The sequence below is a fragment of the Bombyx mandarina genome, chromosome 20 (assembly GCF_030267445.1).
Source record: "Bombyx mandarina strain Sakado chromosome 20, ASM3026744v2".
Classification (NCBI taxonomy): Eukaryota; Metazoa; Arthropoda; class Insecta; order Lepidoptera; family Bombycidae; genus Bombyx; species Bombyx mandarina.
The window spans coordinates 9,696,703-9,840,881 of NC_143226.1; the positions used below are offsets into that span (position 1 = coordinate 9,696,703).

The 144,179-nt window shown below is 39.9% G+C and overlaps 3 protein-coding genes and 1 non-coding gene across 12 annotated transcripts; 2 read left to right on the forward strand and 2 right to left on the reverse strand.

Moving 5' to 3' along the window:
* Positions 1-271: 271 nt before the first annotated feature.
* Positions 272-22,945, reverse strand: LOC114242500 (influenza virus NS1A-binding protein homolog). Of its 2 annotated transcripts, XM_028173674.2 has the most exons (8): positions 22,708-22,945; positions 22,509-22,565; positions 8,873-9,396; positions 7,829-7,999; positions 6,315-7,149; positions 2,478-2,762; positions 2,064-2,230; positions 272-1,136 (listed from the first exon to the last, which is right to left on the reverse strand). In XM_028173674.2, the coding sequence occupies exons 2-8, from the start codon at positions 22,540-22,542 to the stop codon at positions 1,104-1,106; spliced, it is 2,049 nt and encodes a 682-aa protein (XP_028029475.2). In that variant the 5' UTR covers positions 22,543-22,565; positions 22,708-22,945; the 3' UTR covers positions 272-1,103. The 2 variants fall into 2 exon arrangements, with proteins under 2 accessions (XP_028029475.2, XP_028029476.2); XM_028173675.2 differs by lacking the exons at positions 22,509-22,565; positions 22,708-22,945 and adding an exon at positions 12,706-12,846.
* A 2,026-nt stretch (positions 22,946-24,971) lies between these two features.
* Positions 24,972-43,962, forward strand: LOC114242501 (gamma-aminobutyric acid receptor subunit beta). 8 transcript variants are annotated; one of them, XM_028173680.2, is made up of 10 exons: positions 24,972-25,457; positions 26,491-26,591; positions 27,886-27,968; positions 34,120-34,346; positions 35,336-35,418; positions 36,166-36,303; positions 37,044-37,328; positions 37,559-37,749; positions 38,183-38,323; positions 39,611-43,962. In XM_028173680.2, the coding sequence occupies exons 1-10, from the start codon at positions 25,384-25,386 to the stop codon at positions 39,770-39,772; spliced, it is 1,485 nt and encodes a 494-aa protein (XP_028029481.1). In that variant the 5' UTR covers positions 24,972-25,383; the 3' UTR covers positions 39,773-43,962. The 8 variants fall into 8 exon arrangements, with proteins under 8 accessions (XP_028029481.1, XP_028029482.1, XP_028029485.1 ...); XM_028173681.2 differs by lacking the exon at positions 36,166-36,303 and adding an exon at positions 36,428-36,565; XM_028173684.2 differs by having other exon boundaries at positions 27,901-27,968.
* Positions 43,963-53,723: 9,761 nt separating this feature from the next.
* LOC114242479 (organic cation transporter 1) lies at positions 53,724-81,392 on the reverse strand. The gene is made up of 13 exons (XM_028173649.2): positions 80,941-81,392; positions 73,815-74,011; positions 66,175-66,265; positions 64,206-64,316; positions 63,229-63,332; positions 60,953-61,146; positions 60,557-60,677; positions 60,011-60,146; positions 57,746-58,013; positions 57,027-57,338; positions 56,023-56,154; positions 54,604-54,785; positions 53,724-54,105 (listed from the first exon to the last, which is right to left on the reverse strand). Exons 1-13 carry the CDS (start codon positions 81,070-81,072, stop codon positions 53,893-53,895), a joined length of 2,193 nt encoding a protein of 730 aa, XP_028029450.2. The 5' UTR covers positions 81,073-81,392; the 3' UTR covers positions 53,724-53,892.
* Positions 81,393-95,266: 13,874 nt separating this feature from the next.
* On the forward strand, positions 95,267-95,339 carry TRNAV-AAC (transfer RNA valine (anticodon AAC)). The gene has a single exon. It is a non-coding gene; the product is annotated as a tRNA-Val (tRNA).
* The last annotated feature ends 48,840 nt before the right edge of the window (positions 95,340-144,179 follow it).

Consider the following 144,179-nt stretch of genomic DNA (forward strand, 5'->3'; position numbering starts at 1 on the left):
GAAGCGAAGTCAGTGCCAACAAGTATATCAGAGCGCTGACTCAATAGCAAATTTAACTAAACCCACGTCACTATTGAATCTCTACGCGGACACGTGCCCCAGTACACTGGTCTCGCGGGATCCCGTGGTCCGTACAAGTACAACGTAAATATTAATTTATATTCCACAACTTCTGTCCCACTCTTCAAACTGGAACGCATACTTTGGGGCAGTATTTAAGATGGCTTATGTGCACGTTAATAAGGTATATAATTGCAAAAAATGTATATAAGCATCTGTACGAGCCGGATCTAACAGCATACTGTCTTTGAAACATCCACGGCTAATATTCAAACCAGTCTTTTGAAAGGGCCGTGTTGATCAGAACCCCACTTCAGGCGTAACGTAATGAATGTTATACGATTTTCAACTTTAAGTCAAGGCGGACGAGGTGCGGAACTTATTTAAACGCAGACCGAGGTAATATTACGTTTATACTTTCAAAACCATAGACATAGATTACACGTCGAGACAAGTTCTTGTCTATGGACCGACCAAGCCAAACAACTTGTGTGTTATTCTTTTCACAAATATCCTCTCTATATAAATTTAAAACGCTATTAATTACGCAATTATTTTTAAAGGTTTTCATCGATCCATATCCGTTCACAGATCTTGGGTCACAGACTTTGAGACGCGAGTTCCAAGTCCCCATTGACCCAAAATGTGTGAGGTCTGGCGAATTTCGCATCATTCCTTTAAAAGTAATGCAATCTGGATTGTTTATATGAATTTTTTATTTTGACATCGATCTCGCTCACTCTCGCGTTTGTCGTCCCGCGTGCGAAAGAGACGGAAGCACAGCAGCGCCAGTGAACGCACTATATAGTTAATAATTTATAATTACTATGGCGAACATAAATCATTCGTAAATAAGATACAGGACCTGCTGATAGATCGGCTCGTATGCAAACTCTGCAGCGTTGTGCCTCAAACGACCTCAAACTTTGCTCAACAAACATAAAAAATTTACCCAGATTTGCTAACAGTAAGTGCATAACTAAAATCATACGTCATAACATAATAATTAGGTTCGTTTTAATTAATAGTTTATTTACGTTGTATCAATCCGAGTGCACGCCGTTCTCTTTCTTCTCCTGCAATCAATAGAAATGACGTCAGTGAGTACATCATCATCATCATCGACTGGTGGCACCGCTACAGGGACATTGTTCATCAGCTCGGAACGCACTAATGCTTCGCGGCAGAAAGGGTAGAACCGTGGTCCCCACCCGAGCGTGCTCACTCACCTCGGGAACAGTTCGATTTGGAGTAGGGTCAGTGATTGACGGGAGCGCGCTGATGATGTGTTAAGAGTGCTGTGGCTGCGGCTCTGTCCCTGGCATTGCTGATCCGTTGGCGACGGCAACCACTCACCATTATTTAAAATGAAATTTTTACTACATCGTCTCAAACTTTATCGTCTGTGTGTTGCATGTCGCGTGACGGTCAGCCGCGGAGTAGGGATAAGTGAAAGGTGCTCGTCAGAGCAGCCAAGGCCAATATGGCGGCGCCTACGTTCGCAGCAGCCGACCGTGTAGTGTATAGACTATTACTCAGTTGTGCCAGTGCACCCCGCTATTTTGTTTGTTTTTGTCATTGTTTAATGTAAAAATGTTGTTTGTCAGAGTTAAATGTCTATAACGTGAAAAAAGTTTCACCTTACCGTGGTTTCACAAAACCACACAGTCCTTTTTTATTCTTTAGATGGTCGGACGAGCTCACGGCCCATCTGGTGTTAAATGGTTACCGGAACCCATAGACATCTACAACGTAAATGCCGCCACCCACCCCGAGACATGAGTTGTAAGATCTCAGTTTTGACAGTACAACGGCTACCCTACCCTTCAAACCGAAACGCATTATTGCTTCACGGCAGAAATAGGCGGAGTGGTGGTACCTACCCGCGCGGACTCACAAGAGGTCCTACCACCAGTAAGGTGGGCCGTATGCTCGTCTGCCTGCAAAGACAATAAAAAAATAAAGCGATTAAGGTAATGACGTCACAAGTGCTGTCCACTCACCGAATGGTTGGCGATGCTCCTGATATTGGCGGGCGGCACACACAGCGAGGTCCACTCCCCGTCGGGCGAGTACAGGCACTCCACGCACGAGAGGAACTCCTTGCCGTCGAACCCTCCCACCGCGTACACCACGCCCCCCACCACGGCCAGCCCCACGCCAGCGCGGGCTGCCAATGACATGACAATACATGCGTGAATCAGTCATGTTAGCTGAATTGATATTGAGAGCGATTATTTATGGTCAAAGATCTAAAGCACCACTCATCATGGTGGGATTTTAAGTTTTACAAGATGTTCGAACCAGCAACCATTATTATTAACATAGTCAAAAGTTTCACCTTAATAACAATACGCAGTATTAGAACTGTGAGCTGAACGTACACTCATAACAGACTGGTACACATGTGCACAAACCTTTCCTCATATTAGGCCCAGCTTTCCAAGTACCGTCGCGTGTTTCCAGCCAGTCAGTTCTCCGCAGCGAGGCGGCCCCGTCTGAGCCCCCCGCCGAGATGAGCCTCGACCCCCACACGCAGCCCCCAACGGAGCGCCGGGCTGTCGGCAAGGGGGGACCGGGGCTCCACGACTGGCCCCCGTTTATGGTCAGAGTCTCAGTCGACGACAAGCAGTGCCATGCGTCACAGCCTCCCAGTGCCCACAAAGATCCCTCCCACCACACTCCAGAACATTGTGACCGACCTGTTGTAAGAAAATGTATACTATACGTCGGCGCAACGTCACCACTTAGTTAACTAAAATTTGTTAAAGTCAACTGTTTCCTTAATGATACGCATGTCAAGAACTGCTTAAAATGGTATTCAAGAGAATTCAAGACTAAGCTACCCACACTTTCTACTGTCAATATGAGTGACTATTGTCGCAGAAAACATTCCGGCTCGAGTAGTCGACCGGAGCGGAGCTCTCTGTTGTTATCGCTGTACAGTTGAAATGTAGTAAATGGAATTCATTGGAAAAGTGAGTCTTAATTAATGTCACTAAGGAAGGCAATGATAATGATGAAGAGAATGGCGTCTACAACGCTGACGTCATCATTTTAAAAACACCACGGAACCGGTCTCTCCGTTATATGTATATGATATAATTAATTTAGTTTTACTAAAACTGATAGCCGCTGGCAGAATGGGAACTTCCATTCTTGGGATATTCATATCGCATCGATACGTAAAAATGGGACGTCTTATAATCATGACGTCACGGACACGTCAATTCTGAGTAGATTTACAATCAACAATACGATCAATAATAAGGAATACCTCAAGATAACGTCTAGAAACAGAACGAGAGAGAGATAGAATATACTTTGTTGCACACCAAAAAATAATTAACATTGAAAAACAGTCATTAGGTGTGTATAATTGTACAATAGGCGGTTTCATCGCTAAACACGATCTCTTCCAGGGAACCGTTTTATCTAGAGATATTCTGTAAAAATTTACAGTAGGTATGTTGCGATGTATTTTATCAATACAACTGTTTATTAATTACATTTATTTTATTATATTAATACGCGAAGCAAAAACTTTGTACCTCTTTTAACGAAAATTGCGCGGAGGAGTATGAAATTTCCCACACTTATAAGAGACTAGTGACCCGCCCTCGCTTCGATTCGGAAACATTAAATTTTATTATTGATAGCGGAGTCCCGCGATGCAACCCGCGGTTATTGTCGTACCGCGGGTGACGCCGCGAGGCGAAGCTAGTCTAAAAAAAGTAGCCTAAGTTGCTCCTTATATCATCAGCTACCTATCAGTGAATGTCGCGTCAAAATAGGTTCAGCCGTTTCAGAGATTAGCCGGAACAAACAGACAGACAGACAGACAGACGGACAGTCAAAAATTGTAAAAAATATTATTTTGGTGTATGTACCGTATATATATTCATAATATGCATGTAGTAAAAATCGGTTATTTCAATATTACAAACAGACACTCCAATTTTATTTATATGTATAGATTATAGAGGAGTCCAGAATGCCATTTTTTTTTATTATTCATTAAAAATACTTTAAATCAATAAAAAAACCATTACACAGTACACCACTATGTATTTGACACAACACACATATAATATTATACTTTTTGCTTACTGTCAAACTTTTGTTATTGTATTTAAAGTCTGTGGTCAAATTGAGAATAGATTAATATTGTTTGTCTTTAATATTATTTGTCTATTGTGTAGTCTTAGAGAAATCTGTGATTATAGAAGTATAATAGTCTTTTTTTTTTTATTGCTTAGATGTGTGGACGAGCTCACAGCCCACCTGGTGTTAAGTGGTTACTGGAGCCCATGGACATCTACAACGTAAATGCGCCACACACCTTGAGATATAAGTTCTAAGGTCTCAAGTATAGTTACAACGGCTGCCCTACCCTTCAAACCGAAACGCATTACTGCTTCACGGCAGAAATAGGCGGGGCGGTGGTACCTACCCGCGCGGACTCACAAGAGGTCCTACCACTAGTAATTACGCAAATTATAAATTTTGCGGGTTTGATTTTTATTACACAATGTTATTCCTTCACCGTGGAAGTCAATCGTGAACATTTGTTGAGTACGTATTTCATTAGAAAAATTGGTACCCGCCTGCGGGATTCGAACACCGGTGCATCGCTTCAACACGAATGCACCGGACGTCTTATCCTTTAGGCCACGACGACTTATTGTTTGTTTTTAATATTATTTGTCTATTGTGTAGAGAAATCTGTGATTATAGAAGTATAATAGTCTTTGACAATAGAGCCATAATAATGTTCAAACTTATAATTTCAATTAATTATAGTCGAACTCTCATTACTGGAGGACCACCAGTCTTACATAAAAACGAGGAATCATTCAATACAGATTGTCGTATTGTCTGTAATCCGTCCTGCATTAAATCATTATAGACTGTTTCGCGAACACATTGCCCGCATTGAAAACAACATCATAAACCTTCCTGTCCAGAAAATAAAGAACAAATTTCAATGGATACCCATTAAGGCGTGAAGGCAACGAAAGAAAAACGTGCATTGCGTCAACAGTAAATCACGTAATCGAAGTCTTGTTATTCTTGTTATTATTATTTGTTTATTTAAGCAAAAATAAGCTTTATCTCGTAAAGACGACGAATGTTTTTTCGTTTTGCAAACATTCGCAATGTTACATTGTGTACAGATAAAATCGTTTCCAGAAAAATCGATACAAAAAAACAAATGCACTTGAAACTTTTAATAGACATTGAAATTTTTCAATGTCTGTTCTCAGGGTTTTTCAATTGTTTCATTTTCTACATTACTCGCCGCGATAGTGAATCAATCGATTCTCAAAATCGATTTTTATAGCGATGAACCGATTTTGCAACCGGCATCAAGGTGTAATTTAAACCTACAGAAAATAATTATTATTATTATGTTTATTAATACTTTATTTCAGTTTTTTTTTTAAACCATAACAATAATGTAGCACTCTCATTACTACGGCTCCGAAATTGAATGCGTGACACCATTTTTTTTTCATTCATTCATTCAAAACCATTAATGTCAATTAATTAATATACACTAGGATAACTCAGTAAACTGTTATTGGTCAAGTCGCGATAAAATCGAACACATGAGAAGAATCATCTTTAAAATAAAAAACAGGAGGAAATTCATTAGCTTATAAAAAAAAGTTCTGATGTAACGCACATGAAAAAGGCGAATTGAGAACTTCCTCCTTTTTTTGAAGTCGGTTAAGATGGCTGATGAACTCTTAGAAGATACAGAGTTGGAACGGTAAAGTATTTTAATTAACATGCGTCCGTGATTGACTGCGTAATACGAATACAAATATATATACAATTGAAGACGCGAGTGGATAAAGGGGATATTATATTTGTTAATTTCGAGAAAAAGGGCAAACAAACTTTTGTTACTTGTACTTTCTTCGTACATAGCTTCATCACATGTAATTTTTAAAAATAGCCTTGATGCCCGGAGTTTAAGGTCTAATATGGTTTATAGGCACATGACATCTTCATTCAATGTAAAAACTCAAAAATTTTAAAAATGTACTTAACCCCTTCATCCACTCATGTCCTCAACTATTATTGGCTTATCTGTGGACAGTCGTCGTACAACAGACTTGTAACACCAACCTCCTATCTCAAGGTGTGACAGTCACTTGGTCGCGTCCATAAACCCCGGCCACTAGTTCAGCCAACCCTAAAACTCAAAGTTGGCAACTATAATTTAAAATAAAAATGTAACTCACCCGCGTTGAGGGGAGGGGCCTCTGTCCATTTGTCTTCAGCAGCCGAATACTTCAATACTCTTTTCAGGTTGACCCCTCCGGCCCAGCCGCCGATGATGTACAGATTCTCTCCCTCAGGGTCGACCGCCGCTCCAGCGTACGACAGCGCGAGGGGCAGCTTCGCCTTCGCCTGCCACGAGCCGTTCTGCAGGGCTCCCACCGAGTCCAGTTCCGTGTGTCCATCGCTGCCCCCCACCGCGTACACCGTGTGGTTGAGGACCGCGGCCGGGAACCGAGCCCTGGCACACCGCATGTCCGGCAGAGCTGACCACGTGTTGGTGGAAGGGTCGTACTGTTCCGCGGTCCGCAGCACGCGCGCGCGGTCGTAGCCGCCGCACACCACGAGACGCCCGTCTAGCACCGCGATGCCGTGAGCGCAGCGGCCGGTCGCTAAGTGGGCGCGCCTCTCTGCTGAATCCGGCTCTGTGTCGGAAGCCAGCGCGCCTCGAGTGCCGGTGGCGCCGCCCGCGGCCACGTCCCGCCACGACACGCGAGCAGCCGCCAGCCTACCCCGCACGGCGAGTAACGCGCGTGTGGAGCCCCCGGAAGCGGCCCTGGCGGCGAGCACGGCGCAGGCGGGGCGGGCACAGCGCGCGCCCAGCTCGAGGCCGGGCAGGGGCCGCGCGGCGGAGGCGGGCCCGGCGTCGCGGCTGCGCTTGGCGCGCTGGGCGGCCTCGCGGCGGTACTCCTGCAGCTCGGGCGCGTCGCCGCGGGTGGCGGGCAGCTCGCCGCAGTCCCGCAGCGACCCGCGCTCCGCCACGTACAGCAGGTGGGTCCTCGAGCACAGCTCCTCCAGCTGACATGCGGACAGATCGAAACGACTTCTCATTTCAAGCACGTCTCGTCTTCCGTCGAAAAGTATTTAAGATTAAGAAAGGATTCAACTGATTCATTATTTAGGATCTACTTGATTTCATCGGCAATTCAATTAAAATTTTGCTACAACTTTTTTTTTTCTTTTCCTACCTAAGCTGATAGCCTTGAGAGGCTATATCAGCGGAACCTTAACTAGTAGATGAGCTCACGGGGCTCAAACCTGATGACGTTGCTAACACGAACCCTAGCAAAAGCCGTGTTTCGCAGAATCTACCACCGGATCGGAAACGCGACCCACTTAGAAGATCCGGCGAGAAACTCAGTGGGCTGTGTCTGAGGGTTAATTTACTCGTCGAGCCCTTCGTCGCAAGCGACGGGTTCGACGAGAACGATGACCGGTGCTTGAGGTACCTAAAAGCACCGTTAGTGGATCGGGAGGATCCGAAATGACGTGTTTGGGGCGACGTCGACTGCTTTCCATTCTTTTGCTACAACTAGTGAATAGTATTAATGACTTATGAGTAATATTTAAAAAGTCTGAAAAAAAGTTATTTAACAGAAACATTTCTCTTTTCAAACTATACGTAATAAAAAAAAAACAACATTCATCATTTTATTTAGTTTTTCCAAAAATAAAAAACACACGCGAAACCACTTACATCATATTCCGGAGCGTGACTTCTCAACCACGTCAGTGCTGCGTCGGCTATAGCATGAGGAGCGTCTTCGCCTCCAGCGGTGGTCACTCCCTGTATCGGCCCCTCCCTCAACAGTTCGATGCGGACGACAGGCAGGGCTGCCATCGCTCCAGTCTCGCATACCGCTTCGAACTGAATTTCAACATTAGTAAACAAAAACCATTAATCTTATTTTAAGTCTAAATTATCATTATCGACATTTTTAAGCCTTCGTCAAACAGAACGCGTACTTAGCGCCGTGTACTTAACGTCGCGCTCTTCAAATTGACTAGATGAGTCTAACGCTCCTTGACGCAACGCATTCGCCAAATCATAGTGCCTTTCGATAGCAGTGTGAAAATTTAAAAGTATTAAGATATCGAGTGATTCAGATGTGGCATTGTATAAGCATGGGTATTTTCTAACTATTTATATCATTTTTTCGGGCATTATCTAGTATTTTAATACACATTCACTCGGACGCTAAAATAAAATTTGTAAAAAATTACAACGCCTGACGTCAAAGCGTCCCTAACGCCGCGACAGAGCGCTGCTTACTTATAGCGCTGGGGCTCTGTTTAACGATATGTTACCATAGTAGTACAACACATCACGGCGTCATAGCGCGGCGTCAGATTAGCGCTCTAACGCGCGCTAATTACGCGTTCTGTTTGACGAAGGCTTTAACGTCTCAAAAACAAACTAGTATCCAAGCTCCTTTGTTTATAATTGATGAGAGAATGTTAAGTAGTTAACTCTTGTTTTCATGTTCTCTTCAATATTTTTTTTTCATGTCGTACTGTTAACATTTAAATTTAACATATTTTTCCGCTGTTTGTAAAATTGCTGTAACATGTCATAGTGTGTTATAAGAGATTGCTGTACATGCCTGTAACTGGCTTACATACCAGTACTTAATTTTATACATGTTAATTTTAAGCTTGAATGTTTTATGTGTATTTCTGTTGGTGTGTCTAAATAAATAAATAAAATTATTTTAAAAGTACTTGTTTATGAGACACTTACATGCTGAGCAATATAAGCATCCAGCTGCGCCAAATGATGGGGTGAAAGATCGGGAAGAGACCGAACCTCCAGACAATCTGCCGGAGCCAATCGCTTCAGCAAACGGTCCGCCAGGTGAGCCCTGACCGACTCGACACGCAGCCTCCAGGCGGCACGATACAATCTCCGCGCCGAGAGCGTATCCTTGACCCGAACTCGACCGGTGTAAGCGTATTCCACAAGTTCCCTTAAGGCGTCCGCATCAACGTCTTCCACCCGGTACACAGGAGCGGAAGCTGGCGCTGGTGACGTGGTCACGGGGGCTGGTGATAGCGCTTCCAGTAAGTAAGGCGAGGCAGCGGCGAGGACTGCTCTGTGGGCGGCAACCTCAGTTCCTCCGGCGACGAGAACCGCGTCATAATGCTGTCGGGACTTGCGTAAAGCGTTTAAAGCGCTTAAAGCTCGTGCTGGGGCATCGGGGTCATACAAGGATAACTCGTCTTCAAGTGCACTGCTTTCTTCGCCTTCGCTGTCTTCCTCTCGTCCTGTGGAGAAAGAAATGCTTTTCGTGACTAAAGTTTAGCAGCTGGTTTACTTACTGGTGGTAGAACCTCTTGTGAGTCCGCGCGGGTGGGTACCACCACCCTGCCTATTTCTGCCGTAAAGCAGTAATGCGTTTCGGTTTGAAGGGTGGGGCAGCCGTTGTAACTATACTTGAGACCTTAGAACTTATAACTCAAGGCGTGGGTGGCGCATTTACGTTGTAGATGTCTATGGGCTCCAGTAACCACTTAACACCAGGTGGGCTGTGAGCTCGTTCACCCATCTAAGCTATAAAAAAAAAGCCCCAAAAATATTAAAGGGTAGTGGGTCACGCGATAATAAGCTCCATATGGGACGCATAGTACCTATATGGTGGCAAGTCATATATAATCACAAGAAACACGGTGAATACAGGAATTTTGCCAAAGTGACCGAAGATATACATGTAGCATTTGTAAAAATGTATTTCTGGTTTCTGCTGCGGTGCTATTAGGTCATACGTGTTCATATTATCGACGGGGCGAGATACTGTAATTCAGATGACCAAAAATTATAATATTTTAAGCAAAAGCGTATCATTGATCATTTGTTCGCGATGGAGGAATAATCAAATACTAATGAAAGTTAATAAAAATACATCTAGATATTTATAAATTGCGCATTTAATGCTAAGGCGAATTACAGGTTAGGCACGCACCACCTATTCCACCGTCCAGTCCAAAGTATGGGACAGACGTTCCAGACGTCATTGTGAACTTGATTTTATGTCTGAATGTATTCACGTTGTAGTGTTGTCGTGGGCTTTGGTAATTAGTAATCATATTGATTTTTTTTATTGCTTAGATACCCATACCCAGGGTGCACGAGTTCACAGCCCACCTGATGTTAAGTGGTTACTGGATCCGATAGACATCTACAACGTACACGCGCCACCCACCTTGAGATATAAGTTCTAAGTTCTCTGTATAGTTACAACGGCTGCCACGCCCTTAAAACCGAAACGCATTACTGCTCCACGGCAGAAGTAGGCGGGGTGATGGTACCTACCCGCGCGGGCTCACAAGACGTCCTACCACCAGTAATTATGCAAATTATAACTTTCCGGGTCTGATTTTTATTACACGATGTTATTCCTTCACCGTGGAAGTCAATCGTGAACATTTGTCGAGTACGTATTTCATTAGAAAATCTGGTACCCGCCTGCGGGATTCGAACACCGGTGCATCGCTACGAATGCACCGGACATCTTATCCTTTAGGCCACGACGACTTCACACTTTTCTAGCAGAGGAAGGTCAACTCATACCCGTATCTAATACGAAAACAAATCCAGATCGCCATGTTTACCTACTCGCGACCTACTTCAAGAAAGTTTACGCAATAATCGGTCCGTTTTTCAAAGCAATTAGTCAGTTGTACCGGTTTATTATCAACAGAACCGGTCGTTTCTGGCACTTATCCTGTATTCTTCTTTTACATCTATACAACTTTGTTATGTATTTAATGTTTATGGTGTTCATTAGAGAAATTGCATTAAAAACTGTGAATTATTTAAGCGTTTCGGAGAGCACTTAACGATATCTTTAAATTGGTAAGTGAAGCAAAAACTTTGTACCCCTTTTTACGAATATTGCGCCGACGGAGGAGTATGAAATTTCCCATACTTATAGAGAATATAGAGAAGGAGTTCAGCATGTTAATATTTTTTTTAATTATGCATAAAAATTTAGTTTTAATTAATAAAAAAAAAAACATTACACACACTACCATGTGTTTGATACTAGACATATAGATATATACATATATACTCTTTGTTTATTGTCAAAGTTTTGTTATTGTTTAAAGTATGTGCTCAAATTGAAAATAAATTAATATTATTTGTCTTTACTATTATTCGTCTATAATGTATTATTCTATGATTATAAAAATCTGTGATTATAGAAGTATAATATGTAGTCTTTGACAATAGAACCATAATAATGTTCAAACTTATAATTTCAATTAATTATAGTCGAATTTCTATTATAGACACTAAATGCCGACGTGGAGACATAAATTCGATGTTACTTGCATCGGAATAAGGAGACTTGAGACTTGAATGCATTATGTTTCTTCGGGAAATAATAAATAAACCATTGCAGGCACACTCATCTTATTATTAAAACTGGATTTGATGAAAGCTCTTTTGTCACTGAGCTTTCGCCAGTGCGTTTGTGGCGGTAGGCGGGATATATTCGAGCTGATCCGACTAAAATATCCTGTCGCGCAACGACCCGCGTCAGAGCATTGGATGAGACAGAATTCACTCGAGGCAGACGAGGACAACGCGACGCTTTCCGCGCGGAATGCGTCTTTAACCAGGTTTGGACTGGCGTGGGTAGGAAAGCGCATTCATCCGTCACCTATAATGAATTGGGTCAGAACCCTATCGCGATAACGGCTCGATTTATTTCCTACCTATTCTGTTAACCTCGAGAGGTTATAGTAGATTCGTCGAACGAGTAGGTGAGCTTACGGGCTCTAACCTATGAACGTTGCTAACACTAGCCCCAGCAAGAGCAGTGCTTCACAGAATCTACCACCCCGGATCGGAAACGCGACCCACTGAGAAAACCCGGGGATAAACTCAGTAGGCTCTACCACGACAAATTTGTGCACAGAACCAACAACACGTTGTTCCGCATCCCTTCGACTGCTTCCACAAAATAGTGAACTCGCAGAAGTCGAGCATCACCCACTGGGCATCACTTGGGCGTCCTAATCCGGTTAACAATTTATATCACAATTATAAATCCTTACGAAGCCGTTAAAGAAAATGACATAAATTCTATCTATCTAAATTTTAAAAATGATTATTTTTCATTTCGTCGTTGTCAAACCAAAATTGCTATGTGCACTTTTTGAGATTTTTATTTTTTGACCTTTTCGTATAACTCACAGCCCTATCTACGGTATAAAAAAAAACTGTTATGTGTCTATAACTTTAATATTTATCTATAGCTTTCATTTGATTTTATTACCGGAAAAATTTAATACTTTCAAATCAATTTGGAACAATATACACGTAGAAAAAAAAAATTTAGAAGAATTAACCCGAAGAATTAAAAATGAATTGGAATTCATCAAAGAAGACTATCATAGAATCCAGAGAAATTTTAAAAGGAAACGAAAAGAGATGTTTCATCTGCAACAAATCAGGGCACATAGATATAGTTCTTAAAAATTAACCTTCATATAATTTTAACCGAAAATGTTTTTACTCGTTAATTCTAAAATAAAAGTACACTATTAAATAAATAATACACAATTTACCTCTGTACATCGCGATCGTGATGCGTTCAAACAAACAAACCAAAATTAACTTCTGCTTTAAAAATTATATTTGCAGTTTGTTTGATTATTTTTTTGTGTTCTCCATTAGTTTTCGCTTTTGATCGCCCCACTCATTCTTCGTTACATTGACGACGTAAAACTCAATTGTCCTGTCCCCAGTCGAACACACACAAAGACTATTTAAACTCGACCGTCCGTTGAAGCAATGACGACCGATTATTAATTATCACGTTATCGTAGCCTCCATCCTTGTCGCGATACCGCGAGTCCACGTGCCAGAGAAAACAATGAAACATAATATCATTACGAATGATATAGAATGATAATGGCGCTGATAGTGAAACTCAATGCCGTTGCAGTTTCAAAACTGCTCCAAATCGTCGCGCTTACACTCCAACAGTGCTGTGCGCGGTAGGCATACGTTTATCGTGATCATCATCATCATCATCTCAGACTGTCCACTGTCCACTGCTGAACATAGGCCTCTCCAAGTGATCTCCAGTGCGACCGGTCCATTGCCACCTACATCCAACGTGACCCAGCGGTTCTTACGTTCAGTTATATCTTATTAATTTTACATACCCGATCCTGTAGACCGAATGGTAAACAGTCGATGTCGCCCTAAGCACGTCATTACGGATCCTTCCGATCCATTAACGGTGTTTTAGGTACCTACTTTAAGCACCGGTCACCGTTCTCGTCGAACCCGTCGCTTGCGACGAAGAGTTCGGCGAGTAAACTAACCCAACACAGATCACTGAGTACCTCGCCGGATCTTCTCGCGTTTCTGATCCGGTGGTAGATTCTGCGAAACGCTGCTCTAGCTAGGGCCAGTGCTAGCAATGCTTCCTAGTTTGAGCCCCGAGATCTCGCCTATATGTTAGGGTTACGCTCACATAGCCTCTCAATAGTATTAGCTTAGGTAGGAAAAAAAATGTCAGAAATGTATCGACTTTGTGAATCACATAGTTTTATTTAATAAGACACTTTTGTTAAGATTCTTAGCGTTCGTAGCGACAAAGGAAATACCAATCTCGATGAACGTGTTTGTTTCCAAAGAATTTCAAAACACGGATGTTCAAATTATCGTAGCACGAACACGGACTTCTGTTATCGCTGTAACGACCTGAAGTGAAGGCTGGACTAACTAACAAAGGCTTTTAACACATATTTTTTGCCCTATTAGCAGACGGGGCAGAGCCAAGCCGCTGCCTACCGCTTAATACTCTCCACAAGCCTCGTTTGAAGTAGGACATGTCATAGCGCTCGGGAAACACCGTGGAGGGGAGCTCATTCCAAAGCCGAAAGCTGGCAAAAAAGAACTCTGGAAGCGCACTGTGGATGAACGCAGTGGCTCCAGGTAGTATGGATGAACTCTACTCCGGTGGCGGGCGGTGCGGTTGTATTAACAAGATGATGGAATCATCTCAAACAATTCCTCAGAGCACTCCCCATGGAACAATACAGAGAGAAACGAAGTCCCTAGGCAGACTCAGAGGTTCTGAACTAATTGGAATTCTAAGCTTTATCGCCACATTCTGATGAATAGAATTCAAATTAGTTTGGGGGTAGTATAGTCTCATCAGATACACAGGGAGCCAAGCCAATTTGATAGTAGAACAGATATTCATTCGACTGAGCCTATCTCAAATCAAGACAGACATCAAATTTGTAAACATAAAACAAAAAATTGCGTAATCACTGGTGGTAGGACGTCTTGTGAGTCCGCACGAATAGCTACCACCGTCCTGCCTATTTCTGCCGTGAAGCACGTTTCGGTTTGAAGGGTGGGACAGCCGTTGTAACTATACTGAGACCTTAGAACTCATATCTCAAGGTAGGTGCCGGCATTTATGTTGTAGATATCTATGGTAACCGCTTAACACCAGGTGGGCCGTGAGCTCGTTTACCCGCCTAATAATAATAAAATAATTATAAAATTTATAATCGGTCTACGCCCAACTAATCGACTCAAAGCTCAGCTCTATGACTAAAGTTCGTCTCATGTCTGAGGTCATCTAATTTTCTCCAACCAAAACCCGCCGTTATATATTAGCAATAAAACAATATTAAAACATGTGCTGGCCTCGTTGTCCGTTGATAGCCACTCCGCAGTAATGTTTACACGATCGAGTATTCGACGCAGAATACAACGCGTAGATTATACCTGTTTGCTTAGTACGAGTTTTTTAACGTTCGCGATAGCGTAAAAGTTAACTCAAATTTGTATGCAATCGGAACAGCGCCCCCCTAGCGGCAAACGTTCCAACTGCATACAAATGTAAATTAAATTCACTTTTACGCTACCGAGAACTTTAAAAAACTCACACACTAAGCACACTGTTCTGTTTATCTTACATTCGTAACCAATTATTTACTGTTCGTTCGTTTTTAGATAGACTAATGTGGACAGGCGAATGTTTGTGATACAGCTGCTTTCAACCTACGCTATACCATAGTGCCATATACCTAGTATAGCAGCCGCGGTAACCGTACTCGTCGAACTCGACGAAGAGTTCGACGTGCAACCTAACCCATGCATCAACTCGCTGAGTTTCTCGCCGGATCTTCTCAGCGGGTCGCGATTCCGATCCGGTAGTAGATTCATTCGCGACAACTCTTGAGCTGTTAGGTCTCCTTCGGAGGCGCTCGGGCAGCTGTTATCAAATCCCACCCTTTCTGGCTAAGCCTTTGCTCGCCCACCTGCCCTGGTGAAACTGGAAAGGCCTCCGGGCCACCAGTAATCATAAAAGTAAAAAAACAGCGCCCCTAGCGGCAAACGTAGGCAAACGTTCCAACTCCATACAAATGTAAATTAACTTTTACTCTATCGAGAACGTTAAAAAATGAACACTAAGCACACTGTTCTGTTTACCTTAGATTCGTAACCAATTATTTACTGTTCGTTCGTTTTTAGATAGACTAATGTGGACAGCCGAATGTTAGTGATACAGCTGCTTTCAGCCTACGCTATACTTTAGTGCCATATAGTATAGCAGCCTATACTTAGCCAATATGTAACTATACTGATAGCTCATAGCACAACAATATCGTACACCACACATTGTTTTGGACACGTTCACACTGTACTGTACTATTCATTATTGTTTTAATTTTTATTTTTTTATTGCTTAGATGTTTGGACGAGCTCACAACCCACCCGGTGTTAAATGGTCACTGGAGCCCATAGACATCTACAACGTAAATGCGCCACACACCTTCAGGTATAAGTTCTAAGATAGAAGTATAGTTACAATGGCTGCCCTACCCTTCAGACCGAAACGCATTACTGCTTCACGGCAGAAATAGGTAAGGCGGTGGTACCTACCCGCGCGGACTCACAAGAGGTCCTAACACCAGTAATTACGCAAATTATAATTTTTGCGGATTTGATTGTTATTACACGATGTTATTCCTTCACCGTGGAAGTCAATCGTGAACATTTGTTGAGTACGTATTTCATTAGAAAAATTGGTACCCGCCTGCGGGATTCGAGCATCGGTGCATCGCTCAACACGAATGCAGCGGACGTCTTATCCTTTATACCACGATGACTTATTTGGTTCAAACGACATTTTTACAACTTTACAGGAGAACCATTTAAAGTTTACAATTTGGAAAAAACAAAACACGAGAAAAAACCTACTATTTGAATGGGGTAAACTTAATTGAAGTTCAATTAAAAACATCGAATTGTTGATAAATATAGTACCAAATAAAACGAACCTTTAATTACAAAGATAAAAGTCGCGGATTAAGCGAAATGTCGCTTAAGTCTAATAGCCTTTCAACCCTCGATATAATAAAACAGTTCCCTGTACAAATGAGATGTTTTTTTCCCAATAAAAAGTAGTCATGTCTAGTAGTCTATATATCAACGTGAAAAAAGGACAAACAAACAAACACACTTTCACATTTATAAAGTACATTCTTGTGATCAGAATCAACACTGGTTATTCTAATTAAAATCAGCTAGAACCACGATCATATAAACACAGCTAACTAATATGACAAATATAAAGACGCATTAAAACTTGTTTTTATTTGAAACTACTATACAAAGTGACTACGTGGAATTTGATTACCTAGTGAAAAAAATGTTTGGCTTAAATGAACAAAAAACATTGTTAACCGCAGTATCTGATTAGCGAAGGGCCAATCCTCATAGACGATTAAATGAGTTTACCTAAAACCGGTAAGAAAAAACATTCCTACCTGTGTGACGTAAAGATGAAAGCAGGAACACGCCTCCAAGGTACAAAAGCGCCTAAATACGTGTATGCTCTTTATAAATTTGAGTTCTATTACAAAAATAAGAAGGCTCGAAATAATGAAAGAACCAATTGCACGTAAGCAAATGACCCTAGACGACGAACAAAGAGAGATGGTGAAGAATAATGCGCATACCACCCTATTTAGCTTCCATTAATCGATCGAGTTCTGTTTCCATGGGCATCGAACAATTTGGTCACTACATCGAGGGGCCGAATGTGAAATGCTCATTACAAGCAGGACAGTCTTCCTATTGCCTCAACCTCATTAAATAATCACGCTAACTTATCAAACATTTTTAATATTACACGACAGATTTATTTAACTCTTCTTCTTTTTCTTCACCTTATCCCACTAGGTGGGGTCGGCACAGTAAATTTTTCTCTTCCATTCTGTTCTATCAGCCGTAAGCTCAACACTCACTCCCATCTCTCTCTCATATCGTCATTCACACACTCCATCTATGTCTTCCTCGGTCGACCTCTTCCCCCTCTATCTTGCACTACCATTTCCATACATCTTCTAGTCACATGCATCTCCTCTCTACGCATCACATGTCCATACCACGTTAACCGTCCGCTCTTTAATTTGTTAATTACCGGGGCTACTTTCACACTTCTTCTGATAGTCCACTTCCACTCATTCCTAATCTTGTCCATTCTTGTCACTCCACACATCCATCTCAACATTCGCATCTCTGCCGCATGCACTCCTCTTTCATGCCTTACTTTCATCGCCCAACATTCAGATCCATACAGGACAACAGGTCTAATTATCGTTTTGTAAATTTACCCCAACAGATATACTCAACTGTTCCATTTTCAGACTGTCTCCAAGCACACACGTGATCTAAATTGACGCAGTAAAACTTGTCACAAGCTACGTCACAAATTCCCTGTCTGTACAAATTGAGCATTATTGAATGAATCGCTTGTAACCGGTTTCCGAGTGCCGCCTACCTCTCGGTCACGTTCCATTGGTTGTGTACGACAATCACAACAATTGGTGGCGGCTGGCGGGCAATAAAGAGAATCGTCATTGTCCGATTATAGTTTGCAATTGAAAACAGTCACGTCGATCATCTGTGACCACGAAAACTACGGACTTGAAAGTAACCCGAAATTTAGATAGAATAACGAGTTTATTCTGTATACGAGAGAATGTTTCGCGACATATTATATCTGACGAGACGAGGCAATGATCACGTCACATCGAGCATCACAATATCCTCCAGTAATCCATAAAGGATTTCAAGACGAAGCGTAGAATATAGGTGAGGAAATAAAATGGTTACCGGCATCGTGTGAATGGGTAACGAAGCGAATAATAACATTGTAATAAAAAGGGTGTGGTCGCACAGTCAGGTCTTCTGATTAAATCTTAACACTGCATTATCGGAGATTTGTTATTGCGACGTAAAATCGAATTGTTATCACAGTGACATGTACAAACCAGTAAAACCGGCATTGAATGTTTGCATTACGCGATTAGTGTATTTTAGCTTAACGAGGAAGGACTAAATCCCTTCGAAATACTGATGTGGATGGACGTGGGAACCCACCACAATTACATCACAAGAGAGTCGTGGACAGAGAAACATTTAAACTGTTTCAAGGCCATGACCACGACCCTCAGTAATGAGGAAACCGACGCAAGCAGGAGGAGCTTAACGAGATTGGGTAAATAAAATTTAAGTAGTATCTGTGGCCTAACGAATGAGACGCTACTAGTATCCGAGCGATATGATTATGCAATTGCCAAATTACACCAAAATTATTACTTCCACAGTGAACGAATAGGTCGCGTAATGAAAAATCTAACCAGCCACACCTATAAAATCGGCCTAGCTGCTGCTTGTAAGGGGTATTGTATGCCCGCACGGGTAGATACGACCACCCTGCCTATTTCTGCCGCGAAATCAATTATGCGTTCCAGTTTGAAAACAGAATTAGTCATGATATAATAAATTTGATACTTCGATCTTATCTCAAGGAGAGTGGCGACATATTGTTTCTAAGGGCTACGAAAATAACTTTAACAGCATGTGGTAGGGCGTCTCTTGAGCCTGCACGAGTAGGTACCACCACACTGCTTAGTTCTGCCGTAAAGTAGTAATGCGTTTCGGTTTGAATGCTGCGGACAACCGTTGTACTTTAACGGCACGGTAGGCAGCGACTTGGCTCTGTCCGTGGCATTGATGACGTCCATGATCGACGATAACCACTCACCATCAGGTTTTTTTTTATTTATTGCTTAGGTGGGTGGACGAGCTCACAGCCCACCTGGTGTTAAGTGGTTACTGGAGCCCATAGACATCTACAACGTAAATGCGCCACCCACCTTGAGATATAAGTTCTAAGGTCTCAAGTATAGTTACCACGGCTGCCCCACCCTTCAAACCGAAACGCATCACCGCTTCACGGCAGAAATAGGCGGGGTGGTGGTACCTACCCGTGCGGACTCACAAGAGGTCCTACCACCAGTAATTACGCAAATTATAATTTTGCGGGTTTGATTTTTATAACACGATGTTATTCCTTCACCGTGGAAGTCAATCGTGAACATTTGTTGAGTACGTATTTCCTTAGAAAAATTGGTACCCTGGTGGGCCGTATGCTCGTCTACATAAAAAGGCAATAAAAAATAGACTTTGAACTCGTGTCTCAAGGTGGGTAGCAATATGTTGTTCATGTCTATGGGTTCCGATAATCACCTATTATATGGAGCGTGAGCTAATCCAATAATCTAGGCAATATAAAAAAATAATTCTGTATGTTAAATGTGACTATCAAACCTACAGAGCAGATGGTTTAAGACTATATAAGTGTTACTTTCCTGAAAAATACCTTTATCATGCATTTAATTTGTTGTTTAATAATACTATGCTATTGTGTATGTGATTCTCAATATGATTACACCAAAAAAAAGTCAATTTATATTGTACGTAAACAATGGAATTTGCCTGCTGTGCAAGATCAAATATCTTGCGAATTACCTTCTGTCAGCAGTATTCACTAGATACTAGAAAACATTGGCTAAACACGTATATGGTTTTAGTTTATTAGAACTACTCGCATGAACTTTGACAGTCATCTATGAAAACTGTAAAGTATTGAATAGACAAACTCAAGATTGAATTGTAAAAGCAGTGTCTGTCTGTGGCATTGAATGACTGAGGAATGTTAAAACCGTACAAAATATGAGGTTCTTTACAAAAAAATATATTTCTTTGCTTAATTCTCTTTAAAAATGTTTTCATAAAACATATCGACGCTTGAAAGGCAAACGTGACTAAGCGACAATGCGTGAACTTTACAGTAGACTAATTTAAAGTTGAAATACCTGAAAACAAAATTTATTTTAACGAATCTAGCTGTAGTAGTCGTCGTGGCCTAAAGGATAAGACGTCCGGTGCATTCGTATCGAGCGATGCACTGGTGTTCGAATCTCGCTGGCGGGTACCAATTTTTCTAATGAAATACGTACTCAACAAATGTTCACGATTTACTTCCACGGTGAAGGAATAACACCGTGCAATAAAAATCAAACCCGCAAAATTATAATTTGCGTAATTACTGGTGGTAGGACCTCTTGTGAGTCCGCACGGGTAGGTACCACCGCCCCGCCTATTTCTGCCGTGAAGCAGTAATGCGTTTCGGTTTGAAGGGTGGGGCAGCCGTTGTGACTATACTGAGACCTTAGAACTATATCTGAAGGTGTGTGGCGCATTTACGTTGTAGATGTCTATGGGCTCCGGTAACCACTTAACACCAGGTGGGCTGTGAGCTCGTCCACACATCTAAGCAATAAAAAAAAAAAAAAAAAAAAAAGAGTAGAATCTAGCTAGTAGCTGTAGGATTGAAATTACTTTAATAGACCTAGAAATATATTTTTTGCGCATCGAATATGGTTATTGCCTATCATTTATGTCCAAAGCAGTTATTGTCGCTTAGTCATGTTTGCCTTTCAAGCGTCGATATGGTTTCAAAACCTAGTGATTCAATAGACAAAAAGATCTGGAGGCTAATGTAAGAAGCCCAGGATAGAACAAACTGATTATTAACATAGTTAATAATGTCAAAAACAGTTGCTCGGTAAGCAAAATTGGATATACAAATCTTTTTCTGAAATGTTAAGTTGACAGATAAAAATGTCCCTTATGCATTTTTCATTTATTTCATATGCTTAAATTAAAACCAGTTCTGAGTCAAGGCTGAGTAAACACAGTAAGACGACAATTTAACATCTTTAGTAGTAATATAGTTTTGATATTTTATTACTAGATTATTTTAAATATTACTTGAGCTAGACTGGTAACATAAGATGCTCAGAATAAACTCCCCGTTATCATGATTTCTTATTCTCTGAGAACCTGAATTATTTTGGAAAATGCTTTATTAAATATTGGCAATGTACTGGAAATGTCTTCCCTCTCTTCGATTTCCAATTATACCATGTTGGCATAATGTTCATCATAGCCATATATTAGAGGATAGCTTATTTTATTATAAAAAAATTATCTACCAGGCCTAATTGTTGGCTAAACCACAACAATCAATATACACTGGCTGCCTTGTTCATAGAATCTAGTAGAACAACAACTAATTGTCATTTGTTATTGAAATAGTATTTCTTAAAGTTTCTAAAATTTTTCTATTTACCTTACATTGCGTTGTGTGTTACAGTACAGCTGATTTCAAACAATTCAACATTATTATCTCTCAAAAATGACTAAACAGATATAAATGTAATTTCATGCAAAATGTTAACAGATTAGACTAATTTTATCACAGTAAATGATATGACCAAAGCGTAACTATATATATTTATATTTTCCATAATAAGCATGACAGTGCATTTACTGTAAGTTATTGGAACATACGAGTAACATAATCAACTCATAGTAATAAGAAAATTCAATGTCATATTCAATGCTGTCCGAGTTGTATATTTACCTCAGGCGAAACCACAAGTCAAATTTACCCAGATATAATATGAGTTTACTTTGGACAAAATAATTTTCTGCCTATTAATGTTAACAGTTGTATAAAGTAGACTTGCATACAATGAAAAAGTTTAAAAAAGCAGTATCACTACTCCAAATACATTTTAAATGAGAAACAGTCATTAGCTTCGATAATATAATTATTTTTAAATTATGAAATCATATTAACAAAACCTGTTTAATTGGTCACTATTATCAAACACTTGTATTTTTTGTGGATTTTTCCTATGCCAATACTGACAGAAGAATTTACATATAAAAAAAATCTAACTTCTAATTCATAGCAGTTTGCTTACGAATTCGCGACAGTTAATTACGTAGAGCTGCCCAAATAAGTAAATGGAAACAGAACTGTGTGCATACATAAAGATTCCTTCAATAAAATTACACAAACACCAAACCACGGTTATAACTCACCGTAACTATTCATCGGATAATAAAGATACTTTATCTAAAGCATCGAAAAAAAATGTAAACAAAAAAATGTGGTATTTTAGTGACTTACCATCGCCATTCCTGTAGTCGCCTTGAGGTCTCATCTCGGAAAAGTGCCGCGGTATCCCTGCAAAGAAACACTGTCAGTCACTGATTGCGTGCGATCACGAACTAACTGGATTACAGTAGTCCGAAGCACCTGAAGCACGTGGCTTTAATTCGAAGGCCGCAACGCATATAAATCACATGGCCATAATAAACAAACCCACCTGCCCGGTGATGACTTTGTAGTCGCTTGATCGGCGGTATTACCTCACTGCGGTAATTAGATTACGGACATTACGCTTTCTTCGTCTTAGCAATTATTGTTTGGGTTTGCGGTGCAACGCCACCGCCCCGATTCGTTTGTTTTTATTTTCTTTGACAACCCGTGAAACTTAATAGCATTTCTGACAGAATGACAGCCAGTGACAAACCAAGGCACAGACTACCAAGAGATGTCTACAAAAAAAAATACGCACAAGTGACATCTGTGCAAGTGACAAGCAGAACTTTATGGCAGTTTTTTGGCGGGAGCGCGAGGAGTGAAGTTGTGTGATTTGTTTTATTTTGTCTATTAAAATTTAATGTTTCTTCAGGCTTAAATGTGTAATAACGGTGGTTTATTATCTGCTTAGTATCAGTGAAAGTGCACAAATGTGGGAAAATGAAACAAATCCGCTGGACGTAACTTCTCAGGATCCTCCAAAAAGCACTGAAAAAATCTCAGTAAATGACCACCATTTTACTGATCTTATTTTTCATCCAATATATCATTTCATCTCATTTCGTTTCATGTCATGTTTCATACTAATCAGCTTCATTTCATTTCATAATATAATTTTTCATAATATAATTAAAAAAGTTTTAATTAAAAAATCTCTTTTCCTTTAGTTTCATCCCAGTTGATTAATGTCTCAAATTAATCATCTTCATTTCATTTCACTCCCATTTTTCATAAAAATAAGAATAAAACTTTAAATAAGACATGACTTAAATGTCTTAGTTACCAGGTCATACATCCCTTAAAAAAAAAACTTTATGGCACACAGAATTTAGTGTTGCAAAATCATGAGTGAAAATTACAAATACATGTATTATATACATATATGTATTATATACATAAATTACAAATACATGTATTATATACATATATGTATTATATACATAAATTACAAATACATGTATTTGTAATTTTCACGACATGATCTCCCCATTTAAAAAATACAGTTGGAGTTAAAGATATAGCCATTGTAAACGTTGACCTTAAAAGGAATTTCTGGATTTTTCGAATTTCTGCCACACACAGCAACGTTACGAATAAATATTTGGGCAGTAATTAGTAAAAGTGCCTCTTTCTTTTAATTGAAGCTATCTGTTGTGTGTAAACACTCAAAGAAATGAACTATTTCCATTTTTCCGTTTTACCATGAAAAATATTCAGAAAAAGAACAAGGCCCAAAATTGCCCAAAATTTCAAGCGGACTCTCTATAATTATAATCCTAAAAATAAAGAATTGATCTATGTCACTACCTATAAAATGGCACAGCATACGCTCACAGTGGCACACAATGGCAATTACCGAACACAGGAAAATTTGTTAATTTTTTATTAATTTAAAATCTTCAATATTAAAATATTATAATATTTTTGTTAAATGGTCATTCCTGGTTAATTAGGTCCCAAAAAATACGAAATATTTTATGAATCGACTATTATCTACGCTGAAAAGTGTCTAGACCTAAAACTGCTCTTTACCATTTTAAACTAATTAACTTACTATTAATTACTATACTAAATTAATAATACTTATAATTAATACTTAGATTAATATTCAAATATAACATTGATTGTGATGCTCTGTACATAATAGTAAGTAGGAATATTGGTTATTGTTTGGGATGGAAGCATTGCGGGTTATACAGAGGCCTTTCCCGCCTTTTCACCTTCACAAAGACAGGCTCAGCCAGGACCAACAGAGGTATTGTGTAGTTAACTAAAATTATTTATTATTCATTACATAGTACAAAATAAATGTACAATAGCTTTGAACCTCTAATTATAATAACATTAAAATAAAATTAAATTAAATGGCAACGTCACTTAAACATCTTTAGCTAACATTTATGACAATCGACTGGTACTAGCAACTTTCGTAAATCGATATCTATTTTAGAGATAGGTACGTAACCAAATCGGAAGTTTTAAATCGATAGGTAACGATTCGTAATGAAATTTTAAAATTTATAATTTTAAATGTTGATGTGAAAGTTAAAGTTGAAATAGTCAGAATTTTATTCCTTTTTACTTAATATCCAAGTCAAGAAATCAATCAATCAAAATCAATTTTGTTTTCATTTTCAAATTCGGGATAATAAGATGTCTTAGTCCCAAAAACAAATTTTGATACTAAGAAAATATGTGCCTAACATGCTTGACACTTTCATTAAAAGTTTGGGTTCAACAGCGCCATCTATCAAAAGCTTACTAGGCTTCGATTGAAATATTTCATAAGGCGCAGTGTAACGATACGTTAATAGCCACCATTCAGGTTTTGCAAGGGTAGTAGGCTAGAGGGTTGACAGCCGTAACTGTACTTAGTAACTAGAGAGAGCTTGAAATAGAAAGACGACTCTGCTCATAAATTATTAGTCTAGAATTCGTTTAAACTTTACGGCATGTCCTCATGAATATGTGCGTCTATGAATTTGATTTAAAAAATACAAGACGATTGGTGATTTTAGTGTATCATCGAAGGTGGTCAGCGCAGTGATGTCGAAGTGAAGGGAAGTTTCGTGGAGGGTGTAGTTATGTGTTAGTATAGGCGGGCACGTGTCGCGGGAGGGGCGCGATCGATCGCGACGCGGGTCAGGGCTAGCACACGGAGCCGCGGCGCCGCCGGGACATGAGCGCCGTGCGTCACGCCGCGCTTCTCCTCGCGCTTGCCGCCACCTTCTTGCCGCAGGCCAATCGTGTCGCGTTAGTTATCATTTCTTTAATAATCAAGCCTTATTATATATAGCCCACTGAGTTTCTCGCCGGATCTTCTCAGTGGGTCGCGTTTCCGATCCGGTGGTAGATTCTGCGAAGCACTGCTCTTGTCAGGGTCAGTGTTAGCATCACTCTGGTTTGAGTCCTGTGAGCTCACGTACTAGTTAAGGTTACGCTGAAATAGCCTCTCAAACCTATCAGCTTACTTAGAAAAAAAAACACCTTATTATATATGCAAAGCTCAACAGTAATAATAGCCTTATTGTTTCTTGGAGCCAAAGCATTTTTTTATCTCCATAAAAATAAACTATAATTAAACACTAAACGTAATTATAGTTATTACTTTATTTTACACAGTGTATTTTAATTGATAATGCATGTTGCAACGGGTTGTCCAATTAAAAACAAAATTAGCTTTGTTCGTGGTTAAACATGCTTAAATCTGAAACAGCTATTTATAAAAATCTAAAATGACTCGTAAAATGATTACACATACCTCAAAGTACAAAGGACTCGTCATTTTAATTAAATTTTTATTATAAAAGTATTTTATAGGAAATGGCATTTTAAAATATATTTAAGTGCACAATTTTATTTAAAATTATTAAACCAAAAAATGAAGTAATATTTCGATCGTTTGAAGCTTTCATTTTCTGCAGGATACTTGAAACTACCGAGTGCCTTGCATCTCATTAAATCAGCTTTCAAAATTACGGATTGAAAAGCTCACGTAAACTTACAAGGCGACCTGTACAAGGAAAGCGTCCAAACCTAAATGTTAACTCAAGGTTTTTATATAACGTGGTCTAAAGTACATTCATGGCCCAACACTGTTGATTCTTGTAAAAACGTATTGATCTAATATCATTTGTTTGAAAAAAATATGATACGAAGCCTTTGGACTTATTTATTCTATCATAAGCTTTTTCTGTACTCATTCAGCCCTTGGTATTATAGCTTTACAGTATTGTTTTGTAAAAATAACTATTTGCAATAGAACGGAACTATATTAATTTCGCAGCGGCGGCGGTGGGGGTGGAATGTTCGGTGATGTCAATATATCAGCTATCTTGGATTCGTTCAGCATCAGCTATGATAAGCGCGTAAGACCAAACTATGGAGGTAAGCCTAACGTAATTACCGAGGTATTTAAAACAAGTTTCATCAAATTTAATTGTTCTAAAATACATTCACAACGTGACTTTGGAAAAACATGCCACTAATATTAGTGCACAATGCTTTCATACAATCTGTTAAAACTAGTTTAGTTCGAAAACAAATAGTAAATTTGAAAGCTTTAACAAGCTTCTTGAATTCATGATAATATGTAATTTGTGGAATTGACTTTATACTTTAAATTCATGTTACTAAAACAGTATATTTCGTTACCAACGAAACATAGTATTTACGTAGATTTTTGGTTGACTCTTTTACAGTAACATTTTATTTAATGACTAGCTGACCCGGCAGACTTCGTAGTGCCTCAATCGATAAATAAAATACCTAAACTTTTGTATAAAATAAACTTAAAACAAACAAAAGGAATCTATCCGACGAGGGACACATCAAAGGAAAAGCAAAATTGTTATTTTTATTTAATTCCGAGCTTTTTCATATTTATCTAACTTTTAAACCTTCTCTGGACTTCCACAAATAATTCAAGACCAAAATTGGCCAAATCGGTCCAGCCGTTTTCGAGTTTTAGCGAGACTAACGCAGAGCAATTCATCTTTATATATAGAGATCACTGAAAGGTAATGAACAATGGCATGGGCAATTCACCACCTGCTACCATTCAATATTTTAATCTGTTAGTCTGACAGACAATATTCTTCATTACCTCATCGAATCCTTGAAAAAAATAATTAATTCTGTGATTTTAAAGGAGATTTGGAAAAAATCTACCATTCAACATAGACGAGCGCTGTAATAAATAAAATGGATGAGCTCCTTGGAAATGGCACATGGTATACTTTGATAATTTCGAATATTTCTTTAGAGTAGCTTAAGCAAAACATAAAAAATCATTAATAATACTGGTACATTGAAGTAGACCCAAATGAAACGACAGTCTTAATATGGGCCCCAGTATTAAATTAATTTGTAATCGGCTCAACCAGGCGGCTGTAGGTACCTACACTGGACTAGTTTTTTTTTTTAAACTGTGCATAATATTCAATTCATTTGATTAACCTGAAAATTGGGACTACTTACTACACAATTATACAAAATTCTTCTAAGTTTTTGATTAGTTTCATATCCAAAATCGAGATCTTTTTTCGCTTGGCCCTTGTAGTTGTGGCTGCTCGAAAATTCAAACATTATAAAGTTCTATTTCCTATTAGTATACTGTACAATTTAATATACGTCAAGTTAGTACTGTATTCAAATTTATTTTTATTTTATTTTCGTACAGTTCTGTGGTTTCCAGGACCACCAGTCGAAGTCGGGATCACGATGTACGTGCTGTCGATCAGCTCACTGTCCGAAGTACACATGGTATTATGAAATGACCTCATATCATATCCGATAACACGTTTATGATATTATATACTAGCACTTCCATACACGCACTTACTCAAATCCACTTGCTGTTGTGTGTGTTCACAACATGACACGTTTTTATCGGTACTTTTCTCTATATTCCCTTAATAAATACTAAAATCTACGTTTGAGGAAAAACTATTGTTTCATAGTATAGCATTAGGTTATAAAATGAGAGAAAAGTACTACCTGTCCTGCACAGTTTCACGTGTTGCTTGACCTGCAGGCTTGTTCCAGGTCCCCCCGTGGAAGTCGGCGTCACCATGTACGTCCTGTCCATCAGCTCCGTGTCTGAAGTCCTGATGGTACAATACCGTGTTTATGCCTTAAATAGCCGTTGAAATACGCGACAATTTTTCAATTAGTTGTGTCGAAGCAAATAGTTGATCAATATCAAACATACCAGATAACCTTTTGTTGTTTAAAGTTTAATCATTTCGAGATTATGTCAAAATTATTTGCGATGAAAACCGAATACGAATTTCTCCTCATTTAAAAGCAAATGCAAAATTCTGGCAACATTTTTTTTTAAATTGGCGCGTATTTTAATGACAGTGTTGACATAAATTGTTGTTTATTACAGTAGGTAGAAGGAGCTGGCTGCTATCCTCCGCAGATTGACATGCAGTGATATTCCTGCTAGAGCAACCAAATGACTATTGGTTGTGGGCATGTTTGCTTATTGCACTTCTGTGTTGTGGTAGTAAATGAAATTCCGAATTGAAAATTATTTTTTTATTACATTTTTATTGATTGATGATTACTGTTTTAGTGCCGTTTTACAATTATTCAAATTAAAGTTCACCATTTTTTCTTTGTATCTGCTAATAGTATGAATCACGAAAAAAAGTCGAATTAGTATTGCACTGATTTTAACAGTTGAATCCGTGTAGATAAATAAGGTATGTTTAAAATAAGGTATCTCACGTTCTGTAATTTGAAAAATGAATTCTTCACCAAATTAAAAGAAGTATTTTTAGTAATTCTAGTAAAATAATTAGTGGTAAGCGTGCACATACTTACCTAGTTAAGTATTATAGTTTTATGTACATTGAAATAGTGGTATTGAAATAATACTTATATACCATTTACTGGTGGTAAGACCTCTTGTGAGTCCGGCACGGGTAGGTACCACCACCCTGCCTATTTTAGCCGTGAAGCAGTAATGCGTTTCGGTTTGAATGGTGGGGCAGCCGTTGTAACTATACTTGAGACCTTAGAAACTTAGAACGTATATCTCAAGGTGGGTGCCGCATTTAATTTATAGATTTCTATGGGCTCCAGTAACCACTTAACACCAGGTGGGTTGTGAGCTCGTCCACCCATCTAAACAATAAAAAAAACACAGCAACTAGTACATGCGTACTATACTGGCAGATGATAGATACTGACTATTCATGGCGCGAAGCAATCGTGCCTTTGATGAATAGGCCGTTATACATTTGAGTCTTCGAGCTCATGTCTCAAGATAGGTGACGGCGTCCACATTCTTATAGTCCATGGGCTTCGTTCATCCAATGAAAAAACTTAAGTGTAGTTTACCATTAAACAAAAGAATACGCAAAAGCAATACCGTCTTTACCATAAGGGCACACGGGGCCCGTGCCCAGGGCCCCCATTCTCAGAGGGCCCCGAAAGACCGACAATTTCTCTCACACGTTTATTCTCAAAACATTTTTTGTCGGGCACAGTACACTTTTTTCACAAATCAGTAATCAGAAGGTATTTACGAGGCATATACTATGACTATAATAGAAGATTTTGCTCAACAGAAATCCCGAAAGAAACCCTTATCGAAATCGTAACCAAAAAACCAGCAGCATTCTAATATTATTAATGACATATGACATATGACATATCATACTGTATTTGATTACCTATAATAAATGGTCTCAAACTCAGTAAAAAAATGTTATTATAATTCGCTTTTTTTACTTTCCAAAAGGGCCTCAAATTCTTGTGTGCCCAAGGGCCCCATCCTAGTTTAAGACGTGCCCGCGCAAAAGCTTCATAGTTTCAAACATTTTATAAGCACCTAAATTGGCTTGTGGTTCATATAGCAGCTTTCGTGCAATCCGTATCGATATTAGTTGACCTCGCCGCTGAAATTGCCGTTTCGTGACTGCGTATAGCTCGGCTGGAACATGGATTTATGACTTTTGGGATTCCTTGGTCTAATGGCGAAAAAGGTCTTTTTTTATTGCATACGTCGGTGGAGGAGCTCACAGCCCACCTGGTGATAAGCGGTTACCCGAACCCATAGACATCTACAACGTAAATACCTTAAGATATGAGTTCTAAGGTTTCAATAAAGTTACAACGGGTGCCCCACCCTTCAAACCGAAACGCATTACTGCTTCACGGCAGAAATAGGTGGTACCTACCCGCGCGGACTCACAAGAGGTCCTACCACCAGTAAAAACAGTCTACTGAACACCGAAATTATACGGAATATTTCTAAGGTAAATTAAAAGCTGAAGGGTTAATTATAATTAATGGTCACTTCAATTAATTTCGTCAAAACTAAAATGTCACAAGCGCAACGGCTAGCCGAAGGAAAATATACTTTTCGTCGTTTTCAAATAATGATGCTTTTCGTATTTCGCGTCACCCTCGACTTCCAAAGAAAGATTACTTCTGAGTTTAGAAACTAAACATTTTATTTGTATTCGTGAAGTTAAAGGGTTATATGTTAATTTTGAATTATTTACGCAATTTCATAGAGACTTATAACTGAACTAGCGACCCGCCCTCGCTTCGCTTCGGAAACATTAAAACACACATGAAACCAAAATAATAATAAAAAAATAATAATAAAAAAATGGCCTATGTTCATCAGGGACAATGTCGGCTTCTAATGAAAAAAGAATTTTTCAAATCGGTCCAGTAGTTTCGGAGCCTATTCGAAACAAACAAACAAACAAATCTTTCCTCTGTATAATATTAGTATAGATATATATATAGATTAGTATAGACTACAGCTGAATTAATTTAATTTTTAGTTTGTAATTAAATTAATTCCATTATATACACATGAATAATACACTTAATTAAGAATTGAAGTTTGTAGCATGAATTTCAGTATGTAGAATTAATTTAGAGATCTCAAAATGCCCTACCATCATCAGTTCGTATTTATATTTGCATATATATATATATATACATATACACTAACATATATCTGTATCAATAAAATCACTAATTCTTACGCTAGATAATTACTAGTGGTAGGACCTCTTATGAGTCCGCACGGGTAGGTACTACCACCCTGCCTATTTTTGACGTGAAGCAGTAATGCGTTTCGGTTTGAAGGGTGGGGCAGCCGTTGTAACTATACTGAGACCTTAGAACTTATATCTCAAGGTGGGTGCCGCATTTACGTCACGATGTATTTGGTCTCCAGTAACCACTTAACACCAGGTGGGCTGTGGGCTCGTCCACCCATATAAGCCACAAAAAAAATTGCTAACATTTCAAAGTAAACAGGGTTATACTTTTAGTTAATCAAATCCCTCCTTCTCAAATTGAAATTTCTGTAGTGTCACCGTAGGCAGACGATAATACCGCTTACCGGACGGTAATTGATCGATGTCGCCCATGGACATCAGCAATACCAGGTTTATATCCAAGCCGCTGCATAACGATAAATCACTTGTATTGCACCACGAGCAATGTGCCAAGACAATATACTAGCGCCGCGAAAAATTTAAAAACTCCAAAGTTTTAAAATTGGTAATAATTTTTTGTCAATAAGAAAAACAATAGAGATAGACAATTTTTATAGTGGCTATAAGCGTCTGAGATATCACCTCATTTTAGAAGAGGGGTCTCTAGCCCATACAGTTTCGTAATACCTGGTGTAAAGCAACGTTTTTTTCCCTGCCAATGCTGATAGCCTTGAGAGGCTATTTCAGCTTCACCTTAACATGTAGATGAACTCACGGAGCTCAAACCGGAAGTGTTACTAGCACTGGCCCTAGCAAGAGCAGTGCCTCGCAGAATCTACCACCGGATCGGAAACGCGACCCACTGAGAAGATCCACCGAGAAACTCAGTGGGCCAAAGCCACTAATAAACCAATATTAAACGGCCGCTTGGTGTAGTGATAAGTGACATGGTCACTACACAAGGGGGTCGCGGGTTCGAATCCCGCCAAGGGAAGATATTTGTATGATAAATATGAATGTCTTTTCCAGGGTTATGGATGTATATTAAATATATGTATGTGTATAATAAAAATCTTACATTTATTTCCGTTATCTGGTACCTACCTGTAACACAAGTTCTTTACGAACTTATCACGGGACCAGTTAACGTGGCGTGATTGTTAGAAAATATTTATATTTATATATAAAAAAAAGAAAAAAAAAAAGAATACGTGCACAGGATTCATCCACGAAAACTAACTATGCTCTGGAAATTGTCGAATTTGCTTAACTTAACCGTTTGGTTTTGTACATCTATAGAGTTCAAGCAGCACAGTAGTGTAATGGTGTAACAACGAATCAACGTAATCCACCAATACGCGAAGCTTTTTAAAATGAAACGAAATAAACACTGCTTTGTTTTCAAAAAAAAAAATCACGCCTTAGTTCTGCATTTTGTTTTATTAGAAGCGGTTTTATTGCATCACGAATATAATTTTTGATCTAGTAATTAACTAAAACAAGACTAAGAATTTGATTTCACTTTTTATTTATTGCATAGATGGGTGGACGAGCTCACAGCTCACCTGGTGTTAAGTAGTTACCGGAGCCCATAGACATCCATAACGTAAATGCGCCACCCACCTTGAGATATGAGTTCTAAGGTCTCAGTATAGTTCCAACGGCTGCCCCTCCCATCAAACTGAAACGCATTACTGCTTCACGGCAGAAACAGGTAGGGTGATGGTACCTTCCCGTGCGGACTCACGAGAGGTCCTACCACCAGTAAGAAACTGTCCCCTGTTGCGAATTGGCAGGTCCCAGTCTCGGGGGTCATAAAACTCTGAATACCACCGCCAATAGTTTCAATGGTCGTCTGAAGCGTGTCCTTTGAAGCAAGCAGCATCGTAGCGATCACGAAACACTGAAGACTGTATTTTCGATCCACCTGATCCACTAACAGTGCTTTTAGGTACCTCAAGCACCGGCCATCGTTCTCGTCGAACCCATCGCTTGCGACAAAGAGCTCGGCCAGTAAATTAACCTACAGACACAGTCCACTGAGTTTCTCACCGGATTTTCTCAGTGGGTCGCATTTCCGATCCGGTGGTAGATTCGGCGAAGCACTGCTCTTGTTAAAGCTACTGATAGCCACGTCGTCAGACTAGAACCCCGCTAGCTTACCTACTCGTTCTGTAAATCTAGAATAACCCCTCTAGGTTACTAGAATAGGTAGGGAAAAAAGAATACCGTAAATATGCAGCCACATTTTTTGGCAATTCAGCATTCATCTAGGCCTATCCACGTATAACCTTTAGACACGAGATTAAAGTCCAAAGTGCATTAGAGTGACACTTATGTTGGCTACCCGATAACCCTAACCTTTCGTTAAGGGTTTTTAGTAAATTGCGAGATGATTGCAGGAATTTCTGTGGAAGCGTCCTGTGTTATACCAATCATGAATTAACGTCACAAATTATTTCCTAATCTACCTGACAGAGGTGTTTTTTCATAACTACACATTTCTCTTGGACCAGAAATTTTGTCTTAACAAAATCCAGTGTGAAACAAAAAGAAAAACCAATTTTCCAATTAAGTCCAAAACTTATTCATAGATTATTCACTTAAATCACATATAAGCTACTTCTAAATTACTTCACTATATTGAATGCTATGGCCTCTTTTATCAGGACTTCATTCTAGACTTCTAGTTTCTCTTGGACTAGAAATTTTGTCTTCACTAATTCTGGCGTGAAACAAAAAGAAAAACCAATTTTCCAATTAAGTCCAAAACTTAATCACAGATTATTCACTTAAATCACATCTAAGTTACTTTAAATTACTATAGCCATTTTCTGACATGCCCCGCCCTCCATCCCCAGTGGAGGGCGGAAGACCGGCGATTTCCTCCTATTAAAAAAAAATGCCATTATATTGAATGCTATGGCCTCTTTTATCAGGACTTCACTCTGGACTTCTACTTCAGACAGTTCTGGACAGATCCGCGACTGGCCTACAAGAAGCGACCAGGCGTGGAAACCCTGTCCGTGGGCTCGGAGTTCATCAAGAACATCTGGGTACCGGACACGTTCTTTGTCAACGAAAAGCAATCGTATTTCCACATAGCGACAACAAGCAACGAATTTATTAGGATTCACCACTCCGGCTCGATAACAAGGAGTATTAGGTGTGAATTTAATTTATTTATCGTTCGCTTTGAATGTTTTACAGGTAATCAAGACAGTCAGACGAACACGCGATATCTGATGTTAAGCTGTTACTGGAGCCCAAGGTCACACAAAGGAAATGCCGCTGCTGTTCTGAGGACATAAGATTAAGGCATCAATTACTTTGGTACACACGATCACTTCAAGACGGTGGTAGTTCCAGGTGCTAGGCAACACGTTCCATCAGGTGTTAAGCCTAAAGAGGCTAGGAGCCTAGGAGCCTTCTTCTATATCGTTTCCTCACTACTGAGGATCGCGACCACATGTGAAGTTCTTCCACTGTGCTCGATCATCGGTGGCATGGACTGCATGGTACAGACTATCACCAAGTGCGTCTCTTGCTAGATCTGACAATCTGGCTGGTGTTCTGCCCACAGCGGGCTTACCCTCTATGCGACCCGCAATTATGAGCTTCTCTAATTCATGTCTGGAAGACCGCATGATGTGTCCGAAGAAGCTCATAACACGTTCCCGGCAGATGGAAGAGAGTCTTTTTCGGATGTCTAGCTGCCTTAGAATGGACTCATTTGTTCTCATGGCAGTCCACGGTATTCGTAGCATCCTCCGCCACACCCACATTTCAAAGGCATCGATCTTTTTGATATCCCGGCTTTTCATGCAGGAGCATTTCATGCATATGAGCCTAGGAAGAGCCTAAAGAGCTTAAAGACATCACAAAAATAGTGCCACCACCTAGGGATACAAGGTTGAATTCTCAATAGTATTCGACCTCGAAATGCTCAAACCGGAACAAAAGACCGCTTTGCAGCAGAAGTAATGCTGTCTGCCAATTTTGGACATCAAACTTTGAAACAAAACGCTAAAGCGCTAAGTACTGACCAGGAAGGCAAAACGTTTTTCAGGTGGTAATAATTGAAATCAAACTAAATGTAAGATTAAGGGATTGTACAGGATTATGAAACGGAAGCTCTGACTCGTGGTGTTACAGATTAACGATCACTGCATCATGTCCCATGAACCTGCAGTATTTCCCCATGGACCGGCAGCTTTGCCACATCGAGATTGAAAGCTGTGAGTATCCACACACACACACACGCGCCCCTCCCCTTTGTACAATGTCTTACATCTTATGTGTGTTTAACTGTTAATCTATTTGCCTCTTTGTTACATCGACAGATCAGTACGGAATGATTTTAAAATGAATAACGTTTAAACCGAGAATGAGAAAATCTTTCCAGAGATGATAGAAAAATAATATCAAAAAAATATATATTATGTGTGTTATAATATGTGTGTGCTCACCCGAAACAACTGTTCAGTTGATACTTACCACAGCGCAACCTCACTGGGCTTAGAATGTGTCGTGACACCCTCCGTAACACAGACGGCACTCGGGACACCGCACGTGACACACGCGTACACTCGGCCGCGCCCTCGATAAGGCGCGTTCACATGTGTTGAGTATCGACGACGTAGCGATAGGGCGCGCGGCCGCGAGCGACAACTGATACCGGGACATCGACGCCGCGGGTCGGAGGAGGCGGCCCTCTCGCATGTACACCCGCACCGCTTGGCTCATCGCACCACTCATCCCCACCACAGCTCTCACCCTCGCATCGTAGTCCACCGACCTCCTCAGTGCTCCCGTCACTCGCAGCACCGGTTCGACCTCATCTTGCGCCTCATTACCTCATTTGTATTTTTCTATCATCCGGGGCGGCGAGCCGAGCCGAGCGGTCGGTTCGGCTCGCGCGCGACTCTCCCGGCGCGGCGTACCGTAAGTGATAGAGTTTTGTATGTGTTGGCATGTCACCGAAGTCGGGTACACGATGAGGGACATAGTGTACGTTTGGAAGGACGGCGCGTCGAGCGTCGGCATGAGCAGCGAGGTCCAGCTCCCGCAGTTCCGCGTGCTCGGGCACCGCCAGCGTGCCACGGTCGTGACGCTGAGCACAGGTAACGCGCCGCCTCCTCCGCCCGCGCCCGCGCCCGCGCCCCACAACCTCCCTCGACGACACGCAAAACCCAACGCGACGGGTCCGGGGCCGATTCACTCACACTCTATGTGGTGCGCACACAGTCGGCTACACGATGCGCGACATCCGCTACAAGTGGAACGAGGGACCCAACTCGGTGGGCGTCTCCAAGGAAGTGTCGCTGCCGCAGTTCAAGGTGCTCGGACACCGCCAGCGCGCCATGGAGATCTCGCTCACAACAGGTTCGCCGGCTGTCTTCACGTTCTTCTTAGAGAGCTACGATTTGTTTATTTCCAGAGAAGTAGCAGCCCTCCCTGTGTAAAGGTTCGGAGTGCGCCCAGACTGCGCGCGGTGAGTCCCGTCCCATGCCAGGTACCACGCGGCTCCGGCGGACTGTAACTTGTCGTGTACTGTTGTAGCTAGTAGTCATAGATGTATTAACTCATTTTGCTTTGACATAAACAACTCTCACGAAGGAGCAGGGCGGCGCGCGGCCGCGCACAGTCTGACCGCGCCTTTGTTGTTGTTTATTGACGTAAGCGCTTACTCAGATTTATAAATTGGGACTAATTTGATTGCTGACCCATAAACAATAAATTTCGAAGGAATTCCAATCAGTTTGAAGGTTTTATTAGTGTTTTAGTTGTCGCCTTTATACCAGTGCTTGGAGTTATTCGTGATGAAAGTCACACGAAGTACCCACACCGCGTACCGTTACAGGGAATTACTCAAGGCTGGCGTGCGAAATACAGTTCGTACGCTCGATGGGGTACTACCTCATCCAGATCTACATACCTTCGGGTCTGATCGTGATCATATCGTGGGTCTCGTTCTGGCTGAACCGGAACGCGACCCCGGCCCGCGTGCAGCTCGGGGTCACCACCGTGCTGACGATGACAACGCTCATGTCATCGACCAACGCCGCTCTGCCGAAGATATCATACGTCAAGTCTATCGACGTGTACCTCGGGACCTGCTTCGTCATGGTTTTCACGAGCTTGCTTGGTAAGTTTAGAAGTAATCGGACAAACCACTTCCACCTCTGTATGGCCCGTCTTATGAAGTAATGAAGAGTGGTCGTTGTCGCCTACGAGCATCAGCAATGAATCAGGTACAGCCAAGCAGCTGCCACGAAACCTAATCATGCTCAGTTATTGGTTAGCATTCAAATACTGCAGAAACTGGTTCACGGAAGGTAACCGCTGGTACTGAAAGCAATATGAACTGTATTCCAGAATACGCGACAGTTGGCTACATGTCGAAGAGGATACAGATGCGCAAGCAACGGTTCATTACCATACAAAAGATTATGGCCGAGAAGAAGATGCCCACGGAGTGTCCCCCGCCGTGGGACCCGCACACTCTCGCTAAAATGAGTTCCTTAAACCGATACCCTCCTGGTAGCAGAGCTTCCGTGAGTAGAAGTGTAAGTAGTCTTATGTTATGTAGCTTCACGCAGTTTCCTACTATTTTCTTTTCTAGAGCACGCAATGCAATACATCCAAAAGAAATCGCTCCGCATTTAACCTGCGTAAGGTTTAAAAGCGGCAAGAGCACGCAATGGAATACATCCAAAAGAAATCGCTCCGCATTTGACCTGCGTAAGGTTTAAAAGCGGCAAGAGCACGCAATGGAATACATCCAAAAGCCAGCAAACCGTGTTGTGAGGCTTGAAAGGTGGGGTAGCCGTTGCCCTGTAAAACTGAGACTTAGAACTCATGTCTCAAGTTTTGTTGTTGATGTCCATGGGCTCCGGTAGTCACTTAACACCAGGTGGGCCGTGAGCTCGTCCACCAAACTCAGCAATAAAAAAAAACAAAAAAAACATAACACTTAGAATATCATTATATACCTTTCAGTCGCAGGAAGTTCGCTACAAGGTCCGAGATCCGAAAGCGCACTCTAAGGGCGGCACGCTTGAGAACACGATCAGCAGGAGCAGGATGAACATCGAGGGGGACGCGGCGGGGCCCGTCATGCACCCTCTGCACCCGGGGAAGGTACCCACACCCACTGCTCTGATATTCACAATTAACTTTACCTATAAACCGTTAATCAGATCACAGAACCTAGTTACGAAATTGCTTGCTGTCCTAGGGTACCTCGCTGGTACATAGGACCCTCAGAAGTCTCCACTTGACCCTGTCTTGCGCTGGCTCCTTGATATCACTCCAGGTCACGTCGGCAGTCCTCATCTCGCTCTCAGCGGTGCGTCGTATGTACAGGGCGACCAAGTCTTCTCCTGACACACGGTTGCCATTCAAACGCGATTGATGCTGCTTATATACATAGTAATATATATATACTACTTCAATATTATTATTTGGGTAAACTCATTTGTAAACAGAATAGAACGATTTTTTTTTATTGGACTAGCCAGCGAATCTCAACTTGGGGCACGCGGGGACACATTGAGAAGAGTTAACTGTTATAAACATTGATGGATCTGTATGGATCTGAATGTTGGGCGACGAAAGTAAAGCATAGAAGAGGAGTGCACGCGGCAGAGATGCGAATGTTGAGATGGATGTGTGGAGTGACAAGAATGGACAAGATAAGGAATAAGTATATCAGGGGAAGTGTGAAAGTAGCCCCGGTGATTGACAAATTCAAGAGCGGACGGTCAGCGTGGTATGGACATGTGATGCGTAGATAGAAGATGCATGTGACTAGGAGATGTATGAAAATGGTAGTGCAAGATAGAGGGGGAAGAGGTCGACCGAAATAGACATGGATAAGTGTGTGAATGACAATATGAGAGAGAGAGGAGTGAGTGTTGAGATGACGGCCGATAATGAAATAGAAAAATGCACTGTCCCGAACCCACCTAGTGGGATAAGGTGGAGACAAAGAAGAAAAATAACTGTTATAAAGATTATTATGATGCATTGGGTATGTAAGTTAGACTATGAGCGTTGGCTTGGTGAAATAGGAAAATGAGTCGATATGGAGGTATCAAGGGACGAGTACTGATATATGAAATATTTTATTAAGGAATGCGTATACGAAATAAAGTTCGGGAAGCACTGGCTGAGATGACTGAACTCATGACCTAGTGGTTAATGGTTATGGAGTCTTCAAGGACCACAACGCGAATGTTTTCACCATGTTAGTGTCTGATCACAATCTTTCAACTGAGGAAAGAAACTGCGACAGAGACGCAGATTTTATGCGATAACGAAACAATTCCGATACAGTCTTGTCTGAATTATGAATATTTTAAAGTATTTCATTGCGTCTTCCCACATCCAGTCCACAAGAGGTTCAGAAACCTTGTCATGTTCCAGGACATTGGCAAATTCCTCGGCATGACGCCCTCGGACATCGACAAGTACTCGAGGATCGTGTTCCCGGTGTGCTTCGTCTGCTTCAACCTGGTCTACTGGATCGTGTACCTCCACGTGTCAGACGTGGTCGCCGAGGACCTGGAGCTACTCGAGGACAAGTGAACGGAGCCACAACCACGACTATTACCCGGGGCACTCCCAGCGGACCCTGGGTGGCGTCGCAGACAGCTGCTGCGGGCTTACTCCTGACGCGATTAAATAAGATAGCGATCACGAAATGGTATTAATAAAAGACTTTTGAAGAGCACGCAATGGATCACAAAATGTTAGTTAACCTGCGAGTTCAACGTACCGTCGGCTCGTCTGACGCACGCAGCTACCTTCACTTTAGCAATAATTATTTAATTTCGGTATCAACGAGCTCTCTATTGTATTTTGTAGGCAGCCGCTTGGCTCTGCCCCTGGCATTGCTGAAGTCCATGGGCGACGGTAACCATTCACCATAAAGTGGGCCGTATGCCCTTCTGCCTACAAGGGCAATGAAAAAAAAATACGAAAAATCCCTGCGTTGAAGAACACCTGATGATCTTCCAACGACTGTATTGTTTTTAGTTTAACGTAACACAAGTAATATTATATAGATCTAACCGTTTGACAACAACAGAGACACGAAACGTTCAAATGCAGAAAACCTTTGTTTTTAAAGTCGGGTATCTCAAGTCTCTGGGCCTTCTCTAACATCAGAGTACCGAGGCACCGACTGGACAGTCGGTCTGGTCTCTGGAAGTCGTGTCATTCAACTATAATTTATAATAATTGGTGTTTAACGGACCATGATTTGTTTCCAAAAAAAATTTTATTGCCATTTTCTGTACTCAAAAGTAACCGCACGCCACAATGAGTAGTGAAACAAAACAACTTCAAATCGTCATATTTTTCTTTTGGTCAACTTTATCTATATCTATAATATGTATCTATTAGTTGAACATGTCCTAAGTAAACAGAAATTTTCACGGTAAGGAATGCTGCCGTACACTTACTGTCTCTAAACTGTGAATTTAGCAGTCTTATATTTGCGAGTACATTTAGTAGTCCGATTATTTTAAAAAAAAAAAACGCGACAAAACAGTAATTTCGCAATATTTTTTATTTACACGCAATGTAACGCAAATACAAATTAGCCGAGATCAATGACCTGTTGTGTCGCGGGGGGCGTCCGCCGCTTGCGTTTACCATTACGGGTTGACGAAATACAAACTTAGGGTATTATTATATTGATTTTTTTATTCCGTTGGTGACGATCTCTCGTCCCATCCTGCTTCGGGAGTGGTCCTCTGACACCGCACACGGCTCAAATCACTTTGTCACATCCAACTCTATTCGGACCAAACTCTTAACTAAAAAAAAAAAACACTTCTATAAAACTTTATAGTACACGAGTAAAAAAAAAACTAAAACCTAAAAAAAAACTATTCAAAAAAAAGCGGAAATTCTAAAATAGATTAATAATTAAATAAATAAAAAAATACTACTCTTACGACGTGTTGTAAATATATATAAATACATATAATATTATTATATATAATATTATTTTTTATTTAAAGTCACTGCCATATCATTATCGAAACTATAGTTACGATACAATCAGACTCTTAGTATCTTGTAAATAAATTTGAATACATCCAGTTAATTAAACCTTAGAGCACTCATAGCCGCGTGGTTGGTGAAGCCCACGGGCAATACCACAATGACCAGAAACTGGACTGTAAAGACGATTGACAGAAAACCTCTAAATAAAATTAATACGATACAAGAAAATTCTTAAATAAATTTATAACTATCCGAGAGAGACAAACGCGTTGTTGTTCTACCACCCCCCCCCCCATTTCTGCCGCGGAGAACTCAAAACCCACCAAGACTAAGATTGACGTCTCAACTGTGACGGTAATTGTTGCGATGCCTATGGACTCCAACAGCGGGCCGAAACATCGTCCGCTCGTAGATACAAAGTTAAACAAAAAAAGTCACTGTGTCTAAATCAGAAACACATTTTGGAAGTCGGTTATGGTGATCTCCATCCTTCGTAGTTCGTGGGGCATTTGCTCTCTGGTCGGACTGTGACGTCACACAGTGAGCCAACGGCCGATGAGAGCAGTGGTACCGTAGATTGAGGGGAATTGGGACCCTTTCCAAATCCACTACAAATTTTCAATGGTTTTTCTTAAGGTAATACCTATAAAATTGAGATTTAAATGGTTCCGGAGGGTTATATTTTTATATACAATGCGTTGTTATACATAGTTCATTACAAAATAAACACAAAAACTGAAAAAAATAGCTTGACCCGATTCACCTTGGCTTTGGGGTGAATCAGGTTACGTATGGGGACAATAGAGTTTTTCGATAGAGCTGGAACTATTTAGTTGTGAGGTAGGCTAACTTTAGGTATGTAATTAACTTTTTAATATCTTTAATGAGTTACAAAACTTTGATGATTAAATTAAAATAGTTAATATTCTTAAACATTAAATAGAAATCATTTTCAGTTCAATGACTGATCCCAGATTTGTCCCTATTTTAACTCTAGTCCCTGTTCCTCCCAATCTAGTGTAGTAAAGGAACGCACTTTATCGATGGGGGGTAGGGGGTGGTGGGGGGTGGGGTTGTTTGCAAACGCAAACGTACAACAACCGACAATTTACAAAAAACGCATTCTTAATTAAAATTGTTTACTATTTATTTTAAAACTATTATTAAAGTATTCAAAACGTCGGAAATATTATGTAATAATTATAAACGAAATTAACACGTTGAACGCCATATGAATAATCGAGTATTTTGATTCCGGCAACGAGGCTCACCGGTGAGCCTTGTCTTACTGAACCATTCGGGCCATGAGGGTCACCCGTGAGTCTTTTAACCCTTTGACTGCCGTGTAGGTCACCGGTGCCCTACGCGGCGCAGTGAAGTAATTATGTCGATTTCTCTTATTAAGCGCCTGGATTGCTCAACTTTGACTTCTTTTGTTTTCAATGTATGTTTTATTTATTTATTTATTTTATTTATTTACTAGCTTTTGCCTTCGACTTCGTCCGCGTGGAATAGTTCACAAATAATGCTTTATTTTAGAACAAATTTGGTTAGCATAAAAACGTTATAGTGAGCCGACCTTAAAATATAGACATATGCTGTCGCGGACTTTTTTTAGATCTTTTAAAGGGGAAAATTTCTGTCATACATTACTTTAGCGAAACTTTAACCGTTTCTGCAGCGCACGCAGCGGAAGCTTTCGAAAGGCAAAAAAAAACGATTTTGCAACATTCTTTATTGATGCTCCGCTTGTATTGGTCTTAGCGTGTTGTTTTATAATTGGACCAGTTGTTCCTGAGATTAGCGCATTCAAACAAACAAACTCTTTAGCTTTATAATATTGAGTATAGATTAAGTTGCACCAACAAAGTGATCATCAATACAAAACATATGTCACAAACAGATGTCACCTCGATTATAGGTGCAATCGACAGTGCATTAACAACAAAATAAAAAAAAAATTATATAACTACGATTTAATTTATTTATTAAGTATTTAGTCTTTTAGAAATAGATTCACTCTCAGTATCTTCGGATTCGTCTTTCTTAGAGTTTGCTAGTTATTTCGGGATCTTAGTAGCAGAAATCGACATAATTACCTTAATGCGTCATGCGCCACGTAGGGACCCTCGTGTCAGTAAAAGGGTTAACTAGACGGTAAAGTTCGCTAATTTTTATCTTCCGTGCAAAAATTAACGCATTTTAAACATTTTAGAACGAGAATCTCAAGTTGATAAAAATTACTGATTCCTTGATTTTGGCTTGGCCCGAATGATACCTATAGTAACACTAGACTCACTGGTGGAGCGTAAAGCGTACAATGTGTTAATAAGTCGAAGTTTAAACTGTAAATCTGATCGTGTCGATTGCGATCAATCAGAAACTGGGCAACAATCGTCCTAAAACACAAACACACACACACACACACATCGGGTAAAATTTAACCAAGTTTAAAGACACCGGCACCATTTAAATGTTTAGCATTCGCGTTACACACACACACACACACACACACACACACAGACAAGTGCTAATTTATGTTCCTGAAAAAAACACAGAAAAAAAAACAAAAAAAAAGATACATTTTGGATCCACATTTTTTAATGACGAGATACGTTTTAGGGTAACGATCGTATTGTAATCGGTGGTCTGTTTTGTAAATATTAAATGTAATGGCAATAAAAGTTCTAAATATTACACTAGTTGTACGATAAACTGACTGTACGATTTCTAATTTAGGTAATAAAGTCTGATGCTCAATATTGTTTTGTTTTATTGTTCTTACCGGTGGTAGGACCTCTTGTGAGTCCGTACGGGTAAGTACCACCACCCTGCCTATTTCTACCGTGAAGCAGTAATGCGTTTCGGTTTGAAGGCTGGGGCAGCCGTTGTAACTGTAACTATACTGAGACCTTAGAACTTATATCTCAAGGTGGTGGCGCAATTAGGATGTAGAGGTCTATGGGCTCCAGTTACCACTTAAAACCAGGTGGGCTGTGAGCTCGTCCAACCACCAAAGCAATGAAAAAAAATATGGTTCGACGACTTCGGTTCGGTAGGCAGCGGCTCGGCTCTGCCCCTGGCATTGGCTGACGTCTATAAGCGACGGTAACTCACCATGCCGGGCCGCATGCTCGTCTGCCTATGCGGGCAATATATGGCTACGCACTGGGGTTCGGGATAAATAAAAATTCCATCAAAGTACAAACTGTATTAGCACTTAGAACACGCACAGAACACTAAAAATTTTAATTCACTTTTCCGATTTGCTTCAGGTGATCCGTTCGCTGTTTCGCTTCGAGTAGTTCCGATAACTAACTAACTGCGTGCCATCTCTGCAACGGTTTTATAGTCGATACGACATCCCTAGATTTATCGAGAACATTCCTTACAAGTCGAGTGTTTTCGATGTGGGTTTCCACTATCTGACAATAGATGGCGTTGTACTCCTCGAGCGCTCTAGATGTCACTGGATCTTTGATATTCGTTTCGGCTATTCGACGCTAGATGGCGTTACTCTTTCCAGCGTAACAATATAATTTAAAAAAATGCTTCAACCGGAGGATTCCATTAAATACGCCCACGCGGTTGTTCAAGCGCTCACTTATAACGTGTCTGTGTCTGAGGCTGCCCCTGGGTATACCGATGTTACATGAGGCCCAGTCGCGTCACTCCCCAAAAGGTGGTCTATGGGTCGAGAGACACGGGGCCGAGTCGCACCACTTCTAGACACGTCACCACCGGTAGACAACCGGTGAACAGGAGACTCTGTGAGGAGGATCTCAGGGCGCCACCACTTACCGCTCTGGGAAACTTACACCCAAAAAAAAAAACAAATTAAAATTAACAATATTGTGTTTATTAAACACTGATATAAAAACATAAAATGAGTTAAATTTACAATAATAGTTATAAGTACTAGTGAGAGGTTAAGACAGTTACAATATGGAAATTAATAAAGACGGTGTGTCGGTAGATACACCGAACACTCGAGAAAGTTTTAATAGAAATACAAGAAACATTAATAAATAAAATAAACAGAATACGCTTCACCGGGATCACTTCCCAGCAACCGGGGTTGCTGACTGCGAGCGAGGCTGGGAATGCGGGTGTGTTCTATGTCTACCGAAGTAAAGCAGCCTTCCTTGGACCGACTTGCTAGAGCTCCCCGCTTCTGGCAGCGTCCATATAGAAAGGTGCTATGGGATCCCGAAGGTGAACAGAAGGTCACGCTCCGCACCCTAACTGTAGTACATATTTTGTACCAGTTGAGGAACTGTTGAATTTACGTGCAGCGACGTAAATTCAACAATTCCTGAATCGCGGTGACGAGATGTTACACAATTGATAGACGTTCTCGTATTTCTCTTGATAAATCATACTACATACCTCGCGTAGGGATACCGTGACTATGCAGGCTGTTCCCCAGGGTGACGCTGCACCATTGCACTGCGGAGTGGTTAACCCTTGCGAATATTTTTATTTTTTATAAGTTTCACTTCTATCGTGTGTGACTTGCACCCACACACACACACACATACATTTTTTTATTTTTTAACTTACTGTACGTACTTCAAGTGTAATGCGGTTCTAAACATCTCGATCTGTGCATAAGTATTTTAATACATCTGCCATATTTCGTCAAATTAAGCTTTACTTCAAGTTTGGCAGCAGTTGTGATCTTAACATTGCCGGTGTACATGATCAACAATGACCACTCCATGGTATGTCCTACTAGGAATAATCGTGATTTCGGTATATATATCGTTAAATTACGTCCTAAATGTAGCCATTCTATGTTTTTCGACACACTTTAATAGAGTTGTAAAGGTATACTATATATCAGCAAATTTATTTATAACTAGCTGACCCGGCAGACTTCGTAATGCTTCAAACAAAAGGAATCCGTCCGACGGAGGACATATGAAAGGGAAAACAAAATTGTTATATTTATTTCATTCCGATCATTTTCATATTTATCTACCTTTTAAACCTTCTCTGGACTTCCACAAATAATTCAAGACCAAAATTAGCCAAATCGGTCCCGCCGTTCTCGAGTTTTAGCGAGACTAACGAACAGCAATTCATTTATATATATATACCTAGTCAGGTCATAAGTATTGTCACACAGTAAAAAAATTTCTTTTAGAATGCTGGCCACAAAAAAGTTTATTGAATTCGAATTTCGAATTGTTCATGAAAATAAAAATGTATACTTTTAGAATTTTACTCATTTTTAAATATGGAGTGGACGCTTAAAGAAGACCGTGTTGCAGTTATTGCGTTGCATCGTTGCGGTTACGCGCCAATTCAAGTTTGTAAGATACTGAAAAATTTTAATATAACCAAAAGATTCGTTTATCGTACCATCAAACGATACAATGAAGACTAGTGTAGATGACAGGTCAAGAAGTGGTCGCCCTCGGTCTGTTAGGACTCCAGCAGTGATAAAAGCTGTGAAGACGCGAATTCAAAGAAATCCCAAACGTAAGCAGAAACAGTTGGCACTTCAGATGGGGTTAAGCAGAACCACGGTGAAAAGAGTGTTAAATGAAGACTTAGGGCTTCGGGCATATCGACGAAAAACAGGACATCGTTTGAATGCTCGTCTAATGGACCTGAGACTGAAGAGGTGCCGCGCTTTGTTGAAGCGGTACGCGGGAAAAAAATATCGGGTAATTCTTTTTTGGATTAAAAATTTTTTACCGTAGAAGAGAGCTACAATAAACAAAATGATAAGGTGTACGCACACAGTAGTGAAGAAGCGAGCAACCGTATTCCGCGTGTCCAACGAGGTCATTTTCCATCCTCGCTCATGGTATGGTTGGGAGTTTCTTATTGGGGCTTAACACAGGTACATTTTTGTGAGAAAGGTGTAAAAACAAATGCAGTTGTGTATCAAAATACAGTCCTGACGAACCTTGTGGAACCTGTTTCTCATACCATTTTCAATAACAGGCACTGGGTATTCCAACAAGATTCGGCGCCAGCTCATAGAGCGAAGAGCACACAAGACTGGCTGGCGGCGCGTCAAATCGACTTCATCCGGCACGAAGACTGGCCCTCCTCCAGTCCAGATTTGAATCCTTTAGATTACAAGATATGGCAACACTTGGAGGAAAAGGCGTGCTCAAAGCCTCATCCCAATTTGGAGTCACTCAAGACATCCTTGATTAAGGCAGCCGCCGATATTGACATGGACCTCGTTCGTGCTGCGATAGACGACTGGCCGCGCAGATTGAAGGCCTGTATTCAAAATCACGGAGGTCATTTTGAATAAACTTTAGTGTCATAAGAATCTATGTTTTGTTAAGTTCATTTTGGTATATGAATGGTTACATAATGAATAAACTTGTTTCAATTATTTTACATTAAACATGTGACAGAATTTATGACCTGACTAGGTAGATTGGCTTATTATTTTATTTATTTACTTAGTACCATTATTTCGTACCGATAGGCGAAGTACTTATACTAGCGTCTACAATAAGTATGACACACGCAAACAACTTAATTTTTTCAGGCTACGATCTACTTCGTCTTTAAAATAACAAGCAATAGATTGATTGACGAAACTGTTTTGACAACCAGGGAAAAGTGATTAACCAAAAAGAAATTTATGGACAAACAAATTATTATGATTAATTCAAAACAGAAATTTCATAAGAAACTTATGCGAAGGATCAAACGATATTCTGATTACTCACCGACTGCACGAAAATATTAGACCGATCAGTAGTAATACAATCCTATTTATTGCGGCCAAGTCCAATATTTCACATAAATTTGCCCTTTTAAATAGCTCTCATCTTATCTTCTTCTTTCTAGCGTTTTCCCGGTCTATTGCCAGGCTCGGCTTTCCTACTTAAGCTCCTCCACTTTACCAAGTTCTCGGCATCCTTCTGGGTTTGGTTATTCTCCTCCATAACCGCCTTTACCACATACATCCAGTGTTTCTTGGGCCTATCGCATAAAGTTCCTAACCCATTTAATTCTAAATCTAAAGGAATGTCTATTCGATTTGAGAAAGACCTTTTACACAATTATGTCGAAACCGAACTTCAGTATTTCCTTCGCCCCTTCAACGTGATGCAGTCTTTGTTCTTCCAGTCAAAGTACAGAATTGTCGACAACTTCATTCTTCCGAATACGCTTTTTAAAAATGTTATGTCATTTGTGGTTTCCGTTCTTTGTGCCCTGTCTTGTATATATACTATCATATCAGTTTGGCAAAATACTCATGCTACCTCACTTCATGCTCTAGTTACTTCTGTTTACCTGAGCTACAATATCTATGGTATCCTCATAGGCTCAGTATTAATTATCTGGCTAAGTGACAGTAGCATTGAATTCGTTTTGAAAATCCAAGACTTGATCAAGATATTGGAGTTCAACAAATGTTTCTTAATCGAATACGCTTTCATTAACTCTATCATTATGGTCGCAATATACATACTTAACTTCCTTCTGTATGGTTATTTTTTGTACATCTTCAAAAGTTTCTCTTGGCTTGACATTTTCGGCTATTGTGTGTATATTAATCAAGATCTGGATATATATTATGTTATAATTTTTGCGAACATATTGAAGAAGTGCGCTAGTCGTTGGACGTTAGAGGCAAGACAGAAAAATAATTTCGATGACCAAGGAAAATGGGTGAAATTGTTTAATGCCTTTCTAAATTTAACAGAAGCCTATCAATTATATCAGAAGATTTTTGAATTTTATGTGAGTATAATTCGTAAAACTTAACGTAATTACCGATTAAAAGGGTTTGAATAAGAACTTAGTTCGATATAAAAATTTCGAGGAAAATATGGAAATAAAACCACTTTAATTACTTTAAAAAAAAATTATGAATACCTCTGTGGTGACATTCTTCAGTTTCCCTCATTGAAGTATATTTATTATTGTATTTGTCGTTATCGTGAAAATTGTTTCTTGCTAATAAAAAAGTATGAACGTACCTATTTATTTTTTTAGGAACATTACGTAGAGTAGGTATTGTGTTTCTCGGCTTACAACTTACGGTTTGTCGAGTCTGTAGTAATGACATAAAATCAATACACTGTGTACATGCTTACTAAAGTTTATGGATAAACAAATAATTAAAAATGTTTATTCTTTTTTAGATATTCAACAATGTTATCGCTACTTTCCTGCAAGCTCTGGCTTCAGTACAGATGTGGCTTGAATTCTGTCAAGCTTCTTCTCACTACGACGACAGCGAAGTATTATTATTTAATTCTGTACCACACAAAGTTTCTTTAATACCTTTTAAAAAATGAAATAAAACTGTTATGGAATTTTAGTGTATAACGGGGCTAATTTTTTTATTGCTTAAAAGGGTGAATGAACGAGCTCACAGCCCACCTGGTGTTAAGTGGTTACCGGAGCCCATAGACATCTACAACGTAAATGCACCACCCACCTTGAGATATAAGTTCTAAGGTCTCAGTATAGTTACAACGGCTGCCCCACCCTTCAAACCGAAATGCATTACTGCTTCACGGCAGAAATAGGCAGGGTGGTGGTACCTACCCGCGCTGACTCACAAGAGGTCCTACCAACAGTAATTACGCAAATTATAATCTTTTGGGTTGGATTTTTATTACACCATGTTATTCCTTCACCGTTGAAGTCAATAGTGAACCTTTGTTAAGTACGTATTTCATTAGAAAAATTGGTACTCGCCTGCGGGATTCGAACACCGTTGTTGCATCGCATATATTCGAATGCACCGGACGTCTCATCCTTTGGGCCACGACGACTTCAAAATGACATTGATTTAGCGTAAAACGGATGAAAATCATTATATTACATAAGACCTCTTGCGAGTCCGTACCGGTAGGTATCACCATTTTTTTTTTTTTTTTTTTTTTTTTTTTCTGCCGTGAAGCAGTAATGCTTTTCGGTTTGAAGTGCGGGGCAGCCGTTGTAACTATACTGAGACCTTAGAACTCATACTCAAGGTGGGTGGCGCATTTATGTTGTCTATGGGCTCCAATAACCACTTAACAACAGGTGGGCTGTGAGCTCGTCTACCCGTATAAGCAATAAAAAATATGTTGGCAATAAAAAACAAACATAAAGACAATAACCGCTGAGCTTGTTTTGTCAGGGCTGTGTGTGACCGGTGATAGAGTTCACTTTGACTGTCAATAAGCCGAACAGTAACAAATGATTTTGAATAATTTATTTTCAGACAGTAATGCTTCACGCCTTCCAATTGATTTGCGTGTGGATCGTAAAGAAATTTATCACATTATCAATATTGAGCTTCGAAATGGAAGTTTTTTACGAGAAACTTCGAGAAATTGAAACTGTATGCATTTATTTTGGTCTCAAGCGACAATCCGAGTGGTATGTAATTCAGATTTACATGTTCTAAATATAATGAATCAAAATATGTATGCCCTTTTGCCGATCTCGTAAATACAACATATTTATTACAAATATTATACTTAGTTTGAAAATTTAAAAAATATGCTTATGCGATAACAACAGAGAGCTCCGCTCCGTCCGACTGTTCGAGCCAGAATGCTTTGTGCGACAAAAGTCGTTCGGAGTTACAGTGAAAAGTGAGGATAGCTTAGTCATGAATTCTCTTGAATACCGTCTTAAACAATTGTTGACATACGTAACATGAAGGAAACAGCTAACTTTAACTATTTTTAGGTAAATTAATAGTTACGTTGCGCCGACATATATAAATATGTTTGTCAGTCTCTGGTAGGTACCCATAACACGGGGAATCCTAAATTTGGTCCAGATGACCAGGCGTTATTTGTTCCCGATTCTCATTATTATTTATTGATTACATTTTCAGATCGAGAATTAAAGATATGGAAGAACATAATTCGTGTATCTTCGTGTTCGGTCAGAAAGACAACGGCTTGTGGCCTATGTGAGGTCGGCGCGGCGCTACCGCAGTGGCTTTTACAAGCGACCACAGCCTACACTATTGCACTCTTACAGTTTCACATCACGACGTTCTCTCGGGCGACTAATGCTATTTATGACTTGGGTTAGTCACACGAACACGGAATTCAGTCGTCAAGTCGAACGATTGGAATACCACAAACTGTAATTTTCCAAAATGAACTGTTTCATTTGCAACTGTATTGAACGCATCAGTTAAGACTAAATTAAGCATCGAGATGAGTGCAAGCTGTAATTTTCCAAAATGAACTTTTTCATTTGCAACTGTATTGAACGCATCGGTTAAGACTAAATTAAGCATTAAGCCTTCACCGAGATGAGTGGCTGCATTCATATCGTGATGTCTATGGACTACATTAAGAGTTCGCTTGCCTATCAATTCAACAAAGGGCAACAGCTACCAGTGAATCCTTGCGAAAACCAAACCTTGTAGATTCGAACTTTGTTGCTGAGATAACGAAATCTATTAATCTAATTTAAAGTGTTATTAGTACAATATATAAAAATGAACTGCTGTTCGTTAGTCTCGCTAAAACTCGAGAACGGCTGGACCGATTTGGCTAATTTTGGTCTTGAATTATTTGTGGAAGTCCAAAGGCTTAAAAGGTAAATAAATATGAAAATGCTCGGAACTAAATAAAAATAACAATTTTGTTTTTACTTTGATGTGTCCCCCGTCGGACGGATTCCTTTTGTTCGTTTTAAGTTTATATTATAGGTACAAAAGTTTAGGTCTTTTATTTGTCGATTGTTGCACTGCGAAGTCTGTCAGGTCAGCTAGTTAGTACAATAAAAAACACTTGTGTTTCGTCGTAATAAATAAACTAGTAGTCCTGATGAACTGAAATTTCTGTAATGTCTTAGTATTGATGCAACGTTGTCAGGTCGCGCCATGTCAGGATGGGCTGGAGTAATAATCCTTACGGGGTTTTAAAACTCACACAGTTTATATGCGTTGCCGGCGGCGGAAATATTTTTACTTATTTAAAAATATATATATATGTATATATATTTGAGACAAAAACAAAAAAAATAGCCCGCTGAGTTTGTTTCGCCGGTTCTTCTCAGGACTGTGACTTTTTTGGAACCGGTGGTAGAGTTAACATTGCTATTTATAGACATTCAACAAGTGTGTTATACTGACATCTAAGTTGAAATAAATGATTTTGAATATGAATTTGAATTCAGACGATATCATTATAAATAAGTTTTCACATTCGAAACTTGACACGTAGCGCGTTCTCGCCGGTTTTCGCCAATCGAATACATAACTAAAATTTTGTTTAACAGATTATTCTCGCATTTATTGTGAAAAGCTTAATAAAAATCGATATTAAACGCAATTGTAAACTATTCATGTTTCAACATTTTACTGGTACCACCACCTTGTTTTTTTCTGCCGTGAAGCAGTAATGCGTTTCGGTTTGAAGGGTGGGATAGCCGTTGTACTGTAAAAATCTGGACTTGGAACTCATATCTCAAGGTAGGTGGTGACATTTACGTTGTAGATGTCTACGGGCTCCGGTAGCCGCTTAAGATCAGGTGGACCGTGAGCTCGTCGACCCACCTACCAATAAATAAATATAGCTTTAATATTGTTAAATCTTGACTGCGCATGATAGTTGCTTGTTTGAATCTCCCGAACAATTATAAGTAGCACAATCCGTATGATTTGTGTTTGAATATGTAACTAGAGGTCCCGCAGTAGTCGAAATTCGACTATAATTAATTGGAATTGTAAGTTTGTAAACTATTACGATTGTATTTTATACTTCTATAATCACAAATTTCGCCAAGACTACACTATAAAAAATATTAACAAAGTCAAACAATATTTAATCTCATTTAGACAACAGACGTCAAGAACAAAAGTTTGACAATAAATAGTATGCATGCGTGTGTGCGTCAAATACATGGTATGTAGTGTGTGTAATGTTTTCTTTATTGATTTAATGTATCTTTTATGCATTATTATAAAAAAATAATAGCATTGTACACTTCTTCTCTATATTCTCTATAACTATGGAAAATTTCATACTCCTCCGTCTGCGCAATTTTCGTAAAAAGGGATACAAAGTTTTTGCTTCACGTATTAATATATAAATAAATGTTTTTTGTGGCACGACTCTTTATTTTAATTTCATTTCAATAATAGTGAGGGTGACTGAATGCTGACTGACTGACTGAAGGCAAGTGATCGATAATAATGGAGTGCATATGAAGGGACCTACACTCAGCATTGGGTAGACACAGGTTGAGGAAGAATAGAGGTTAATTTGATGATGTACAGGCATCACGATCAGTTTGGTGTTAAGTGCTGATCATACATCTCACAGCGTGAATGCCGACACCCACCATATACCTTGAGGTCTAGGACTCAATTTTCTAGTCTAAATACCCTCTTCAAGTTTTTTTTTTATTTTTTTTTTATTGCCTTTGTAGGCATACGGGCATACGGCCCACCTGATGGTGAGTGGTTACCGTCGCCCATGGACTTCAGCAATACATTTTCTGCGAGAGTAATATTTATTACACGATATTAATACTTCAAGAGTATGTCGACAATTAAACAAAAGTTATATTGTTAACATTTATTGTTTTTTTCTTTAATGACTAACATCTATATTTACATATTTATTTATAAGCTTATCATCCTACGCTTATGTTATTCTATCATGAACATTAATTTGAGACATTTGAGACATTTGAAGACTCCAATCTTTCAATTGCAATTTACCCTTCAAAAGCGATCAGAGTACCAGGACATCAGAAGCGACGCGTCGTAATTTCTTCGGTCTTTCGACACAACTTAATATTTTGAAATCTCTTCCGAATCGTTCTCCGTCTCCCAGCGTTTGAGGCAAAGGCTGGTTCAGGGTCTCGGGCAGGAAGAGCGACGTGATCCCGCCCACGACGCTCAGTATACCCATGATGATCAGCGGCAAAGCTCGAGCGTAGATCGCCTACAAATAGGAAACTAAGTACCAGGACTACATAATTACAAAGAGGTTCTTAATAAATTTATAACGAAAACTGAAGTCGTCGTGGCCTAAAGGATAAGACGTCCGGTGCAATCGTGTTGAGCGACGCACCGGTGCTCGAACCCCAGGCTGGTACCAATTTTTCTAATGAAATACGTACTCAACAAAAGTTCACAATTGATTTCCACGGTGAAGGACTGACATCGCGTAATAAAAATCAAACCCGCAAAATTATAATTTGCGTAATTACTGGTGTTAAGACCTCTTGTGAGTCCGCGCGGGTAGGTACCACCATCCTGCCTGTTTCTGCCGTGAAGCAGTAATACGTTTCGGCTTGAAGGGTGGGGCAGCCGTTGTAACTATACTTGAGACCTTAGAACTTATATCTCAAGGTGGGTGGCGCATTTACACTGTAGATGTCTATGGGCTCCTAAGCAATAAAAAAAAATAGTACAAGGCGAATAACAAAGTTGAATTTACCAAGTGAACGATATACGGGCAGGCCAGTAAGCCGAGACCCGATATGAAGGAGGCCGTGCCCATCGCCTGGGCTCTCAATACAGTGGGCAGTAGTTCTCCGATCATCACGTAGAAGACTGCGAAGGATGACGCGGCACACAGCCTGCCGAGCATCGCTAGAGACACCGTTATCCAGGGCCACGCTGAAAGAGATTGGTTCGTTTGGTTCGGAAGTATTCCTCGTAAGGCGCTCCCGCAGTGCTGAGGACGTGACTGCTTCCTTTTTTTGTTTTTTTTTTATTGCTTAGATGGGTGGACGAACTCACAGCCCACCTAGTGTTAAGTGGTTACTGGAGTCCATAGACATCTACAACGTGAATGCGCCACCCACCTTGAGATATCAGTTCTAAGGTCTCAGTATAGTTACAACGGTTGCTTCGCTCTTCAAACCGAAACGCATTACTGCTTCACGGCAGAAATACTTCACGGCAGAAATAGGCAGGGTGGTGGTACCTACCCGTGCAGACTCACAAGAGGTCCTACCATCAATAATTACGCAAATTACGTATAGTTTTGCGGGTTACATTTTTATTACACGATGTTATTCCTTCACCGTGGAAGTCAATCCTGAACATTTGTTGAGTACGTATTTCATTAGATAAATTGGTACCCGCCTGCGGGATTCGAACACCGGTGCATCGCTCAACACGAATGCACCGGACATCTTTATACTTTAGGCCACGACGACTTCAGACGTGACGTGACGTGACGACGTGATGATGGTGCTGAGATTACATTTTGGTAGGTCCTATCCCTTTGAGGAATATCTAAATAAGCGGCGCTTTAGAGCAGCGCGCCGCGACCTGCCTTACTTCAATGCGATTGACCCCCTGCTTTATTTAATAAAGTTTATTAAATCTCATTGCTGAAGACGAGTTCGAGGCCTATCTAAGTTCGTCCGGAGCCCATAGACATGAAATGTACCGTTTAATCCGGGGCACCGTGTCTTACTGGAGCTATTTATGACTGTTAAGGATAAGACGTCCGGTGCATTCGTATCTAGCGATGCAACGGTGTTCGAATCCCGCAGGCGGGTACCAATTTCTATAATGAAATACGTACTCAACAATTGTTCACGATTGACTTCCACGGTGAAGGAATAGAATCGTGTAATAAAAATCAAACCCGCAAAATTATAATTTGCGTAATTACTGGCGGAAGGATCTCTTGTGAGTCCGCGCAGGTGGGTACCACCCCCTGCCTATTTCTCTGCGAAAGTTTCCCTCCAATACAGAGAGTAAATAACAAACCACACACGTTCATTACAGTTTGGTGAACATTCGAAACTTCGACCACATGAGTCGAGATGGGAAGGAGCTTGTACGGTAGCGCATATTGTTACCGGTGGTCGTTAGTGGGAAATATCGAAAGTCGACTCACACTCCGGCACGAGCACGCAGCTGAGACAGGCCAGGCCGCCGACGCACATGAAGGCGCAGAGCACCCAGCGCCTGCCGAGCCTCTCCATGCATCGCCACGCCAGGACGTAGGACGGGAGCTCCACCGCGCCGCCTGAAGGTAAGGACCCGAACAATCAAAACTGTACGATCAGCGGCGCTTTCGATGTTAAACGGTAGGCAGCGGCTTGGCTCTGCCCCTGGCACTGCTGACGTCCGTGAGCGACGGTAACCACTCACCATCAGATGGGCAGTATGCCTGTCTGCCTATACGGCAATAAAAATAAAAAATAAATTCAAAACATAAACTGAACGTGGACAGAAAATAAATTTTAGTAAAGTAAGTATTAAGTAAGTATACACTATTGTGGTTTTTTTATTGCTTAGATGGGTGGACGAGCTCACAGCCCCCCTGGTGTTAAGTGGTTACTGGAGCCGATAGACATCTACAACGTAAATGCGCCACCCACCTTGAGATATAAGTTCTAAGGTCTCAGTATAGTTACAACGGCTACCCCATTCTTCAAACCGAAGCGCATTACTGCTTCACGGCAGAAATAGGCAGGACGGTGGTACCTACCCGTGCGGACTCACAAGATGTCCTACCACCAGTAAAAGTTATGGCAGCGGTGGGGTGAGTCTACCCGTGACCGCGGCACGCCGGGGCACCAGGAACTCGTTAATTCCGGACGTCACGACAAGAATCGGTTTAATAATAGTAAGTGTGAAAACTTGTTGCTTAGAAGGAAATAGCAGTAGATGGTAAGGTATTGTAGGTCCACACGAGCAGGTAACACCAACCTGTTTATTTTTGTAGCGAAGCAATTTAATTTCAATTTAAAGGGAGGGAGAGCCGACGTGGGTTAAACTGCACCTCATGTCCCAAAGGTAGCAGTTAGTCGTCGTGATGTCCACGGGCTGCTAGCGTGCTCTCTTCAGAGACTTAAGTGGATTTTCGGTTCGCATGCAACTTAGCAAAAGCCTCACCAATAAAGAACGCCAAGTAATCATCGACGCCCAAGTTAGGAGTGTTGTAGCTGAGACTGTTGTAGACCACGCCCAGAGAGACCCAGTCAAAAGTCAAAATCAAGAACTTCCTCCTGAGATTAGGGTATCTGAACACATCCAGTGGGGAGGCCTTACAGTCGCCCTCCGAGTTCTGATCATCCATTCTCTTGTTTTCCATCACGTCTACTTCGTCCTCCTGGATGAATATCTTACTAACAAGCTGTAAGGATTTCCTTCTTAATGTATCTCCAGGTGACTTGAACTCCGTCTGAGTCCACTTCTGCTGCGAATCTGCTGAAAAATTAATTAATTTAAATGGGATAGGCATTTATCGATATTCATTAGTGACTAGCTGATCCGGGAGACTTCGTAGTGCCTCAATTAATAAATAAAATACCTCAACTTTTGTATAAAATAAACTTAAAACAAATAAAAGGAATCCGTCCGACGGGGGACACATCAAAGGAAAAACAAAATAATAATTGTTATTTTTATTTAATTCCGAGCATTTTCATTTATATATCTACCTTTTAAGCCTTCTCTGGACTTCCACAAATAATTCAAGACCAAAATTAGCCAAATCGGTCCAGCCGTTCTCGAGTTTTAGCGAGACTAACGAACAGCAATTCATTTTTATATATATAGAAGAAGATAGAAGATAGCCAACGATGCATCGACTAATGTACGAAATAAATTACCTTCTTCATTGAACTCCCTATTGTCGTCTCTTTCGTATTCTTTTGTTTTAGATTTGATTTCTCTTTCGGTGAGTTCCAGCGCGAAAGTTCGTTCTAAATCGTCATTTTTACTTCCTACTGTTTCTGCGATCCTGGTAAGATCCGGACGGAAGGTCAGCATGTTGCTGATCCTCCTGTCCAGGTCATCTTTCGTAATTCTGCCGCAGTGCCCATTCGCGTTGGACACGCAGGACATTTCTGCTGCATCTTCTTCTTCTTTTGTTTTCTTCTGTGGAATTTAAGTCTCATTATGCTTAACGCAACTTCAAGGAGCATTTTGTCAGACGATCCAAGAAATGTACTAAATGTATGATTAAAAGTACTTTTATTGATTCGGTGACTGTTGCGCCAATCGTGGGTTCGATTCCCACATCGGGCTAACATTGTGAGATATAGTTATTTTAATTATATCTAGGTCTCGCGAAAATTGAAGAAGGTTCTGTAAGTATCTCAGGAGTGTGTATGTATTTCTTAGAAGTCGTAGTGGCCTAAAAGATAAGACGTTCGGAGAAGATAAGGCATTCGAACGCAAGCAGGTACCAGTTTTTTTAATGAAATGCGTACTCGACAAATGTTTACGATTGACTTTCACAATCAAGGAATGACATCGTGTAATAAAAAAAATTACATGTGTGCAATTCACACGTGGTAGAAGTGAAACCTTCCAAAATTAAAATACAATTATCCTAAACGTCTTAAGTATATGTAAAATTTTGTCATTAGTAAATAATTGTAAGGTAGCGCCCTCTGTGAATTGATATTTTAATTTCACGTATAATCCTAAATTAAAATTCTCTACAAGAGCTTTCATACACACGTTAGTATTAAAAAATCTCACAGATGGCGCTGTATTAAATAGTATGTATATTTCTGTCTCATTCTTTGCTGACTTCATCCTACACATTTTTGTATTTGTGTCTCTTACCTGTCGTTTTTTCCGTTGCATCCGGTTTGAAATCACAACGATTCTAAAGAAGTTTTCACTTCAAAAATTAAACCCGCAAAATTATAATATGCGTAATTACTGGTGGTAGGACGCCTTGTCAATCCGCACCACCCTGCATATTTCGGCAGTAAAGTAATGCGTTTCGGTTTGAAGGGTGGGGCAGCCGTTGTACTATGTAACAGATTTTACAACTCTTGTCTCCAAATGGGTGGCGTCATTTACGTGGTGGAAGTCTATGGGCGCCAATAACTACTTAGCACCAGGGGGGTCGTGAGGTTGTCCATCCATTGGATAGTTATATACTGGGTGGCAAACAATTTGAATTGGCCAGTGAAATATAATCTTTAAGTCTACGTGTTAGTCTACGGACACGAAACTTGCGATGGCCGAGCGATGGCGACAGCGGCGCGACGGCGATGTATACAAAAGCATTGCACAGTATGGGGACGGGCACGAAACGGGCGATGGCGGAGCGGGGCGATCGAGCGATGTACGGGCGATGATGGGGCGAGGGCGACGCGGAAGCGACGAGAACAAACTAGTTTGGTTTCGTCGCTTGCGCGGGTACACAGTGTTGTGTTGAATTATTATTTTAGTAATGGAAATTGATAATGAGGAATTTATAATTTAACAAAGAATTTAAAATTTCATTGAATGACACTTGAACGGTCGATTCGTTCTCTTGTCGACTATTTTTATACGTATATGAGAATAGTCGGTTCGTTCTTTGTCGTCTTTGTGTCAGTCTTTTAAGAAGTCAAAAAATGTACTGTCTGCCGCTAGTCACGTACGCCCTCGTAACATTTCTTTTCGAATTCTTGTCAAGTCTAGTCTGTATCTATGTCTAGTCGCTGTAGGTCTTATGTCCTGTCAAAGAGGCTGCACGCCACGACAACACCTTAACTCGTAATGAAGCGTTGAAAATTCTTCCCAATTGAGTTTTCGTTGATTTATTGGATGAACACCATCTCTAAGTAATAATAATTCCATCATTAGGAGGCTAGGCTCCAATAGTTCTTTTCGAGATAAAGTCATGATTGGCACAACACTGTATGAGCGCGACTGCTCGCCAGCTTGTTTCGTGCCCGCGCGAGATATCGCTGCCTACCCGCTCCGTGTCGCGTCGCCCCGCTGTCGCCATCGCTCGGCCATCGCAAATTTCGTGCCCGTAGACTTAAGGGAGTAGCAACAATGCCTCCCGCGTGTGGTCTCGCAACAGCCAGTCTGATTTTCCTTCTCTTCTGTAGGTACATGAGATTTATTTTAGCCAAACTACTCACGTGTAGCTCCAGGAGGAACCCTTTCCGTAACCGTATTCCGTTTTTCTTAGCGAGGTCCCGTAGCACCTTTTCAGCTTCAGCGATACGACCCCTGCCGACCAACCATCTCGGAGACTCTGGTATCAGCCAGTAATATCTGAAACGCGCATAGCATTACGATAAAACGAGCTCGCGTTAAGTGGTTACCGAATGCCGTAGATATTGTGACATTAACGTTGTTTCCCAGCTTAGGACTGGCCCCTACACTTAGTGATAGATAAGTACCAAGCCGCCCCGGACAGTGTTGCTAGTGTCCCCGAATACCCCGCTGGACCAGAACGCGATACGCCGCCACCAAGATGCTCGCGTGTTACATGACAACTAGACTCGCTGGAGTTCTGGTAGCGCGCCGCAAGATCTGGATCCCCTCCGGTCGCCCCATAACCTCCACCAGTGGTCCAGTTTCAGCCCTCACGCAGACTGCGCTATGACACATTTTTCTTAAACTTACCCGGTACCCCTATTTTGCGATGATTCCTTCTACCAGATATTGTGGCTGACACTCACCCGTACAGCAGCAGGAAAGGCAGACTAGTGACCAGCGACAGATGGTACCAGTCCCTCACGGCGTAGGCCAGCAGGGAGAGCAGACACATGCCGGTGGCGAACAGCATCCCGACGACAATTCCTTGAAAATATAATATAGTAATTTGTGGTGGTAGTAAATAGAAAATAAAAAATATTTTCGTTTGTTGATACCACATGCTCTGAACGGAAATTGAATCAACCCCACGATGTTTTAGCTGGTATTTTGTGTGACAGCCCCAGTAGCATTTGGGGCCGAGAAGATCGAGACTTTTCTTTGGAGCCACTAGGCCATAAGTGCGCCAAAGCCCGTATTTACTTATTAGCTTAAATGGATTAAAATTACCTATTATCAGATAATCATAGATAACAATATACCGGCAATGTTTCTCCTGCCAGGAGGCATAAGCTCCAAGGCCAGTATGAAAGGTAGCTGGTAGAGAGCCGGGAAGAATAGTCCTCCGGCCACTCTCAGCACGATATACGTCCAGTAGGTGGTGGCAAAGGACGCGGATATCGCCAGGGGAACTTCCAGGAAGATCATCAGTAGAATCGTTGGACGTCGACCGTATCTGAGAAAAAAATTATTGATTGAAACAAAACGTCTTTGATTGAGCTCATCAAGGCCATTTTGAGGTCGTGGCTAAGGTTTTCTTAGGTTGCCCCGTTGATTCTCGGACGCTAGGTGTGAAGGGGCGACTAGAGACCAGACATTATAGTCCCTCTAGGGAAATGAACTGAAAAAATGATTGATTGATTGAAAAAGTCTTTGATTGAGCTCAACAAGGCCACTTTGAGGTCTTGGCTAAAGTTTTGTTCGGTTGCCCCGTTGATTCTAAGACTAGGTGTTAAGGGGCGACTAGAGACCAGACATTAAAGTGAATAGCACTACCCCTCTAGGGATATGAACTAAGTCTTCATAGACTCTCTTACTTTTAGCGTTTTAAAGAGAATCTATTTCTAAATAGACATTGATATGGGTATGACCTCAGTATCGATAGCCGCGTCCATATAATGCTGATACTTTTGGCGATCCGATACGAGTAAAAAGAAACGAATGAAGGAGACGGTGTAACTAAAGACAGGCGAATAAATAATAGTTTAAAAAACACGCTTTATATAAAATTCAACTAAAAATAGAAAATAAATTTTAATAAATTTAAATTGAAGTAAGTGTAAAATATATTTTATTTAAAACAAAGCATGGTGCTATTAGTTATACCTAGTCAGGTCATAAATTCTGTCACATGTTTAATGTAAAATAATTGAAACAAGTTTATTCATTATGTAACCATTCATATACCAAAATGAACTTAACAAAACATAGATTCTTATGACACTAAAGTTTATTCAAAATGACCTCCGTGATTTGAATACAGGCCTTCAATCTGCGCGGCCAGTCGTCTATCGCAGCACGAACGAGGTCCATGTCAATATCGGCGGCTGCCTTAATCAAGGATGTCTTGAGTGACTCCAAATTGGGATGAGGCTTTGAGCACGCCTTTTCCTTCAAGTGTTGTCATATCTTGTAATCTAACGGATTCAAATCTGGACTGGAGGAGGGCCAGTCTTCGTGCCGGATGAAGTCGATTTCACGCGCCGCCAACCAGTCTTGTGTGCTCTTCGCTCTATGAGCTGGCGCCGAATCTTGTTGGAATACCGAGTGCCTGTTATTGAACATGGTATGAGAAACAGGTTCCACAAGGTTCGTCAGGACTGTATTTTGATACACAACTGCATTCGTTTTTACACCTTTCTCACAAAAATGTACCTCTGTTAAGCCCCAATAAGAAACTCCCAACCATACCATGTGCGAGGATGGAAAATGACCTCGTTGGACACGCGAAATACGGTTGCTCGCTTCTTCACTACTGTGTGCGTACACCTTATCATTTTGTTTTTTGTAGCTCTCTTCTAAGGTAAAAATTTTTTCATCCGAAAAAAGAATTTCCCGATATTTTTTTCCCGCGTACCGCTTCAACAAAGCGCGGCATCTCTTCAGTCTCAGGTCCATTAGACGAGCATTCAAACGATGTCCTGCTTTTCTTCGATATGCTCGAAGCCCTAAGTCTTCATTTAACACCCTTTTCACCGTGGTTCTGCTTACGTTTGGGATTTCTTTGAATTCGCCCCTTCACAGCTTTTATCACTGCTGGAGTCCTAACAGACCGAGGGCGACCACTTCTTGACCTGTCATCTACACTAGAGTCTTCATTGTATCGTTTGATGGTACGATAAACGAATCTTTTGGTTATATTCAAAATTTTCAGTATGTTAAAAATTTGAATAGGCGCGTAACCGCAACGATGCAACGCAATAACTGCAACACGGTCTTCTTTAAGCGTCCACTCCATATTTAAAAATGAGTAAAATTCTAAAAGTATACATTTTTATTTTCATGAACAATTCGAAATTCGAATTCAATAAACTTTTTTGTGGCCAGCATTCTAAAAGAAAAGTTTTTACTGTGTGACAATACTTATGACCTGACTAGTTATATATTTTTCTGACAGATATGAGTAGAAGAAAATCTGGCCGCTTAAAGTGGGTCAAAATCGCGTCTAAAGGAGTCAGTTACAAACATACAAACATACATACAATTGAAGCTAATATAAAGCGTGTAAAAATCATCCTTTTTTTTAATCACCATATACCTGTCCGACATCCACCCGAAGAATAAGTTCCCGAAGATGGAGCCAACCCAGAACAGGGTATTGCTGGTCCGAGGCAGCCATTCCTTGTCACAGACCAAGGAAAACTGGAAGTAATGGTTTTTATTTACTTTACAAAAGTGTTCGAAATGTAATTTCATGATACACGATATTTAAAAGGAGCCCCAGTCTGGAAAAGGAATACTGGGACATTAGACGTCATGTGTGCAGCTTGCACAGGTAGGTACCAACCATTCTGCCCATTTCTGCCATGTAGCAGTAATGGGTTTCGGTTTGAAGGGTGGAGCAGCCGTTGTACTTTAAAAACAAAGAGTTAGAACTCATGTCTCAAGGTGAGGTGGTATGATATCTATGAGCTTCGGTAACCACTTAACATCAGATGAGCCGGGAGCTAGTACACCCATCTAACCAATAAAAAAAACAAAAACTTCGTATCTCAAGATTGGTGATGGCTTATACGGTAATCATTTAATAACTATATGAGTCACGTGCTCCAAAGATGATGTCTCAATTGTACTATAGAATTGCTATTCCACCTTTAAAAACAGAAAAGCAAGTTACACAATGGCTTGCAATGCGACCTACCACCCTTAATACTCAGACTAATAACTTTTTTAGGCTTCTACAGAATCGTAATTGGGACCCATTGAGAAGATCCGGCGAGAAACTATGCGGGCTGATGTTTAGGTTAGGTTGCACGTCGAGCTCTTTGCCGAGTTCGACGAGTACGGTTACCAAGATCCCTAAGTCTGCTCCTAGTGTTAGAGCTGAAAGCGTCTAATGCAAAGGTAATTGGATCTGATGGATCCGTAAGGACGTGTCTAGGGCGTCGACGGTGACTGGCTCCTGCGTGATCAGGAGTCGGGGAGTAGTCAGCGGTGGCAACGATAAGGCGATTATCATGACGCATAGCCTTATCGAATTAAACCATTAAAATTATTTTCTCAGATAAAACTCACGTCAGTAACAAGCGTCCTTTTGTAATGTTCTGTGCTGTAAGTCCAGCCGCGAGAACACGGCGACGTGGAGTTATCTCTGATCGATAGAATAGCTCCTTCCACTTTGGAGATCTACAATTAAAAACAACTAAATTGCTCTTATTCCACTATAATAAGATCCATGAACGGACTATCGTTTTTAATCGAAACTAATTTTACGACTAAATTCGTTTTATTATTATCATATTAAATTATTTTTTTATTGCTTAGATGGGTAGACGAGCTCACAGCCCACCTGGTGTTAAGTGGTTACTGGAGCCCATAGATATCTATAACGTAAATGCGCCACCCACCTTGAGATATAAGTTCTAAGATCTCAGTATAGTTACAACGGCTGCCCCACCCTTCCAACCGAAACGCATTACTGCTTCACGGCAGAAATAGGCGGGGTGGTGGTACCTACACGTGCGGACTCACAAGATTTCCTACCACCAGTAAAGTATTGGAAACGTTTCGAATACTCCACACAGTTTTCTTAAACAGTTTTCGTGGTCGCAGACGATATCGATAATGATAGTTACAAACACGACATTAAACCGGAAAAGTAATTTATTATTACGATTCGCGAAAACTAAAGAAAATATTGTTTTGTGTTTTTTAAGCAACCTAACCTCTTTTTATAGTTTCCAAAATTGTATTATTATTAGTCTTATTCTTATTATTATATTATTATTATTTTAATACGGCCGTCTGGTGTAGTGGTAAGTGAGATGGTCACTACACAAGGGGGTCGCGGGTTCGAATCCCGCCAAGGGAAGATATTTTTATGATAAATATCAAAAAAATGTCTTTTCCAGGGTTATGGATGTATATTAAATACATGTATGTGTATAATAAATTATAATTTGCATAATTACTGGTGGTAGGACCTCTTGTGAGTCCGCACGGGTAGGTACCATCATCCTGCCTATTTCTGCCGTGAAGCAGTAATGCGTTTCGGCTTGAAGGGTGGGGCAGCCGTTGTAACTATACTGAGACCTTAGAACTTATATCTCAAGATGGGTGGCGCATTTACGTTGTAGATGTCTATGGACTCCAGTAACCATTTAACACCAGGTGTACTGTGAGCTCTTCCACCCATCTAAGCAATAAAAAATAAATAAAAATAAATGTTCAAGAATGCAGTGTACTTACTTTAAAATAATGAATTTCAACGGAGTTTTCTTTTTAACTTTTTAATCTCACTGACTTATAGTAAGTTGCTGACTTATAGTAAGTAATATATTCATTTAGGGTAATATTTATTTATTATTATTAATAATATTACCTTGATACAATATTTAATGATTGAATTAGTAATGGCTTTGTAGCGGGTAGCCATCATACAACACAAGACCTTTGACAGATGTCTGAATCTCGCTTACGACATTTTCAAGATAATCTTACATATATACAATTTCCGAACAACAACATTCGGTTAGCCCACTGAGTTTCTCGCCGGGTCTTCTCAGTGGGTCGCGTTTCCGATCCGGTGGTAGATTCTGCGAAGCACTGCTCTTGCTAGGGACAGTGTTAGCAACACTTCCGGTTTGAGCCCCGTGAGCTCACCTATACGTCAAGGAGAATCTGAAATATCCTCTCATGGCTATCAGAATAGGTAGGAAAAAAAACAACTTTCGGACCGTCGGTCTACCGTGCAATTTCACCCGCTCAGTGGAAGATCTTCCCTTTGTCATTTACGTACAAAGTGTCTTTTTAAATGTTTAGATGATGGGTAGACGAACGAACCCCCACCTGCTGTTAAGTGGTTACCGGAACCACCTTACATCTTGAGACGTGTACTAGTAGACAGTGATTACATTCCGAATTCCGATACAGATTTCTTCAAGCAATGATATACTTAACACACATTCACAAACGGCCTTAATGATAAGGGTCTATATAAGATAACATGAACTTAAAAATTGAAAGTCATTAAGCAATAATTTACCTGCAATTTCCTTTCGTTTTCGTCATTGGACAAAAACAATTTACGTGTCTTCACGACATGTAACGCGCCTCCTTCTCTGATAGCCTTCGAACTGAAAACGTCAAGTAAATATATGTAAAGAAAGTTATTCCTTTCTTTAATTTTAATTATGTCACGCATGCGCTGTCGACATGTGCCGGAACGTCCGCGCATGTGCTGTAAAGTGGAGAAGCCTTGACAGATAAATATTATGTCATTGTATAAAATTTTATGAAAAATAATTTCTAACTAGATTATAAATAAACTTTAAATGTCGTTTCTTTGTCCGAAATAACAAGCAACACATTGAAGTTTTATTTTAATAAACATATAATACATATAAATAAAACAACATACCTAATAATCTTATAAAACGACATTTTTGTTTATAAACTATAATCAAAGATGGATAAACTACGTTTTGAATTTACACTATTGCCTGGAAGTGATGGAAAATCAAATATTCTTTCGCTTACCTCAATAACCACAAGTGATAATAAAGTCTATTCAATACCTGAAGAGCTACAAGCAATTAGTTATCATAAGGAAATATTGAAAACAGCCGCTTACAATAAGGTGAAAAATAGTTCAAAAAAACGAATAGTAACACCATTAATTAATGTCAAACTACTATTGAATGATAAACTAGAAATATATGGGGTTTATGATTCTGGTTCAAATGTTTCTCTAATTAATTCAAAAATACTAAAGTTAAAAGGAAAAGGAAACAGTTTGAATGAAGCAGATTTAGTAACAATTAATGGTGTTAAAAAAACAAGTGGTTTGACAACCTTAAAAATAAAAATCTTTGAATTGGAAAAAAATGCTGATGTATACATAATTGATGAACCAAACTTCAAATATGATTTTCTGATTGGATTAGACTTAATAAAAGATTTTAAACTAATACAAAATGAAGATCTACAAATAACACAGAAATTTTACCTAAATAATAAAACAGAAGAAAATACAACTCATGAAAAGGCAAACATTGAAATAAATAATAAAGATAGCAATAATTCGACAAAAGAACACAAAATAAATTTTAATGAACATGTAAAAGAAGAAAATTTTAAAATTAAATTAAATCATCTTGATCGATATCAAAGATCGGAAATAAATACACTGGTTGATAAATATAAATCAGTTTTTGCGAAAGATAAATACGATGTTGGTACTGTTAACGGGTATGAAGCGAGAATCGACTTAGTAATGGATAGATATTGTAGCAAGAGGCCCTACAGGTGCACTATAGAAGATAAAAAAGAGATAGAAACACAAATAGCAAAATTACTAGATAATAAGCTGATAGAAGAATCCTACAGTCCTTTCGCTGCACCTGTAACATTAGCATTTAAAAAAGAAGAAAATAAAAGATCTAGGTTATGTATAGATTTTAGAGAGTTAAATAAAATAGTAGTACCTCAAGCTCAACCATTTCCCTTAATTGAAGATCTAATTTTAAAGACCAGGAATTGCAATTTTTTTTCAACGCTAGACATTAATTCTGCATTTTGGTCGATCCCTCTACGAATTGAAGACAAAAATAAGACAGGATTCGTAACCCAAGATGGGCATTATCAGTGGACTTGTTTACCATTCGGATTAAAAACGTCTCCAGCCATTTTTCAAAGAATACTTCATAATATACTTAGAAAGTATAAATTGACGGATTTTACAGTTAATTTTATCGATGATATTCTTATATTTTCAAAAACCTTTTCTGATCACATTAACCATCTTACACAACTTTTTGAAGCAATCAAAACAGAAGGTTTCAGGTTAAAATTTACTAAATGCACATTTGCTTCTGATTCAGTAAAATACTTGGGTCATATAATTCAAAAAAATTGCATTAAACCAGTAAATGATAATTTGATTTCAATAAAGGATTTTCCTGTTCCAAGAACACAGAAAAATATTAGACAATTTTTAGGAAAAATTAACTTTTACCATGGGTTTATACCAAACCGTGCAAAAATATTAGACCCGTTACATAATTTACTAAAAAAAAACCAAAAATTCATTTGGTCTGATAAATGCCAAGAAGCATTTGAGACTGTAAAAACCTTGCTATGCTCCCAACCAATTCTTGAAATTTTTGATCCATATTTACCAATAATTATATATACAGACGCTTCTTTAGAAGGTATTGGAGCTATATTGAAACAAAGACAGACTGATGGAACAGAAAAACCAGTGGCTTATTTTTCTAAAAAGCTTAATGAATCTCAAAAGAAAAAAAAAGCAATATACTTGGAATGCTTTGCTATCAAAGAAGCTGTGAGATACTGGCAATACTGGTTGATAGGTAAATCATTCACAGTTTATTCAGACCACAAACCACTAGAAAACATGAATTTGAAATCTAGAACAGACGAAGAGTTAGGGGATTTAACATATTATCTATCGCAATATGAGTTTCAAATAAAATATGCTCCAGGAAAGAAAAACTTGGAAGCAGATTGTCTAAGCAGGAATCCAGTATTAGAATCGGACAAAAATACAGATGAACTGTTAAAAGTTGTGAACTTGGTTAAATTACAAGATATTTTAATAGATCAAAATAAAAATGAAGATATACAAAGAAATAAAAATAAATTAATTGAAAAAAACAAAGTATACTTAAGAAAGGTCAGAAAAAGAGAAAAAATTATTATTTCAGAAGAATTTAGTATCAAACTCCTAAAAGAAGTACATAAAAACTTCTGCCACATCGGAATAGGTCAAATGCAGAAGACAATAAGTCCACACTATACGGCCAAAAATTTGATGAACAATATTAAGAAAGTTAGTAGAAGCTGTGAAACTTGTATTAAAAATAAATCAAGAAGTCATGATAAATTTGGTTTTATGTCTCATCTAGGCCCAGCTAAAAAGCCATTTGAAATAATCTCTATAGACACCATTGGAGGTTTTGGAAGCTCAAGATCGTCAAAGAAATATCTACACCTGTTAGTGGATCACTTTACAAGATATGCTTTCATATTAACTTCAAAAACCCAGAACGCTAATGATTTTATTAAACTAATTACAAATATAACAGAAACTGAAGATATTGGAATACTTCTCACGGACCAATACCCCGGAATTAATTCAAAAGAATTTAAGGAATTCCTAAAAGATAAACAAATAACGTTAGTCTTTACAGCCGTAAATGCACCATTCTCTAATGGCCTGAACGAAAGGCTAAATCAGACATTAATAAATAAGATCAGATGTACAATAAATGAAAATAAAAAAAAAAGAGCTTGGACCACAATACTGCCGTGCTTATGATAAATACAGTAAGTCACATTTTTGTCGATATTGAGTTAAGTATATATTTGGAATGTAGAGATTGAGATCTACATTTCTGTATATTTAAAATTTTAAAATGTGGTATAGAAACTTAAATAAGCTTAAGCATAATTACAGTAAGAAACATTTTGCGCCAAAACATACTTATTATAATTGCAGTATGGGCACATACGGTTGATTTTTTCATAAAGTTTAAACCATTTCCTATGTATTGATACAGTAAGTAATTTTGCTGTTATTATTTTTAAGATATAAGTATTTTTCATCAAGTATCACTGAAACATATTAGCAGTAAGTACCACATACTATTATTATATTAATTGTTGAAAATAAAACATTAGTTACTAAACCTTAACATATCTACAGTAAGTTGAACTTACTGTGTATATGATAAGTCAGCAAACTAAAATATTTATTTTTATGCATAGTCGTAACAACAGCAAGATTCACTACTGTAATTATATTAAGGAATACTTCATATTATGCGTAGACTTGTCTGGAACATGTTAGGTAAACACGTTACTTACTGCAAATATTATAAGGTGTTTAGTTAAAGTTGAGAGGGCTCATTATTACTAATGTATAAAACAGATCATAATGAGATGTTTCAATCATTGGATTTTTTACAAGCTAAAATTGTGAAGAGCCAAAAGTTTCCTGAGGTGAAGTCTAAAAATAGTCCCAGAGGAATCACTGCAGATCGTAAAGTAGATATTATACAGAAGCTTGTACCTCTGATGCCTGAGAATAGAAGAGATTTTTGGTTAAACATTTCGAATTCTGCAACAAATCTATTAACTGAAGAGTTTTGAGTTCAGATATATTTTTTTAAATAACAGGGGTTATTAAAAATTGCCGTTTTATTGTAATAGGTACCTACTTCGAATTGATATAGAACCTTTATGGTTTGAGATTTTTTAGTGAACAGGTGTAAGGTTCGATTATCGACTTTCAATTTTTTTTTTATTATTCAGCTTAGACAAGAAAGATGGATACTTCGAAAATTCGAGTGATTTTTTAATAAGAGTTCCGACGCGGAACTAACGCTGCAAAAGCAGCACGCAGCGTCAATGTTGCGTTTGGAGAAGGGACTGCTAATGAACGCAGCGTGCGATTTAGTTTAAACACTTTCGTGATGGAAATTTTGATTTGAAGAACGAACCACGTGGAAAAGACCGCCCACACAAGTGAATAACAATGAATTGAAAGAGATGGTGAGAGGTGATCCGAGCCAAACTACCCAGGAATTAGCGATATGGTTTAATGTTACCTTATCAACAATATTGACTCATATGCACCAAATCAATAAAATTAAAAAAAAGAGGGAAAAATGGCTGCATTATGATTTGACTGATCTGCAGAAAGAAACGCGTGTTGAACCTTGTGTTGCCTTGTTGAATCGATACAGAAATGAAGTAATATTGGATCGAATTGTGACATGTGATGAAAAGCGATTCTTTACGATAACCGTAAGCGAAAAATGTAATGGCTGACCCCAGGCCAAACGCCGCAACAGTGTCCTGAAGCAAAGCTTACCAATATATGTATAAGTATGAGAAACCGTTTTAACTCTACAGGAACTGCAATTAGAAACCATTGGTCACCCCCCCCGTATTTGCTAGACCTTGCTCCAACGGAATACCATTTTTTTCGGATTTGGACAATTTTCTACGTGATAAAAACTTTTCTTCCTAGGAGGCAGTACAAAATGCTTTCACACAGTTTGTAGAATCTAGATCACCAGAGTTCTATCGCAAAGACATAAATGACCTTTCTATTAGATGGTAGCAATGTATAGATAATAACTGTAGATATTTTAATTAAATAAATATGTTAAATGAAAAAAAAACGAATTTCAATTTTTCAGGTCAAATCGGCAATTTCATACTTTAACCCCTAATATGCCTATATTATGTAAGCCTACATATTACTAGTCAATTAAAGGACATTTACTATTTTACCATAAACTGTTACACAGGTGCTAATATTATTGATTTGTAAGATTGACTGATTTGATAATTTCTCGTATCGAGGTTTTCATAATCTACATAATAGTTTAGTAGTACATAATAACCGTCTTAAGAGGTTAAATGACTTATTAAAGATTTTAAAGTACCTTATTAGATCAGGGTTGTGCAGCTGCGTTCTGTCAATCTACATATTTTTATTTTTATTATAAAGATTCCAAAGAGAACTGTATTCGTTTTTTTAGAAACAAAGTGTTTATTTTTGGTGATTTTTTTATTGTGTACAAAGAAGTACAAACACGAATTTTAAAAAAATAGGACGATAAAGGTGTTGTTTGTGTAGATACCTACAGAGCTTAGTTTATTTGGTTTATGATTATGTGATGTACGAAGGAGATTGTACAAACACGAATTGATTCTTTATAATTAGTTTATAATATGATTCTCAATGCATAAAAAATTCAATAAATGGAACTGATTTTAAAATTTTATAGTATTAACAAAGTTGTGTAATTATTCTATTAAGCTGTGGTTTCATAAGATCTCTTTTGTTTCTTTTATCTACAAATAATATCGAGGAAGAGTAATTAATTATGGTTTCAGTGCTTTATGGTAGATGCCATAAGTTTACATATTGCTCCTAGCTATAATTACAGTAAGTGATTAAGTTTCATTAGGCAAATTGTGCAATTTTTGTTATTCTATTTAAACATTCACCTCATTCCATAATCATAATTGCAGTATGTAGTTCAAACTAAAGATTGTTACAGTAAGTCACACACTTACTGTACCAATGCAAAAAAAAATTTTTTTTTTAATTATTAATTCCTTAATATAAATAATTTTTGAAGCTTTATAATTTAAATATTATTTCTGAATAAAAATAATAATAGGCAAATTCTTACAAAAGCCTATATTTATCTTAAAAAATTATAAAAACTTAGTTATGCTTTATACTTCGTGAGAAACGTCAAAAGTAAAATTGAAATCTTTAAACGCGTTTTTCTCAAAAGTGTCTCCAAGGCACTTACTGTATATATCACAAGCACGGCAGAATAGCTAAGGAATGTGCAAATAAATATAATGATACTAATCACTCAGTCACTGGCTATCCACCAAGTTATCTTTTATATGGAACGGATGTTACTGTCGTACCAAATGAATTAAAGCAAGGAAAATACAATAATGATTGGATTAATGACCGAAAAATCGCACTTGAGAATACAATAAAATCTCATGACTATAATAAAACACTATTCGACAAAAATCGGAAATACTATGAATTTAATGTAGGAGATATGGTGTATGTGGAAAATGGAAACAAGCTTAACAGAAAAAAATTGGATGAACTGAAAATCGGACCTTTTAAAATTATAAACAAAATTTCAAAGTCAATATATAGAATAGATACAGGTCATAAAAAAACAGAATCAAACCTATTTCATATCACAAAACTTATTCCAGTTCCTGTCGTAAAAGAAGAAAATGAAGATGAGGAAATTGAAAAAGAATTAATTTAAAGAAAATTCTGTGTGAATTTTCTACTTTAAGAGGGGAGATGTAAAGAAAGTTATTCCTTTCTTTAATTTTAATTATGTCACGCATGCGCTGTCGACATGTGCCGGAACGTCCGCGCATGTGCTGTAAAGTGGAGAAGCCTTGACAGATAAATATTATGTCATTGTATAAAATTTTATGAAAAATAATTTCTAACTAGATTATAAATAAACTTTAAATGTCGTTTCTTTGTCCGAAATAACAAGCAACACATTGAAGTTTTATTTTAATAAACATATAATACATATAAATAAAACAACATACCTAATAATCTTATATATATAGTAAGATAAACTTGTAGCATATGGAAATGAAATTTAGAAATACATAATAAATAATAATAATGAATAATAAATATTTACTAACAATCACGCCACGTTAACTGGTCCCGTGATAAGTTCGTAAAGAACTTGTGTTACAGGTATCAGATAACGCAAATAAATGTAAGATTTTTATTATACACATACATATATTTAATATACATCCATAACCCTGGAAAAGACATTTATATTTACCATACAAATATCTTCCCTTGGCGGGATTCGAACCCGCGACCCCCTTGTGTAGTGACCACTTACCACTACACCAGACAGCCGTTAAATGTGCGTATTGTGTTGCTTTTTTTGTCTTTTAATTATTTTTTCTCGTCTATTTTTCATATACGTTTCCCAAATGACGTCACGCGTCAGTTTTCTTTCGCGGAATTTTCTAAAAGATCGGGAATTCTGAAGAATAAAGATATATTATTAAAGATAAATTGCCTGTATAAAATTTTATAGCTACACAAAAATATTCTACCTTTCTACAACAAACTCTTTCAATTCTTGGAACAACGCGTGCGGGTCAACGGCGTATTCACGGCAAGTTTCATACGAGCTATGTTCTCCTGGTACTTTTGGTATCGTCAGAGAGCGCACCAGGTCTAGTGGAAGGCTCAGAGCCTCGAGTTCTGGAGGTGGAGCACACCAGTGCTCGGGAGTAGCGTTTGTGAACACCTGGAATGATTTAAAGTATATTAAAGTTCAGTTTTGTTTTTTATTGCATACACGTCTGACCTGGTATTAAGTGGTTGCCGACACCCATAGGCGCTTTAAGTTTCAATTGTAAATTAATTACCAAAATGTTAAGCTATTGCATAGCTTTTATCGCGGGCCTTGAGCACGGCGACCGAATCATGAAATTCCGTAACGAAAAAACCTTACACCCAACAACACATTCACACGTTGCGCTTGTGTAGTGTTTGTGAATAAGCGCGTGGCGTGACGTCACACTGCAAGCGCATCATGAAAAGTCTGCCCATCTCTCTCTCGCGCGGTCTAGCTTATGAGTGTGAAGGGGACAGTTAAGGTTTTGCTTTTATTAATGTTTAATATAGCGTGGTCTTGTTTTATTATTTTTTTAATATTAAATTATCATTGTCTAATTATAATTGCATAAGGTGATAAAAAATGCTATGCAATAGCTTTACCGCGGCAGTTCCCGAATGCCACACGTATTTTTTTTATTTTTTTTATTGCTTAGATGGGTGGACGAGCTTACAGCCCACCTGGTGTTTAGTGGTTACTGGAGCCCATAGACATCTACGACGTAAATACGCCACCCACCTTGAGATATAAATTCTAAGGTCTCAGTTTAGTTATACGGCTGCCCTGCGCTTCAAACCGAAACGCATTACTGCTTACGGCAGGAACAGGCAGGGTGGTGGTACCTACCCGCGCGGACTCACAAGAGGTCCTACAACCTAGAGGTCTATGGGCTCCAGTAACCACTTAACACCAGGTGGGCTGTGAGCTCGTCCACACATCTAAGCAATAAAAAAAAAACATTGCATATGATATAGACCTGGCAGTCAATGGTCCAGTGTGTTTATTGCTAGTTTTTTAACGTTCTCTATAGCGTGAAAGTTAACTCTAATTCGTATGGAGTTGGAACGTTTGTCTACGTTTACTGTTAGGGGCGCTGTTGCAACTGCATCCAAATTTTAGTTAACTTTTACGCTATCGAAATCGTTAAAAAGCTCGCATTAAGCACAAACAGAATAACACGAACGATCGGTTGAAAATGCTAGTTTCTGTCTTAAACGCTCATGGATTTTCGACTTTAAGAGTACGTTATACGTTATACAATAAGATTGAGACACAGACCTCAAGTTTTAGAGTGCGCGACGGTCATACCCAACTCACACGAACTAAGCGAATGGATTCTCAAAAAAATAAAATGTAGTATCTACTTTCAATGTCACAAGTCAAATGAAGCCTTAATTTCATTACTTAAGTCTGAAGTTCCATTGTTACTCGCCAATAGGCCATACAAGCCGTAGAAGATGAAATATTAATAATCTCTCGAAACATAAGCTATGTTCCGATATGCACTGTGAGCACTGTAAGTGTGACGTCAATCTATTATAGTATACTGTGCAGCCGTTGCTTTATAGTTAACTAAACTGGTTACTGTTTAAAACGGAACAGAGGATATTATACTGTCATCTGTCGTTTTTTAGAATTGTTTTCACTTCAACGAAAATATATTCTTTAAATATTTAAAAAAAATACATTAAATTAATAAAAAAAATATTACACACACTACCATGTTTTTGACACACCCACGCACATATACTCTTTTGTTTGTTGTTATATAATCTGTGGTCAAATTGAGAATAGTTTAATATTGGTTGTCTTTATCTTTGACAATAGAACCGAATAATGTTCAAGCTTATATCAATTCAATTAATTATAGTCGAAATTCGACTACTGGGTGATCACTAGTCTCATTAATTTGCACGCTAAAAATCATCACACGATCAAAGCACTAAGAGCACCTTCAATCAAAAAGACTGGTGGTAGGATCTCTTGTGAGTCCGCACGGGTAGGTATCACCACCCTTTTTTTTCGGGCTGGGTGCTGAACCTCCTGCGAGGCCCCCGCGCCTAGGGGGCGCGCGGGGTATGTGGGACTTGACGATCTGCAAGGTGTTGGGAGCAGACCGCGGGCCCCAAGGAATTTTAGGGCCCACCCACTAAACGACTCCCCTGCACTCTTCGCCCAAGCGTCCGATCCCCTGCGAAGTCAGAACCCGGATGAGGTAGGGGGGATACCGCGGTCAACACTGCAACCAGACAGGTAGCCTATAAAGCAGTAATGCGTTTCGGTTTGAAGGGTAGGGCAGCCGTTGTAACTAAACTTGAGACCTTAGAACTCATATCTCAAGATGGGTGGCGCATTTACGTTGTAGATGTCTATGGGCCCAGTAACCACTTAACACCAGGTGGGCTGTGAGCTCGTCCACCCATCTAAGCAATAAAAAAAGACCAGTGTACACAGTAGAAAAATAACCAAGAATTATGACGTCATATATTATTTCCTTAGGACGTTGCGACTGTATACGTTCAGTCCATGACGGAACGAATGTCTTTTCAGTAAGAGCACTGTTCGCATAGTGCATATCGGAACATAGCCATTAACAACATCGTAAATCCGTGGCGCCGTAACCCCGATGCACTTGTTTTTCGATTGTCGAGAGATCATAACATACTGTGTCATAAATGATAATATGATAATCAGGACATAGCGACGAACGAGAAACAATTAACTTCGTTAAAGGGAACGCACTGGTTTTATTGCGTCGCTTCGTCGGACCAGTGTGCTTAGTGCGAGCTTTTTAACGTTCTCGATAGCGTAAAAGTTAGCTCATATTTTTTTTATGGCCTAAATGGGTGGACGATCTCAGAGCCCACCCGGTGTTAAGTGGTTACTGGAGCCCATAGACATCCACAACGTAAATGCGCCACCCACCCTGAGATACAAGTTCTAAGGTCTCAGTATAGTAACAACGGCTGCCCCACCCTTCAAACCGAAACGCATTACTACTTCACGGCAGAAATAGGCGGGGCGGTGGTACCTACCCGTGCGGACTCACAAGAGGTCCTACCACCAGTATGTTTGTATGGAATGGGATCGTTTGCCTACGTTTGCCGCTAGGGGCGCTGTTCAAACTTCATACAAAAAGGGGGTAGCTTTTACGCTATCGATAACGTTAAAAAACTCGCACTAAGCACACTGATGCAAATACTCGTGATTTCGAAAGAGCTAAATAACTGTTTCCTTCCATTGAAATATGTACGTGAACCCGAAATGGGAATGGATAAAATATAATTTAGTTCTTGTCCGCAATACAATACGGATGTTTTTTCCTCTCTTATTATGGTGTTAAGAGATCATTGTGCTTATAAATGAATGAATGAATGAATGATTTATTTTATTTCAGACAACAACAACAAGTCCATATGTGTACATAGTATCATTTAAACATGCTTAAAATTAACAAAACCAATCAAATAAAAAAGATACATTTATTGAAAACTAGCTGACCCGGCAGACTTTGTAGAGCCTCTATCGATAAATAAAAGACCGACGGGGGACACATCAAAGGAAAAACAAAATTGTTATTTTTATTTAATTCCGAGCATTTTCATATTTATCTACCTTTTAAGCCTTCTCTGGACTTCCGAACGAGACTAACGAACAGCAATTCATTTTTATATATAGAGATAATTATCAGTTGAATACATTTCAAATATTCCATTCAACTGATACTTACTTCGAACCAACCATTATTATTATTTAGTCCGCAAGTGAACCATGGTACAATGGTTCCAGTACCGACGGTCATAACCGAAAATGAAGTCGATTGGCAAGTGGTCCTAATACTGTATACGATTTATTTTCCTGCTTATATTACGTTTGTAATATACCGTAATGCATTAAATCTGCATTAAATCGATCAGTTCAAACATCCCGAATCATATCGATGTAGACAAAGATGGCACTATCCAAGGTCAAATAAAATTTATTCCTTTTTTAATGTCTCGTTATGTTCACGTCCCGTTTCACTTGAAGCCATTATTGGTTCCTATAGAGAATAACACAAGACAAAACCTCTGTCATTGTGACACATGACTCAAGTCTGACTCGTTTAGTTACGACGGCTACAAAGCCCAATCCGCGACTTGGAAATGAAAATACTTGGTAGAGCATCCGCAATATTATTATGATTGCAGATAAGAGAATCCTACGCAATGCTTTTCCTTTTTTTTTTTTTTTTTCCTACCTAAGCTGATAGCCCTAGCGGCTATGTCAGCGTAACCCTAACTTTAGTAGGTGAGCTCACGGGGCTCAAACCTGACGATGTTGCTAACACGAACCCTAGCAAGAGCCGTGCTTCGCAGAATCTACCACCGGATCGGAAACGCGACCCACTGAGAAGATCCGGCGAGAAACTCAGTGGGCTGTGTCTGAGAGTTAATTTACTCGTCGAGCCCTTCGTCGCAAGCGACGGGTTCGACGAGAACGGTGACCGGTGCTTGAAGTACCTAAAAGCACCGTTAGTGGATCGGGAGGATCCGAGATGACGTGTTTTGGGCGACGTCGACTGCTTTCCATTCTGTCCGCAGGATCGGGAATGTAGTTACCGGCGGCCACGATGAGAGGGTTCTCGTGTCGTGCCGCTTTATCGAAGTGGTGCTTTTCCTTAATGTTTTACTTGGGTAGCAAAACTATTTCTCTGATTGTTTCAGATGATTGCTCCACCGCAGTAGAGTTACTTTTAAAATAACGTGTGTTCGTATTTGTAACGAACTCTCGTTACAAACAGGTTGATTAGGTGGGAAAAGGAGATCGTCAAACTGCATTTTTATTTTTTTGTAGTTTAGATGTGTGGCCACTTTAGTGGTCACTGGAACCCATAGACATCTACAACGTAAATGCGCCACCCACCTTGAGACATAAGTTCTAAGGTTTCAAGTATAGTTACAAGTATAGTTTGCAGTAGGCAGCGGCTTGGCTCTGCCCCTGGCATTGCTGAAGTCCATGGGCGACGGTAACCACTCACCATCAGGTGGGCCGTATGCCCGTCTGCCTACAAAGGCAGTAAAAAAAAAAAACTACGACTGCCCCACCCTTCAAACCGAAACGCATAACTGCTTCACGGCAGAAATAGGCAGGGTGGTGGTACCTATCCGCGCGGTCTCACAAGTGGTCCTGCCACCAGTAAAAAAGTAATAAAAAAGTAAGCTTTTTTTAATTATCTTTGGCAACAGGTTTCAGTGAAAGCTTTTTTTGACGAAATTATGGCCCGTTTTGTGTAGCTATTGGGGCTTAAATGAGTTTACGACTACATCCAACGTACATAATTAATTTTGTGCTAAATCAAAGTCTGATTAGATTTAGCTGGGAATGACGATAGGAATTAGCGACATTCATAGTCTTATCGTAATACGATGATGACAAGAAAATAATGATAATAATGAGGAGTTTTAAGGCGATAGAACATAGGAAACTTAAATTGCTAATTTGATTATGAGATTGATATGAAATTGGGTCTATAGCTTATACAAGTTGTGCTCTCACACCGAAAAGAGTAAATTCAATAGTTCATTTGTTTTATATTTAATTTAAATGTCAATGTATGTAGATTTTATCCGGTTGCGTGAGCGTGATAAAATATAACTTGTTACAGGAATGACATTAGCTCGGCCATTTTTGTTTGTAACGTCAAAAATAGGCAAACGATTCCAGTATTGCTACTTCTCAAAAATAGGCAAAGGAATTCAAGCATCAGCAAGTGTTGAGGATAATATAGACACAATTTTTTTTTTTCTTTATTGCTTAGATAGGTGGACGAGCTCACAGCCCACCTGGTATTAATGGTTACTGAAGCCCAAAGACATCTACAACGTAAATGCGGCACCCACCTTGAGATATAAGTTCTAAGGTCTCAAGTATAGTTACAACGGCTGCCCCACCCTTCAAATCGAAACGCATTACTGCTTCACGGCAGAAATAGGCGGGGTGGTGGTACTTACCCGCGCGGGCTCACAAGAGTTCCTACCACCAGTAAATGTCCTACCAATGTCAAAGTTGCATGCAAGAGCGGTTCTACGCTTCAAACTGAAACGCATTGTGGGTTTGATTGACGACAGAAACATGCAGGATGAATCTATCATTATTATTGGTCTTATCATTGATCCAGAATACAATCTACCACCGGTACTCATAAATGGATTGGGGAAATATGGGTAAGCCACATATTGTAGTGATATAGGAACAGTATTTCGAGAAGGGTAGAGTGTATCCATCCGATGTTCAGATAGAGCCATCGTAGCTGAATCTCTATAGTATATTTCGTAAATTGGAAAAAATTAGCGCCCCGAAAACATATTGAAAACTCCCGAACAAAAAATGTTGGAAGGAATTTTGGATAGTGCGTGAGAAGATCCGTATTTTTTCATCTGTCCAAACTGGCACAATAGATTTATTTTAAAATAAAAATGAACGTCAATATCAGTCATCTATTAAGATTACGATGTTACGAGTGATTTTTTTAAATTATTATTTAAAATCCATTAGAATTCGCCCTACAATCTCGTCTCTACATCTTTATATCAAATTGAATTAAAAAAGTTTTGAGTTTCTCGGAACCGAGCTTACTTGACATACGCTGTCCCATGATTGATTACTTTTGAATAACAACATCCATTGAGATCATCTTACCTTTTAACGCGGAACTGTTGAGTACAATTTTAAGAGCAAGTTTACGTTCCCAATATTGAAGATGGCAGCTACGTTTATTAATACAGAGCTATAAAAAAACGATGTTGTAGAAATAAATTTCAAAGTTTTTCTAATGCACGCAATGTACTGCGATTCATGTTTTTGATTTCCATTACGGGTTACGAAATTTTAACTCGAAAAGGTAGACTGTGGCAGTTTTCGATTTCACCCCTATATTTTCGATCGGAAATCTATTTAAATACAACTAGACAGAAGATCTCGCGAGCAAGTTTATAAAAAAAAAACTAAAAACGCAAAGGGAAATGCGTTTACCAGACTCGCCCAATACATATCCTCATAATCAAAACGAAACTCACTTGTGAAAAAACCAGGAACGAGGTAGGTATTGCGGCCAGGCCACATAGAAGGTAGAATAAGACCACATGCCAATGGCCGGTTCTCGTGGCCAGCACTGCCGCCTCATCCAACTCCTTCGTCCAAGATGTCATTGTGACTTGACAGCTGTCATCTCGAATTCAAAGTCACGTACCGTATTCTGACGCGGTAGACGCTTAACATTTTTATCACAGCCCTTTTAAGTTTTACTCAATTAAATCATAAAGAAAAAACAACGGAACTAATTCAAAAATTTCCATTGAAATCACGTATTTTTTCCCAATCGAAAAACGCAACGATTAACGCAAATTTATTTTAAAATAAAAACTTTGAACACATTCACTGTCAAGTTTTTGAGTTCTTTATTTAAATCTTTATTTATTTTCACTTTTACGTTGACACGTCCAACGTAAGCGATAACAAAACACACACTGCGTTCAAAAAGGACATTACTATACGCGACCATTAAAAGCTGGTATAAACAATAAGTTATGAACGTTTTAATTTAGTTGCGTTATACGAGAAATTTGTTGGGAGCCACTACTAATGGAACGAGATTTACAATCGAGTTTTTTGTGAGTCGGCCCTTTAGGCTATAGTCTCTTGGAATGGTTTTCCTGCTACCGAGATCCTAAAGCTACAGTTTTTTCAACATTTTCTTTAAAATCATTTTAAACTAAAAAGGCAGATCGTCTTAATGAAAAAGCGTAAATGTTAATATTTTTTTATTGCATAGATGGGTGGACGAGCTCACAGTACACCTGGTGTTAAGTGGCTACTGGAGCCCATAGACATACATAACGTAAATGCCGCCACCCACCTTGAGATATGGGTTCTAAGGTCTCAGTATAGTTACAACGGCTAGATATCAAACCGAAACGCATTACTGCTTTATGGCAAAGATAGGCAGGGTGGTGGTACCTACCCATGCGGACTCACAAGAGAGTCTACCACCAGTAAAAGTAAAAGTATCTGAGGATATCTTGAAATGATTCCATCTTTTTCGCTTTATCACCATAACACTACTAGCGGTATTAAGATATTTTTATTAGGCTTCATTCCCACTGTGAGATAAAATATCCCTCTCAGTGTTTCTATACTTCCCAAACGTCTTACCATATCCTTCTACGAACAAAAACTTCAAATTTATTTTATGTTATGAGAACTATGTTGGTGACATACATTGTCAGTCAAAGAGTTGTATTTTTAGATCTGACTAGCTGTACCCGTTCGCTTCGCTGGGCATTTAGAATTAACATTATTATTTCTCACCACCACAAAGATTCTCATCATTAACGCCCCCGCAACTGGTGTAGGGAGTCCAACACTCATATAAATATTAGCCCATCCATAAAGTACGTGTATTTCTACATGGATACTAAGTTTCAAGTCAATCGGATGCATGGTTCAGTAGTTATAACAGAACATCCGTTGAAACCACTGTAGATTTATTTATTAGTATAGAGTGTACAATCAAACATTAATAATTTACGTAAAAATTATCTCTATTCGAAACTATTTGATTAGGATCGAGTAAAAAGTGAGAACCAATAGTTTGAACTTTGTAATATCAAATCAAATGCAGCAGACACGTTCCTCGTGCACAAACACCTCAGATTTATGATGGCGTCTTATTTAAATTGAATGTACAATGAAAAAAAACTTGTCAGTACTCATTCAAGTTGTGTTGTGATCTTGATGTGTGCGTTTATTAATAAAATCTACACAATTAAATTCTTAGAATTTCAAAGGGTTTTTTTGTTTTGCTTCGATGTGTGCAAGAGCTCACGGCCACTTGTGTTAAGTGGTTATCGGATCTCATCGACATATTATTATAGTAACGTAATTTTTCACCACTTTGAGACACGAGGTCTCAGCTTTTATGGTACAACGGCTACCCACCCTTCAAACCGAAACGCATTACTGCTCCACGGCAGAAATGGGCAGGGCGGTGGCACCTGCCCGTACGGACTCACAAGGCGTCTTAACGAGCAATAACGCCAATTATAATTTTGCGGGTTCGATTTTTATTACACGATTTTCAGCCAGTTTTTTGGTACCTGGATGATTGAAAATCTTCACGGCCAAATCGCAGTGAGTCCGGTTGTAAAGTATATTCCCTTTTTTTTTATTGCCCTTGTAAGCAGACGAGCATACAGCCCATGATGAGTGGTTACCGTCGTTTAAATAGTTGACAAATTATCGTCTAATTCATGAGTTATCGGGAGTTTCGCATACCCGATCCTGTGGACCGAATGGTAAACAGTTGACGTCGCCCTGAACACGTCATTACGGATCCTCCCGATCCAGTAACGGTGCTTTTAGGTTCCTTAAGCACCGATTACCGTTCTCGCCAAGCCCGTCGCTTGCGACGAAGGGCTCGACGAGTAAATTAACCCATAAACACAGCCCACTGAGTTTCTCGTCGAATCTTCTCAGTGGGTCGCGTTTCCGATCCGGTGGTAGATTCTGCGGAGTACTGCTCTTGTTAAGGCCAGTGCTAGCACTAAAACACTCCCTGTTTGAGCCCCGTGAGCTCACCTACACGTCAAGGCGAAGCTGAATAGCCTCTCAAGGCTATCAGCATAGGTAGGGAAAAAAAGGAAGTATTGTGAAATCATTATGAGGAGACCATTATTAAGTATTGTTTAAAATCTTTAGTTTCTTCGAACAATTCTAAATTGTTCCAATAACTTATAATTAGACTATTAGCATAGTATTGTCTTCAGCTTACGTCAGAAGCAGGCGTAATACTATAACGGTTTAATTTCGTTTTATTATTTTTAGAATATTACTTCTAACGCTTCGAATACATTTTTGATTCGACGGCGCAGTAGTTAGCGCCTCGACTGTTGCGTCGAGGGTCGTGGGTTCGATTCCCACATCGGGGTAACATTCGTGTGATGAGCAGATATGTTTGCTATTTGTCTAAGTGACCATTATCTATATATGTATATATTTAAATGCATTTATATAAGTATGTTTAGCAGTTTCTACGTCCTCGCGTAGTTTCCTCACTGCTGAGGGTCGTAACCATCATATTTCGACAGGATTTTACTTCTTCCAATGTCTCCCTAGCGCCTCCGATCATTGGCCGCATAAAGGGATTCGAGGAATGGGATCTCTAATGTGGTGCGGATTTGGTCGAACCACCTTGTCGGACTGCGCCCGCGCGGTCTGTTTCCCTCGATCTTCCCCGTCACGAATAGTCTCTCTAAGCTGACGGTTGTTTTCCGAGCAATATGAGCGAAGTAGGTACAAAGTGCGCGGCGAAGGCAGAGTGTGGACAGTGGTGGACAGTCTTGTCTTGATCTGCAGTTCGTCTAAGCCAATAATACAGGGAACCTTTAAATGGGGCCGGTTGACCGTGCGTGCATTGTTTTCAATAAGAATGTTACGCCGGTAAGAGTAATGTCATCTATCGCCGAATGGTGGAACGAATATCGAAGGACCTAGAACGCTCGAGAAGTGCAGCGCCATCTATTGTCAGATAGCGGAAACTACTACTAGAGATGTGTTGAAGTTCTCGATAATTCTAGGGATGAGGTATCGGCTATAAAAGCGTTGTAGAGATGGCACGCAATCAGACAGTAATCGGAACTACTCGAAGCGAAACAGCGACCGGATCACCTGAAGCGAAGCAAACAAGCAAATTGAGAGTTTTAAAGTGTTTGTTGAGTGTTTTAAGTGTTGAATACGTAGTATTTACTTAGTAATTCGGTAGAACATTTATTTATCCCGAACCCCAGCGCGTAACAATAATTATTATAATATTGGATGTCGTGTGAATATCGTGGTGACTACCATCATATTTTCTATTAATCAAGACCATTAGTTCATTGACTCTTTAGCTAGAAGGGTCGATTGATCTATCGCACGCGGTAGGCGCAATATAATTGTTATCAACAAATAAAACTAATTACTTCGATAAGATTAGATAATTGTAAGAATAGAAAATAGAAATAGCTTATCGACCGCCCTCGTGATAATAATGCGTTTAAAAAATATGTAAAGGGCCTTTTACATTATGTAATTATGTTAATATTAAATTTAAGAAAACTGATGTCATAAATAAAAATGTTTCCTTCGTCACTAGGGATGCTATGAAGACAAAATTAAATGATATGTCTGTGAAGGCATTTAAAAGTGATGATGGAATTTAGAAAGTCACATACATTCATGAACCCTAAAAATCTTGCACGCCATCCTTTTATTTTTAGTCCCGTTTCTAAATCATATTTCATACTCCACCACTTTTGGGTAGTCGTATAATAATTATACATCTCTGTGCTTAGTGCGAGTTTTTTAACGTTCTCGATAGCGTAAAAGTTAACTCAAATTTGTATGGAGTTCAAACGTTTGCCTAAGTTTGCCGCTAGGGGCGCTGTTCCAACTCCATACAAATTCGAGTAAACTTTTACGCTATCGAGAACGTTACAAAACTTGCTCTTGGTCTAGTTTATTCGATTTGTTCGTGATCTGTGTATGCACGCTGCCACTCAATAAAGAGGATACTTTTTACTGTACGTGAAACTGAAGGCAGAGTTTCTAGAAATTAATTATATCATTTATTACTTTCTTACATTCAATACTTTCTAGTAAAGTTAACTTGAATTAAAGATAAAGAGTCGTTCCTTAAAATAGTGGTAGGGCTGCTATTTCGTAATAACAATACAAAATAACGATCGAAAGTGTGCGAAAAATATCGCGATGTGTACAAGAATCTGCATATAGTGTTCCTTGATCTGGAAAAAGCATACGACCTAGTACCTTTTTTTTTTTTTTTTTTTCCACAGGAGAAAATCGCCGGATCCCCACCCGCGCGGCAGGTGGGGTATGTGGGAGTTGAACCTCACTAAAAACTCCTGCCGCTCACAACCGGCGCCCTACCTCGGACCGGGCCGGAGCCCAGTCGGGGCTATTGAAACGGCGGGACAGGGTTGACGCAGAGCACATTACATCCATCCCACCGTCCCACGGACGCCGGTGGCCGCCAGCGACACGACCACCGGTTCCCTCGTTCAGCGGGCCGAGAGCCCGCTTTGATGGCGCCGCGTTACACCTTCCCCCAGAGCGGTCGGGGGAACGCGGTCTACCATCACCAGATCAGTTTTGGGGTAGGCATTGAATGAGCAACGTATACCTACCTGGTAAGTATGTGAGGTTAATCTGTGTCATGTACAGTCGATCCAAGCCGTATGTACAAACCGCCGCAGGGTATTCCGACGAGTTCAATGAGGCAGTGGGCTTACATCAAGGATCTGCGCAAATTCCCTATCTCTTTTTACTGGTGATGGGTGCCTTGACATAGAAAATACAGGAAATGTTTGCCGATGATATAGTGCTCGTCAGAGAAAACGGGCTCGAGGTCCAAAACATACTGGAGAAATGGCGATGAAAGTTGGAGAGTGTTGGCTTGGATTTTTTATTTTTATTTTATTGCCCCTGTAGTTGTATTGCCATTGACGAGCATACGGCCCACCTGATGGTGAGTGGCTACCGTTGCCCATGGACGTCAGCAATGCCAGAGTCAGAGCCAAGCCGCTGCCTACCATTAACTACTCATGTACTGTTAAGTACTTCTCACTACATTATTTCCACCCTCCTAATTCCGAAACGCAAATACCGACTCAAACTAGCTTCATACGTAATTGTGGCGGTTCGAAGAATGTTATTATTCGTAATATCCATTGATACGCAATCAATCAGTGCTGTCTAACCCACATACGGACGGAGATTAAGATAACATTGATTAATTCAAATAACAATCGACAGAAAATTATTAAGGTTTTTTTGTTGTCACCTTTTATTTGTCGTACAGTATAAATTTTGTTATTCGCATTGATTCATACCGCAAACTTACATGTTTCTGCTGCGGAGCAGTCTTCGCATTCCGGGTTGAAGGTTCAGACAGCCGTGGTATAATACAACTGAAATGTCACCTCCTCTGTGCTTAAAGTATTAAGCGGTAGGCAGCGGTTTTGGCTCTGCCCCTGGCATTGCTGAAGTCCATGGGTGACGGTAACCAATCACCATCAGGTGGGCCGTGTGCTCGTTTGCTTACAAGGGCAATAGAAAAAATAAAAAAGTGCGATTTTTTTAACGTTCTCGATAGCGTAAAAGTTAACTCAAATTTGTATGGAGTTGGATCGTTTGCCTACGTTTGCCGCTAAGGCGCTGTTCAAACTGCATTCAAATTTGTGTTAACTTTTACGCCATCGAGACCGTTAAAAAACTCGCACTAAGCAAACTGGTCTTAAAAGTAGCATTAATGTTGCAACATCTGTGAGTTTCATTAGCCATCTTTTTTGAGGTCTCTGACAAGAATAGCTAAGGGTCCAACCGGTACCTACGGCAATGAGTAGCTGCCGTGACATCATTGCTGCACGAAAGATATAAGTCAATACTGTCCACAGACTAATGAACATGTTAGATTATTTTTTTCCTACCTAAGCTCTTGGGTCTTGAGAGACCATTTTAGCCTTAACTAGTAGGTGAGCTCACGGAGCTCAAACCTGACGTCGTTGCTAACACTAACCCTAGCAGTGCTTCGCAGAATCTACCACCGGATCGGAAACGCGACCCACTGAGAAGATCTGGCGAGAAACTCAGCGAGCTGTGTCTGTGGGTTAATTTACTCGCCGAGCCCTTCGTCGCAAGCGACGGGTTCGACGAGAAGGATGACCGGCATGCTAGAACAAGAACGGTTGTGATATGAACGCTTCAAAATTAAGAGATTGTTAATAGATTCACTTTCTCTTCGACACTAACGTTATTTGATGTTACGTAACAATAATCTTTTTTGACAGTGGCATGGAGCCTGTCCATCCACAGCCCTCTGATAAAATGAGTGCAATTTATAAGTATCTGTGAATTGTAATTTAATTTTTTCACTGGTGGTAGGACCTCTTGTGAGTCCGCACGGGTATGTACCACCACCCAGCCTATTTCTGCCGTGAAGCAGTAATGCGTTTCGGTTTGAAGGGTGGGGTAGCCGTTGTAACTATACTGAGACCTTAGAACTTATATCTCAAGGTGGGTGGCGCATTTACATTGTAGGTGTCTATGGGCTCCAGTAACCAGTTAACACCAGGTGGGCTGTGAGCTCGTCCTCCCATCTAAGCAAGTTTGTAGTCGTCGTGGCCTAACGGATAAGACGTCCGGTGCATTCGTGTGTAGCGATGCACCGGTGTTCGAATCCCGCAGGCGGGTACCAATTTTTCAAATGAAATACGTACTCAACAAATGTTCACGATTGACTTCCACGGTGAAGGAATAACATCGTGTAATAAAAATGAAACCCGCAAAATTATAATTTGCGTAATTACTGGTGGTAGGACCTCTTGTGAGTCCGCGCGGGTGGGTACCACCACCCTGCCTATTTCTGCCGTGAAGCAGTAATGCGTTTCGGTTTGAAGGGTGGGGCAGCCGTCGTTACTATACTTGAGACCTTAGAACTTGTATCTCAAGGTGGGTGGCGCATTTACGTTGTGGATGTCTATGGGCTCCAGTAACCACTTAACATCAGGTGGGCTGTGAGCTCGTCCACCCATCTAAGCAATAAAAAAAAAAAAAAAAAAAAAAAAAAAAAATCTACGACAAACTTTTTAATACGTAAATAAATCGTTGTATTTGCCCAAACTAATGGAAGTAAGCTAATGGTACTTCAAAGGAATGTAAGAAATATGATTTCAAACGTAGGATTGTACGCATGAGTGACCGGCAGCCTCACACGGTCTATCGCGCAGGCTTCAACACCTACCGACCTAAGTCCACTTCGTTGGCGAAGACACTCATAGATATGAAAAATAAATAATACAAGTCTTTATTTGTTTTAGATAGATTGATTAAATTTTATAAATTTTTGTTTTCTGAAAATTTACAAAATCCTTCCTTCCTTCCTTAAATAAAATATAGGATAGGTAATATGTTACTGCCATCTACAGGAGCAATGATTAACTAATCGAAGCGAAGCCATCTAGTGGCCTACGCCCGTAAACATTTTTGTTGAGTGCTGGAGTTGCTTATCTATAACTAATTTATGTGTATTATCTATGCATCGGATGCGGAGTGTTAATGTCGCCTTTACATGTGTGCAAAGTTTCATATCAATTGGGCTAACGGTACTCGATTTTTAGATGAACAAACAAACATTCCTTTTTATATTAATATATAGAACGAATAGGACGAATAGTTATGTATTTAAAATATCACGACTTAAGTACTTGAAAACTGAAATAAACAGTTTAATCTAACAGAATACATTCACGCTTCTTACCCAAATAAAAATTAAGTTGCTAGCTACGTATAGCAAGCGTTAGATACATTCTCAATAATAAGTAATGGATTACATCAGTTGAATGTACAGTTGATTGCAAAAGTGAATTGCTAGCACAATGAATAAGCAAACCGTATGTACACGTAGCGCCATCTGTCGGATAGCGTAGTGATCAATCAAAATCAATATAGAACAGATAATAAAATCTTATTTGAATTGATTTAGTAAATCGATAGCATAAAAAGTGTTATTATTAATTTGATTCTGCCTACCTATTGCTTATAACCTCAAGGGATTATGCTTTTACTATTTAGCTATTACTACTTTAGCTATATTTGTAGGGTGTTTGTGTGATTGTGTTCACGTAAGCGAATATTACACTTACATAAGTCATGAACGGACGTATGCAAGTTTTGTAGAGTGTCACCTTGTTTTAAAGGGACAATTTACTTCGCCTGCAGATCATGGGGTAGAGTCGACTGAGTAGGAACGTGGCTCTGTCGCGTACTTATTTAATATGGGGTCAGAATGTCAGCCCACTGTCGAGGGTGACGCCAAAGTATTTACCTTTCGAAGCCGGTATGGGCTGGCTGAAGAGGGTGATGGGGTGAATGGCATTAGTGTCACCGCGCCTAATTCGGGATGGGATACTCACAGTGGTATAGGAAGGGCAACTCTTTTGAAGAGCACGGCTATGCTTTTCGAGGGTTGATGACGATCCGAAGATTATTTAGAATGAAACTGTATTAAATAAAGAAAACATGTTGTCAATTGGTTCATCATTCGGTTGTAATTAATACAACCAGTAACGCCATCTAGTTTGTCTTTGTGAACTATGATATAATTTATTGTAGAATTATAGGTATTAAGGCATGCAATTCTGCTGTTGAGTGTACTATTAAACTTATTTGTCTCCATTATGCCAATATTGTATTTCGGTTCGTATTTATTGAATGGTTGTGCCAATATATTTGTTTTTATGAGTGAAGTTAATGATCATTATGACGCAAATGAAGCCAGCTCGGAATAATTTGTGCGGAATTCGCAAAACAGAATCGCATTGCCGTTTAAATGTTACGATTATTTTTAAATAAATCACAAGTTTGATAAATTATCAAGATAATTAATATAATGTGAAGGCTTAATGTTGTTTTTTTATCAGATACTAATTCTCTCTTCTTTTTTTTAATAGCTGGATTAAATAATGAACCGTCATTCGGCCTCAAATTAGGATTTCCTGTGGTACCAGAGACTGACATACATACTTATATAATTACGTTTAAATATATACATATATACGAGTGTGAGTCATAGGGTAATTGTCAGGGGCGCAAATCACTGCACCATCGAGTCCGCACGTAAGCCTGCACAAGCAGACGCCTACTTCTACCGTAAGCGACCACACTGGAGCAGCGGATGTAAAATAAATTTGAGACTCTGACCTCATCTTTAAAGTTATACGGCTTATTCGGCAACCACTTAAAACTATTCATCGATAATCAAATTATAGAACCTAATTCGTACCACGGCTACTAGTGATGGGATACCAATATGGCCACCTTAATTTGGTACTACGATACCATGAAAGAGACCTCTGATTAACGGTTGTAAAGCGAAGTACCTAACCATTAATCCAATATTTTTGACCCTCCGTTGTCTCAAAGCGGATAGCGGTATTGACACGTAAATGAAGTCGACAAGATTACCAGGGCAGCAGATTTACAAGGAGATAATTGTAATTGTGCTCTATTAAACGTAAATTAAGCAGCTCCTACAAGCAATATGGGGCATCTTAATACTACGATACCATGAAAGAGATATCTAATTAACAGTTTAAAAAATGAGGTACCTTACCATTAATCCAATATTTTTGACCCTCCGTTGTCTCAAAGCGGGTTGCGGTATTGACACGTAAATGAAGTCAACAATAATACCAGGGCAGCAGATTTATAAGGAGCTAATTGTCATTGTATAGTATTAAGCAATGAACCGCTTTTTTTTAACCAATGCATGCAGTCGGTACCTGTAATTGTGTTAGCTTTAGGGCTATGATCAATGTATATGTTACCTGTAATGTTCTGTGCTGAATAAATAAAATAAACATTGTGTCAAATTGTGTATTACACGCAATAGTAGCAACCCTGACAAGATTACCAGGGCAGCAGATTTACAAGGAGATAATTGTAATTGTGTTCTATTACACGCAAAAGAAGCAGCCCCGACAAGATTACCAGGGCAGTAGATTTAAAAGGAGATAATTGTATTCTATTAAGTGAATATAACCAGGAATGACCTCAATTTCCGCGTCCCCCTGGACATTAGTTTAACGTCAAGTGCATCGGCAATTGTTCCGGTTACTTTCGATTAGTTAATCACTATGAATTGTTTGTAATTGGACTGTCATTTGTTTGTTTACAACGGTACGAAGCGGTTCCGCGTTGGACAAGGTGAGCGCGGTAAGGGAAGATCGGTGTGTTTATTGCGAGTTTTTTACGAACCCTAGCAAGAGCCGTGCTTCGCAGAATCTACCACCAGATCGGAAACGCGACCCACTGAGAAGATCCGGCGAGAAACTCAGTGGGCTGTGTCTGAGGGTTAATAAAATTTGTAAACAAAAATTTTCTATGACCTCCCTTTGCGTACCGCTTCAGGAGTTGTTTTGATTTTACCACCCTATTCTCTTTTAAATTATCAGTTAAGAAATGACCAGTACGTCTCTTATAGGCTGCAAGTCCTAAGTCATCTTTTAAAGTACGCGACGTGGTTCTAGGTGCTATCTTCATCTCCCGAGATAAAATCTTTTGCTTTCGGACAGGATTTCTTCGAGTTCTTTCCCTTACTGCTTTGACCACCTTTTTTGTACGAACACTACGTGGATGGCCAGATCTTTTTCTGTCACATACTAATACCAAGCGTATGGAGAGTTTTAAAAATTGCATTTGGCTCCATACCTACTTTGTGTAATGCAATCACAGCGATTCGGTTCTCTTTATCACCCCACTCCATTTTAATATAGCAAAATATTGTACAATGTATTGGCGCCAAAATGAGAAAACTCAATGAGCAATCATAATATAAAAATGACAGATTCCAAATTCAAATGTAATATTTTTTTTATTTTTAATTGTAACAGTATTTATGGCCAGACTAAGTATATAAAGATGCATATTTGTTTCAAACTGTTACACGGAAATACAGATCAGAAATCTAAATTGTAATAAATAGAGTCGCCTCTGTTGTTGTAATTATAATGAAATGTATTTAAAAATGAGTAAGAAAAATATAAAATAAAAACAGTTTTTTTTTTCAAACCAGTTTCTTTTGACGGCTTAGATTATTTATTTTATTAAACAATCGGGTTCTCGAGTGGGGACCGCGCAGCGGAAGACGTAGCGTGGGACGCCCCCTGGCTAGATGGTGCGATGACCTCCGCACGGTGGCCGGCAAGAAGTGGATGAGAAGAGCTGCAGACCGGGCTCAGTGGTGTAGATCGGGAGAGGCCTATGTCCAGCATTGGACGACTGTGGGCTGTTGATGATGATGATGATGATACCTTGTCACGTGTACCTATTTGAAATGAGTCTAATTGTAAGCCAAAGTGTAATTTAATTTTGTCAGAAGCACGTTTCAGAAATTTCCATTTTATTGTGATTTTATTGTTTGATGTTTGGCGGCGAACTTTCTTCGGTGACGGTGATAAATGACACAAAAATATCTGCATAGAGGCCATATTCTAGAAACCGTACATTACCGTTTTTTAATACAACTCTATAGTTTGATGCCTCAGATACTAAGCTTGAATGTTTTTTTGCGTACTATTGACCCTGATGGAGCCTCTATTAAGTAAGAGAGTGCTCGATGTGCTTAGGAATATTTAATTATTAAATTTAGTGGCTTATTTGTATTAAGCAGACAATTTTGCGGCAGAAGTGTGCAGAAACAATAGTACTTTTTTTTTTTTGCTTAGATGGGTGGACGAGCTCACAGCCCACCTGGTGTTAAGTAGGTACTGGAGCCCATAGACATTTACAACGTAAACGCGCCACCCACCTTGAGATATAAGTTCTAAGGTCTCAGTATATTACGGCTGCCCCACCCTACAAGCCGAAACGCATTACTGCTTCACGGCAGAAATAGGCGGGGTGGTGGTACCTACCCGTGCGGACTCACATGAGGTCCTACCACCAGTAAATGATCTTAGGTAACATATACGTAATTAAGACAATCTTTCGGTAAAATCTTACTTTTTTCATAAGTAAAGTAAAAACGGTTTTAATAATGTTTTAAACTCGCAAACACGTCCTAAGAAAATGCGCTATTTAGATATAGGTACTTTTTTTTTTTTTCCTTACCTAAGCTGATAGCCTTAGGGGCTATTTCAGCGTAACCGTGGCTAGTAGGTGAGCTCACGGGGCTCAAACCTGACGACGATGCTAACACGAACCCTAGCAAGAGCCGTGCTTCGCAGAATCTACCACCGGATCGGAAACGCGACCCACTGAGAAGATCCGGCGAGAAACTCAGTGGGCTGTGTCTGAGAGTTAATTTACTCGTCGAGCCCTTCGTCGCAAGCGACGGGTTCGACGAGAACGGTGACCGGTGCTTGAAGTACCTAAAAGCACCGTTAGTGGATCGGGAGGATCCGAGATGACGTGTTTTGGGCGACGTCGACTGCTTTCCATTCTGTCCGCAGGATCGGAAATGAATAGGTACTAGTGGTCTCACAGTAGTCGAAATTCGACATTAATTAATTGAAATTACAGGTTTGAACATTATTATGGTTCTATTGTATAATTTATACTTCTATAAATACAGATTTCGCCAAGACTGCACTATAGAGAAATAATATTAAAGATAAACAATAATATTTATTCTCAATTTGACCACAGACTTTAAGCAATAACAAAAGTTTGACAATAAGCAAAGAGTACATTGTTATATTATATTATATGTGTGTGTATTACACATATGGTAGTGTGTGTAATGTGTTTTTGATCGATTTAATGTATTATTAATGAACTAGAGGTCCCGCAGTAGTCGAATTTCGACTATAATTAATTGGAATTGTAAGTTTGTGCACTATTATGATTGTATTTTATACTTCCATAATCACAAATTTCGCCAATCTATTTTCAATTTGACTACAGACGTCAAGAACAAAAGTTTTAAAATAAATAGTATGCATGCGTGTGTGCGTCAAATACATGGTATGTAGTGTGTGTAATGTTCGCACTGATAGAGTGCGAAATACCGAAGTCTTGCGACGTGCCAATGTTGGTGACATTGAGACCTATTTAATGCGTCGGCAGCTTCGATGGTGCGGTCATGTATCACGCATGACGGAGGAAAGAGTGGCGAAGCGCATCTTCTTCTCTGAATTGCAGGATGGCAAGCGAAAGCATGGCGGACAACTCCTGCGGTACAAGGATGTCGTGAAACGACACATGAAGAGATGTGATATAGAGCCCTCTCAATGGGAGCGCTTGGCAGCACAGCGGCCAGAATGGCGCAGGATGGTGAACAGCAAAGTACGCGAGTTCGAGGACCAGAGTAAAGCTGACCTTGATTACAAACGCGACCAGTTGAAGGCCCGCCCTCCTGCTGCCATAACCTATAATTATGAGAACGGCGTGCTTACGTGCCCTCAATGCGCAAGGAGTTTTGCCGCGAAGATAATCTATATAAGCCATCCTCGAGCGCACGAGCGCCAAATCGACGGATAGGAGTCAAAGTGGTCGCCATGGCCGAAATCGGTCGGATGAATCATCAATGTTTTCTTTATTGATTTAATGGATGTTTTACGCATTATTTAAAAAAAATATTAGCATTGTGCATTTCTTCTCTATATTCTCTATAAGTGTAGAAAGTTTCATACTCTTCCGCCCGCGCAATTTTCGTAAAAAGGGATACAAAGTTTCTGCTTCACGTATTAATATATAGATAAAAAATATTTATAAATGATTATAGTTAATCTATTTACTGAATTTCAAATCGGTATTTGATTAATTATTTTGTATCAATGTCTGTCTGTTTCCGTGGTGTAGCGGTTATCACATCTGCCTAACACGCAGAAGGCCCCCGGTTCGATCCCGGGCGGAAACATTATTTTGTTACATATAACTTAACACGAGCCTCGGCCGACAACCTCCAAACAAAAACGTGTCAGAAAAGGATTTTCCTTTACCTTTCAGAATCATTTTTTAATTTCATCATAATAACAACTTCCGACCTCAATGTCTCAATTTTATATTTAACCCTTTGCACTCGAGAGGCGAGTACCGCTTACCGCATGATTTGATTGCAAACGACAAAAAGAACGATAAGAACAGATATCAAAATTATAAACAAGATGTCAATCATCAAATTAATTAAGATAAATATACAGCGCATCGAATTTCCGCACGAAATAAAGTGGTGAGAGAGTATCATTTCTTGAGTGCAAAGGGCGTAATAAAAATATATAAAGGTAATTCAGAAATAATTTATTTTTAAACCTAAAATAACCACTACCTAAATTTTTGAGAAATGCGCCATCTATTGATTGCTCAAGAAACTAAAACCAAAACTTCGTGGTTGAAAAAAATTGAAATGTCTCCGATCAAATGTTTCTGTCATTGATCAACAGATGGCAATAGCGTAGCAATCATATTTCATTATTTTTCTTTAAAATTTTGAGTATAACAGTACCTACGTAGGTATTTTGTTTGTGTTTGTTTGTAGACGGAACTATAACATTTCACTGTCCGTTTCCGCCACGAGGAAGCATGCGTTGTAGTCTGGACTCCATTAACCGCTTCACATGGCTTCATTTCATCTAAAGATTTACGTTTCCGAGAAGAAACTGTGGAATTAAAGAAATGCTACGTTGTTAGCTCACTGATTGTTTCTGTTCGAGCAATGAATTTGGTCCAGTGACATTGCGTGCGGCCTAGTATATTATGCTATTTACTATTTTAGTGACAGCCTTAAATGATTATCAAAGCGAATAAATACTTACTAAAACATTAATTTCGTCACCAACGGAGATCTTCTTTGTCTCCAGCTTATCCCACTAGGTGGGGTCGCCACAACGAATTTTTCTATTTCATTTTCTTCTATCAGCCGTCATCTCAACACTCACTCCTCTCTCTCTCATATCGTCATTTACGCACTCCATCCATATCTTCTTCGGTCGACCTCTTCCCCCTCAACCTTGCACTACCTCCATACATCTCCTAGGCACATGCATCTCCTCTCTACGCATCACATGTCCATACTACGCTAACCGTTCACTCTTTAACCGTCGTCTACGGAGATATGAGGCCTAATGTGTCAGCTATTTAAAATAAAATAAAATCCATTCGCGGTATTATAAAGTCTTCGCAGTCTGTCCATGGACCTATCCTTGGATCCGAGCTCCAACATGCAATCGATTCAAGTACTAGACGACGAATGTTTCACATTCACACTATCCTCACATCCGTATTATAATATTCATATTTTTTATTCAATAAAACAAAATGTGAAATTGTGTTTGTTTGTTCTTCTTTCACATCGAAGTGAAGCAATGGATTGGCGTATTTTTAAAAAGTGATACTAGTAGTATTAGGTCAAGAGAGTGACATGGAGTACCTTTTAATCCGGAAAAACATATTATTCCTGCGGTAAACAGCACTGACAGAATTCAGTGACCACACGAGCGAAGCCGCGCGTAACAGCTATTTTTTTTATTTTCCTTATTGCTTAGATGGGTGGACGAACTCAGGGCCCGCCTGGCGTTAAGTGGTTACCAGGACCCATAAACATCTGCAACGCAAATGCTCCCACCCACCTCGAGACATGAGTTCTAATTTTCTATGGTTCATGAGTTCTGAGCATAGATAATACACATAAATTGGTTATAGATAAGCAACTCAAGCACTCAACAAAAATGTTTACGGGCCTCGGCCACTAGATGGCTTCGCTTCGATTAGTTTCTCATTGATCCTGTAGATGGCAGTAACATAATACCTATATTACATTTTATATTTAATGAAGAATTTTGTAAATTTTCAGAAACCACAAATTGATAAAATTTTAACAATTTGTCTTTAACAAATAAATACTTGTATGATTTATTATTTTCTTATTTTCCCTGTTTAGTTAAACAGTAATTAAATGCCTTAACTTTATCAACATAAGCTTAGGTGCATCCGCTGCAAGATGTCGATAGTTTCCATACAAAAAAATATTTGTCTTAAAGTATCACAGTTTCAGGGTTCTGAGTTCTAAGATCTAAATGTTTACTTTTAGGACGTGCTTATTGTTGGCTGACTGTATCATGGTACAACCAGCTGGCTGGCTTAGAGCTTCTTCTTGCTTCGATTTCCTCAATACTGAGGGTCGTGACCACCTCCTCGCAACAAGAGTTTATTACGGACCATTCCACGCCATTTGCCTCTATCTTCCGCCGAGTGTAGAGCATCGTGAACTGTGGTGTCGAGGGTAGTGCGGATCTGGTCAGTCCAACGTGCCGGGCCTCTACCTCGTGGTCTTCTTCCGTTCACCTTGCCAGTCACCATTAGCTTCTCCAAGCTGCCGTGAGCTAAAGCTAACTAAATCATTCTTTATTTTTTACTGGTGGTAGGACCTCTTGTGAGTCCGCGCGGATAGGTACCACCGCCCTGCCTATTTCGGCCATGAAGCAGTAATGCGTTTCGGTTTGAAGGGTGGGGCAGCCGTTGTAACCATACTGAGATCTTAGAACTTATATCTCAAGGTGGGTGGCGCATTTACGTTGTAGATGTCCATGGGTTCCAGTAACCACTTAACACCAGCTGGGCTGTGAGCTCTTCCACCCATCTAAGCAATAAAAAAAAAAAAAATTTGCAAGCGAATATATCTTTTCGCATTTTCTTTCACACAAGCCGCGCGTTATTTGCTCGGCCAACACACAATATTAGCAGAAGTTCGTTATCAGTGCGAATGCGTTTCAGGAAAAAAATAATACGTCGAGATCATCGCACGATAAAATTGCAACAGATGATAAAATTGCATTTGAAATACGTCGTTACTCATAAACTGAACAGGTCATTCAACTTTACGACATTTTTATACGAATGCAGTTTATGAAAAATAATACATAAAATAAAATTATTTTAACTTTTAGTTTTTTTTTTTTTTTGACTTCTTGTTTAAATGCTGTTTCGACCAGTATCTTATAATCTATATATTAATACGTGAAGCAAAAACTTTGTACCTATTTTTACGAAAATTGCACGGACGGAGGAGTATGAAATTTCCTACACTTATAGAGAATATAGAGAAGGAATGCAGAGCACTAATATATTTTTAAATTTTGCCTAAAAATACATATCAATAAAAAAACATTACACACACTACCATGTATTTGACGCACACACGCATGCATACTATTTATCTATTGTCAAACTTTTGTTCTTGACGTCTGTGGTCAAATTGAGAATAGATTAAATACTGATTGTCTTTACAGAATCATAATAGTGTACAAACTTATAATTTCAATTAATAATTATAATAGTCGAATTTCGACTACCGGGCGACCACTAGTTTACATTAAACCTTATTCTTCCATTTTTTCCTACCTCTTAGTTGGTAGCCTAAGGAGCTATAGCTCTGCCCTAGCAAGAGCAGTGCTTCGCAGAATCTACCAACAGACCGGAATCGTGACCCACTGACAAGATCCGGCGAGAAACTCAGTCGGTGAAAAAACCTTTTTAAACAGATAACCGGACACTTCTTATTTTTTAGAATTGCCGCGCGAACTTCACAGAACGCGGGTAAAGGGAACCTCATTTTTTTAAAGGGATTTTATGACCTGGTAATTAAGACCTTTAAGTCATGCCTTATTTAAATTTTTATTCTTATTTTTATGAAATATAGATATTTTTATAATATGGAGTGAAATGAAATGAAATGAAGATGATTAATTTGAGACATTAATCAACTGGGATGAAACTAAAGGAAAGAGATGATATTAGATGAAAAATAAGATCAGTAAAATAGTGGTCATTTACTGAGATTTTTTCAGTGGACTTTTTGGAGGATCCCGAGAAGTTACGTCCAGCGGCTTTGTTTCATTTTCCCACATTTGTGCACTTTCACTGAGATTAAACAGTTAATAAACCACCATTATTACACATTTAAACCCGAAGAAACACTAAATAGACAAAATAAAACAAATCACACAACTTCACTCCTCGCGTTCCCGCTAAAAAGTCCAAAATCAACCTCATTTCGAGGATCATAGAATAAACACAACGAGTAACTTAAGAATAGTTTTACGAAGTGATTTAAAATGTGTTTTATCACTGATGATGCCATGTTTTGAGAATCTCAACGTCAGGACACGATTGTCCAGGGTTGCGTAGGGTAGAAAATACTGCCAGAAGGATAGATGGAAGCTGCGAAGACGCATTACATGCAAAACGGAATTAAAGAAATCCTAAGAACGTTGGAGGACATTAGAGTGAGGTTCGGCTCTAGCGTGTGTGACGCTAATCGTTACGCTGAGGAGTATAGAATAAAGATTATATAGAATATAGAAGAATATACATAAATATATATAATATATATAGTCTGTGATAAGATTATGCTTAAAGGTTCCGCCCCCGGGTTAAAATTAATTGTAAACCTAAAAATTAAAACTAACTACATACCTACATTGCAGTTGTATTTTTTTGTAAACAACCAAAATAAAAATAATATTTAAATAATAATTTAACTAAAACCAATTCGACTAACACCACACGCGAACCACAAGATTAAAAATTAATAAATTTCAAAATCGAAGTGATAACTTCGATAAAAATTGCACATAAAAATTTGAGACAAATTGAGAACTTCTACGTTTACTAAAGTCGATTGATTACAAATTGATGTATAATTGTATGTATTTTTTTTGTATTTATGTATTGATGTATTTTTAATGAATTATTACACTTTGTTAACGACAATGAACCTTTGGAAATTTTCTATTAAGCACGCAATGTATTCTTCAGACAAAGGAAATGCGGGGTCGTCGACCTTCCGCGTCGAGGGGAGGGTTCATCTTTTCTTGCTTCTATTGCGGGTTCACGCTGCCGTATTTAAGCGAATATAGATTGTTTTTTGCTTACGCTAAGACACATTTTCCTTTTTTCTAATAGAAGAATAATCTTTAAAATTAAACATCATTTTCTATTTCTCATCTTCGTACTCTTGGTCTTATCCCACATTGACTTCTGTGTTTCTTTACTATTCTCCTCCTATTGCTAGTATAAGAGCTATTCTATGATTTTATCTATGCAATCATTGACCGCAGTCCATCTACCTGCATCGGAGTACGTGGTCATGAAGTGCATTAACACCCTATCGTACAAGTTCAGTTCATTGATAGTAAAATTGGTATTCTTATCTATTCATATTGCAAATGATATGATATCATTGTAAGCCTGTCAAAACCGGCCTGTTTGATTTAACCTTGATCCAAGAGTTTGGTAGTAATGACATACTGATCTAAATTTTTTTACTGCTTAGATTGGTGGACAAGTTTATAGCCCACCTGGTTTCAGGGATCCCATAGACATCTACAACGTAAATGCACCACCTACCTTGAGTAAGTTCTAAGTTCTCAGTATAGTTACAACGGCTACCCCACCCTTCAAACCGAAACACATAACTGCTTCACGGCAGAAATAGGCGTGTTGGTGGTACCAACCTGTGCGGACTCACAAGAGGTCCTACCACCAGTAAGACCACCAGTAATAAATAGGCGGGGCTATATTATGAGTATCTAGCTAAATCTATTCTGTAGATTTTCGTGAGAGACTACTGTACAGTTGAAAATGGCTTGGCTCCGCTCATGAAATTGCTGACGTCCTTGGGCGACGGTAACCACTAATCATCAGGTGGGCGGTGTACTCGTCTGTCTAGAAGGGCAATAAAAAAAACTAAGATCCATTGTCACTATACTGATACTATAGTGATACCGATATATGATACTAGCTATTATTATCTTCCGTTTTCACGCATGGTGAAGGTTTAATGCCAATGTAGTTTCCCTTGGGAATGAAATGTTGTTTTGGGATAAAAATTGGCATTAGCAACTCTCCTGGCTTAACACTTAAAAAAATACATCTAAATCAGTGGCTTCGCATCGACGCTAAAGAAGGACAAACAAACATAATAATATACCAAACAAACATACACTTTAAATATTTATAAATTAATAAAATTTATAATTAGTATTGATTAGTAGTAGGATTTGTGTAATGTCCTATTATAAAATGAATCAAATCAATAAAGTGCTTTTGCTTCAAATCCTACATCAAGTTCTTGTTTCCTCAAGATACTGTTTCAGCTGCTGACAAAAGCCAAAGCTTATACTGTTGTGTCGTTATACTGACTTGTGGTCGTCGCATTACTGCTTCACGGCAGAAATAGGCAGGGTGGTGGTACCCACCCGTGCGGACTCACAAGAGGTCTTACCACCAGTAATTACGCAAATTATAATTTTGCGGGTTTGATTTTTATTACACGATGTTAGTCCTTCATCGTGGAAGTTAATCGTGAACATTTGTTGAGTACGTATTTCATTAGAAAAATTGGTACCCGCCTGAGATTCGAACACCGGTGCATCGCTCAACACGAATGCATCGGACGTCTTATCCGTGCCTCCATCGGCTAGGCTCTGTCGTAGCACGAACTTAGCCGGGAATCGTGCTGCGTTTCGTTTAGCTACCAAACTAATGACCGTCTCCGACTTTTAAATTTAAAGGTATTTAAATATGTTTGTCAGTCTCTGGTACCCATAACACTGGAAATGCTAATTTTGGGGCCTGAAGACCGTGCGTCATTTATTCCCAGCTATTTATATTGGGGAAAAAAATGGCGCGTCATTTATACTATAGGATGAATGACAAAACAACAAAACCGGGAAAAACAAGCTCCCAAATAATTTTCCGTAATAGATTTTGTCGTCGAGATTAATAGCTATACATCGGGATTCTAATACGAGAATGAATTTAAAAGACACGAACATGTGATAAGATCGGACGCGCAAGGTATGTTTTCATTCAAAGTTCGACGACCCGAGGGAGTTTTGAGTTAAATTTTTTTTTATTGCTCTTGTAGGCAGAGGAGCATACGGCCCACCTGATGATGAGTGGTTACCGTCGCCCATGGACTTCAGCAATGCCAGGGGCAGAGCCAAGCCGCTGCCTACCACTTAATACTCTCCACAAGCCTCGTTTGAAGAAGGACATGTCATAGCGCTCGGGAAATACCGTGGAGGGGAGCTCATTCCATACCCGGATGGTACGTGGCAAAAAAGACCTCTGAAAACGCACTGTGGATGACCGCAGTGGCTCCAGGTAGTATGGATTAACTCTACTACGGTGGCGGGCAGTGCGATGGTAAAAACGAGATGTCGGTATCATCTCTAACAATTCCTCAGAGCACTCCCCATGGAACATACGGTACAAAATACAAAGGGAACCGAAGTCCCTCCGCAGACCCAGAGGCTCCAAACGATCCGTGAGAATGGGATCATCGACAATCCGAACGGCCCTCCTCTGTATGGAGTCAAATGGAAGAAGCTGGTATTGTACTAGTGTGGTCCTGGTGGTAGTCGAAATTCGACTGTAACTAATTGAAATTATAAGTTTGTTGTACACTATTAAGATTCTGTTGTCAAAGACTTACTTCTATAATCACAGATTTCGCCAAAACTACACTATAGATTTTTTTAAGGGATTTTATGACCTGGTAACTAAGACTTTTAGGTCAAGTCTTACTTTAATTTTAATGAAAACTTTTTTATAATATGAAAAATGATATTATGAATGAAATGAAATGAAGCTGATTAGTATAAAACATGACATGAAACGAAATGAGATGAGATGATATATGGGATGAAATATAATCTCAGTAAAATGGTGGTCATTCACTGAGACTTTTTCAGTGGACTTTTTGGAGGATCCCGCGAAGTTACGTTCAACGGCTTTGTTTCATTTTCCCACATTTGTGCACTTTCATAGATATTAAACAGTTAATAAACCACCATTATTAAACATTTAAACCCGAAGAAACAAAATAGACAAAATAGAAACAAAATAGACAAAATAAAACAAATCACACAACTTCACTCCTCGCGTTCCCGCCAAAAAGTCCATATTGAATCTATTCTCAATTTGACCACAAACTAACTATAAGCAATAAGAAAAGTTTGGCAATAAACAATTAGTGTCCATGTTATTTTTATTGATTTAATCTATTTTTTTATGCAGAATTTAAGAAAATATTAACATTCTGCACTTCTTCTCTATCTTTCGTACCTACTCCTCCGTCCGCGCAATTTTCGTAAAAATAGGTACAAAGTTTTTGCTTCACGTATTAATGTTATGATTTTATTTCGAACAATTATTTGGCACTTTAGATGGCTTGAGGGCGTAAAGTGGCCGTCAATTTGAAACTTTATGTTTTAGGCGCGGAAAAAACTCGCTCGAGAGTTTTAATTTGATAGTTACTGTTTTAGACTGTACAGTTCTCGTAGGCGTTGGTCGTAAATAAAAATGATATCTGCCCTTGTAATTCGTTTAGTTGGTCTCATTTTAATCATAGCCATAGTTTTAGGAAGCAATTTTTACATTACATATAAATAAAATAATAATAGGTAATTAGTATTGAAATATTGTCGTTGTCTCGTGGTGTACAAAGCAGACCAAATTATTTCAGTATCGCCGTCAAACTCTTTAACTAATCTTAATATAAATCATTCATAATATTCAAATTCAAAATTTCTGAAAAATATAACTTAGAACATACTGGCGGCGGCATAGGCGTAGCTATTTTACTAGGGGCAATACCTTATTAGCGGATTACTTTCCAGGAATCACTTTTAATAAAAATAAAAATTATCCAGCATTTTTTTTGTTTTAAGGATCATTTGGCACCCCTTTCTGAGAAGCGCAGTAGGGACATGATGCCTTCCTTGCCCCCCTGTCGGTACGCCACTGGGTGGTAGCACACGTAACCCGTAACCCAGGTTGGGTGGGTATCATTATGATAACATGAAGCAGGTGCGTCCCAGCTTGAAGTGCAACCACTTGAACGAGGTTTCGATCCGCCCACACCAGTGAAAACATGTCATTATCATTAAATGTCAGTGTCAGTGAATTCGGCTTGAGCTGTCCGAAGTGTGTCAAACTGACGTAAGACAGTAGGAAGCGATCACAATGCTTCTCTCATTTTGCATGGCTTGCGTAAAACTGGTCGCAATTTTCAGTTTCTCATCTACAGCGTGTTCGTTTTGTCGCTTTTCTTGGTACCTGGTTTAACACTTAAAGTGTGAAAGGAAAATCCGCTTTTTTCGTAGCTCCGTTACGTTGTGGTACGATAGCTTGATTTCGTGTAAGAAAGAGAACATATATTTTTTTTATTGCTTAGATGGGTGGACGAGCTCACAGCCCATCTGGTGTTAAGTGGTAACTGGAGCCCATAGACATCCACAACGTAAATGCGCCACCCACCTTGAGATATGAGTTCTAAGGTCTCGGTATAGTTACAAAGATTGCCTCCCACCCTTCAAACCGAAACGCGTTACTGCTTCACAGCAGAAATACCAATGATTAGGGAGGGAAAGAAAAAAAACAATGCTATGACTAAAACCTGTGCAATGTGATTGCGATTATTTTAAATACAATTTGAAATAAATTAATAAAATATTCATTTTTCGTATCGACACTCTATTACCTATTTGTTATTCTACTGTTGTCAGTCTGAGCTGTTGATCTCCTTTGAAATAAATAAATCAGTAAGAACTTGAACTGTTTACGGTTTAATGACTAAAATGAAAAAAAATATTTATGATTGTTCGATTTTGGGGTTTACATTTTGAAATCTCCCGCCAACTTGCCCGGTACCCGCGCAATCTACTGAGCGCGACACTAGCGCTACGTGTTGCCGCAGTTTGTGCAACAATTAAAAAAGTGAATCGTGAAATCTTTGAGCAGTTGGCGGTAAGTCCGTAATTCTTTGAAACTTAAAAATTCAATAAAACTGAGCTATCGACCAATTATGATAAGCGCTCTCCGCAGTTCGGCTCTGTGAGCTTAGTGCGAGTTTTTTTTTTAAGTTAACGCAAATTTGTATGGAGTTGGCACAGTTTCCTTTCGTTGAACACTAGGGGCGCTGTTCCAACTCCATACAAATTTGAGTTAGCTTTTACGTGATCGAGATGTTAAAAAACTCGCACTAAGCACACTGATTAATAAACTAATTTTTTTTAATGCTACAGATTGAATTCATCAAATCGTTAATTAATCATGACCACGAAAACTGTATTCGAATTGTCGGAAATTTCATCGCAGTTTTACTTATGCTAATTCCTTAGATGTCGGACAAAAAAACTTTAATATTGAAATAATAAAACGGAACACGCTGTATGTTTCTCGTTCCGGTCTACTTTGTCCGGTTGCCGCGAGGCTTATGTAACAGCTTGTAACAGCAACTTTTTTTAGACTTTTATCTCTAATCATTAATGACTTAGATCTCGGTCTAGTCTCGTTTTTGCGGATGGAGATTTAGAAAGGTTACATTTAGACAAAAGTGTGACGAACAATGTGGATTAATTTCGATTTGGCAGTGTTATCCAACGAAGATTCGTCAAGTTGGAGATGCCACAGCATAATCCTGTTTTTAATCGACTATGACTTCGACTTGATTTTTGTTTATTTATTCAACTTCATGCGCAGAGGTACAATGGCGGACTTAATGACTGAGGCCTTCTCTACCAGTCAACCAAGGGTGGTGTAGAGAGTCCTGTGGTAGGTGCATTACTTTTTGGGAAAATAAATGAATAATAATATTATATACCTATAAAACACATACATGGTATACATTTATTTAATATAACATAACATACAACAACATACACAATATTATATCATGATAATAATATAAAATTTACACATATATCTTTAAACAAATTCTAATATATATATAAAAACTAGATGATGACCGAGCTTTGCTCGTTTTTTTTATAAGCCATCTTGTTGTGTTTTTAAAGCGGTTAGTTGCCCTCAATTAAGAAAAATAGTATTATTATTCACCAATAGATGTCGGGAAGAGTTGATTATTGAAAACACGAATAAAACAACATTTTCTGAAAATAAATCGTAGCTGGATCGATTTATCGCCCCCGAAATCCCCTGTATACTAAATTTTATGAAAATCGTTGGAGCCGTTTCCGATATTCGATTCAGATTATATATATTTTAATATACAAGAATTGCTCGTTTCAAGGTATAAGATAAGATAAGATAAATATATATTTAAACACAACATAAAAATATAACACATTGGTGACCAGTGAGCTAGTCCACCCACCTAAGCTATAAAAAAAAAATCGAATGCTTTGAACTTGTCTTCTACAGGGGATGTTTAAAAAGAGTGCAACCAGTAAACAGCGGCTAGGCTCTGGTACTTAATTTGTCGTTGATTATCGGTAACCTGTTCTGGCAGACCGTATTCGCGTCCACCTTCCCAATTAAAAAGCTACGGGAACACAAAACCTTGCATCCTGCAGGAACGTAAACAAGAATCATCTCCCACGGAACCTCCAATTACCGGAACTCCACGTAAAACAACAACATGCAACAGTTAAATTACAAGACTTTAATTTGAAACATATAAAACTGCAGACACCCGCAAAATTCCAGTTCGGCCCCGCACTGACAATGGACATCGGAAACCATACAAAGGTTGTTCTAAGAATGTGCTTTACGAAGAAAATTATCGAGAGCGTTCTGTTAGTCATGTGACCACCTGCGTTACTGAATACGTGTGGTTGTTCAAAGCAGACTGACTGACGGCTGATCGATGCAATTACCAGCCAAATCGAAAAGACAGTTTTTCTAATGAAATACGTACTCAACAAATGTTCTCACGATTGACTTCCACGGTGAAAGAATAACATCGTGTAATAAAAATCAAACCCGCCAAATTATAATTTGCGTAATCACTGGTGGTAGGGCCTCTTGTGAGTCCGCGCGGGTAGGCACCACCACCCTGCCTGTTTCTGCCGTGAATTTGCCGTGAACCGTTCGGTTTGAAGGGTGGGGCAGCCGCTGTAACTATACTGAGGTCTTTTTTTTTTTTTTATTGCTTAGATGGGTGGACGAGCTCACAGCTCACCTGGTGTTAAGTGGTTACTGGAGCCCATAGACATCTACAACGTAAATGCGCCACCCACCATGAGATATAAGTTCTAAGGTCTCACTATAGTTACAACGGCTACCCCACCCTTCGAACCGAAACGCATTACTGCTTCACGGCGGAAATAGGCGGGGTGGTGGTACCTACCCGTGCGGACTCCCAAGAGGTCCTACCACCAGTGATTACGCAAATTATAATTTTGCGGGTTTGATTTTTATTACACGATGTTATTAGAACTTATATCTCAAGGTGGGTGGCGCATTTACATTATAGATGTGTATGAGCTCCAGTAACCACTTAACATCAGGTGGGCTTTGAGCTCGTCCACCCATCTAAGCAATAAAAAGAAAAGAAAAAAAGTGCGCTTTATCGATTTCAGTTTTTCGTCTTATTTGTTTTATCATTTTTATTGCTTAGATGGGTGGACGAGCTCACAGCCCGCCTGGTGTTTAGTGGTTACTGGAGCCTATAGACATCTATAAGGTAAAGGCGCCACCCACCTTAAGATATAAGATCGAAGGTCTCAGTATAGTTACAACGGCTGCTCCACCCTTCAAACGCATTACTGCTTCACGGCAGGGTGGTGATACCTACTCGTGCGGACTCACTCACAAGACGCCCTACCACTAGTAATTACGCAAATTATCATTTTGCGGGTTTGATTTTTATTAACGATGTTATTCCTTCACCATGGAAATCAATCGTGCACATTTGTCAAGTGCGTATTTAATTAGAAAAATTGGTACCCGCCTGCGGGATTCGAACACCGTTGCATTGCTAGATACGAATGCACCGGACGTCTTATCCTTTAGGCCACGACGACTAGCGGCAAACGAAGGCAAACGTTCCAACTTAATACAAGTTTGAGTTAACTTTTACGCTATCGAGAACGTTAAAAAACTCGCACTAAGCACACTGTACTCTAAACGATACTTTACTTACTTTTACATTTACTATTATACTATCGGGCCCTTCCGCCCCCTGTGTTTCTCGCCGGATCTTCTCAGCGGGTCGCGTTTCCGATCCGGTAGTAGATTCATTCGCGAAGCAGCTGCTCTTGAGCTGTTAGATCTCCTTTGGATGCGCTCGGGCAGCTGTTAGCAAATCCCACCCCTCGTGGCTGAGCCCTTGCTCACCCACCTATTTTGGTGAAACTGGGAAAGCCTTCGAACCACCAGTAATACCAGTAGTATCGTTTTTAACATCCCACCACCCACCAATAGAATTTATCCCAACTACCTGGTGTTTTATTTCGTCTAGTTTGTTGAAAGGAATTCCTTTTTCCACGTACGATCCGACCTTGGCAGGAATTCACCACCACATGTTCCGAGACCTATGAAGTGGCCTTCTTCAGTATGACAAGTCCTCAAGTAGTCAATGGTCTAGCAGATATCGTTGAGCAAGGTAATTCTGATCATATGGATCAACACCTTGCTTGCACATGAAGTCTATAAACACTAATTCTAACTTTAATTCCAAAATATTACGGTTCGAAATTTCAGTCAATAAAAAAATCCACAGTCCAAGTCCATCAGTAGGTACTTTACTACGGTAGTCTGCTTCGCTTAGCTTAGTCTATATTTTCCTACTTAATTCAAGTCGTTTGATTAATACTGATAATTATAATACATCACATATCAAAGATCGATGCGTATACAATAATTTTATTTCTTTGGCCTAGATTTCCCCCGGCTGGTATCACCAGCAGGTATTGAAAAAGAACTCCTTTATTTACTCACAAACTCGACTACAAGTGGCGCCGATAAACGACCAGTAAATATAAAGATTTATCGCGCGACTATTACGATTTTGAACAGTGCGATTTTTTGAAAGATATTAAGTGCGTACTTTGAAAATTAAGCCTTGTCATTGTTCTCGTCGAACCCATCGCTTGCGAAGAAGGACTCGATGAGTAAATTAACCCACAGACACAGCCCACTGAGTTTCTCGCCGGATCTTCTCAGTGGGTCGCGTTTCCGATGCGGTGGTAGATTCTGCGAAGCGCAGCTCTTGCTAGGGTTCGTGTTAGCAACGTCGTCAGGTTTGAGCCCCGTGAGCTCACCTACTAGCTCGGCGAATCTAGAATAACCCCTCGACGTTACTAGAATAGGTAGGAAAAAAATATATATCGGACAACTTTACATTTTTTTTATTGCCCTTGTAGGCAGACGAGCATACGGCCCACCTGATGGTGAGTGGTTACCGTCGCCCATGGACTTCAGCAATGCCAGGAGCAGAACCAAGCCGCTGCCTAGATAGATCCTTTACCTCCCAAACATTTTTTATTTAAAATGGTCAATATCGTACCGAAGGTGTTATTTAACGCAATTTAAATCACTTTAAACGCTGCGGCAATACGACAATCCCCGAACACCAAATCGTAATTCGTAAACTCGTTCTGAATTTTTACCATAAAAAAAATAGTTTTACGATGCATTATCTCGAATGCATTGTAGTTCTCTTTTCCATCGACAGGCGGCGCTGATAGAGACCGTGAGTCATTGACCTTCCGTCCTTGCACGTGCAGACTGCAAACCTCCATGCTATATTGTGTATTACATACTTTTCTTACATTTCATTTTCGCGGGAAATCGTTTTATTGCTACACATTTTTTTAGGTAGGTATAATACCTAAATAATAACGAGCTGCTTATTGATGCCACATATAAATAATTGTTTTAAAGCTTTTTTAATGGGCATAGATTTTTTTTTCATTTTACGGTAAACTTTTAATTGTTTTTATTGATTTATTGCGTACATGGATTCGAGTTTTGGGTTACGGCGATTTCCTGAATAAATTACCACGTAGAGGTGATATAATACCTAAGTAAGACCATTCGTTATTATTTCAATTTATATTCAGATAATATTATGATTAGAAAGATGTAACAAAAAAAAATTGCGGTAAAGAATTCGTTGCAATTGATTGATGTTTTTTAAATCCGGTCACAAAGCTGACTTACAGAAGGCGATTCGATAAATTGGGATTGCGGATAAGTTAGTGGTAAACTTTCGACGAAATTGAGGCGAAATTTGGAGATCTTAAAGATAGCCTTTTATTATATCTTGTGTTATCAATATTGGCTCAAAATAGTTGAATAGCTAGTTGAATAAGAATTGTAAGGAAAAGTTATATGCACTTTTGTATGATTCCAGGGCGTATTTCGAGTCTACACTTAGATTAGACCTTATCTTCCTGCAAATTTCTACCGCGGCAATGCCTTCCAATTTGTAGAGGGAGGAAGAAAACCTTTATTTAGTAAATGACTGAAATCTTTTATCTCATTACTCACGTTGCATTGTGTTGTATATTTACTCAGTAACCACTTGACAAAGGGGAAGTTAAGTTAATTCACTTGCCTAGAGTAATAAAAACGATATATACAATGACTGTAATGATTAAAGAACTTGTCGTTAGGAGTTGAACTTAAGACTCTTTAGATATAAATCAAGCTGATATAATAATGACGACCGATATAAGATATATTTATGTATATCAAAAATTTCGTTTTCCAACACTATTAACGAGTCGCCATTTTTTTTTCTAGCATTTATTTAATCATTCATCATCATCATCATTATCCTGCCCTTCTCCCAGTCACCTGGGGTCGGCGCAACATGTTTTCTCTTTCCATACTCTTCTATCATATACCATTTCTTCGCTCACTCCCCTCCTACCCATATCGTCTTTAACACAATCCATCCATTTCTTCTTAGGTCTACCTCTTCCTCTAAATCCGTTTATTTAATAATAGCATCTAATGTAGGTACATCAAATGCAGAATTTAAAAAAAAGATGTGCGGTTTTTTTTTTGTTATTTTTTTTTTGCAGTTATATTTTACTAGTTCACTAAATCACAATTTGTGCCGAGTTGTAGCTACAATACTTGTTCTTTGAGTTCAATTTCGGTTGGAGTTTTTTTGTTTTTTATTGTTGCTCATATCACTAGTAATTATTTAGACGGTGCAGATAAGTGCATCGTCCTATGGACCAAGGGCCGCGAGGGCCTTCACCCCGGTGAAAGTACCCGGTTCGGGAACATCTCGCCTATTTAGTTCATTCACTTCTGAGGGAACAGAGCTGATGGAGTCTCCGAAGAAATTTATTTTGTAATATATATTTTTTTATTTTTTTTTGGTTCTGTCTTTTTAAAGATCGGCCAGACTTATTAAAGATTTTTAGAGTAAGCTAACATTATTTAATTAGTTTATGAAGCATCACTTCGCTGTGCATATCGCTAAATAATATGTTGCTTATTATTCTACAATAACATAAATAAAAATTTATTAAGGCCTCGCAAGCAATCTTACATCTTCCTTAAAGCGCTAACCAAAGTTCAACATTGCTTAGCTAATCAAACGATTAGGTTAAAGACTGATCCTAATCATACAAGCTAGGTGAGAACGCGGGAAATTGACCAACAACAAAATGCATTATCAATCTATTACTTTTATTATCCATTATTATCATAGTCAATATAGCCAAAAACATAATCTATACTCTATAGTATATTTTATACTGGTGGTAGGACCTCTTGTGAGTCCGCGCGAGTGAAAACCACCGCTCTGCCTATTTCTGCCGTGAAGCAGTAATGCGTTTCAGCTTGTAGGGGCGGGCAGCCGTTGTAACTATACTGTGACCTTATAACTCATATCTCAAGGTGGGTGGCGGCATATACGTTGTAGATGTCAATGGGCTCCGGTAACTGCATAACACCAGGTGGGCAGTGAGCTCGTCCACTCATCTAAGCAATAAATAAATAAACAAACTAAACCGTATAATCTATATATCTATCTATATATATAAAAATAGGTAGGCAGCGGCTTGGCTCTGCCCCTGGCATTGCTGAAGTCCATGGGCGACGGTAACCACTCACCATCAGGTGGGCCGTATGCTCGTCTGCCTACAAGGGCAACAAAAAAAAATGAATTGTTGTTCGTTAGGCCCGCTAAAACTCGAGAACGGCTGAACCGATTTGGGTCTAATGGGTAATTTTGATCTTGAATTATTTGTGGAAGTCCAAAGAAGGTTTAAAAGGTAGATAAATATGAAAATGCTCGGAATTAAAAATAAAAATAACACTTTTGTTTTTCCTTTGATGTGTCCCCCGTCGGACGGATTTCTTTTGTTTGTTGTAAGTTTATTTTATACAAAAGCATAGGTCTTTTATTTAACGATTGAGGCACTATGAAGTCTGCCGGGTCAGCTAGTGACAGATTGGCACTAGCTGAGACACAAATTGATTAGTGCATTTATTTTTCATGCGTCTCCACAGCGGCTCTGTCCCGAAACTCCAAGGCTGCGAACGGAAGAAAGCTCGGAAAGCGATAGTGGAATGCTCGAAGCTGAGCCTACGCTCGGTGCAATGCCTTGCGGCGAGCGCTTTACAACGAGAAAATGGAACAAAAACATTATTATTATTATCAGCTACTCTTTATACACTTAACTGGATTTTGGAAGTACAAATTTTGGGTGTCGATAGAAGAAACTCGCAAACCACGCAAATTACTGGTGGTTAGACCTCTTGTGAGTCCGCGCAAGTAGGTACATTTCTGCCGTGAAGCAGTAATCCGTTTCGGTCTGAAGGGTAGGGCAGCCGTTGTAACTATACTGAGATCTTAGAACTTATATCTCAAAGTGGGTGGCGTATTTACGTTGTAGATGTCTATGGGCTCCAGTAACCACTTTACAGCATGTGGGCTGTGAGCTCGTCCACCCATCTAAGCAATAAAACAAAAACAAAAAACCACGAAACTGTACAACACTTTTTAATTAGGGTAATCAAACAAAATAACGATAAAATTAATACAGATATAAATCGACCAAAAATCAAAAAATCATCAAAAATAAAAAATGCAAATACATAAAAGCTTAGTATCACTTAGTGATAAATTGAACATTAAAATTAGCATTATCTTATTATTCATGCAAGATTGCCGCAGGGCAAAAGACGCTACTAATCCGTGTAGGCAACCTCTATCAGTACTAACAAGTAAGAATCGAAGATACAATAAGAATGTGTTTTTATTGCTTATATGAGAGAAAAGTGGCCACCGGATTTTTTTCCCTACCTATGCTAATGTTCTAGAGAGACCATATCAGCGTAACCTTAACTAGTAGGTGAGCTCACGGGGCTCAAACCTGACGACGTTGCTAACACGAACCCCAGCAAGAGCCGTGCTTCGCAGACTCTACCACCAGATCGGAAACGCGACCCACTGAGAAGATGCGGCGAGAAACTCAGTGGGCTGTGTCTGTGGGTTAATTTACTTGCCGAGCCCTTCGTCGCAAGCGACGGTTTCGACCAAAACGATGACCGGCGGAGTCCGTGGACATCACCTAAATACCTCCATTTTGAGTCCCATTGCACTGCACTGTTGTAGCTTTAAAATAAAAATAAATAGAGCATGGTACCTTCCCGTGAGGGTTTACAATATGTATAAAGTAACACATTATAATAGTGGATAGGTACATTTTTTACTGCTGGTTGGACGAGCTCACAGCCCACATGCTGTTAAGTGGTTAACAGAGACATCCACAACGTAAATAGCGCCACCTGCCTTGTTCTGAGTTTCAGTTTTATAGTATAACGGCTGCCCCACTCTTCAAGCCGAAACGCATTACTGCTTCACGGCAGAAATAGGCAAGGTGGTGTTACCTGACTCACAAGACACCCGATCACCAGTAGTAAATGGGTGACTGGGATTGGTTATGGACTGGGATTGTATAATCACCTGACCACAAATGATCCTCTGCTCTTCCCATAGCAACAACTGCAACCTGCGAATTAACACAAGCAAATCAATGAACCATTAATTGCGTAGGCAAAACAGAAATCTTACATAACGAATATTATTCAAGCCATTATCGCCTTTATAACAAACCGAATTAAGTTTAACACAAAAAAAAATAACGTGGTTTCCACACAATCGTGACAGACCGATCTCGTGGGATAGTTCCCAGTAATCTGTTGGAGAACTTTATTAGTACCTCTTGCTGACTTCTGCAGACCTAGTCGTAAAATTAAAATGCACGGCTGTGCCTGTTAAAAAATACGGTAGGCTTTTGTGTATTTTATAAATTCTGAAGCGTCCTAGAATATAATTAAAATGAATTTTACGGCTTAATCTCGCTTATCAGATCAATATATTAATACGTGAAGCAAAAACTTTGTATCCCTTTTTACGAAAATTGCGCGGACGGAGGACTATGAAATTTCCCACACTTATAGAGAATATAGAGAAGAAGTGCACAATGCTAATATTTTTTTTAAATAATGCATAAAAGATACATTAAATCAATAAAGAAAACATTACACACACTACATACCATGTATTTGACGCACACACGCATGCATACTATTTATTGTCAATCTTTTGTTCTTGACGTCTGTTGTAAAATTGAGAATAGATTAAATATTGTTTGTCTTTGTTAATATTGTTTATAGTGTAGTCTTGGGGAAATTTGTGATTATAGAAGTATAAAATACAATCATAATAGTGTACAAACTTACAATTCCAATTAATTATAGTCGAATTTTGACTACTGCGGGACAACTAGTAAGAATAATTCATTCATTTCATTTCCAACAATTAACATTTTTCGTGGTTAACACGTTAACAATGGCACTTTTTTTTTAATTCTTTCTTTTCTTGCGGTACGGGACGTTTAAGACCTCGTATGAAAACCATCATAATGGCGTTACGGGGCATATTAGACCCCGAAACGTTTGAGAAACTAAAACTTTTTTTTTGTTAAATCTATAAAATATATATAAAAAAAATTGGTATACTATTGTTAATATGTACGGCGGTCGTAACAGAAATAATATAGAAGAACATTAAAAAAACGCAAGATTAAAAAGTAAAAAGTAGTTTTTAAATTGTATATTTTTATTTTATTGCCCTTGTAGGTAGACGAGCATACGGCCCACCTGATGGCGAGTGGTTACCTTCGCCCATGGACTTCAGCAATACCAGGGGTAGAGCCAAGCCGCTGCCTACTGTTGCTTATATGATTCTCGGCATCACAAGAAAAATCTTGATAATTCTAATGGAGTTCGCGATTGAAAAAATCATCGCGTGAATGTATTTTGTTCTACAAATGTACGTATAGTCTAATATCTCATTTAAAGCTATTAAAAAGATAGCTACTACTCGTAAAATAGGGAAGTTCGAAAGTTAATTTGGTTATTATCTTCTATTAATGAATTAAGTTAATTAAAACTACTTTTAAGGTTGAAACTAGCGTGTTTTATTCCCATTAAATTGTTTGTGACGTTTTCAATACATTTTTTTTGTTGCTTAGATGGGTGGATTAGCTCACAGCCCATCTGATGTTAAGTGGTTACCGGAGCCCATAGACATGTATAACGTAAATGCCGCCACCCACTTCGAGATACGAGTTCTAAGGTCTCAAGTATAGTTACAACGGCTGCCCCACCCTTCAAACCGAAACGCATTACTGCTTCACGGCAGAAATAGGCGGCGTGGTGGTACCTACCCGTGCGGACTCACGAGAGGTCCTACCACCAGTAAATATGACCTACTGCTGCAATTTCGGATGAACTGAAGGAATGACATAGCAAGTACTAGAATACGTCGTCCTGTATTATAATAAATTAATGATAACTAGAGGTCCTGCAGTAGTCGAAATTCGACTATAATTAATGGGATTGTAAGTTTGTACACTATTATAATTGAATTTTATACTTCTATAATCACAAATTTCGCCAAGACTACACTATAAAAAATATTAACAAAGACAAACAATATTTAATCTATTCTGAATTTGACAACAGACGTCAAGAACAAAAGTTTGACAATAAATAGTATGCATGCGTGTGTGCGTTAAAAACGTGGTATGTAGTGTGTGTAATGTTTTCTTTATTGATTAAATGTATCTTTTATGCATTATTTAAAAAAAAATAGCATTGTGCACTTCTTCTCTATATTCTCTATAAGTGTGGAAAATTTCATACTCCTCCGTCCGCGCAATTTTCGTAAAAAGGGATACAAAGTTTTTGCTTCACGTATTAATATATAGATTATTGAAGTAGGTACATACACACTAACGGACTACGCTTAAATACAAATTAAAACTATTTTTACGTTTTAATCTCGCCTTTTTTTTGGATTGCATTATATTGATTGCGATATTTCGAATATTTACAGTTTTAATGGTCACGGTTTGTAAAATTCGTTTGAATTATGTCCACGTGACGCGAAATCGAAGCACATTCTATGAATGAAATGAGTTTTTTTTTTTTTGTCATGAGGAAATCACCGAACTTCCGGCTTCCACTGGGGATGGAGGGCGGGGCATGTCGGAGTTGAACCGACTGAAACCTCCTGTCACTCAACAACCAGCATCCAAACCTCGCATGAGACAGAACTCATGAAAAGGCAAAGGGGGGAAAGTGAAGCGCTTAGTGCGGAGCACATCTCTCCCATCACCCTCCCCCTCGGGACGCCGGACTGGCGGTCGTCGGCGCCAAGCCCTCTCGGTCAGCAGGCTATCCGAAGCCCGCCTAGATGAATGAAATGAGTTAACATCTAAATCATTACAATAATAGATTAAGTTAAATCTCCTAGTTAATTGAATCGATACGTACAGAGATGCAAATGTATTGAAATGTATTTAAGTTGATCGTGTTTACTGCGTTGAAGATCCCTTAGGTCTGACGCTATCTCACTGAGATACCACTGGGTATTAACTAGTTGCTTTTAACTACTTTTCGATGCGGTACCTGTTTATGGTGCTATTAAGATCCGGGCTTACGGTGTCCGTGGGCCATAGACCACATAACTTTACCCCGGTAACCGTATTCGTGGAGCTCGGCAAAGGGTACGACGTGCAACCTAACCTAAGCATCAGCCCGCTGAGTTTCTCACCGGATCTTCTCAGCGGGTCGCGATTCCGATCCGGTAGTAGATTAATTCGCAAATCAGCTTCTCTTGAGTTATTGGGTCTCGCTTGGAGGGACTCGGTCAGCTGATAGCAAATCCCGCCCCTTCTGGCTGAGCCTTTGCTCGTCCACCTGTCCTTGTGAAACTGGAAAAGCCTCCGGGCCACCAGTAAGCCATCAATCATAAAACAACCCCCACTTATCAGAAATGCCGCTGCTCGTTTGGAGTAGTGGGTTTTTTAGAATGCAACTGGTGGCCCGTAAGGCTTTTAAGCCCAGCGAGATGGGGTGGGAATTTTTGACAGCTGTCCGAGCGTTTAATAATGTGATCTGACAACTGCCTCGTAAATGCATCTACTGCTGGAAAGGAAATATGACCCGCTGAGAAGATCCGTCGAGAATCTCAACAGGCTGATGTTACGGGCTAGAGGAGAAGTAGACATCTTACTTGTGTCAGATAAGAGATTACCATTCAGCTGTTCTCTGATGAACTACTTTCCAACCTAAGGAAACTGTTATATATTGAACTAGATGAGTAAAGGTGGTATTACCCATCTGGTGTTAAGTAGCGACTGGCTACTAAGAGGATTTTTTTTTTGCTTTAGGTACCTAAAAGCACCGTTAATGGGTCGGGAGGATCCGTAATGACGTGTTTAGGGCAACGTCGACTGTTTACCATTCGATCTACAGGATTGGGTGTGTAATTTCCGGCGGCCGCGACAAGAGGGGTTTTGTGTCGTGCCGCCTTCTCAAAGTAGAGAATTGATGCCGACTGTATATACTTACTTGCTGAGTCAAGCTCCAGGTCATCATGGTGATCCACATTCCATAAGAACCACGGTGCTCCGACGGCTATCCTGCAAAAACGGGATTGAATGATTTGAAGGGGATTCAAACTAGTGAGCGAATACTACACTTGCATAGGTCATGACCGGGCGTATGCAAGTTTTGTAGAGTGTGACCTTATTACGAAGGGACATAATAATATTACTTCGTTGGCAAATCATCGAATATAATAGGAATAACTTCGACGTGAATGTATTTGTTCGGAAGCAGTTGCTTACTGATGATTAAAAAAACGTTTATATGTTTAGATTGATTCGGCGGGTGCAGTAGTAGCACTCCTGACAGTTGCGCCGAGGGTCGTATGTTCGATTCCCAGATCAGGCAAACATTCATATGATGAACCGGTTTGTTTTCCCTTTGTTTGGGTGCTTACTATCTTTTTATTTATTGCTGAGACGGGTGGGCGAGCTCACAGCCTACCTGGTGTTAAGTGGTTACTGGAGCCCATAGACATCTACAACGTAAATGCCGCCACTCACCTTGAGATATGAGTTCTAAGATCTCAGTATAGTTACACAGGGAGACCGGATAATCGTGTGTGGGTCTGTTCCCAATTATTACTATTTTTATTATAGTCTTGGGTGTTTTAAGCCTGTTTTTGATGTCCATACATACATATGCACATACTGTATAGATTTACATTATTATTATTATTGGTGGTATGTATATGTACCATGTTACGGTATCTCTGATCGATTTAAAATATTGCTATACTGCTGTTGGCTCATGAGTGAAGGTTTCTGTCGGATTACCATCGTCGAGTGACAAGTGGCGGCAGCCAAACCGTGTTGTTCATACACCAAATACCAGCGACTTCTATTTGACTCCATACAGTAGAGGGCGGTTCGGTTTGTCGATAATCCCATTCTGACGGATCGTTTGGAATCTCTGGGTCTGCGGAGGGACTTCGGTTTTCTCTGTATTTTGTACCGTAAGTTTCAGGTTCCTGAGCAATTGCTTGAGATGATTGCACTAATTTTTTTAAATATTATTTTTATATTTAATGCTTAGATGAGTGGACCAGCTCACAGCCAACCTGTTGTTAAGTGGTTACTGGAGCCCATAGACATCTACGACGTAAATACCGCCGCCCACCTTGAGATATAAGTTCTAAGGTCTCAGTATAGTTACAACGGCTGCCCCACCCTTCAAACCGAAATACATTACTGCTTCACGGCAGAAATAGGCAGGATGGTGGTACCTACCCGTGCGGACTCACAAGATACCCTACCACCAGTGTGATCTCTTTACTCATCATCTCGTTTTTACCATTGCACCGCCCGCCACCGGAGTAGAGTTCATCCATACTACCTGGAGCCACTGCGTTCATCCACAGTGCGTTTCCAGAGATCTGTTTATGCCACGCACCATTCGGCTTTGGAATGGTCTCCCCTCTAAGGTGTTTCCTGTGACAAATAAAAACAAAAAAAAAAACAAGCGAGATTCAGAGCGAGTTCCGGTTTTAAGAGTTATTGAAATTAGCCAGCGCTACGCATGGCACTACTTACTTATTTTAGTCCGATAGTCGAAAATATCGAATTGAGTTCATCACTAGATCTTAATGTTATGAATTTCAAGCAGATCTTTGCACTTTCATCTGCGCATGTCCAAAATTAGGTAAAATGACTTACTGACTATACGTGCTCTGGGTCATCAAATGCTTAAAGCCGGTTGCACATAAGCGGATGCTAAAGTCCGTCTTAGCTGTATTTTTAAATTTAAAAGGTTGGGTATATATTTAGTTTTGCTGGTGGAAGGGTATACGCCTGATCATGTGTTGTTAGAAATGAGAATCGACAAAACATAAAAAATAGACTTCCACATCAAACCTCAAGGTCAGCGGCACTGATGTGTGGCTAGCGTCCGTGGCCTAGTGGGTAAGACTCCCAGTGCACTCGTATCGTTTGATACGACTTTTTCCCGGTACTTTTAGGTACTTCAAGCACCAGTCGCCGTCGCCATCGTCGTCTTTAGCGAACTAATCCATAGACACAACTCACTCAGTCTCTTGCCGGACCTTCTCAGTGGGTCGCGGTTCCGGTGGTAGATTCTACGAAGCACTGCTCTTGCTAGGGCTAGTGTTAGCCAATTCTCTCAGGTTGAACCCGTGAGCTCACCTACCCGTCCGCGCGTAACTGAAGTACCCTCTTATCGATACCAGAAAATAGTGTCTATGCTAAGACTTGAATTCTGCAAGCAATCCGTGTATATTTAAACAAATACCGGATGAAGGAATATCATCGTGTGTTCATGTCGGAAGGATTCCTTTTGTTTGTTTTAAGTTTATTTTCAAAAGTTTAGGTCTTTTATTTATCAATTGAGGCACTACGAAGACTGCCGGGTCAGCTAGTAGTTTATATTTTTTAATTTAATTTTGTAATATTTTTAATTTTAATTTTCAATTTTATTTAGATACTAAAGTTATAGATGGTAGAGCTCATTGTCACCTTAAATGAGTAGATAGCGCTGTCTGATTTATTTGATCGCGAATCAATAATGGATTCTGTCTTGAACAATGATTGTACAAACATAAAATCTTAGATTCACATCCTCATTTGCTAAGTAAAGTAATGAAAATATTATAAGGAAATTGATTTTGGATATTTTTTAAAAATATTTATTTCGTTTTGTCCCGGCTCGTAAGTGAAACATTAGCCTAACTCGATTTTGCAGTCAACGCGTGCGGCCCCCTACCAATGGCTACACTTTCACTTTCAGTAGGGCAAACTTGTTACTCTAACACTGCACGTTTCATACCGAAACCACAGTTCCAAAGAACCTTACGGCTTAAACGTTAAGAGCTAAATTGGTTTGTTCGCGATTTGTATTCGGAACCGTGTCGTTCTGTTGCTCGATTACAATAAAATGCTTTAAAGGGGTGTCAGTTCGTGCAATATTCGACTTTATGTGTGACGTTGTGAAATTGGTATCGGCTTGTCCTGTGTCCGGTGGTAATTTCATTTTGGTGCGATCGAAGTCGATGCTCTGAGAGGCGGGAGAGTTCGGAGGCTCCACGTTTGGGGCATTATGAAATCCTATTGTCACGGATTTGTGAATAATTTACGAAGAGTTGAAGTGGAATTATTTTTTTTGGGTTATTTAAAAAACATCTCTGTTACGTTACGATCACAATAAATCAGCTGCGGACACAGGCTTTGGAAAAAAAATTACTTTCTCACTGGTGGTAGGACGTCTTGTGAGTCCGCACGGGTAGGTACCACCACCCTGCCTATTTCTGCCGTGAAGCAGTAATGCGTTTTGGTTTGAAGGGTGGGGCAGTCGTTGTAACTATACTGAGACCTTAGAGCTCATATCTCAAGGTGGATGGCGGCATTTACGTTATAGATGTCTATGAGCTCCGGTAACCACTTAACACCAGGTGGGCTAGGAGCTCGTCCACCCATATACGAAATAAAAAAATACCACTTCATTCTAAGCAATAAGCCAAATAAACACTACAGGTGGGGGCTTCGTTTCCCGAAAAACAGAAATGTCAACATAACGAATCCAAACTGTTATATAGCAACACTAGCTTTTGGCCGCGACTCCGTCCGCGTGGAATAGTTACTTTGGCATAACGCTAAATTTTACCCCCCACTTCATTTACGTAGAAAGTGAAAATATTTTGAAACATTCTTTATTGGTGCTCCACTTGTGTTGGTTTTACCGTGATGTTATATAGCCTATAGCTTTCCTCAATAAATGGGCTATCTAACACTGAAATTTTTTTTCAAATCGGACCTGTACTTCCTGAGATTAGCGCGTTCAAACAAACAAACTTTTCAGCTTTATAATATTAATCAGTATAGATTAAAATGATTAACGGTTACTTGCACGAAAACTGTTTTTGCTGTTCCAATAACATATCGTATCCTTTAAATTTTTGGTAATACCTAAATATATATTTTTATTTAAGCTAATTATGTGCGGAAAGTGAAGACGTCCTACTTACAAGCCATTTGTGACTCAGATGAACCCGTTATGGATGCGTCAATTGTCACACCATAGTGTAACATCCACTATTTTTGTTCCTACCTAAGCTGATAGCCTTGAGAGGCTGTGTCAGCGTAACCCTAATGTGTAGGTGAACTCTCGGGGCTTAAACCTGGGGGCGTTGCTAACACTAGCCCTAGCAAGAGCAGTGCTTCGTAGAATCTACAACCGGATCGCAAACGCGACCCTCTGAGAAGATCCGGCGAGAAACTCAGCGGAATGTGTCTATGGGAAACAGCCACATTATAGTAATATTAATTGTTTTGACCTCGGTGTTGCAGTGGCTAGCGACCCTGACTATTGGATCGAGGGTCGTAAGTTCGATTTCCATATCCGGAAAACATTATGTGATGAACAGTTTTATTTGCTCTTTGTCTGTGTATTTATTATCTATTTACCTATATATTTAAACGTACATAAGTACGTTTTTCAGTGTCTGGTACCTAAAACACAGGGAATCCTAAATTGGGACCGGACGACCGCGCGTGAATTTGTTCCCAAATATTATTATTATAAAAAAAATATATGGTTTTTTTTCGTTGGTAAAGACATTCGGAACGCTATCTATCAGTTTTAGTGGGACAATCGCCCGTACTGTCAAAACCAGTATTCATTGTAAATGAAATGCTCAAGTTTAATTTCGAAGTTTTTTCGGTAGCGGGCCGTGAATCATCCGAAGCTTTGAGCAGGACTCCCAATTGGAGTTGTCATCGTTCTCGTCGAACCCGTCGCTTGCGACAAAGGGCTCGACGAGTAAATTAACCCACAGACACAGCTCACTGAGTTTCTCGCTGGATCTTCTCAGTGGGTCGCGTTTCCGATCCAGTGGTAGATTATGCGAAGCACGGCAAGGTGCTCACAACGTCGTCAAGTTTGAGCCCCGTGAGCTCACCTACTAGTTAAGGTTACGCTGATATAACCTCTCAAGGCTCTCGTCTAGGTAGCAAAAAAATATTGATTTGGGCAATGCATCTGATGAAGTTCTAATCGCTACGCAACGGTGTGAGCGGCGTCCGTTGATTATTTATGAACGTTCGCGGATGCGTAATGCGTTGCCGGATTCAGGATACGGAATTTCGCTTTCGTTCATTTCTTTCGAACGTCCATTTTTTTTCCTCAAGCCAACCTTGACACGATTGCTTTTAGGTTTCCAAAGATGATGTTTCTTGCAGATGATGAAATAGTGTTGTAAATTATGATTGGACATTATTCTATTGCATATCAAAGACATTTAATTATTGAAAGGTATTTTGGTTATGTTGCACGCAGGTATACCAGCAATTTGGAACGCCTTGTGGTGACGGTAAAATCGAGGGGAAAAGGCCTAGAGACAGAGGTCCCAAACGATGGTCGGACCAAACAGCGGAGGAACTGAAAATACCTGTCAGCGACGCACTCCACCAAGCCACAGAACGGTATCGATGGAGACAGCTGGTTAACGGAATCGGACGGAGTCACGATCCTCAGCAGTGAGGGACCGATCGAAGAGAGAGAGGAATCAAAGAAACAAAACAAATAAATTATACTGACGACGAAATACCCTGAGGAGTGTTGTCAGGAATGAGATGGTCGGGTTATATTTTTTCCAATGCACAATTCGCCCCCAGAACAGATTTCATCCAATGTGCGTTTCCAGATATAACTCCAGCCGCGATCCATTAGGCTCTAGTCACGTCCTTACGGATCCATCAAATCCAATAACATTTGCATTAGACGCCTTCAGCTCTAATACTAGGAGCAGGCTTAGGGACCCCGGTAACCGTACTCGTCGAACTCGACAAAGAGGTCGACGTGCAACCTAACCCATGCATCAACCCGCTGAGTTTCTCGCCAGATCTTCTCAGCGGGTCGCGATTCCGATCCGGTAGTAGATTCATTCGCGAAGCAATTGCTCTTGAGTTGTTAGGTCTCCTTCGGAGGCGTTCAGGCAATTGTTAGCAAATCCCACCCCTCTTGGCTGAGCCTTTGCTCGAATTTGAGCATTTGCCACCTGTCCTGCTGAAACTGGAAAGGCCTTCGGGCCAGCAGTAATCTTTCAATCATAAAAAAAAAAAAATAGGCTCTAGAATAAAGTTACCTCTAAGGAGTTTCCCGAGCGTTATGAGATGTACTCCTTAAAAATAACAGCGTTTCGTTCTCGTGAGCGCCGATGATCACTAACGTAAAAAAGAGATATTGGTGTTCAATTCTGATAACTAAAAATCTTTAACTTTAACCCTTAAATGTTTCTTAACATTTAAATTATTTCATTCAAACTCGAACCTAATTTAAAAAAGAGAAGTTTTTAAATTAGGTTTCGTAAAATAGTGCTTATAAAGTACATGTTATGTATATCTCGTTTTCACAGAAGGAATCAAATATGTACGATTCAGTTCTCGTTCTCGGAATTATATTATAGTTGGAATTATATCTATATAATGCCTTTATAAATAAACAAAGATCCATATTGTATCAATGTATCATTTTCACCCGTTTGTCAACCGATTTTCTTTAATCATTCTTAGTTTAGTCTTTTCAATGTTTTTATAATACTTTTTTCTACCTTTGCAAGTAAAGAAAAACTTGCCCACCGAAAGAGATGTGGTGGCACCACAGAACCATTGATCCGTATAAAGGGAACCCTTAACTTAATTCAACCTTAACTCGTCGTGGCCTAAAGGATAAGACGTCTAGTGCATTCGTATCTAGCGATGCACCGGTGTTCTAATCCCGCAGGCGGGTACCAATTTTTCTAATGAAATACGTACTTAACAAATGTTCACGATTTACTTCCATAAGAAATAGCATCGTGTAATAAAAATCAAACCCGCAAAATTATAATGTGCGTAATTACTGGCACTAGGATCTTTTGTGGGTCCACAAGGGTAGTTACCACCACCCTGTCCATTTTTGCCGTGAAGCAGTAATGCGTTTCGGTATGAAGGGTGGGGCAGCCGTTTAACTATACTGAGACCTTAGAACTCATGTCTCAAGGTGAGTGACGGCATTTACGTTGTAGATGTCTATTGATTCCGGTAACTTAACATCAGGTGGGCCGTAAGTTCGTTCACGCATCTAAGCAATAAAAAATAATAAATAAAAACTTCTCTTTTCGGAGTTCTCCCTCATTTGTCGCTAGAGATGATGATTCCCGATAGAGCAGGGATATAATATATTATGTATACTCGAAATAATAAAAAAAATCTGTGTTACCTCGGATAGTGTTCTCCCGCAAATATATCGCAGATATATGAGTAATATTTGTAAGATTGGGGTCCGTTAACAATTTAACTTTCCAAGCGAAATTGATGGTGATTTGAATTGATTTTTGTATCTTTACTACTACTCTAGACCGAAATATCTTACCTATTGATTGATAAACAACTTCATAAGAGTGGTTGGTATCTTTGCTGGACTCTCATCTAAAATAATAATTAAATGTAGAATATTAATGCTAATTGATAGCTTCTGACATTGTTAATGACATTGGTAGTCTGAAATCGCTAAGTGTGAACTTAACAAATAAATAAGCTGATTGTTAGGATTGCATAAAGAGCAATAGATGTTACATGACACGCACTAGAAGAAACTAGGTACATTAATAATATTTTGTAGCCGTTGTTTGAAAGTTGCATAAAATGCTTCGAAAACCTAATTAATTAGTAAAGAAATAAAATGACTTACTACTTCCTATTTATATTGTCCCGGCTACCAGGGGCGCATAAAAAACAATAGGTGTTACATAATAGCGCGCGCGAATCGCCAAATGTCGGTCAAATGGTTGCACAAGAGAGAAAGGTTGCATAAGGCAGCGCTTAGAGTGAGACGAGATGAGGTCTGGCGCTTGCGACATGACATAGAACAGATTTTATGCAGAAAGTTACGATTTGCTTCTTGTAACGAAAGTGTAATTTTAAAATTTGGCATAGAAACTTACTAATTTTTATTTATTTATTGCCCTTGTAGGCAGACGAGCATACGGCCCACCTGATGGTGAGTGATTACCGTCGCCCATGGACTTCAGCAATGCCAGGGGCAGAGCCAAGCCGCTGCTACCTTGTTTGAAGAAGGACATGTCATAGCGCTCGGGAAACACCGTGGAGGGGAGATTATCCCAAAGCCCGAATAAAGAAAAGCGTATTGTGGATGATCGCAGTGGTTCTAGGTAGTATGGATGAACTCTACTCCGGTGACGGGCGGTACGATGGTAAAAACGAGATGCTGGAATCATCTCAAGCACTCCGGTTTATCTTATGTGGAAATGTGGTTATTTAACTGTAATACATATAATAAAAGTGTTACAATGAGCATTACTGGACTGCCCGTACATGGCGCACTTACAGAAAAAAACATGGTGCATCCTTGATGACTCCATGACCTTCTGACCTTCACGTAAGCTAGTCTATACCGCGTTCATTTTAGGTTATTCTCATTTCTACAAGCAGAATATATATATCTGATCATGACGCATATGGATATGGCGTTTAGTTATAGGGCTAGCAAAGACTCCTACCAAATGCAGTTTTTCAAGACGATCTAGTACTGAACCTACTGCCGTTAACGATATTCCTGATCGGAGTCGAACAGCGACCAGATGATGTCGCACGTCCTAGATGCATTCGCGAAGCAGCTGTCCCTGATCCATAAGGTTTCCTTCGGAGGTCCTCGGGCGGTTATTAGTAAGCCCATATTTGAATGATGTCGACAACATAACTCACTTTAGAGAAAATGCAACAATCTAGCCAAATATAAGGAAAGAGATTGATTTGATGGCTGGACGGGCTCACAGTCCACCTGGTGTTAAGTGGTTACTGGAGCCCATAGACATCTGCAATGTAAATGGGCCACCCACCTTGAGATATAAGTTCTAAGGTCTCAGTATAGTTACCACGGCTGCCCCACCCTTCAAACCGAAACGCATTACTGCTTCACGGCAGAAATAGGCGGAGTGGTGGTACCTACCCATGCGCACCCATAAGAGGTCCTACCTATCACCACCCACTACCTACCAGCAGTACGTTCTTCACGTTCGATGTCGTACGAATGAGGCACCAAATCGTGCAAGAATTTTTTTCCTATGCTGATAGCCTGGAGAGGCTATATCAGCGTTACCCTAACATGTAGGTGAGCTCTCAGGGCTCAAACCGGAGGTGTTGCTAACACTGGCCCTAGTAAGAGCAGTGCTTCGCAGAATCTACCAACGGATCAGAAGCGCGACCCACTGTGAAGACCTGGCGAGAAACTCAGTGGGAGTCTCCAAGAATAACATACTACAACATACAGAGTAGGAACAGAAAGGAGAAGGGAAGATTCGTCACAACGATCATGGAGTGTCCACGATTAGAAATACAATAACAGAACCAAGAATTAATGTACATCTGAAATTTATGGTTATTTTAATATTGAACCATGACCTATATCTGAAGAACGTTGGTTCTAGGAATTTGAAGTTAGATCGACTAATTCCTCATAGAAATAGAATACTCATAGAATTAGAATCGTTTGAGATGATGTCATCATCTCGATTTTACCATCGCACCGCCCGCCACCGGAGTAGAGTTCATCCATACTACCTGGAGCCACTGCGGTCATCTACAGTGCATTTCCAGAGATCTTTTCTGCCACGTACCATCCGGCTTTGGAATGAGCTCCCCTCCACGGTGTTGCCCGAGCGCTATAACATGTCCTTCTTCAAACGAGGCCTGTGGAGAGTACCTAACGGTAGGCAGCGGCTTGGTTCCGCCCCTGGCATTGCTGAAATCCATGGGCGACGGTAACCACTCACGATATGGTGGGCCGTATGGTCGTCTGCCTATAAGGACAATAAAAAAAAAAGAAATTGAATGGTAGCATAGTATTGTCAAACAATTGATTAGCATATTTCATTGTTGTATTTAGAGAGACTTTGCCTCTACCTAATTGCTGGTAGCCTAATAAGGTTATTCCAGATACGCAAGGCCTAATGGATGAGCTTACTGGACTCAAACTTAGAGGACTTGCTAACACTAGCGTTAGCAAGAGCACCGCTTCTCTGAATCTACCACGGGATGTAGAGATATATTCATTGATGGACTAAATTTGGTTACTGACTGACTTATTGGACTATAGGTACAGGAACCGATAGATTTCCCAATGGAAAAAGCTGATAAAATTGACAGATGGTCGAGGTATCAGATCGTAGTTCAGCTCACTAAAAACAGATGAATGAACTAAAAATTTTATTCACGTAAAAACATCAATCAGTAAATTGCGTTAGCAACCGCTCCACGATAAAATTTAATAATAAAAAAATATATAAAAAACACGTTCATTGCGCAGTGATAATAGAAGGCAGGTTTCCGTGCACTATCTACGTCTTATGCAAGCCCCAACTATCAGTAGAAATTACGGGGACGTGCCAAAAGAAATGCTGATATGACATGAAAATGTGTATTGTGAAAACTATTCCATTACGAAACATTAAATTAGCTCGGAAATGGAGAATCAAGTGCCAGTGGCCTGACCGTTCCGTGATCAAATTAAATACGACCCTTGGGAACAGATCTGAGGAATTGTGATACGTTTGCAAGATGAGCATCTCCTTCTTACCATGATGCAATCGTGAGTAGGGTTCATCCACACTACCTGGAACTTCACTTATCCACATTGGGTTTCCATAGATCATTTTGACATAAAATTTACCACTTTACTCAAATAAAGTACCTAAGTCTTCAGTTTTCCTGGGTACTATGACATTTTTTTACGGATTCGTCCTATGCACTATCACTGTAATAGGACGGCTGCAGTTCTAGCACCAGAAGCAGGTTTAGGGACTATGGTAACTGTACTCGTCGAACTCACCAAAGTGTTCAACGTGAAACTTAAGCCCTTTTTTTCGGGCAGCGAGTCGTATCTCATACATGAGGTTTTCGGGCCTAGGATCGCGTGTGGTTTGTGGGCCTTGACGGTCCGCCAATGTTGGAAACAGACCGCGGGCCCGAGAATGTTTTAGGGCCTCACTCACCAAACTACTCCCCTTGGAAACTTCTGCCCAATGTCTGATCTCCACCCGGGTTCAGACCCGGGACAGATTAGGCAGGTTATAGCGGTGAGTACTACAATCAGACCCGCGTTGCCACCTTGAGGACGCCTGACTGACGGATCGTCGAAGCGATTGTCGACAGCCAATAATCAACAGCCTGCTGAGTTTCTTACCAAATCTTCTGTGGGGGTCGCCATTCCGTCCGTCCGCCCTTCCTCGTTGAGCTCATGCTCGCCCATCTGCCTTGTTTAAAGAGGTAAGCCTCCGCGCCACCAGTTATCCTCTTCAAAAAAATCTTCTTCAACAACTTTGTTGTTCAACGGAGGGCTCTCCTCACACTTGAGAGGAGAGCCCTACGTTGAACGTAATTGGCTTTACCCTTGGCATTCTTCATGCATAGGATGCAGCAGCTGTGGAACTATTGAGTTTTCGACCTCATGTCTAAAGGTGGCAGCAAATATTTAATACAGAGTCGATCGTGAATTCGTTGTCTTAGATTAGCAAACAAAATCTAACCCTTTCATAGTTGAACCTTTTGTTTCCACTCGATACGAGTATACATACCGACGCGACGCTTGAAAGGCAAACTTATCTAAGCGACAATGCGTGAACTTTACAGTAGACTAATTTAAAGTTGAAATACCTGAAAACAAAATTTAATTTAACAAATCTAGCTGTAGTAGAATCTAGCTAGTAGCTGTAGGATTGAAATGATTTTAATAGACCTAGATTATTTTTTTTGCGCATCGATTATGGTTATTACCTATCATTTATGTACAAAGCAGTAATTGTCGCTTAGTCACTTTTGCCTTTCAAGCGTCGATACGCAGAAGGGTCATTTTACTCACGTAAGTAGATTTAGTAGCCAAACAAGTCTCTCAGAGACATTATGTGTCCAATAACGCCTAACACATAATCTCTGTTACTTCTGTAATCGTAAAGATCAAAAGAGGGGGAATGTAGGTTGCCGGTGTCTTTGTCCCCCCTACTGGTTGCCATTTCCCACCTCCGGTCAACCGTTTCACGATGTTAGCGAATTTCATCTTTGACGTCAAGAGCCATTCAGTTTATTGTTTTTTTTTTTAATATGCTATACAAAAGAACATGGTAACCATGAAGGCTAAATAACGATGTGCTGCATACATCAACGAACTCAAGATATTTTTCTCATGTAGAACCATTGGACCAAAAGCCCAAGTGGTGGAAAATTGAAATTTCCACGATGCCTATTGTAAAGTAGTTACGGGAGCTCATAGGCCTCACAGCGTGAATGCCGCCACTCACCTCGAGATTTGATGTCGAAATCTCAAATGTACTATATAATGGTTTTTTTTTCCCTACCTAAGCTGATAGCCTTGAGAGGTTATTTCAGCGTAACCTTAACTAGTAGGTGAGCTCACGGGGCTTAAACCGGAGTAATGCTATCACTGGCCCTAGCAAGAGCAGTGCTTCGCGGATTCTAACCCCGGATCGGAAACGCGACCCACTGAGAAGATACGGTGAGAAACTCAGTGGGCTGTGTCTGTCGGTTAATTTACTTGCCGAGCTCTTCATCGCAAGCGATGGGTTCGGCGAGAACGTTGACTTGTGCTTGTGGTACCTAAAAGCACCGTTAAGGGACCGGGAGGATCCGTAATGACGTTATATAATGGACCTCCCATCCTTCAAACAGTAATGGCTTCGCGACAAAATTGGAATGGAGTCTTTCATAAGCATATGGTGCGCGATAGAGACATGTTACGAGTTACTTTCTTAAATCTACCCACATCTTCGAATGCAGGATGTAGGCAGACCGTTCTCAATACCCAAACGGACGTGGAAATAGCAGAGGCAAATAGTTCACGGCGCCTCTCCCATATGCAGAATCGACAATGAACCGATAAATGTATTGGCATAGTTTCAACTTACGAATTACACAATGACTTTCACCCACTGACATACTATACAGCGTTAAAACTGTTATGTAAAAAAAAAAAAAAAAGTCTTAATTTTTATATCATTGCATAATTGTTTTTCACACGCGAACAAGTTTTTGAACTGTGTCAAAATCTTAATGGTTTTTTGTTTTTGTCGTGTAGTGCTACTGGTATTGACGCGTCATTAAGTTGTTTAGAACGGTAATTTACTTTGACATTTTGTTGGATTTCGCTATGGTGTTTTTTTGTTTTTTGTTTTTTTTTTTATTTTTTTTTTCGTTGTAGCAACTAAGCGATCAGTAATTCAAAACACCGAGAAAATTAACAAGAAGGTACGTGATAAATATCAGCTCAATTATTTATAGGTGCAAACGACAGTGCAATTCAATACTTGACAACAACTTAAAATTAGAAATAACATTAATTGGATAAACAACACAATGAAAATTTTTTAAAAATAAAAGGAGAATTTCACTTAAGTCACGAAAATTAATCTTAATTAAATCTTAATACGTAATAATTAGGTTTTAAAATAGAAGTTCCGACGATTGACGAGAGTTGAGCTGTTCTGATTTGAAACTACATAATAATATATGAAACTAAAATAGTTACAATTTCACCAAAGATGCTTCTTAATAATATGCGATCGTGCTTTATTTAGTTATTGCTTAAATGGACGAGATCACGATCCACCTGGTGTTACGTGCTCTTCTGAGCCCATAGACATCAACAACGCAAGTGGTGCCACCCAATTTGAGACATGGGTTCTAAGGTCTCAGTATAGTTAAAACGGCTACCCCACCCTTCAAATCGAAACGCATTACTGCTTCTCATCAGAAATAGGCTGGGTTATAAATAAAATCATTTTAATTGAACATCCAGTAAGTTCTTAGGCAACGTTTTTGATATGCTTTCTCATATTAGCTAAGCGACTTATCAACACCATACCATTGTTCATTAAAAAGCTTGTCTGACCCAAGCGACGGCGCAACGCAAAGCCGAAACATGTCTTCTCGGATCCAGTTTCAGTGCTTTTAGACTCTTCAAGCGAAGACTGAACTAACCCATAGACACAGCCCACTGAGTTTTTCGCCGGATCATCTCAGTGGGTCGCGGTTCCGATCCTGTGGTAGATTCTGCCAAGCACTGCTCATGCTAGGGTCAGTGCTTTTTTTATTTTATTGCCCTGGTAGGCAGACGAGCATACGGCCCACCTGATGGTGAGTGGTTACCGTCGCCCATGGACTTCAGCAATGCCAGGGGCAGGGCCAAGCCGCTGCCTACCGCTTAATACTCTCCACAAGCCTCGTTTGAAGAAGGACATGTCATAGCGCTCGGGAAACACCGTGGAGGGGAGCTCATTCCATAGCCGGATGGTACGTGTTAGCGAATTCTCTCACGTCGAGCCCGTGAGCTCACCTACCCGCCTGCGAAAAGTTGGAATAGCCCCTCAGGCTACCAGCGAATAGGGAGGGGGAAAAAAACAATAAAAAGCTAAGGCAGATTTATAGATTACTTTTTGAACAAATAATTATTATGTCTGTCCTAAAAATAAAGGTAATTTAGTATCTATTTCGGTTTTGGCGTATCATAGATACATATAATTAAACTATATTTACAGATTAATCTCTCGTTTATATGAAATTTGGATGGTATCAGCACGATTTTGTAAATGTGGAAGAATCACAACTTCAAACTGTGAAGTATTTTGATATTTAGGCAATAAGATAATGACAATTTGATGTACGAATGATTTCTTTGAGTGAGGTTTGCCGTCTACTGAATTAAGTACTTTCATGAACTCAAATTAGATTATACAATAAGGTGTTACTGGGTCGGTTATTACGCAAATCCAATTTAATTCTTAATTATTCATCTGATATTTGTTTCATAACTAAAAAGCCCGTATTGCGCGCGGCGAGGAAATTATAAAAACAATTTAGAGTATGTATTTAAAGTTTATTATTATAATTAATGGACAGTGTTATGTAATAATGTTATTGGACAATTAATTATTTTGTAAATAATCATAATTGTTCTGTTTGTAAATTAATTTTTAGTTAGAGAAAACGTAATACCGAAAGGGTTTTTTAATTACGGAAATAAAAGTTTTGTAATTCGCTGTGCTTATTTATTTATGTTGTCTCCAAGCACAGGGCTGTCCACAAAACTCTGATGTATAAGTATAAGTTGGTAGGCAGCGGCTTGGTTCTGCCCCTGGCGTTGCTGAAGTCTATGGGCGACGGTAACCACTCACCATCACGGCCGTGTACTCGTCTGCCTAAAAGGGCAAAAAAAAAAAAGGTTACTAGAAACTATTTTGATGGTTACGATGAGCCCGTTTCCATGGTCATTTTTTTTGTTTTTTTTTTATTGCTTAGTTGTGTGGACGAGCTCACAGCCCACCTGGTGTTAAGTGGTTACTGGACCCCATAGACACCTACAACGTAAATGCGCCACACACCTTGAGATATAGTTCTAAGGTCTCAGTATAGTCACAACGGCTGCCCCACCCTTCAAACCGAAACGCATTACTGCTTCACGGCAGAAATAGGCGGGGCGGTGGTACCTACCCGTGCGGACTCACAAGAGGTCCTACCACCAGTAATTACGCAAATTATAATTTTGCGGGTTTGATTTTTATTGTACGATGTTATTTCTTCACCGTGGAAGTCAATCGTGAACATTTGCTGAGTACGTATTTCATTAGAAAAATTGGTACCCGCCAGCGGGATTCGAACACCGGTGCATCGCTCGATAGGAATGCACCGGACGTCTTATCCTTTAGGCCACGACGACTTCAAAGTCGTGATGATGAATTGACATCTCATCTAGTTACTACAGTCAACAGAAAGCGCTGAAGAGTTTTACAGAAATTACATAGGAGTACTAGGAGACAAGAAGCTAAAGGGCGTTGTCCTCAGTGAAATTCGGCGCTGCACATACCGGACGGCCTTCACGCCGCTTTCCATTATACCACCTTCGTTTTCTGTGAGCCTGGTACTCTGCGATGACTTAGTTTTAAAAACAATCGAGTCGCGAGTTTATTCTAGTTGATTTTCTTTGTAATTAATTAATTACAAGTTTTTTTTATAGTTTTGATCAATTTCGTTCTGCCATAGCCTGGGTCTTGTTACGTATTGAATAAATTAAAATAACTCTAGAACTCACAATATAGAAGAGAGTTGCGATGTCATTATATTCTTCGACGTACGAGGTACGATTCTTCTTCATATGAAGCATTCTTCTGTGGCTTAGAACAATTATCATCTTTATAAAAACCAGCTACTCCATTGAATATTATATGAAGACTATTATATTAAAGAGATAGATTTTGATTTTTTTTTACTGGTGGTAGGACGTCTTGTGAGTACACACGGGTAGGTACCACCACCCTGCCTATTTCAGCCGTGAAGCAGTAATGCATTTCGGTTTGAAGGGTGGGGAAGCCGTTGTAACTATACTTGAGACCTTAGAACTTACATCTCAAAGTGGGTGGCGCATGTACGTTGTAGTTTTTTATGGGCTCCAGTAACCACTTAATACCACGTGGGCTGTGAGCTCGTCCACCCAAGCAAAAAAAATAAAAAATGGATCAGTGCGACGATCAAGTCAAGGTCAATTGTAAAGGATATTAGGCTCCCACTATTCAACATAATAGATATTAAAAATAGAGGATCGCTTGTCCGTACGTCATAATCATTTTACTAGGAAATTATTGTCATTACAAAAATGCAATTTGAAAGCGAGCTATGTTCTGTAACAGATATGTAATCGTGTTTTTTATAGATGAGCAGGAGAGCTGGCGGCTCCCGTCCCTGATCAAGGCTGTTACAGCGAATCAGAATACCGTTTCCAACCAGGGCTTGCTAGTTCCCAAATATGGGCATAATATCGCAATTGCTGCCCGGATAGCTCATAGCTTACCCGACACCAACAAAGACCATCGCCACTCTGTGCTACTGCTTCATATCATTTAATACAATTACAGTCAATGTGGTTATTGGGACCCAAAGGTAACGCCAGAATTTCGCCAAAAACAAAGTCACAGTTGTGAACGTGTGGTGAGATACACGATAAAGGGAAGATCTTCCACCGAGCGAGTGATATTACTCAAGCCCGACGGTCCGAATGTTGTTTTTCCTACCTAAGCTAATAGCCTTGAGAGGCTATCTCAGCGTAACCGGAGAGTAGGTGAGCTCACGGGGCTCAAACCGGGAGTGTCGTTAGCACTGGCCCTAAGCAAGAGCAGTGTTTCGCAGAATCTAGCACCGGATCGGAAACACGACCCATTGAGAAGATCTGGCGAGAAACTCAGTGAGCTAATCTTGAAAATGTCGTGAGGTTCAGGCGTCTATCAAATATCTTCCGTTTGCATGATAGCTACCCACCACAATTATATTCGTGGTAGAAGCAAGAATATGGTGACGAGCTGTGTAGACTCACAGCACGCGCCACCACCTGTCGCTCCGACATAGGGCTCCTGTTCATTATATGCTACGCTTTTCTTAAAATTACCACAAAAGGTCCCATTGTGATGATAGAAAATGTATTGTCGCCGTGTGAGTGAGGGGAGGGGCTCGAGGTGAACGCTCTCCGCTCCACGCTATCATCCGCGGTGCGTCCGCGCAAATGCACTTTATTACTGTGCACAAAGGGCCCGGCGGAATCACAATAATATGTAATGAGACCATTGCATAGTTTGTACGTTGCGAGCTGTGACTCTGTGTTCGGTTTTAATATTTGAACGGCCTAATTTCGTCTCATTTGACGTATTTTCTATAGAACGTTACGAATGACGAATTCCGTAAACAGCGACGATTGAGAGATTGTTGAATCCATCAAATAAGGAATGAAACTATTCTTAAGCAAATCTTCAGAACTGTAAACAGAAAAGCAAAAAAGAAATACTCGCATAGCATGCACAGGAGGTTGTTTCTTAAATTTTGCGACGAAGAACTCTTTGTTGTGTTAACCCACCAGGTTTCTCGCCGGATCTTCTCAGTGGGTCGCGATTCCGATCCGGTAGTAGATTTAGCGAAGCACTGCTCTTGCCAGGGCCAGTGTTAGCATTTCGCCCAAAGCTAAGCCCCCTCTACCAAACTGTGCATTAACTGGAATAGCCCCTTGAAGCGAACAGTGATTAAGTAGCAAAAAAACTTTGTGAAACTGTGTCTCTGTGTGAGCTTATCACTCCTAAACACTTAAAGCTTTGTGAGCTGAACTCAATCATGCTCCGGGCTTGCAGCTTATTAGTAACCGCACTCTCATCTCAGGGCTATCTATTGGAAGGACCTGTACTACCTTCAGGCAAACGATTCAGAAGATATTCTGCATTAACGAAAGGGATCAACAATATCCACTTTGGGTCAATGAACTAGACGAGTGAGTGTAATGTGGAGTGAGTATTTTCAAGTAAAATTCATAGTTTTGTTCAAAGTATAATTACAGGACTATTGCATTTTAATCACCTTGACGAAAATCTCCCGGTTTTTTGAAAATCTCTGTTTCGTAGTTGTCCTTATGGTCTATAGTTTAATAGTAGGTACTAGTGCTTTCAGAAGCACAGCAATAAAGGTCCGGCCCTCTAACACGTGTCTCGGCTATCTCTATGACCTACTTACACGCACACACACGAGCCACCCGTCCGTGTGTCGCGTGGGATGTAAACATGCATTCGTATGCATTCACCTACGCTTGTTAATGTGTGCGTAAAATTTTGGAGTAAACACTTTGAATGTGTGCGTTCTGTGTTCGGTGCACTTTAGTTGATTCCCGTTTGGTTTTCAGTAATTTGAGGATTGTCGAATCGGCTCGTTATCGTCAAAGGAATTTTTCATTCTAAAATTCGTTTAAAGAGTTCGTAGTCCTGCCATACAAAAAAAAAACTGTGACATAATGTTTCATTAAAAAGATGACAGATACAGGTGAAGTATGCTAACTAAGCCCACTGAGTTTCTCGTCGGATCTTCTCAGTGGCTCGCGTTTCCGATCCGATGGTAGATTATGCGATGCACTGTTCTTGTTAAGGCCAGTGCTAGCAACACTCCGGTTTGAGCCCCGTGAGCTCACCTACATGTTAGAGCGAAGCTGAAATAGCCTCTCAAGGCTATCAGCATAGGTAGGAAAAAAATTGCTAACTATATCAAATGGAGTGTAGAAGACGCCTCTACCCAACGCTTTGTAGCCGAAGCAAACTGTCCCTCCGTAATAAGGTAACTCTCTAGAAAACTTGCATACGCCCCGTCATGACGTATGCAAGCGTAGTGTTCGCTCACGCGACCCGCACCAACTTGAGACCCCTTCAGGTTATACAATCCCGATTCTGCAGGATAGCCGTCGGAGCACCATGGTTCCAGAGGAACGTGGATCTCCACGATGACCTGAAGCTCGACCCCGTCAGTAAGTATCTACAGTCGGCATCGCTGCGCCATTTTGAGAAGGCGGCACGACATGAGAACCCTCTTGTCGTGGCCGCTAGAAGCTACATACCCGATCCTGTAGACCGAATGGTAAACCGTCGAGGTCGCCCAAAGCACGTCATCACGGATCCTCCTGATCCATTAACGGTGCTTTTAGGCACTACAAGCAGCGGTCACCGTCCTCGTCGAACCCGTCGCTTGCGACGAAGGGCTCGACGAGCGAATTAACCCACAGACACAGCCCACTGAGTTTCTCGCCGGATCTTCTCAGTGGGTCGCATTTCCGATTCGGTGGTAGATTCTGCAAAGCACTACTCTTGCTAGGGTCAGTGTTAGCAACACTCCGGTTTGAGCCCCGTGAGCTCACCTACTAGTTAAGGTAACGCTGAAATAGCCTCTCAAGGCTATCAGGTCATCGTGGAGATCCACATTCCTAAGGAACCAAGGCGCTCCGACGGCTATCCTGCAGAATCGTGATTGAATAACCTGAAGGGATTTCAAGTGGGTGCGGGCTGCGTGAGCGAACACTACGCTTGCATACGTCATGACGGGGCGTATACAAGTTTTGTAGAGAGTTACCTTATTGCGGAGGGACAGTTTGCTTCGACTACAAAGCATTGGATAGAGTCGTCCTAGAATAAACGCGGCGCGGTCGCGTACCGTTTTTATATGGGGACGGAATGTCATCCCTCTGTCGAGGGTGACGCCTAGATATTTGACCTTCGAGACCCACGGTATGGGCTGGCCAAAGAAAGTGATGGGACTAACGGCGGAGGTGTTTGCGCGCCTACTACGGAGTGGGATGCTCGAAGTGATGTTCGGAGGGCGACCCCTTTTGAAGAGCACCGCTGCGCTTTTCGTGGGGTTGATGTCAATTCGCCACTTCCGGAACCACTGTCCCATGGTGGCTGCTGCGATCTGGAGTCGCCGATGAAGCAGCAACATCTTCCTACACGAGTATTAGATAGCCGTGTCATCGGCGAAGAGCGCTAGATGGGTCTCCGGAGACCGGGGTATATCATTGATATACAAACTAAATAATAACGGGGAGAGCGCGGAGCCTTGCGGGACTCCGGCGGTCAGTTGACGAGGACGAGAACGAGTTCCCTCTACTCGATATTGAAACGAACGGTTCGACAAGAAGTCTCGTATGATGAGCACGAGTCTGTCTGGCACTCCCATGTTGTACAGTTTATAAATTAAACCGTTGTGCCAGACTTTGTCGAACGCCTTCGCGATGTCGAAGAAGAGGGCGCCGGTCGGGATTTGTTTACGCCTATTTAGTCCTATCAGGATGTGCTCCGTGAGGCGGTGCACTTGTTGTACGCACGAGTGTTTTGAGCGGAATCCGAACTGTTCGTCTATGAGAATTTTGTTCGCGGTAACAAAATCCCAGAGGCGTTTCCTAAGGAGACGTTCGTAAATTTTTCCTATCGTCGGGAGGAGACTAATCGGACGGTAACTAGAAGTTTCGTTTGTCGGTTTGCCTGGCTTATGTATACCGATAACGTCCGCTTCTTTCCACACCGCGGGAAAGATGCAGTGCGTCATAGCGGCATTTAAAATTGTAGCCAACATTGCTATCAGTTGGACTGGCAAAAGTTTTAGCGCGCGGTTGCGGATGCCGTCGGAGCCGGGTGCCTTCCTAGGTTGTAGGTTGTGGATCGCGTCTCTAACTTCGTCAGTGGTAATAGGGGGTAACGCGTCCGAGGGCGGCAGGGAAGCTCTGCGCTCGACCTCCCCGTCGACTAACTCCGAGTGTTCGGGGTCCGCGTGTTGAGTGTTGGTGGTGCACTGCTCTTGCAGTGCATCGGCCAGCAGCTCAGCCTTGTCATCGTCATCGAATGCCGGTGGTTGGCCTGAAGGGCGTACGAGGGGAGGCATAGTAGCGGTAGTTTCGGATTTGAGAGTCCTAGCTAGTCGCCAGTATGCTTGGTGGGAGGGCGCGAGTTGTTCTAAATAACTATGCCAATTATCGTTACGCGCGTCGCTTAAGCGGGAGTGGACTTCGCGTTGTAGACGACGCATCCGAATCCGGTTTGAATGCGTGGGAAGACGATCGTAGGCCCGGATTGCCGCGTTCCTAACTCTTAAGAGATTCCTAAGATCGGGGGACAGTCTGATGCGGTGGAAGCTGTCCTCCACATCGACTTCTTTTGAAGATCTAATGATCGCGGAAGAGATGTGATCGGTAATGATGTTTATGGATTCGACGGTGTCCTCGGGGGATAGATTCGAATCCGGGCCGTAAGGGAGGATTGGCAGAGCGGCTTCGGCTAGGCACGTGCCCAGCTTATTCCAATCTACCATGGTCCTCGTAACAGTGACTGGGTTGTGAGGGTGACCGAGCTGCATAACGACAGGTCGGTGGTCTGAGTCGAGCTCTGACAGTGCTTCGATGGAACGCAAGCGCAGAGTTACGTTCCTAAGCAATGCCAGGTCTATAGTGCTCGGACGGAGCGCGATGTTATACGGATAACATGTTGGAGTTGAGGGACCGACTACTTCAAAGGTGAGGTCGTCTATAAACGCGTCGAGACGCCTACCGTTAACGTTCGTACGATGGCAGTTCCACCTAGTGTGGTGGCAATTTAAATCGCCTGCCAGGATGACAGAGTCTCCCATGCCGAACAGTGACTCGATGTCACTGCTCAGAAGGGGCTTGTCCGGGGGGAGATAAACGGATGCGATGACGATCGGCTGGTGTCCCGTCAGCGAGATACGGCACACTGACGCCTCGATATGTGAGAGCGGGGGAGTATCGAGAGGGACAACGTGCAGGGCCCGCCTATAGTAAATGGCAGTCCCGCCTTTGGAGGCGGTGAGTCTGTCATTCCTAACCATGACGTAATTCGCGACTTTCGGGTCACGACGCGAGGGCTTTAGACAGGTTTCCTGCACTAATAGAATATCTACAAGATTGTCGCGGAGAAATTCAAAAATTTGATCGCGTTGCCGCGCGAGTCCGTTAGCATTATAGAATGCTAACGTAAGGGAATACGCGTGGCAATTACGAGCCGAGTGGCCGTAAAGCTGGCATCTGTAGCACTGCCCGGGAGTACCACGTTTATGGGGGGCTTCGATTTAGATCCCGGATAGGCCGCAAATTGTCGTGAGACATGCGATCTTCTTTTTGGCCTCCGGGGTGGGTTCTAGAGCTACCAGGATCATGTTGTAGGGCTGCTTGCCCCGCCCACTGTGCATCCGGTGCACGCTAACTAACGGGAACTTCACACTGTTTAAAACTGCTATGTTGATACCATTTCCACTTGCTACACTAGCGCCGTTTCGCTGAGTCTTCCAACAACAACTTGCTGCTTTCAGGTGGACACTTTTGCGACTTGTCTCCTATACAAGATATTTTTTTTAATACGCTTTTATTAGCTTCAGACGTATGTATGTATGTTTATAACGGAATCTTTGAAGATGATTTTGATCCCCTTCAAAACGTCGGATTTACTTGAAATGTGGTATACTTATTAAGGACCGATGACAACTCAATATTTAAAAAAAAATTTAAAAAAATTTAAAAAAAGAAATTGAAAAAATTTAACTTCAACTAAATAATGCAAAATAAATAATAGTTTAAATAAATAATAGAAAAATTAAAAAAAGCGTGGGGTGCTTTTCAGGATATTACCAAAATAGCCCTCCTACTCATAAATGTTCATAAAATATTTATACCTACTTATACCATGCAACCCACGCTTTTTTACATTAAAATCATTTTTTCTTACACTATTTTTAATTCAAATTTATTAAAATTTATTTTCCATTTTTTAGTTGGATTTTCTATAAAAGCGTATTTTGTTAGTTTTTTAAACTATTATTTATAAATTGCTTAGATGGATGGACGAGCTCACGGTCCGTCTAGTGTTAAGTGGTTACCGAAGCCCATAGACACCTACAACGTAAATGCCGCCACCCACCTCGAGGCATATAGGCAATAGGTCTGGTGGTACCTACCCGTGCGGGCTCACTGGACGTCCTACCGACTAAGCTAAGAGCCTTAACTAAGCTAAGAGCCTATATCAGCGTAACTAGTAGGTGAGCTCACGGGGCTCAAATCTACCACCGGATCGGAAACGCGACCCACTGAGAAGATCCGGCGAGAAACTCAGTGCGCTGTGTCTGTGGGTTAATTTACTCGTCGAGCCCTTCATCGCAAGCGACGGGTTCGACGAGGACGGTGACCGGGACCTTCTGAATCTTCATCTGTTAACATCAGATAGTGAGGTCCAAGACATCTCAGAGCGGGGTTCGCTCGCATTCAATATTAGTAACGGTGTCTCGTATCACGTTTGTTTGCGATGCAAATTGAACATAACAATTAAAAAAAACCCTCAAACAAAACTGCATTACTTTACACAGCTTTGCCGGGAAAGTTTTAATAGCATGCGTGAGAATTATGTGTTTCATTAATTTCGGAAACTTTCACAATTCGATTTGGCAATACCTACTTCCCGTGAAGGATGTGGTAGCAAATATCCGAAGCAATTAATATCTTAAAAGGAGCCTTTCAAAAATTTGCGGTGGGATTGTGTAATATCTATAAATTAGTGATGGTTGCGCCATGACCAAAATTGTAACGGTCATCTATTACAAAAATGAGTGTGGATGGTATGTGCGTTGTTTAACTATGACACTCTCTCGGGCCGTGGCGAGAAGAAACAAAGGAACACAACCCGAGGGAAATTGTGAAGGAAAACGCCGTACCTGGAGACGATGGAGTCGTCCGAATCACGGCTGCTAGAAGTGCTTGAAGCCAGTTGGTGTATCTTCTTTCTCTGTGATACACTGACACTGATGTTGTATAAGAATTAAGTTTGAGGCCATCTCAATAATTAAATCACAAAATAACCGATTTCTGTAATGCGGAGCGCGCGCCAATCCAGGACGCGGGGAATGGGTGAGGAAGGGGAGGGGAAAAAGTGTCATAGTTGCCATATTATTGTAAAAACATCTATTTACAAATCTATGTTACGACGCTGGCGCAACCAAGTGATGTTTTAGAACAGAACAGAACGACATTATCAGGACGAAACAAGTTACTGGTGGTGGGACGTCTTGGGAGCCCACACGAATAAGTACCCTGCCTATTTCTACCGTGAAGCAGTAGAAATAGGCAGTATGCGTTTCAGGTGGGGCGGTCGCTATACTTTAAAACTAAGACTTAGAACTCATTTTTCAAGGTCACCCACCTATGGTGGTAGAACCTCTTGTGAGTCCGCGCGGGTAGGTACCACCACCCTGCCTATTTCTGCCGTGAAGCAGTAATGCGTTTCGGTTTGAAGGGTGGGGCAGCCGTTGTAACTATACCTCAGACCTTAGAACTTATATCTCAAGGTGGGTGGCGCATTCACGTTGTAGATGTCTATGGGCTCCAGTAACCACTTAACAGCAGGTGGGCTCTGAGCACGTCCACCCATCTAAGCAATAAATAAAAAATAAAAAAAACCTTACTTTGTTGATGAGCTTCGGTAGCCATTTAATTTAACACCTGATGAACCGTCCAATCCAAAGTTGACTAGATCAATTAAAAAAAATAAAAATGAATCAAAATTATATATGTTCGTATTCTAAATTGATTTTTGAAGTGAAAACTTCTTTAGCATTGTTTAGAAAGTCGATGAAACGAAAAAGCGACAGTAAAAAGAGATAGACACATAAAATCATAAGATTTAACATGGGAGAAAATGATATAGGAAGCATTATACAGTTTTTGTTATGTTTGTGGTTTTCTTAGTGCTCTGTTTTGTACCTAATATTCGTATTTTCTTTTGGCTCACAAGGAAATCGCCGGGCTTCCCCCCTTCACTGGGGATGGCGGGCGGGGCATGTCAGAGTCGAACCAACTAAAAACCACCTGTCGCTCAACAACCCACGTCCGAACCTCGCATAAGACAGAACTTATGAAAAGGCAAAGGAGGGAAAGTGAAGAGCTTAGTGCGGACCGGTGGTCGTCGACGCCACGACCACCAGCCTTCTCGGTCGGCAGGCTATCCGAAGTCCGCCTATGGCGCCGGTTATTATTATTATTATTTTTTATTGCCCTTGTAGGCAAACGAGCATACGGCCCACCTGATGGTGAGTGGTTACCGTCACCAATGGACTTCAGCAATGCCAGGGGCAGATCTACGCCGCTGCCTACGCTACCTAGAATGAATATTCGTACTTAATGCATTCTGAATGTATAAAATACGAATAATATAATATAATATTGTGTAATATACACGAATAAAATATAAAATTACTAGCGACCCGCCCTCGCTTCGCTTCGGAAACTGTAATTTATTATTGATTTCTCCACTATTTAATGGATGTTATTATACATATAAACCTTCCTCTTCAATCACTCTATCTATTAAAAAAAACCGCATCAAAATCCGTTGCGCAGTTTTAAAGATTTAAGCAAACATAGGGACAGACAGATACAGGGACAGAGAAAGCGACTTTGTTTTATAAAATGTAGTGATTATCAAACTTTGTATAACCATGATCATTACTAATACCTACTATTATCCTCTTATACCGAAATTTTACATTCGTCTAGTTGTTATCTTGAAGCCAAAATTTTTGAAGATTTCACTTCTACCACGTGTGAATGGCACATATGTTTTTTTTTAAGGATTCACCATTTAAACACCGGATTGTCTGACCATCTG

Excerpts from the sequence above, each read along its gene's own strand:
- LOC114242501 (XM_028173680.2), top strand. The coding sequence starts at position 25,384 with ATGAGCGCCGTGCGTCACGCCGCGCTTCTCCTCGCGCTTGCCGCCACC. Across the intron at positions 26,592-27,885 it reads CGTAAGACCAAACTATGGAG|TTCTGTGGTTTCCAGGACCA; the intron begins GTAAGCCTAACG and ends ATTTTCGTACAG. Across the intron at positions 37,329-37,558 it reads GGTTTTCACGAGCTTGCTTG|AATACGCGACAGTTGGCTAC; the intron begins GTAAGTTTAGAA and ends ACTGTATTCCAG.
- LOC114242500 (XM_028173674.2), bottom strand. The coding sequence starts at position 22,542 with ATGAGACCTCAAGGCGACTACAGGAATGGCGATG. Across the intron at positions 9,397-22,508 it reads CGACTACAGGAATGGCGATG|GACGAGAGGAAGACAGCGAA; the intron begins GTAAGTCACTAA and ends CTTTCTCCACAG. Across the intron at positions 8,000-8,872 it reads ATGCTTATATTGCTCAGCAT|TTCGAAGCGGTATGCGAGAC; the intron begins GTAAGTGTCTCA and ends GTTGAAATTCAG.
- LOC114242479 (XM_028173649.2), bottom strand. The coding sequence starts at position 81,072 with ATGACATCTTGGACGAAGGAGTTGGATGAGGCGGCAGTGCTGGCCACG. Across the intron at positions 74,012-80,940 it reads CGTTCCTGGTTTTTTCACAA|GTGTTCACAAACGCTACTCC; the intron begins GTGAGTTTCGTT and ends AAATCATTCCAG. Across the intron at positions 58,014-60,010 it reads GGTTCCTCCTGGAGCTACAC|AAGAAAACAAAAGAAGAAGA; the intron begins GTGAGTAGTTTG and ends TAAATTCCACAG.